This window comes from Phascolarctos cinereus, unplaced genomic scaffold (genome assembly GCF_003287225.1).
Source record: "Phascolarctos cinereus isolate Bilbo 61053 unplaced genomic scaffold, phaCin_HiC Scaffold_1;HRSCAF=81, whole genome shotgun sequence".
NCBI lineage: Eukaryota > Metazoa > Chordata > Mammalia > Diprotodontia > Phascolarctidae > Phascolarctos > Phascolarctos cinereus.
The window spans coordinates 282,902,147-283,042,580 of NW_027555514.1; the positions used below are offsets into that span (position 1 = coordinate 282,902,147).

Consider the following 140,434-nt stretch of genomic DNA (forward strand, 5'->3'; position numbering starts at 1 on the left):
AAACAGAGTTAAATGGTTTACATTATTGTGTGAGGAGATGATACAAGTAACCCCGCAGAACTTTATTGTCACCAAGGGTCTTAGAGTCTAATTAGACAGAGAACCTGGGTATGATTCTGTTGTATTTGGCACAATCTCAAAAGGAGAATGGAATGGGTGGGGATGAGGAAAATACTGGGAGAGGGGGAAAGGGAGAGGAAGACTATGGAAAATTATTTCACGTAAGTGGGGCACAAAAGGAAATATTTATATAATGGAGGTGGCAATGAGGGGGAGTGGGCAACACTTGAACCTCACTCTTATCTGAACTGGTTCAAGGAGGAAGAATACATATATTTTTAGTTGGGTATATGAATTCATATTACCCAGCAGGGAAGTAGAAGGGAAAGAAGTTAAGAAAAAGGTGGGGGTTGGGGAGGGAGTAAAAAGGAGGGTAGATCAAGGGAGACAGTGGTCAAAAGCAAAGCAGATTCCTGAGGAGGGGACAGGATAAAAAAACAGAAGGATAAGTATAAGAGAATGGGATAGACAAAAATACACAATTGTTGATCATAACTATGAATGTGAATGGAATGAATTCACCCATAAAATAGATGAAGACAATAAAATGGATTAGAAACCATTGTTTTTTCTTGTTGTTTTTTTTTTTTACAAGAAACACACTAGAAACAGGATAGACATAGTATTAAAATAAGGGACTGGAGCAAAATCTGTTCTGTTTCATCTTAAGTTAAAAAAAAAGCATGGAGTAGCAATCATAATCAAAATCATATCATTCATGATAGACAAGCAAAAGCAAAAATAGACTTAATTAAAAGAGATACAGAGAAACTTACATTTTATTAAAAAGGAATCATAGACAATGAATTAATATCAATACTGAATATATGTGCATCAAATGGCATAGCATCTAAATTCTTAAAGGAGAAGTTAAAGGAGTTACAGGAGGAAACAGTAAAACTATACCAGTGGGGGACTTCAATTAACTTCCCTCAGACTTTGATAAATCTAAATATGAAATGAACAAGAAAGAAGTTAAGGAGATGAATAGAAGTTTTAAAAAGTTAGATATGATAGACCTCTGGAGAAAATTGAGGGGCAGGTAGGTGGCACAGTGGATAGAGCACCAGCCCTGGAGTCAGGAGGACCTGAGTTCAAATCTGGCCTCAGACAATTAATACTTACTAGCTGTGTTACCTTAGGCAAGTTACTTCACCCCTTTGCCTCTGCAAAAAAAGAAAATTGAATGGGAATAGAATGGATTATGTGTCTGTGTACACATATACATACATACATACACATATATGTATATATGATTTTATTTCATATATACATATATATTTCTGAGTTGTGCTATGACCTTTACAAAAATTTACCATGTATTAGGTCATAAAAACCTCACAAACAAATGTAGAAAAGCAGAAATTTTAAACACATCTTTTTCTGACCATAATAAAAATAAAAATTACATTCAGTAAATGGCTTTTGAAGCATAGTTTAAAAATTAATTGGAAACTAAAAAATTCAATCCTAAAGAATGGGTGAGTCAAAGCACAAATCATAGAAACAATTTCATTAAATATAATCCAAAAATGAGACAACATACCAAAATTTGTGTGATATAGCCAAAGCATTAGAGGAAATCATTTCTCAAAATGCTTATATCAATAAAAGAGAGAAAGAACAAATCAATGAATTATGCATGAAACTAAAAAGATTAGAAAACTAACAAATTAACTTGCCCCCAATTAAATACCAAAATAGAAATCCGGAAAATGAAAGGCAAGGTTAACAAAACTGAAAGTAAAAAACAAAAACAAAAACATTGAACTAATACATAAAACCATGAGCTAGGTATTTTTTGGGGGAAAAAAGCATAAAAAAGATAAGCCACTAGCTAATTTAATTTTTGAAAAGAAAGAAAACCAAATTATCAGAATCAAAAATGAAAAGGGTGAGTGCACAACCAATAAAGATGAAATGAAAGCAAATAGGGCTATTTTGCCCAACTATGTTCTAATAGAGCTGAATATTAAAATAAAATGAATGAATATTCACAAAAAATACAGATTGTCTAGATTATCAGAATTAAAAATAGAACTTAGACAAAGAAATTGAACAAGCCATAAATAAACTTCTTAAGAAAAAGCAAAACCTAGAACCGTATGAATTTAGAAGTGAATTCTACCAAACATTTAAAGAACAATTAATTCCCATACTACATAAGCTGTGTGGGGAAAAAAAAGAGGTAAAGAAGGAATTCTGCCAAATTCCTTCTATGACACAAATATTATCTTGATAACTAAACCAGGGAGAGTCAAAACAGAAAAAGAAAATTATAGACCAATTTCTCCAACTCATGCAAATAAATAAATAAATAAACAAAATACTAGGAGGGAGATTATAGCAACATATCACAAAGCTCACATACAATGACCAGACTGAATTTGTAGCAAAAATGAAAGCTTGATCAATATTAAGAAAACTCTAAGCATAATTGACCACATTAACATCAAAACCAGCAAAAATCATATCATTATTTCAATAGATCCAGAAAAAGCCTTTGATAAAAAAACAACAACACCTATTGCTGCTGAAAACCTAGAAAGCACAAGAATAAATGCATCTTTCCTCAAAATGATAAGTAGTATCTATTTAAAAGCAAGACCAACATAATCTGTAATGGGAATAAGCTAGAAGCCTTTCCAATAAGATCAGGGCAAAGATGTCCATTATCACCATTACTATTTAATAGCCCACTAGAAATACTGACTACAGCAATAAGACAAGAAAAATATATTGAAGGAATATGCAATGGCAATGAAGAAACAAAACTATCACTCTTTGCACATGATATGATGGTTTACTTAGAGAACTCTAGAGTCCACTGAAAAACTAATTGAAACAATCAGCTTCAACAGTGTTGCATAATATAAAATTAAACCCTCATAAATCATTAGCATTTCTGTATATTACCGACAAAACCCAGCAGGAAGAGATAGAAAGAGAAATCCCATTTAAAATAACTACAAACAATATAAAATACTTGGAGTCACTGTCAGTCAAACCTCTGCTGCAGAATGCAATTGGCCTCTGGTGACCACTGCTCTCTTGGCATAGGAAAATTCCCAAACCTTCCAAGAAGGCTTCTGTGTGGAGAACAAAAGGTTTATTTGGGTCTTTACATGCCAATACCAATACATGGGTTATTGATTCAATCCTTGGAGGCTTTTTTTCACATTTGTCTGTCCATTTATCTCCAAAAGCCTTTGTCAGTTTTAAGACAATTTTGCCTTTCTTGCCTTTTTGGTTCTGGGTCCCTGCAATCACATGTGCGTGAGTGAAGTCTTAAATGACACAAATGGTTTAGCAACAATGGCATAGTTCTCAACAAATTTGCGACAGCAACCATGAACTCCCAGAAAAGTTCTTAAGTCTTTAAGATTTTGTTGTTGTGACCACATGAGAAGTGCTTTCACCTTCTCTGGATCACCTCACACCTTGCTGGGAAATAATGTGGTCCATATATCTAATAGAAGCTCTGCAAAATTGGCATTTGTCAATGGATAGCTTCAGACTAACTTCCTCCAGCTGATCTAACACCTTCATCAGGTTGTCTTCATGTTCTTCCAGTGTCTTACCAAAGACCATGATGTCATCAAGGTACACTAACACTTCCAGAGAGTTCATGTCTCCAACTACTTTCTCCAACAGCCTTTGGAAAATGGCTAGCGCCCCTGGGATACCTTGGAACATTTGCTCAAGCTGGTAAAATCCAGATGGACAGATGAAAGCAACCTTTTCCTTGTCTTCTTCAGACATAGGAATCTGGTGGTATCCAGAAACTATGTTAAGTCCAAGACTGAAAACCACTAACTGTCTGGCAGAAAGTTCAGGGCATCATATACCTTCAGGATATTCACTTTCTTTCTTTTGTAATTTACATACTTTTATATCTTTCCATTTTTCTTAGGTACCACCACTATGGGAGATGCATAGGAGCTGCTGGATTCTGTAATGATGCTGTTAGCCAGAATTTCTTTGAGATGGTTTCTGAGCTCTTCCATCAAAGACAGAGGACTCCTCCTAGATCTATCTCTGAATGTTTGGGAATCAGTGAGCTGGATTTTGTGGGGTGCACCTCAAGCACATCCCACATCCCACTCATGCAATGAGAACATGCCTGTCCTCTGGTTGAGCTCCAGCCTCAATCTATTTTTCCACTGTTATTTTACTGGGATGTCCCCAAAGTCATATAACTTAGGATCCAGCTCTAGGTGAAGAGTTGCGGTTCCTGTAAATCAATGGAAACCCTTGCCTCTATCCTCTTATAAGCACAGTCTTCATGGATAGTCAAAGTGCTCAGGTATTGGGTCAGTTTGTCACTTGCAGTATCCTGCTAGAATTTTTAAAAGACTAGAATTAGTTCCTATCAGTGCTGATACTCCAGAGTGTTGGAGAGTCTGGACATACCAGAGCCAGTGTCTTCTTTCCTATTGACATCCCTTGGGGGTGTATCCCAGGGATGGACAGTCTATCTCTCAAACCACCAAGTCCAAGGCATGTCATAGACTTTAAAGTTATTTTACTCAAAAACCTGTCATAAAAAGATTGAAGTTCACTGTCCAGGACAGCATGCAGTTCACATTCTCAACTTTTACCATCCCCTCTACATTAGACCCATAGGGAATTGGTAATAGGCTCAATGTGACAGTCCTCAGAACCCAAGGGACCTCCTTTCCTGACCCCACTCCAGTTTCTTGAAGCTGGATCAGATTTTATCTCCTTCACAACCAGTAAATGTTACATTCACTTTGCCAGATATCCAACATAAGTATGGCGATATAATTCACAATTAAAACAAAAAGTGGCTACGTTACTCCAGTGATTACCTGACAGACCTGTTTTTGCAGTAGGCTTTCATGTTCTCCATTCCCTTGGCCCTCTACCTCTCCAAGGTGGGGCCATCACCAGTCATTCTGACCTATGTCTTGCCACTGGCCCCTGATGACTCTGGAGGAGAGAGTGAGGCTGATGACTTTGCACAGCCCTGCCTCACTTGTCTAATTCACTTGCAAGTCTTGATGCCATGCATCCTCTTCGAGAACGAAGGGCATACAATGACAGCAATCTTTCCAAGGAGAATGGGATTGTGCACAGCTCCATCTCTTAGCTGATTGTCTAGGTTCTGTGCCTGCAGCTCAGCACTGGTGGTTAGGTTGTCCTACCTTGTGCCAGTGGCCCATATTGTGAAGGTCTGGGACCTGCTGATGCTGAGCCTAGCCATGATATTGATCCTTGGAGCCCAGGAGCACTGGGCTAAGCTCCATCATCGTTGGCATTGGTTTCTGAGTCTGCACAGATCTGATGACATCAGAGGCGGGCAGGTCACCTACCGAATCCTGGAATAGCCTCTGCAGTGCAAACTTTCTTGAACTCTTAGGATGCACAGTGACTACCTGTAGCAGTCTCTACATACCTTGCTCCACCCTGAGGAGGAACTCAAGAGGTCTTTCTCTACTGTCTGAATTTAGTGACAAAATTATCATAGGAGTCTTCTGATCCATCTACCTCAAACAACTCAGCTAAAGTTTGCATAGATTTCTCCTGGGTGCAGCTATCACCCTTAAGCCATCTGGCTGGCTGGCTCAGGGGTCTCCCAGATACACTCTTGACTGTTAAACTCAGCTCTCCTAAAATTGTTCTGGAGGACATGATTCCTATCCAGAAAAATTACCAATTTGGGACATATGGCATCTGTATACCATAGAAGGTATAGCTTCTGCCTTACCCATAGATGGAGGGGAATTCTTGGGTTTAATTTCAATATTTGGTCTCTCTATAGGAATGTCTCTTTTGATTAGAAAGGAAGAAAATTCTCATCCTCAGAGGATGGATGAGGATAGACAAGTCTGAAATTCCCAGGGATAACTTCCTACTGTTAATTTCTCATGGTCAAAATTCTCAGGAAGAAAAATTTCCCAAGTCATCTTACCAACAGTGGCCTTAATTATATAGTATTCTAATCCTTTCACTTTTCTGCACAATATCCTTAAAGGTCTTCATTCCTAAAGTCTGGATTTACTAATATTAGGAAACCTCCATGCTTTTCATCTGCAATACAGTGTTCCTCAATGATCCCAGCTCCCATCTTTCCTAGAGATTGCTCCACATGTACTCACATTAATATACAAATATTCATGCAATTAATCAATGTATAGTATCATAGCAACAATCTCTTGGGTTAATATACGGTTCTTAAGCAACACAATAGAGCAGCAAAAGACACAAATTTAAATCATGAAAATTGTACCAATGACTTTTTCATGTATCAACACGTAGCAAGTAGTTATACCTGCAGTAGCATTCAGATTTAAAAATACGTGTATATATGTATGTATGTATATGTGTGTATATATGTATATATATATATGTGTGTGTGTGTGTATACTATGTCACTAAATTCTGTAGTTGCATAACTACTTAACAATAGCGTGAAGATGTGCAGAATTTAGCCACTGTCCAAGTTGATTCAAGTGAACCCATGGTCTCCCATCCCCTTTCCCAGTTATCCACGCCAGCCCCCTCATAGGGCGGCCAATGTATGTGCCAGCCCAAGAAGGAAAGGACAGATGCATGCACTTAGATCCTCTTTTAGAAATCTACATCCAGAGAATGACTGAACAAGTTGTGGTATATGTATATAATGGAATACTATTGTGCTATAAGAAATGATGGCAGGCAGACTTCAGAAAAACCTGGAAAGACTTACATGAACTGATGCCGAGTGAAGTGAGCAGAACCAGGAGAACATTGTGCACAGTAACAGCCACAGTGTGCGATGACTGACTGATAGACTTAGCTCCTTTCGGCAATGCAATGATCTAAGACAATTCTAAAAGACTCATGATGGAAAATGCTGTCCACATCCAGAGAAAGAACTAAGGAGTCTGAATGCAGATTGAAGTGATGGGGTGATGGAACCTGGACCCCTAAAAGGCAAAGACCATGTCTTTGCCTTGAACTTTCCCACACTGGCATTTTGCCTGAGGCATCTGATCCACTCCAGCCTACCTAGATACTCAGTAATCCTTTGAACTGCCCTTTCACTGTGGCTCTCCGACCACTTAACTCCTTTCATTGTCTGCACCTGGTACACCCCAGGCTATTTACCACTCCTTAATCCCATCCAGATCTTTTCACTGCCAATCTTACCCACATTAAATTGCTTAGATTCAGTTAGGCTCTAGACCACTTCTATTGCCATCACAAATAAACCTCACTACTTTTACTGAAAGAAGGCTTGAGTGGTCAACTTCTGCACTTGCATTTTGGGGTTCCCAGCACCCCAAACTGTAACAGAAGCATACCATTTTCACTTTCTTTGTCAGTTTTTTTGTGTGGTTTTTCCCCTTTTGTTCTGTTTTTTTTTTGTCACAACATGACTAACGAGGAAATATGTTTAAATGATTGCACTTGTATAACATATAAGATTGCTTGGTGTCTTGGGGAGGGAAGAGGGGAGGGAGGAAGGGAGAAAACTTTGGAACTAAAAATCTTATAAAAATGAAGAAAGAAAGAAAGAAAGAAAGAAAGAAAGAAAGAAAGAAAGAAAGAAAGAAAGAAAGAAAGAAAGAAAGAAAGAAAGAAAGAGCATCCATCTGGATTATTAATATCAAATGTGATATTATTACCTGCTAGTCCCTTAGTCTCTCTAAATAATCCTAGTAATGTCAGAATTCTAGCAATGCCCTTGCATTTCTACTCTTGAGGCATTCTCTCTCTCTCTCTCTCTCTCTCTCTCTCTCTCTCTCTCTCTCTCTCTCTCTCTCTCTCTCTCTCTCTCTCTTTCTTCTCTCCCTCCTCCCCCGAGGCAATCAGAATTAAGTGACTTGCCCAGGGTCACCCAGCTAGTAAGTGTACGAGGTCAGATATGAACTCTGGTCCTCTGAGAATGAGGATTTTTTTCCTTTCTACTCAAAAGAGACATTCTGTTATCACAGAGAGACTGATTATCACAAAGGTAGCACGAGTCAGCAGCTATCAAAGTGGCTTCTCATGTTCTTGCCCGTCTTTGTTGTGAGTTAGATCTCAAAGGGGAAAACAACCAGAAGGAAGGGGGTTTTCTTGCCCGGATTGCCCAAGGTGCCTGGGATCTCATAACCAGGCCTTGCTACCTCATAGGACCCCTTCCCTTTTTCCTCCTATAAATATAAGACCATTTTTTGTAAGTTTCCTGTTTGGACATCTATGTGTTCAGATATGGGTGACCCAGGACTACAGTCTTGCAACCCTGTCTTCTCTGTTAAAGATACCTTTTTCCTCCACTTATGAGTGTGATTTATTTCAGGCCTGACAAACACAATTCCAGGATACAACCAGGAGCAAAATTATCTGTGGCTCTTAAAAACAAAACAAAACAAACCAAAAACCCCCCAAAAAAACCTACTTCCTATGGAAAAAAAAAAGAAAAAAGCAAACAAAAAAGTGTTTTCCAAAACGAGAATGCAAAAATCTACTTCTAAAACAGAAACTGACTTCAGGGGGATATTTTTGCCAGAAATTTTCTTTCTAAGTTTAAAAAAAAAGTTTCCCCAGGCCCCAGAGTGTTTCACCCAGGTAATACCATTCAACTCAACTGATGGGTTTCAAAAAAAAACAAGATACAAAAGATATTCCACAGGATTCACTTTCACAAAAGAAAAAAAAATCAATCTGGGAAAATCCTCCTTTCACACAAAACTATTACCATTCAAACAGTAAGCCACTAAGTAAATAGAAAACAATTCCTATTTACAATAATTCCAGGCTAGCTGAAGTACAAAGAACCTTAGAACAATAGATTTTGTAGAATTGAAGGGTGGGGTTTTGAGGAAAAACTGTGCTCAGGGTAGCCCCACTTAGAATACTGCTCTTGAGAAGATGTAATACTTGAGAGGTTAAAGACAGAAAGAAAACTGTCCCAGCTTTTAGAGAAAAACAAAAACTGGCAACCCCCCCCCCCACAATATCTTGCTAAAATAAGCAACCAGAAATTATATTCCTATGGAAAGAGCTCCCATGGGTGGTGAGGGCTGTTGCCGACATGTAGCATGAGGGTGTCATTGTGTGGCTCAGAGGGAAGTGGAATAGACATCTATAGCATCTTTCTATAACTTCTTCTCCCCCTACCTTTCTCCAAGGGATACTTAAATTCCTGCCAAGAGGGCCACTCTGTTCCCCTCAGAGAGAGGGGTACCAGGCAATGTCTACTCCCTTAAATATCATTAGTCTAGGTCAAGGGTGAGGAACCTGTGGCCTTGAGGCCTTCTAGATGGTTAAGTGCAGCCTTTTGACTGAATCCAAATTCAAAAGGCCACATTTAAGGATCTAGAAGGCCACATGTGGACTCAAGGCTGCAGGTTCCCCACTCCTGGTCTAGAGGATATGTATTTCAGGTTCAAGCTGGGTTCTGGTGGCTGTTTCATTGAAAGGGGGAAAGGAGGTTCCTAAGCTTTCCATCCAAGGCTTGACTCTCTTCCAACCAGAGGCTAATTCCACAATGAAAACACACATAGCAATTAGCCAAGAAATTCATTAATCTAAATTGGTAGTGAAAACAGAAATTAGAGAAAGTATATCTTGGAAAGTATATACGAGGTGATACAAAATGAAGGTACTCTCCTCTTGGGAACAAGGTAACAGTTTAATCAAGAAAGAGTCCTAGATCTCACCCAAGAGGAAATTCCTTGAAGTCTCTAGCATAGGAAACAGGGAATAGGGACATGATGGAGCCTGCCAGGCTCCTCTCATGCCAGTGTTTCCCCAAAGTCTAGCCTTTTCCTTCAGCAACTTGAAGTGGGATTGGCATCACCCACCTTCTCTCTTGAAGCTGGAAGTGACTTCAGAACCCAAAGAACCCACCAAGACTTGAGCGACTCCAAGAAAGCTTAAAAGAAGACTCAAGACGTTTGAGTTCTCCCACTCTTGCCAACCCTGCCCTGCTCCCGATGTAGGAGCGGAGAATTGATCTCCATCAAATGAAGGAGTCCCATATCAATGGGCTTTGGAGCTAGGCTTATAATTATTTGAGTCTAAGTGAAGGGCTTTACATTTATCTCTATCAAAGTTCTACTTATTAAACTTGCTCCAATATCCTAGCCTTCTGTGACCATTTTGGGTCCCAACTCTGTTAAAATGGTCAGCTAAATAACAGAATCTGAGAACCAAAAGGGAAGATGGCATGGTTCATAGTTGGGGTGGATAGCTATCCACCAAAAACGGCTCTTTGGAGCCCCTCCCAATAGACTTCTCTGGCATAATAGTGATTCTTTGTCTTCCCATTCTACCCTTAGTATGATGGTCTGCAAAAACAGGCCTTGATGCTCTGATGTTAGCTGCCTGACCAATAAGCCCTACTGGGAAAAATGGCAGACAAACAGACCCATGGGTTGGGCTCATAAACAGATATCAAAATTTCAAAGGCAACCTCAGAAGTGGGAAACAGTCATCTGGAGAATGACTTTGCCAAGTTTGGGGGCTTTAACCAGTCTCAGAACAATATATTCTAAGATTTCTCAGACAGAACTTAGTGGCCATAAAACCCTACAAGGTCATGCTAACCTCTCTGAGAGAGTAGGGTGGGAAAGTCTACTCCTTCCTCCTTGGTTCCATCCTGGTGGCCCTCTGTTCTCTCCATGTTTGCTTGGTCAAAGATCTCACCCATTCATAGATACACCCATCCATAATACCTAGCTGGAATGGAGTGATAGAGCCCTGTCCTTGGGGAGATAAGTTGGACTTCATATTTTCTACCTTCCTTTCCGACTCTCAGATTCTGTGTGTTAGTTGACCACTTCATTTTACAGAGCCTCCAACTCTTACATCTACTGGATGGGGTCCCCATCAGACTCTGTCCTAGTTAGAACACATTTGGTATATCGCATCAAGTTTGGGGCAACAGTTTTTAGGAGGAATGTGGAAAGGCAGCATAACATGGTGGAAAGAGCAAAGGATTTGTGTTAGAGGACCTAGGTTCAAATCCTAGCCCTGAAACTTGCTGCCACAATGGCCCTGAACAACTGTCTTCACTTCCTTGGGTCTCAATTTCCTCATCTGTAAAACAAGAGGATTGGACTAGAGAATCTCTGAGGTTCCTTCCGTCTCCAGATGGGTGAAGCTCTGTCCTGTGATTAACTAGATGACCTCTAAGGCCCATTCCATCTCTAAATCAATGATCCTATATTTGTCAGATTGGAGAATACCCCCAAGGCAACCAGGACAGGGAGGAGAGTGGGAACAGTGTCTTGTGAAGAATGTTTGAAGAAGGGAGAGGTGGAGCCAAGATGGCGGAGTGAAAGCAGTGACTCACTTGAGCTCTTCCCCAAACCCCTCCAAATACCTATAAAAAATGGCTCTAAACAAATTCTAAGGCAGCTTAACCCACAAAAAGACAGAGTGAAACAAATTTCCAGCCCAAGACAACCTGGATGATTGATCAGAAAGGTATATCTCGCCGGGCTGGGAGTGGAGCGCAGAGCGGCGTGGGCGTGCAGGCCACAGTGAACCTGGAACAGGCCTCAGAAGACTGAATCGTGGGCAGCTGTGGCGGTTTCCAGACTCCTCAATTCACGAATGCCAAAGACAGCTTAGAAGGTCAGTGGGAACAGTCTGTTTCTGTGGTGCTGAGAGAGGAATGTGGGGTCTCAGTTCCAGTTCCCCAAGGGTGGCCCTGGAGAGGCAGCTGCCTCCTGAGCTTCTGGCCCACCGACTGAGGGGGAATCCAGTGGCTGATCAGAGAGGGATTGCAGGGATCTCTTTGCCAGTGCTGAGGCAGGAATCTCTTGCTTTGCCCGTGTTTGGATCTGGGTCACATTTCTGGACAGTGGTCCTGGGGAGAGGAGGAGTGCTGGCATGGTGGAGCTTGTAGTGGCTGTGGAGATGGTACCCTCCTCACAGTTACAGGACAGAAAGGAGTACTTGTGGTCACTAATAGACCACAGTACAGGCCAGAAAAGGAGTAAACACCTCGCCCCTTACCATACCACCTTGGAAGAACTGAAAATGTACAGGTCCCTACAAGTATCTCTGAAAACAGTTGTACAAACCCCTGAAGCTTGGGACAGTACATTCTCCACATTGGAAGCAGACTCTTACCTTAACAAAGAGTTTAAAACTCAAATAATTGGCCGGGATCATGAGCAAGCAGCACATAAAGAGTCAGACTATATTACCTTACTTTGGTGACAAAGAAGATCAAAATATACAACCAGAAGACAACAAAGTCAAAGCTCCTACATCCAAAGCCTCCAAGAAAAATATAAATCAGTCCCAGGCCTTGGAAGAGCTCAAAAGGGATTTTGAGAAGCAAGTAAGAGAAGTAGAGGAAAAACTGGGAAGAGAAATGAGAGTGATGCAAGAAAATCATGAAAAACAAGTCAACAGCTTGCTAAAGGAGACCCAAAAAAATACTGAAGAAAATAACACCTTAAAAAATAGCCTAACCCAAATGGCAAAAGAGGTCCAAAAAGCCAATGAGGAGAAGAATGCCCTAAAAAGAAAAATTGGCCAAATGGAAAAGGAAGTCCAAAAGATTACTGAAGAAAATTCCTTAAAATTAGAATAGAGCAATTGGAAGCTAGTGACTTTATGAGAAATCAAGACACTGTAAAACAAATCCAAAAGAATGAAAAATAGAAGAACAATGTGAAATATCTCATTGGAAAAACAACTGACCTGGAAAATAGATCCAGGAGAGAGAATTTAAAAATTATTGGACTATCTGAAAGCCATGATCAAAAAAAGAGCCTAGACATCATCTTTCAAGAAATTATCAAGGAAAACTGCCCTGATATATTAGAACCAGAGGGCAAAATAGAAATTGAAAGAATCCACCGATCTCCTCCTGAAAGAGATCCCCAAAGGAAAACTCCTAGGAATATTGTAGCCAAATTCCAGAGTTCCCAGGTCAAGGAGAAAATATTACAAGCTGCCAGAAAGAAAAAATTCAAGTTCTGTGGAAACACAATCAGGATAACACAAGATTTAGCAGCTTCTACATTAAAGGACCACAGGGCATGGAATATAATATTCTGGAGGGCAAAGGAGATAGGATTACAACCAAGAATCACCTACCCAGCAAAACTGAGTATAATCCTTCAGGGGAAAAAATGGTCATTCAGTGAAATAGAGGACTTTCAAGCATTCTTGATGAAAAGACCAGAGCTGAATAGAAAATTTGACTTTCAAATACAAGACTCAAGTGGAACATGAAGAGGTAAACAGGAAAGAGAAATCATAAGAGACTTATTAAGGTTGAACTGTTTACATTCCTGCATGGAAAGATGATATTTATAACTCATGAGACCTTTGTCAGTATTAGGGTAGTTGGAGGAAAAAATTATATGTATGTATAGATAGATAGATAGATAGATAGATAGATAGATAGATAGATAGATAGATAGATAGAGGGCACAGGGTGAGTTGAAGATTAAGGGGTCATATCTGGAGAATAAAATTAAGGGATGAGAGAGGATTATACTCGGAGAAGAAGAAAGGAGAGGTAGAATGGGGTAAATTATCTCACAAAAAAAAACAGAAAAGAAAAGGCTCTTACAGTGGAGGGGAAATGGGGGAAGGTGAGAGGGAATGAGTGAATCTTTCTTTTTCTCTTTTTCTCATTTAAGGAGGGAATAACATACACATTCAATTGGGTATGGAAATCTGTCTTACCCTACAGGAAAATAGGGGGAGAAGGGGACAAGAGAGCAGGGGGATGATAGAGAGGAGGGCAGATTGGGAAAGGGTAATCAGAAGCAAATACTTCTGAGGAGGGACAGGGTCAAAAGAAAGAATAGAATAAATGGGAGGGCAGGATAGGATTAAGGGAAATAGAGTTAGTTTTTCACAACATGTCTACTATGGAAGTGTTTTGCATAACTGTACAAGTATAACCTATATTGAGTCGCTTGCCTTTTTGATGAGGGTGGGTGAGGAGGGAGGAAGGGAGAAAATTTGAAACCTAAACTTTTGAAAACATGTTTTAAAAAGAATGTTTTCACATGCTACTGGGAAATAAGGAATACAGGAAGTGGGATACAGAAGTCTATCCTGCCCTACAGGAAAATAGAAGGGGAAAGGGATAAAAGAAGAGGGGGAGAGATAGAAGAGAGGACAGACTAGGGGAAGGGATATTCAGAATGCATGCCATCTTGGGGTTGGGGAAGAGGTGAGATGGGGTGAAAATTTGGAACTCAAAATCTTGTGGAAGTAAATATTAAAAACTAAAAATAAATAAATTTGTATTTAAAAAAAAAAGAATGTTTGAAGAAACTGGGGATGATTGCCCTGAAAAAGAGAAGACTTAGGGGAGACATAATGCTTGTCTTTAACATTTGAAGAGTTGTCATGTCAAATAGGGATTAAATGTGCTTTGCATACTTAGAAAACAGATCTAAGAGAAATGGTTAGAAGTTATTTCAACCCAATATAAAGAACAACTTCCTAATGAGTAAAGATGTTCAGAAATACAATGGGCTGCCTCATTTATTAAGTAATGAGTTCCCTGCTACTGGAAGTATTCAAGCAGAAACTAGGTACTCACCTGTAAGGGATGCTGTAGAGAGGGTTCCTTCATTTAGTAGGAAGTTGGATTAGATGATCTCCCAAATTCCTTCCAACTCCAAAAGTCCAGTTTTGTGTTGTTGTGTTTTTTGTTTGTTTTTAGAGATCACTCTTAAAATCTGTATCCTCTTCTGTATTCTAGACCTTCTGGGGTCCAAAATTATCCAATATAACACTAATGCATTGTTGGTGGAGTTGTGGACTGATCCAATAATTTTGGAGAGCAATTTGAAACTATGCACAAAGCACTATAAAACTGTGTATATCCTTTGATACAGCAATACTGCTGCTAGGTCTGTATCCCAAAGAGATCATTAAAAAGGGAAAAGGACCCACATGTAAAAAAATATTTATAGCAGCTCTTTTTCTGGTGGCCAAGAATTGGAAATTGAGGGGATGTCCATCAATTGAGGAATGACTAAACAAGTTGTGGTATATGAATGTAATGGAATACTATTGTGCTATAAGAAATGATGAGCAGGTGGACTTCAGAAAAATCTGGGAAGAGTTACATGAACTGATGCTGAGTGAAGTGAGCAGAACCAGGAGAACATTGTACACAGTAACAGCCACATGGTGCAATTACTGACATTGATAGACAGCTCTCAGCAACGCAACGATGTAAGACAATTCCAAAAGACTCATGATGGAAAATGCCATTCACACCCAGAGAAAGAACTATGGAGTCTGATGCAGATTGAAACACACTATTTTAATTTTTTTTCTTTCTTATGGTTTTTCTCTTTTGTTCTCATTCTTCTTTCACAACATGACTAATATGGAAATATGTTTAATACAATTGTACATGTATAGCCTATATCAGATTGCTTGCTATATTGGGGAGGGGGAAGAGAGAAGGGAGGGAGAAAAATTGGAACTCAAAATTTTTTAAAAAATGAATGTTGAAAACTATCTTTATCTGTAATTTGAAAAAAATACTATTAAGCAAAAAATTTTAAATAAATTTTGGCAAAAAAAAAATCCAATCTGCAATAAAAGAAACTGAGTCAGAGCTCCAAGCCAATAGTGCTTAACTAAAGGGTCCATGACTGCCTTTAATGAAGTGGACCTCAGGTCTTCCTCAGGATCTGAGATGCCCCCTTCCTCCAAGTCCTTAGTTTTATAGTGCTTGACACCCAGATGATACAGAAGAGGCACAGTAAAATCCAGAGTCTCATTGGTTGATAGATTTTGACCTTGATCTTCCAGTGTCTACATAAAATACAGAATCCCATTGGATGACAAACCAGCAGATGAGCAGACTTTGACAAACCTATCTTGACCTTTCAGGAGGTCTTGCTGAGCAGACAGACCCATAGGCTAGGCTGATAAATAGCTATCAAGCCATGTACATGGGCAGATGGGCCAGTAGACAGGCAGGCCACAGATGGGCAAACACGATCACTTATTGGCCAAATGCTCATGGCTATCTCCCCCTATTGGGCAATAGAGGGATAAGGAGGGTGTGCATGGAACACGAATATATATATATACACACACATACATATATATATATATATATATGTGCATGTATGTATGTGTGTATGTATGTATGTAGCTGGGGACTTTCCATGTCTTCTGCCAGGCTGGGCTTGGTCACTGTAACAAGGTGGAGGTCCTCTACTTAGCTTCCTATAACTAAGCAAGTGAATTTACAATCTGTACTCTGAGACCTGATATGCAGAACTTATAACCACTACCCCTAGAGATCTAATTAATCATCTACCACAACCTCCATTTCATTTCCATCAACAAGCATTTATTAAATGCCTACTCTAGACCAGGCACTACACTAGGCACTGGGAACACAAAGAGAAATGTGAAATAGTTCATGTCCTCAAGGGGCTTTCAATCTACTAGAGGAGACAAAGGGTACACAAATGAGTATCCCACAAAGGGGAATGCTAAAGGAAAGAACACTAACAGTCAGAGAAGATCAAGGAAGCTTCATGGAAGAAGTGACATTTCACTTTTAACCAGGAGACAATAATCCCTGAAGGTTGTCAAGCAGGACAGGAACATAGATTGTAGTGAGGATGATTATTTTGGCAGCTCTGTGGAGGGTGAATTGGAAAAGGGAGAGACAGGAAGCATGAAGACCAATTAACTGGGATTGCAGTAGTCCAAACAAGAAGTAGTGAGGATGCTGAGCTAGGATGGATGCCAGTGGTACTGTGGAGGAAGAAAGGATAAGACTTGACCACATTGAATGGGAGGTGTTGGAGAGGGATCATGAGACCTGGAAGGGGCTTTGGAAGCCATGAAGCCCAACTCATTACTTTTACAGATGAGGAAAATGAGGCCATGAGAAGTCACAGATGACTTGTCTAGGATTACACATGGCCAGAGATACAGATTTAAGAGTGATCTCTAAAGTCAAGTTGCTCTTGACTTCCTTAGTTGTCTATTTCCAATTTATCCTGTCTAGATCTTATTTGTATATAATTGTTTGTATATTGTCTTCCCCATTAGACTACGAGCTCCTTGAAGGAAAGGACTGTCTATTACTTTTCTTTGAATCCCCAACACCTAGCTTAGCACTTACCTGGCCCATATAGACACTTAATAAATGCTTGTTGACTTGGCCTGACCATTGGGAAGACTATGGGTGTCCTCCATAGAAACAGGGGAGTTTGGAGAAGGGGCAAGTTTGGGGAGGAGGGAAGATGACTTCATTCTGAAACATACTGAGTTTGAGAGACATCTAGGGCACCCAGGAGTTGTCCAGCAAACTGCTAACTGTGAACGTGACTGACGTTCAAGAGAAAAAGTCTGTATCTATTTACCAAATCTTCAGAGGATGTCAGCCTAGAGATGAAGTTTGAGCCCATGGGAACTGATAAGATGACCAAAAGAAAGAGTAGAGAGTGCCCTGGGGAGAAAACCATGATAAAGGAATAGGAAATGGGCGTTGCTGCTGTTGCTCCATCATTTCTTCATGATCCCATCTGGGGTTTTCTTGGCAGAGACGCTGGAGTGGTCTGTCATTTACTTCTCCAGTTCATTTTACAGATGAGGCAACTGAAACAAACAGGGCTAAGTGACTTTCCCAGGTTCACACAATAGACCTCAGGTCAAACCCCACTTGGTCATTGTGGGGGCCCCCCGATTGACTTAGAGTAAATGTAAATAGGAATTGTTTCTGTTTTAACCAGAAACCCTATGGGTCTTCACCTCCCAGTTTGATTTTTTTTTTTGACTAAGTGAAAGAGGCCATTCTTTGCCTCATTTTTTAACCTAGCCTTAATCACTGAATGGATGTTTGCCTCAGTCAAACTGAGACCTGCTAAAGACCTTAGCTTTAAAAGGCCAAGGTCTTCCACTGCATCTGTGGCCATCTCCAGTTGTCCTGTTGTATGTCTGGCCACTGCACCCAGATGGCTCCGGAGGGGAGGAGAAAGTGAGGCCTCCCTCACTTCAATCCAATTCACTTGCATGCCAGGGCACCACCTCCCTCATGTTATGGTTCTCTTTGAGAACGAAGGACAGACAACAACAACAACAATATAGCTAGTAAGTGTCTGAGGCCAGATGGAAACTCAGCAAGACGAGTCTTTCTGATTCCAGGCCAGCACTCTATCCACTAATGGTTTGCCCTTTCTTTCTCCAGTGGATTAAGGTAAACAGAAATTAGGTGACTTGACCAGGTCACACAGCTAGTCAGTGTCTGAGATGAGAGATGAACTTAGGTCTTCTGGACTCCAAAATAAACCCTACAGAATATAGGCACAGAGGGATCTTTTTTAAAAAAAAATAGTAGCATAAAAAGCATTTACCTCAAACCAAAAGCAAGCAACTAATGTAATGGGGATAGAACCTTTCCAAAAACTATGGGAGGGAAGCAGTGATGCCTCCTTTCCCCACCATTATTTGATATAGTTCTGGAAATGTCAGCAATAGCAATACTAGAAAGAAGTTAAAGGCATAAAGATAGGTAAAGAAGACACAAAACTATCCTTGTTTGCTGGTGACATTATGGTTTACCTGGAAAATCCTAGGGAATCAACAAAAATACTGATTTAGACAACAGCTTCCATAAAGTTAAGGGCTATAAATAAATCCTCAAAAAGCAATAGCATTTTTATTTAATAATAACCAAATGCCAGAAGCAATAATAGAAAAGGAAATCTCATGCCAAATAACTATAAAATGCATAAACTATCTCCCAAATTAATTAATCTCCCAAAGCACACGCAAGACTTGTCTAGAGTCAATTACAAAGTACTCTTTACAGAAATTTTTTAAAAAGCACTTCAATTTCAATAACTGGAGGAATTTTCAGTACTCCTGGCTAGGTCATGCCAATATAATAAAAATGACAATACTATGGAAATGAATTTACACTTTTAATGATACACCAATCAAATTCAGAACTTGATGAAATAACAAAACCCATTTGGAAAAACAAAAGTTCTAGAATATTAAGGAAAATGATAAAAAGAAGCAGAGATGAAGGAAGAATAGCTCTTCCAGACAAAGCTCTTCCAGTCATCAAAACCATCTGGTATTGCTTAAAGAATAGAGCTGGTTCAATGGAACAGACTGAACAAGAGAGAAGGAGAAACAACAGAACTCAAAGCCAGTGTTGGATGAAATGGAGAATACAAATTACCTAGGGGAAAACTCTCTCTTTGATAGAAACTGCTGGGAAAATGGGGGAGAAGTCTGGCAAAAACTAGGCTTCAGCCAACACCTTACACCACACTCTACGATATATTCTAAATGGATAACATGACCTTAACATTAAAGATCATCCTATAAAAAAATTAGCAGAGAAACAGATATGTGCTTCTCAAAGCTATAGGCAGGAAATGTGTTCTTAACTAAGAGATAGAGCAATCACAAAAAATAAAATAGATAATTCTGATTGCTTGAAACTGAAAAACTTCTGCACAGAGAATTTTTAACACATTTAGGATAAAAAAGGAAGTAATCAAATTGGGGGGAATCTTTCTACAAAATTTCTCAAGGGTTTGACATCCAAGACATACAAACAATAAATAAAAGACTAATAACCATTTCCCAATAGATAAATTGTCAAAGGATATGGGGAAATTGTTCTCAAAAGAATTGCAAAGTATTCATGACCACACACACACACACACACACACACACACACACACAAATGTTCCAAATCAACAATAAAAAGAAAAATGCTAATTACAACACTGAGGTTTTACCTCACATCCTGTAAATTGGCAAAAAAAAAATGACCAAAAAATGTCAACAGTCAATGTTGGAGGGGTTGTGGGAAGATAAAAACACTAATGTAGTGTTGGTGGACCTGGGAAGCGATACAACCATTTTGGAAAGCATTTGGAACTATGTGAATAAAGTGGAAAAAAAAACAACTTCATATACTCCAAATTATTTATAGCAGTACTTTTTGTGATAGCTAGGAATTGGAAACAACAGGCATTGTTTCCCCATTGAGTGGGGAATGGCTAAACAAATTGTGGTATGTGAATGTAATGGAATATTACTGTGCTGTAGGAAATCATGTGATGAAAACAGAGAAAGATCTACGTGAACTGATGCAGACTGAAGTCAGCAGAGCCAAGAAAACAACATACAGAGTAACTATAACAATGTAAACGGAAAAAAGACACACCCCAAACCAAAAGTAAATGTAATAGTGTAAAAGATTTATGTTGTATAAATGTAATAAAATTATAAAGATCAAATAGGGCTCGATTGAAAAAGAGATAAGAAGATATCCCTTGGTGTAGGTGAGAGGTCCACAGGACTTACATATTGCACATCTTTTCAGACTTTCTCAATGTATCAATCAATTGTATTTTTTTCTCTCTCTACTGTTCATCATGTGGAATGGCTCTCTGGAAGGGGAGGAGGAGGGAGACATAGGATCCTCTAGTGATGTAAAAAGCAGAAAATGTCATTTAAAACTTAGATGACCAGTCTGACACAGGCTGAGTGTCTAGACTGGACCAATTTCTTACTTCTCAATGCCCCAAATAACTGTAAGATGATTAAGCTGGAAGAGGTCCCCAGCCCCACTGGGAGAAGGTTTCCTTAGGGATTCTCCTATACTGATGAAGTCACAAGCTCAGTCAAAAAACATCATTGCTAAGATTGGTCCACAATTGACAAGCACTTTTAAAAGTGCCTACTGGAGGGGCAACTAAGTGGTGCAGTGGATAGAGCACTGGCCCTGGATTCAGGAGGACCTGAGTTCAAATCCTGCCTCAGACTAAACACTTGACACTTAGCTGTGTGACCCTGGGCAAGTTACTTAATCCCAATTGCCTAAAAAAAAAAGTGCCTACTGGGTGCCCACCTAGCCCAGTGCTAGGTGCTAGAATCCAGTGACACAAACAGAAACAATCCTTGCTTTCAAAGTGCTTACATTTTATGAGATCTGAAGAGATGAGGAAGGTATACTCTCCATCCTCAGTGGGAGAGGTGGGGGACTACTGGTGTATATACTGTCAGAATCAGGTGGGACAATAACTTTTTCAGAGCATTTTTCCTACTGATTTGTCTTTCTTTTTAAATTCTTTGTTGCAGGGGATATCTCTCTGGAGAGGGTCAGGGGAAAGATAGATTAGATAACGAAGGATCATAGACTTTATACCTGGAAGGTTCCTCAAAAGCCATTTGGTCCAATCTCCTCATTTTATAGTTGAGGAAACTGAGGTCCAGAGAGAACAAGTGACTTACCTAAGGTCACAGTGGTAGTAAATAATAGGAGCAGGGTTTGAACCCAGCTCTTCACCCTCTAAACCCTCTTTCCATCATACCATGCTTTCTATCAGTCAGATGGGCAGCTAGACATGAGTGTACTATCAGCATTTCAAACTCAACCCATTTGAAGCTGAACTCTTCATCTTGGCCTCTTAGCCTCAGTTTGCCATCTAAAAAATGGAGCTGTAAATCCTCCCAGCAGGAGTATTTCCCAGGGTTGTTCTGTGGAAGGTGCTGCGTAAGCTTTAAAACACTATAGAAATGGCAGGTGTAGTTAGTTCCCAGACAGTTCCCTTCCCCCATCTGGGCCTTAGTTTCCTCATTTGTCAAAGGAAAATAATTGGGTCTGGCTAGCAGGGTCCAGTGGTGGATAATGGCTGTGAAAGGTCCCCCCAAGTGTATTGTACTTCTTGGCTCAGGTATTATTGCAAGGGTTTCCTGCCCCAGACTGTGGAGACAGGAAATCTCTTGGACGTGGCTCAGGGAGGTAGGGAGGAGCCGGTTTAACCCTGAGAGTGACTGTCTTTTCAGCCTCACCTGGGGAACAAGGTTACACTTGTCATCTGTTCCACGAAAAACTGAGATTGGCCTGGAGGGGAACGTTGGCCCTCAGGGAGCAAATGCAGAGGGTAAGAGCCCTGTGGTCTGATCCCTTGGTAGCCAAAGGTACCCAGTGCCTGGAACATACTAAATGCAGAGGAAGCAGGGACTGAGCTGGATCTGCCCCTCAGAACCTGCCTGGGGTGGGGGCGGGGAAGGGGGCCAGGCACCTGCTCCTCCTTGGCCTCTGCTGCCGGGAGTGCTGCGTGCCACACAGGACTGAGGTGGTGGAGGAAGGTAGCCAAGGCCACCCAAAGGCTACCAGCCCCTATCCTTCTAGAAACCCTGGGACAAATACAGAGTGCTACGCTGAGAGACTCAGATGCCTGCGTTCTAATTCAGATAGACTCTCTGTAGGACTTTACAAGCCCCTCCCCCATCTCTGGGCCTCAGTTTAGCTCCTGTCGAAAATGAAAATGTTGAGCTGATCTCTTCTTGTTCTGCGGCTGGCCCTTTGTTCAGTTCTTACTATGGAAGAGAATTGATAAGGTGCTCTCCAAATATAGAATATGGTCAGGTCCTCAAGGCAAGCCATGGCTGGGGAAATCTCATTGGTTTTCAGGCCACTGCATACAGATCTCTTGGGGACAGAGCTTAGGAGACAGTCGTTGTGGCCAGAATGTACACAAGGATGTCGGAACTGTTGGAAAGGCAGTGTTAGGATGGGGGAAGGGTTGCCCTTCACCCTCACTTAGTAGATCCTGGCTCTCTTGGTTTCTTTGTCTCTGAATCCTCCATCAAGAGTCGGTCCCCAAGATCCATTCTCCTATCTCAGCTAAGGCAGATTGTGGATTGATTGGTGGACAGGAAGAACTGGGTTCAAATCTTGCCCCTTATGCTAGCTGTGTGACCGTGCATTTAACCTCTCTGAGCCTTGGACAATTCTCTAAGGATCCTCTATGGGCTTCAGTCTGCCTCCGTGGGACTTCCCTAAGCAGACAGAGTCGCACATGGGATGCCTGTGTACTAGGAAGATAGAACGGTAAAGGGGATCGGGTGAGGGGCTTGGATTTGAAATGCCAGCTCTGCCAACCTGCCTCCAGGCTAGTTAAGCCTTTATTGATTCCTCCCCACCTGACCTCCCTGCCTCTCACAAATTAACTTGGCTTTATTTTGTATATATTATGTATTTAATTATATGTGAATATGCTTATATGTCATTTCCCCCATAGAATTCAAACTCTTTGAGGACAAGAGTGGTTTCATTTTTGTCCTTCTCTATCCAGTACCTGGCACATAGTAAATGCTTAATAAATGCTCTATGAGGGGGACAGCTAGGTGGTGCTAGTGGATAGAGCACTGGCCCTGAAGTCAGGAGTACCTGAGTTCAAATTCGGCCTCAGACCAAATATCTGACACTTACTAGCTGTGTGATCCTGGGGAAGTGACTTAACCCCAATTGCCCAAATAAATAAATAACTAAATAAATAAATGCTCTATGATTGATTGATTAACCATGAATAAGTTAATCATTACTATGTGCCTTAGCTTCCCCTACTATACAAGGAAATGGTTGGACTAGATGTTCTCTGAGGGTCCTCCCAGCTCCAACATTTTCTGACTCTTTTCCACTGAACCCCTGCCTCCTAAGTCTTGGATAAGTACAGCTTCACACTTATGGAAATCCTCAGACCCCCTGATGAGGGCTCCCAAATCGTGCTGACAATATTCCAGATCCCTTCTTCACATATTCCTGGACAGGACCAATGGAGCCAAACTGAGCCCCATATGGAATTGAGAGAAGCTGGGAATAGGGGAGGACTTTGGGGGAGTCCAAAGAGAATGGGCCTGGCAAGCAAGAGACCTTAGTCCTAATCTTCTACTCACTGCAGGACTTCTAGGGAAGGGCATTCTTTAGGTGCCCTCGTTTTCTTATTTATTAACTAGACCAATGTTCCTGCTCTGCCCTCCTCCCAGGGCTGCCTTGAGGTTCATGATGCAGAAAGAGGGTTAGGCTGGGAGGCAAAAAACTTCAATCTGAAATCTGCTTCTGACACTTACAAGTCTGACCTTGGGCAGGTCGCTTAGCCCCAAAGCTTCAGATCATATATGTAAAAGGCTAGAACACTGAAATTATTATTTATTAACCATTCTCATTGATCTTTGGCTACCCTAGGTAGGATAAGCTTTTGCTTAATAATTGAATGAGTGTTGAATAGAGTCACCAGCTTCCAGGAGAAGGAAGAGACAAACAAAGGAAGAAAGGAAGGGAGAGAGGGAGGAAGGAAGAAAGAAGGAAAGAAGGAAGGAAAAAAGAAAGGAGGGAAAGAAGGAAAAAAGAAAGAAGAAAGGAAAGAAAAAAGAAGAGAAAGAAAAATGGACAGAAGGAAGGAAATGAGGGAGGGAGGAAGCAAGGAAGAGAGGAAGGGAGGAAGGAAGGAAGGAAGGAAGGAAGGAAGGAAGGAAGGAAGGAAGGAAGGAAGGAAGGAGGGAAGGAGGGAAGGAGGGAGGGAAGGAGGGAAGGAAGGAAGGAAGGAAGGAAGGAAGGAAGGAAGGAAGGAAGGAAGGAAGGAAGGAAGGAGGGAAGGAAGGAAGGAAGGAAGGAAGGAAGGAAGGAAGGAAGGAAGGAAGGAAGAAGGAAGGAAGGAAGGAAGGAAAGAAGGAAGGAAGGAGGAGGGGGGAAGGAGGGGGAAGGAGGAAGGAAAGGAAGGAAGGAAGGAAGGAAGGAAGGAAGGAAGGAAGGAAGGAAGGAGAAACCAACCACCCAGTAGATGTTGAGTGAGAAATGGGCCATTAAACTCTACATAAAGATTCCTGCTGCACATATTAACTTTAAAAACTGCATGTTGACCTTGCATTTTATTGTGTTTTTATTTCTTTTGCTGACTGTTTCCCCATTCTGTTTAGCTCTGCTTTGCCTCTGGGCTGGGCCTCCGTTCTCCCTACACTGTTAGACTTGGTTGATGTTTTCCTTGGCCTTTTTCTCCTTATTTTATTGGGTTACAAGCATAGCTCCCTGGGCGAGGGAAAAGACCTATGTGGAAATTAAACAGATGTAAAAGCAAAAGATAATCAATCAGTAAAAATAATTTTTAACTAGGAAAAAAAAACCCTGACCTTGGCTCAACCACTGGAAATCAGGGCAGGCTGATAGGATTCACCTTCATTGATTTATTTGATTCATTCATTCCCCCCACTTTAAGAGAGAAAAGAAGAAGCAGCAGCCCATTCTCAAGGTCATACAATGAACATAGCTGGAGCCCAAGCACGGACTCCTCTTGGGCCTCAGTTTCCTCATCTGTGCTGATTTCTGCCATGTAGATGCTCACCCTACCCAATCAGCTCTCAGCCCACACCTGCTGCCTCCAGCACAGCGCTGCCCACCCCGACGAATGCTGTGTTTGTCAGTGCTCAGAGCTACCCAACAACCCTTCTCAGCCAGAATCTTGACTGGGGATTGTGGGATTGTGGATGTCCCCCACCCCACCCCATCCCGGTCAGGCTTTCTGGTGAACAATTAAGATAAAAGACTGAGAAAACCAGGCCAAGACAGAAAGAAGGGATTGCCTGACAGAGGTGAAAGGGACTGGTACTGGGAAGGAAACCGAGGCTCAGGTCAAAGAGGTGACTTGGCTAAGGTCACATGGCAGTCAATGGCCCATATGGGAACAGAACCCAGGAGTTTCAGAATCACTGAGTTTGGGAATTGACAAGATGTTGGCAGCTATACATCCCAACCCATTCCTGCAAGGAAGGCACAGGATTGGTGGCCATTAAATCTCTGCCTGAAGGTCTCCAAGGAGGTTTTCTACTCCACTGCCTCCTAGGAGAGATCTGTGAAGCCTTTTCTCCAGTTTCAGTGTTAGAGAGAGGGAGAGGGCTCCTGAGAAGGGAGAAGAGGAAGACTATGGTCCTGGTGAGGCTTTTCTGGGCTCTGGGACTGTTTCCTCCTCTATAAAAGGAAGGGCTTGCCCCCGATGGCCGCTGAGGTCCCCTCTAGCTCTTTCTATGACCTGAACTGAGCTGATAGCATCCCGTGGCCAGACCCTGACTTCATCTCCTCTTACTCTCAGCTTTTGGTGGCCAATTGAGGAAGTAAAGTCAACGGGCAGAAAATAAACTTACTTCCATGTAAGAAAGTGAAAGGACCTAAGTTCCTAGATTCAGAGCCCCGGGGGACCCAGAGGCCATCTAATCCAACCCTCAGGAAAGAGGCACAGGGAGGAAGCTGGACCAAATGCTTATAGGCACAGGAAGCAAGAGTCTGAGATGGGGGGCAGCTAGGTGGCGCAGTGGATAGAGCACTGGCCCTGACGTCAGGAGGACCTGAGTTCAAATCTGGCCTCAGACCAAACATTTGACACTTACTAGCTGTGTGACCCTGGGCAAGTCACTTAACCCCAATAGGCTCAAAAAAAAAAAGAGTCTGAGATGGAAGTCAAACACAGGCCTTTTGATGCCAGAATTGGGTCTCTCCCGTGTGCCCCACTGACCCCTCATGAGAGAGAATGAGCCCAGGGACAGGGAAATGAATGTGTATTGGAGTAATCAGGAAGGCTTCACAGAGGGGTGGGACCTCAACTGTAACCTGAAATATGGGTCTAGAGCCTAAATAATCCCAGTTCTTTAAGGGATCCTCAAGTGGCATGTCTCCAGGACTTTCCTTCAAGATGGTTCCAGTTTCACAGTCATGACTCACACGAAGCTTGAATTCCAGGAACACCTCAGGACGTGCTGTGTAGCCCCTTTCCCTCTCTCCTCCACACCTTAAACTTGTGAAGCTGATGGTTTGAACCTCAAGGGTGAGACTTTTCATTTATCCATATTAAATTTCATCTGATTCAGTTTGGCTCATTTGTCCAACCAGCTGAGATGTTTGGAGACCCTGATTGTCTACCATGTCAATGCCAAGGCATTACTGACTACGCTTTGGGTCCAGGCCTAAATGTACATGCCTGTACTGTTTTCTAGCCTACATTTCACTAGCTTTTTGACCAGAACAGAATGAGAAGCTTTGGCCAGCACTGGGCTAAGATCTAGGGAGGTGTATGGGGTGTTCAAAGAGGACTGACATCTCTGGTGTGAGGGCTGTTGAGCCCTTTTCAGGGCTACCCATCCACTTCTGGCATCTACCTGGCACTCAACCCTTACCTGTGGCTCCAAGAAGCTGTAGCATGTGCAGCTGCCATACCCCAGTAAACAAGGGTGAGGGGAAAACAGGACTCAAACCCATCAGTGAGTTGGGGGGTGTTTACCCCCCAGCATGTGAAGACTTCCCCAGGCAGAATGAGCAGATGAGCACAATTAGTTCCAACAGCCATGAAGACAGGTGAAGCAGGCACCATGGAGCATTTAGAGCTTGGGCAGACATCAAAGATGCCAAGGGCACCCACTGCATCCTGGGTCATCACCAGCCATCCTGACTTTTGTCCTGCCACTGGACTTTGATGACTCTGGAAGAGAGAGTGAGGCTGACCACTTTGTGCAACTCTGCCTCACCTGTGACGTCATTGGTCTTCTTTGAAACAAAGGACAAAAAAAACAAGATCTAGGGAAACCACACCTATGAAAAAGTTCTGCCATCTAGTCTTGTCCTTTCCAGAAGGGAATGAGGATATTCTAGTATGACCTGTTTTGTTTTTAAGCCTTATTGATGCCTTTAAACAAAACAAAAATCAGTTCCCTTCCCCATTCTTTCATTATTTTCCATCACTTTCTCTCTCCTTCCTTCCTCCTCGTTTTCCCTAGAAACAGAAGAACAGTTCAGCAAAATCAATCCCTAGGATGATCTGCTTGTGTATATGACATTCCACATCCATATCCCCCCACCTCTCCCAGGTTTCTCTGAAACTGTCTCTATTATTTCTTACAGTCTAGCAGGATTTCAATTCTGTGTCACTACAGAAAGAGCTCCTGCTATAAGCCTTTCTGTACACATGGCTACTCCCTCTGTCTTTGATTTGTGGATCTGGTAGTTGTATTACCGAGTCAAAAGATGCAGACACTTCCAGTTTAACAGCAATTTTGTAACCCTTTCATTTTAAAAAGGAGGAAATTGAAGCCCAGGCAAGTGAAGTGATTCTGCCCAAGGTTACAATGTGCTAAGACGTAAGGCGTAGACTCTGAGCTGAAAGAGACCTCAGATACCATTGATTCCAAGCCCCTCATTTTCCAGAGGAGAAAATCAGAGTCTAGGGAAGGTGACAGACTTCTGTTTCAAGTTCTAGAGCTGGAAGGGGTCTCAAAACTGTCTAGTCCAACCTCTTCATTTTGTAGAGCCAGAAAATGGGGTCCATTCAGGTTACCCCAGGAAGCAAGTATCAGACATAGGATTCGAACTCAGGTCCTCTGACTTACTTCTACTGTATTGGTAAAGTGCTCATTACAGTGCCTGGCACATAGCAGGCACTATATAAATGCTTCTTCCCTCCCTTCTCCTCTCCTGCACCATGCTGAGTAGAATAGAATTGAAGCTGGGGTCTGGGTAGAGAAGAACACAGGACATGCATGGAATCAGGAGACTTAGAGGATTGTGGAATTCTGTGTTGTGGGAGAGGGCTCAGGGTAAAGAAGAATTTCCTGAGATCTTGAGTGACCCCAAAGCTGACTGGGTTACCTTAAGAGACAGTGAGTTCCCTATCATCGAAGCAAAGCTCTGATGACCCCTTAGAAGTCCAGGCTCATCGGACCCCAGAGCTGGAGGGTAGAGAGCTCTATACCCATATAGTATTGGTAGCTATAGAGCTCAGAAGCCAACCAGCTGCTCCCCTTTAGTTTTGGGGAATGTTGCAGTAGAGGGGACATCTTGTCCAGATACAGGTGAGACTCCGGAGGCTCTTCAGTTCCTTCCATCTCCAGCATTCTCTGGGGCCACCCCACCTAACCCTTTCATTTTGCAAAGGAGGAACTGAGTCACAGAGAAGGGCAAGGACATGGCCAATGTCCCAACAGCTAGTATATGGGAAAGTGGCAGATGCAGCCTTAATCCCCAGCCTCCAAATACAGGGCTCCTTCTGCCACTCCGTGATGAATGTTGGGAAGAGGGACATCTGTGCAGGTGCAGGTTGGCCCAACCGCTCCATGGATCCGTCTTGTCCTTCGGTTCACCAGTCCTGGCAGCATCTCTGCTGTGGAGGCAGAAGGCCAGGGTTAGGGCCTTTGTCCATTCCTGCTCAGCTGCCCAACCCAGGAATCTGTGGGAAAATTCCCTCCCAGAAGTCCACCTACAGGGCTGGCTCCATGCTCAAGGGCCCTCTGGCCTTTCTGTTTAATTCCATTTTTCTTCTTTAGACTGAGACAAAAAAAACAAAAAACCAACCAAACAAAAACAACCCAACAGCCCTCTAAAGAGAGGCCCAACAAGAAAGTTCCCCCCACCAGACACTTGCCACCCAGCCTATCCGGAGGAAGCTGGGGACTCCCACTTCATCTGGCACATGTGACTGCATGTGAAGAGAGACAAGGAAAGAAATCCAAAGTTCATATTCTTCTGCAGAGGAGAGCTACCTCCTCCCCAGCCCCTCCCTCCACCTCCACCTCAGCCCTGGCCCAGAATGCAAGGTCTGAAAACCGAAGGGCGCTGCACAGCTTGGCTCGGCTCTCTGTGCCCGGCTGGTGGTCACTGTGGGGGAGTGGAGGTTGCTATGATATGCTTCGCTGGTGAGTCAATGTTGGCGAGTTCATTTTCCCAACTTGTGTGTGTGTGTGTGTGTGTGTGTGTGTGTTTCAGACTCAGAGTCATGGTGGGGTGTGAATGGGGGGGGAATGAAGATGGAAGCATATGGAAGAGCTCCAGGATGGTGATCAGGAAGCCTGGGTTCTATTTCTAGTCTGCCTCTAACTGCCCGGGATGTTAAGAAGTTGCTTTCTTTCTCTGTGCCTCAGTTTTCCTCTCTGGAAAAGAACACAGTTGAAAAAGCTCACTTCTCTCTCCTGGCATCACATTCCCTCTTTTAAGCTCCCTTCAAGCTCTGACATTTCATGTTCTAAGCTCCCTCTGAGCTCTGAAGGACCTTCCATGTTTTAAGGTCCCCCCAAGCTCTGACATTTTAAGAGTTTATAATGCTCATGACATGATTCCTCAGGAGAACAAGCTTCGCTGGCATGTGTAAATGGGACCTGTAGACCGTGATTCATGCATATATTTGTACATTGGTGTGCAAGTATATTTTCATAAATATGCACACTCGGGGTTCAGCTACCAGCTCCCTGGGTGATCCTGGACCCATAATCCTCTGACAGTGTTGATGGGAATTCATTATTATTAAGTTATTATTCCTTCTGTGCCCAGTCCTGTAGAAGGTACAGAAGTGCAGAATTTGATGCCTTGAGAAGTCCTTCCACCCCACCCCAAGGGCACTGCAGGGGAGTCGGGGGGGGGGTGGGGGGGAGAGCAATGCTGGAACATGGAAAGTGATAAGACCTATCAGAATTCTTAAGACTTGTTAGCGATAGCTTTTGCTTCCTGGATCTGAAGGTGAGAAAACCTCATTCCAGCTGTGTAGATCAGGGGGCATTTGGGTTGGGTGTGTATAGGACAGGGAGGAAATCAGATAGGTAGGGATGGCAAGCAGAGGGGCAGTTTGGACAAAAGAATGGAAGTGGAAATTCTCAGACAAATCAAGGTAACAAGCACTTAGAAATAAGTGCCTCCTGCTGTGTGCCAGACATTGCGCTAAGCAGCAGGGATAAAAAGAGACAAAAAACAGTTAATTCAGCAGAATGAAAGGGAGAACACTATAGCTCTGGAGGAGAAAGTGAGGCTGGCAACTTTGCTCAGCCCTTCCTCCCTTAAATCCAATTCACTTGCATGTCATGGCATCGCCTCCCTGAGGCCACAGTCCTCTTCCAGAACGAAGGACCAACCTGCTGCCGTTACAGACTACATCCTCCTCTAGTCCGAAGCTCCATGGCTCATCGCTGACCCCTCTCTCCCACCTCTCTCACCCCTCTGGGTGGCGGGCAGAAGGTTGGTTGTTTAAAAACCTGCTTCCCTCAGCAATAAGCTTATAATACGGGGTTATAGTTAACCCAGTGACCACATTCTTATATCTATGCCTCATCTCCTATCTTTAATCCTTGACCTTTATTAACAGGGCAGGAAGCTGTTTCCTCAAAAACCTTCTGCAAGGAAAGGGCCTTCAGGCTTGCATATTAGTATTAATTCCCTCTCTATCTTGGCCATCATGGGATCACAGGCTTAGAGCTAGAGGGGATTATTTTTACATTTTACAGAAGGGGAAACTGAAGCCCAGAGAGGTTGTGTGACTTACCCAAAGTCACACAGGAAGTAAGTGGTAGAAGCAGGATTCAGACTTAGGTCCTCACTGGAAAGCCAGTATTCTTTTTTCTGTACCATCCTGACTCTCTATGAAATCTTTCTCAGAAGTCAGCCTCTTCTTAAATTGGATAGTTGACCTTAAAGACACTTAATAAATGTTTGCTGATTATTGATTGATATATTGAAAAGTATATCCTATTCTCGATACGTCTCTGCACTGTTTTCTTTTTTCATAACTTTGACTTTATTTTCCTTTTTTCAGTTAACACATATTTTCTCTCCACATCCCCCCATTAAAAATTTTTTAAAAAGAAAACAAAATCCTTATTACAAATATTTATAATCAAGCAAGACAAATTCTCATACTGGCTACGTCCAAAAATGTTGATCTCATTCTACACCTTAAGAGTCTACCTCCTCCCTCTCTCAGGAGAAAAGTCGCCTGCCTTCAGCACTAGTCCTCCGGAACTGTGGTTGGCCACTGTGTTTATCAGAGCTCTGAAGTCTTTTGAAGTTGTTTGTCTTTACAATGTCATTGGGATTTTAGAAATTGTTCTCTTGGTTCTACTCATCTCATTTTGCATCCATTTCTACGTCTTCCTAGATTTCTCTGAAGTTGTCTCTTAAGTAATTTCTTTCGGTGCAATAATATTTCATTACATTCATCTACAATAATATGCTCAGCCATTGCCCAGTTGATGGGTACCCCTGTGTGCTGCCTTCTCCAATTAACCCACCTACTGAGTTTATGAATAAAGGAACTGGCTTACCAAGTCCTTTTGCCTATTAAACTCCCAATGGGTCTCTCCCTCCTCTCCCTCCAAGATAATCATTTGAAGAAAAACTGCCTAACAAACAGAGCTGAAGTCACCTCACAGATAGAGAATTATTATCACCCAAAGGTCCAATGGGACACGTCTCTAAGATGAACTAGAAACATCTGTCAGCAAGTGAAAACCCCTACCTGGGTTGTTCTGATCTTCAAGATCTGAATTCAAATCTGGCCTCAGACATTTATTAACTATATGACCTTGGGCAAGTTACTTAACCTCTATTTGCTTCAGTTTCCTTAACTGTAAAATGGGGATAATAATGGCACCTGCATCCCAGGGTTGTTATAAGATAATCAAATGTTTGTGAAGTACTTAGCACAGTATCTGGCACACCATAGGCACTAGAGAAATGCTAGGCTAGCTATTATTGTCATTATTATTATTATTATCATTATCATTACATGTTATTCGCGGTACTACCTGTAGGCATTAATAGGTTGCCCTGGTTAAAAGTCATTTTTGTCTTTAACCCCTAATGTGTAATGCAAAGGCAAACCCTGCAAATCCCTTTCTCCCACTCCCTTTTGTGACAGGTTTGAGTTTAGGACCCAGAACTGAAGGAGCCCAGAGAATGTAGCATGTCTTGTCATCCCCTGAAAATTCAGGAGAGCTTTTAGAGATGACATCAAGGAGGCTGATTAAATGAGGCTAAAAAGCATTTGTACAACAAAGAGAAATCTGGTTAAAATGAAAAGAAAAGAAGTAGACTGGGAAAATATCTGAAGTAAGCACATCAGATAAAGACTGATGTATTATCTATAAAGCTATTGAGAGATACTTCCTAGGAAGGCAGTGGACAACAGACAATTTCTAAGAGCTATCTTCTATGTTGAGAGTTGCCTGTAGGCACTGAGGTTAAATGAATTGACCAGAATCAAATAGCAAATATAGTTCATGGGCTAGATTTGAATTGCACCTTCTTGCCTTTGAGGTTAGCTCACTGCCCTCTAAGCCAAAGTGCTTTCTCAATAGTATTGGTAGATGGAAACTTCCTCACATGGAATCTCTCATACCAATGAAGTCACAGATCAAAATAAACAAATGAACAAAAACACATACTAGGGGCAGCTAGGTGGCAAGTAGATAGAGCACCAGCCCTGAAGTCAGGAGGACTTGAGTTCAAATCCAGCCTCAGACCAAACACTTGACACTTACTAGCTGTGTGACCATGGGCAAGTCACTCAACCCCAATTACCTAAACACAGCAAAAAACAAACAAAAAACCCCCACATACTAAGGTTCTTAATCAGGTAAAGGTAAACCTGGACAACTTTAAGATATCCCTATATATTTACCATTAGCTTTAAACTTTGCCACTTACAAGAGTGATAAAATTGGTTTTTTTTCTATTTAAATTTTTTTATTTTTTCCATATGCTTTTGAGTTGAAAATTTTTCTCCCTTTTCCTCCCCCCACCCTCCCCAAGACGGCACACAATCTGATATAGGCTTTACATTTACATTCCCATTAAACATATTTTCACATTAGTGAAGTTGTAAGTGAAAATTAAAACCAATAGGAGGAACCATCAGAAAGAGGAAACAAAACTCAACAGAAGGTAAAAATAAGTGATAGCGATTCGACTTCCATAGTTCTTTCTTTGGATGCGGACAGCATTTTCCATCCTGAGTCCTCTGGAAATGTCTTAGATCCTCACAATGCTGAGAAAGGTTCAGTTTAACAGTCTTAGTCATTGCATAACGTGGCTGTTATTGTGTACAAAGTCCTCTTGGTTCTGCTCACTTCACTCAGCATCAGACCATATACGTCTTTCCAGGTTTTTCTGAAGTCAGCCTGTTCATCATTTCTTACAGCACAATAGTATTCCATTACATTCATATACCACAACTCGCTCAGCCATTCCCCAATTGATGGGCGTCCTCTCAATTTCCAATTCTTTGCCACCACAAAAAGAGCTGCTATGTGTATTTTTTGTACATATGGGTCCTTTTCCCATTTGTTTGATCTCTTTGGGATATAGCCCTAGAAGTGCTATTGCTGGATCAAAGGGTATGCACATTTTTGTAGGCCTTTGGGCATAGTTCCAAATTGCTCTCCAAAATGGTTGGATCATTTCACAACTCCACCAACAATGTATTAGCGTTCCAATTTTCCCACATCCTCTCCAACGTTTATCATTTTCCTGTTTTGTCATGTTGGCCAATCTGATAGGTGTGATGTGGTACCTCAGAGTCGTTTTGATTTGCATTTCTCTAATCAATAATGATTTAGAGCATTTTTTCATATGACTATAGATGGCTTTAATTTCTTCATCTGAGAACTGTCTGTTCATATCCTTTGACCATTTATCAATTGGGGAATGGCTTGTGTTCTTATAAATTTGTCTTAATTCTCTATATATATTTTAGAAATGAGGCCTTTATCAGAAAGACTGGCTGTAAAAATTCTTTCCCAATTTTCTACCTTCCTTCTAATCTTAGTTGCATTGGCTTTGTGCAAAAACTTTTCAATTTAATGTAATCAAAATTATCCATTTTGCTTTTCATAATGTTCTCTATCTCCTGTTTGGTCATGAATTCTTCTGTTCTCCATAGATCTGATAGGTAAACTATTCCTTGTTCTCCCAGTTTACTTATGGTATCAGCCTTTATATCTAAGTCCTGAACCCATTTTGACTTTATTTTGGTATATGGTGTGAGATTTGGGTCTATGCCTAGTTTCTGCCATACTCTTTTCCAGTTTTCCCAGCAGTTTTTTTCAAAGAGTGGGTTCTTATCCCAGAAGCTGGAGTATTTGGGTTTATCAAATAATAGATTACTATAGTCATTGACTACTGTGTCTTGCATATTTAACCTATTCCACTTATCTACCTCCCTATTTCTTAGCCAGTACCAAGCAGTTTTGATGATTGCTGCTTTATAATACAATTTAAGATCTGGAATTGCTAGGCCACCTTCCCCTGCATTTCTTTTCATTAGTTCCTTTGATATTCTGGACCTTTTGTTTTTCCAAATGAATCTTGTTATTATTTTTTCTAACTCTATAAAATAATTTTTGGTAGTTTGATTGGTATGGCATGGAATAAGTAAATTAGCTTAGGTAGGATTGTCATTTTTATTATATTAGCTCGGCCTACCCATGAGCAACTGATGTGTTTCCAATTATTTAGATCTGATTTTATTTGTGTGAAAAGTGTTTTGTAATTGTGTTCATAGAGTTCCTGGGTTTGTTTCGGGAGGTAGACTCCTAAATATTTTATAATGTCTACAGTAAGTTTAAATGGGATTTAAGAGTGATAAAATTGTTTTAAAAAAATGATAAAGACAAATGCTGGTGGAACTGTGGCAAAACAGGCATTCTAATGCTTGGTTGGTGAGACTGTGCCTGGTGCAAGGATGTTGGACACCAAAAGGGTAATATCACTCAAACAAGAGGCATGTGTTACTATGTATCACTCATGCCGTAAGGTAGCTAGGTAGGGGTCCAGTGGAAAGAGTGCATGACATGGAGTCAGGAAGACTTGAGCTCCAGTCCAGCCTCAGATACTTCTTAGTTATATGACCCTGGACTAGTCACTGCCTCAGTCTTCTCATCTGCAACATGAGGATAATAATAACACCTACGTCCCAGGGTTGTTGTAAGGATCAAATGAGTGCTTTGTAAACCTTAAAGTGCTATTCAACTATTCTTATTAGTTATAATTCTTAGGAATTTGGAATAGAAAATCAATGAACGAAATATTCTTTGCCCTCAAGGAACATCTACACATGTGCCCAACAGATAAAAAATAAATCTAAGATAACTCGGGGAGGGGAGGATGGCAAACAGGAAAGGCTGCATGCAGAAGTCGGGGCTGGAGCTGAGCTTTGAAGGAAACCAGAGATTCTAAGAGGCAGAAGTGAGACGGGAAGGCATCCCAGGCACAGAGGTGGGCGAGAACCATCAAGGCCAGCTTGGCCCGACAAAACTGCTTGAAGGGAAATATCACAGAACAAGCAGTGCAGAAGGAGAGGTGGGACTAGGTAATTAAGAGCTTAAAATGTCAAAGGAGGGAGTTTGATCCTCTTGGCCAGAGGGAGCCCCTGGACCTTCTTGAGCTGGGGAGTGAGTTGGTCAGCACTGAGCTTTGGGAGGGAGATTTAGCTGTCGTGGGGAGGATGGATTAAGGAGAGGAGAGGCTGGAGGCAGGGAACTAACTGAATGTGCCAGAAACACTTGGAATCACAAGACTGCTGATTCCATTTGACCTCCTAATTCTATTGCTAAGACTCAGTCCTAAAAATATAAAAAGGGAGAGAAGAGCCTCTCTACGCAAAGAGGTCGTAGCTATACAGTCCAACAGTTGGAGAATGCCTGGACCCATAATTGTTCATAGTCATGAGACTGTAAGCTGCAGGCCTGCTCCCAATCTGCATTGGTAGATGGAGTCTCCATTTCTGTTCCTTACATTCACAAAATCACAGGTTGCGTCCCCTCTCCCCCTCCCCCCAAACAATGGGCTTGTTTTTGTTTTTGTTTTTTGGTCTAGACCTGTGATTTCATCACCAAAACTTAGAGGGATCTCAGTGGACTTCTGGTCCAGCCTTCTCATTTTACAGATGAGGAAACTGAGGCTCCAGAGAAGGAGAGTAATTTGCCAATGTCATGCACTTAATGTGATATTCCAAAAAGAAAAAAAACTGTTTTGTTTGACCTAGTCTCTCTAGAGGCAGCATGCTTCTTCTGCTCTGAACTCGCCCCCCCCCATCCCTTGCCTAACATTCTCTCTCACCCTTCATCCTTCCTTTTTCTAGGATCTTCTATACTCTGAAACTTCTCTTGTGCTGCCAGGGCCTTGAAGGCTAATCCATAGGGTGTCCCTTTCATCATTGGAGCCTAAGAGAGAACCCACCCATTTTGATATAAAACCCAAGGTCCTGTTTGCCTCAGGCTGCCCAAGTCTAGAAGTGAGGAAGGACCCAGGCATTCAGCTGCTCAGCTAGGGGATGTGTGGAGAGACTGGTGTGACTTAGTGGAACCCCAGGGCTGAAGCATTGCTTCCTCCTGTTTCTGTAGCCTGAAGACTGTCACACCCAAAGCCCAGAGACTCCTCTCCAGTGACTAAAAGGTTTGTTCTGAACTCCCATTCTCCTTCTCCCATTCCTCCATGCCCCAGTTTGTCGTGTTAGGGTAGAGGTACAAGCCTGACCATGGTTTAACCTACCCTTCTCAAAAACCTCCAATAGCTGCCTATTTCCCCTAGGATCAGACACAAACCCCTTTGTTTGGCCATTGGAACCCTTCACAGTCTGATTCCAGTCTACCTTCCCAGGCTTATCACACTCTAGCCAGCCATAGAGCCATTTTTGTGCTCCCCACACACCACACTCCATCCCAGCTTTTGCAGAAGCTCTCCCCCACACCTGGAGTGCTTGGCTCTCCTTCCACCCTCACTTTGGGTCTTAGCAAGCACCCTTAGCTTCATTCAAAGCTCCCTCCTAGGTCCCCCTTCCCCATCCCCTGAAATTTCTTTGTAATTACTTCGTATTTTTAAAATTTAATATCTCTGTAGACTTCTTTTTCTTAATAGTATATAAGATCCTTGAGGGTAAGGAGTGTTCCGGCTTTGTCTCTCCATCTTGTCGAACCCCAATAAATTGGAGTCTGTTCTAAGAAAGAGACAAACGAAATTAGGATGCATGTATCCACGGTTTAATTTCTCTCAAGCTGACTTGACATGCATTGCATGCGAGTTCAGTTCAAAACTGGACCCTCCGAAGAAGGCCAATTCAGAACTGGCTCAATTTGGGATTTAGGGATACAGGGTTATATGCCCTTCGAAGAGTAGATATTTCCAAGGGGTGCCAATCAACTGAGATTGATCAAAACACTGGGAGGTGGCATTTATTAAAATGAGGTCATGAGTGCTTGACTTATATCACTTAATCTTGGTCCACAGGGGCTGATATCACCCTTCCTTCAGACAGAGGAAATACCACCCCCAGTCTTGGTCTATCTAGGAGGAAGAATCTGTCTCCACCCAAACCTGAGAAGATTAAATCAATTCAGGCCTGGGTTGGAGTTTGACAAGGATAAGCTTATTATCAGTAATGTTCTGGTGAAGAACTTTTCAGAAGGAGGCTGGCTTCGGGAGAAGCTCTGAGAATTATTTTTCACAATTTCCAGCACCCAGTTCCTCCAACACAGTAGGTGCCTAATAAATGCACATTGCTTGCTTCCCTTTTCTGAGTGCAAACATCCCTCCTAAAGGCCTGTTACTTTAAACATTCTGGACTCATTCAATGCACTGCCTGCTTCTGCTGTGAAAACCTTCCCCAGTCCCAAGATGGCTGCAAGGCCCAGATGGCAATAGGAAGAGTTGGCATTTGGAGGGGGTGGGAGGTCTTCTGACTCCAACCCCACCACCCTAAATTTGGCATGCTGCCTCTCTAAGAGCACTGAAAAACTCTAAAGCCTTGGGTTGGAGTCACTCTCTGGGCTTCAGTTTCTTCATTTGTAAAATGAGGGCTTGGGTTCGGAGGTCCCTTCCAGGCTCAAGAGCTATGATCCCATGGGTTCCAACTCGATGTCTCTTAGATTTAGAATGCGCCTCAGTTTCCTTATCTGTGAAATGGAGCTTTTGGACTAAATGTTCTCCAAGGACCTTCCCATCGCTTTTCCCATCATAATGAATCTTACGATCATCCAGTCCATTATTGTTTTATAGGTAAGGAAGCTAAAGGTAAGAGAGGTTCTAGGACTGCCAGAATTACACAAAAATGCAAAGCAGATAAGGGGAGAGAAGCCAGTTTCTGAAGCCCAGCTTTTGTCTCCACGGGTCCCATTCATTCAAATACATGCAATAAGTAGTTAGAAGGTCCTAGGAAAGAGCCACATAGTAATTTACATACAATTTACATACACCTACGTGAAGCCTTTGGTCTATTCTTAGACAGTTTTCAAATTTAGAAATGCTATTTTTGCTTCCCCTGAGGCAGGATCTCCAGATTTCCCCCCATATTTCTTCTAGCTCCCTCACCCAATCAACCATCCAGGTCTCCTGAGGCAACTGAATTATAGAGAGTAGGGAGATGGTAGAGACAGGAGAAGGACCCACAAAGAGGCACTTTTGGGGGTGGGGTAGGGGAGGGAGATGTGTCAAGAAGCTGAAGGGGCAGGATTGGGCATAAGTTTGGGAGTCAGAGGCCCTGCATTTTAATCTTGGTTAGAGATAACCAAGGGACCTTAGAAAAAATATGAATAAGTATTTCTCTGGAATACACTTAGAATCAGGTGTCAGGGCTAGTGGGTAACTTACAATGGGGAATGTCTAAGTAAGAAGAGATCTTAGAACCTGGAACTTCAGAGGTGGGAGAGATGTTAGAATAGAGAATGTCACAGCTGGGAGAGCCCTTTGGACCTTGAATCTAAGAACCGGGCAGTACCTTAGAACATGGAATGTCTGAGCGGGGAAACCTTTAGAACATGGGATTTTGGAGCTGAAAGTGATCCTTAAAAAGGAGGGTGTCAAAGGTTTGGGGTAAGAACTGAAAACAGAGAATTTCAGGGCTAAGAGGGGCCTTAGAACAGTGTCAGAACTGGATGGAACCTTAATCTCTAGGGAGGAACATGAGATATTATAGATGGTTAACCACAGCTGGTTAACAAAAAGGTGTCTGAGAAAAGACTTTGGATTTATTAACCAAAATTTAAGAATTAAGAATGAACTCCTTAAAAATATTCATTTAAAAAGAAGCTTTAATGTTAATTTTTTAAAATTAGGTGCCTTTTGTTTTCACATCTCATGTATTTTCCCCTTTCCATTCTACCCTCCCTTGTAACCACAGCAACAACAAAAGTTAGGTAAAACCAATCAACACAAAGATGACACCTAGTAGCAATTACTTAGAAAGAGAAAGATCAACAAAGGCACAAGGCTAAATCTCACAGTGAATGGGAAGATGCTAACAGATGACCAGAGTGAATGTAGATGTATTGAACTCTTACTTGTAAGAGTCTTTATGAAGGATAATGTTCTTGAGATGTAGAAAATCCTCTACTGTCATGGCTAGAAAAAAAATATGCTCTCAGACAAAGCAAAAACAAAACTTCATAATATAAATAGAGATAAATAGGGAGATTATGTTATGCTAAAAGGAACTATAGACAACAAACCAATACACATATCAAACTTATATGCTCCAAATAGCAGAGCACCTAAATTCACAAAGGAAAAATTAACTGAATTACAAAAAGGCATCGCTAATGACCCAATAATCGTAGGAGACTTTTAATGTTCTTTTCTCAGAGTTGGAGAAATCTAACAAAAAGATGAATAAAAAGGAAAATATAAAATTCAACAAATTTCTGGAGAAATTAGAGCTAAAGGATGTATGGAACCTTTTGAACGGAAGTGCTAAGGAATATATTTATTTCTTTGTGGCATATGGAGCTTTTACAATGTATTAGAGCACAAAGAAATTGCAAATAAATGTAAAAAGGTAAAAATACTAAACATAGCCTTTACAGACTATAACACAAGTAAAATAGTAATCAGTTTGGAAAGCACAAAGAAAAAAATACAGATTGATACTTAATAATGAAATCATAATGAGTGGATCAAAGAATAAATCATAAAACAATGAACAATTACATGAAACACAGTGATAATAATGAGGTAATATATCAAAATTTCTGGAACAAAGCAGTTCTCAGAGGAAAAAATCCATCCCTAAAAAACATTTATTAGTAAAAATAGAAAAGGAGAGGATTAATGAAATTAATATGCATTAAAAATGAGAAACCTAAGAAATAAACAAATCTCAAATAAGCACAAAAGAGAGATTCTTGAAAATTAGAAGAGAAACAGACAAATTGGAAACCAAAAATACTATGAAAACGATAAAAACTAAAAGCTGGCTCTTTAAAAGAGTAAAAAATGAATAAATTTTTAGACAACTTGATTAAAAGAAGGCAGAAAAAATCAAATCAACAAAATAAAGAATGAATGCGATGAAATCACACCACTAGAAAATCAACAGAATTATTCAGAACACAGATTTGTGCCCACGTAACTGAGAACACAGAAGATATAAAGGACTGGCCTTTATCTGCCTCTATATGCCTTCAAAAATATAAAACAGCCAGAATATTTAATAGAGACCTTAAGGAACTACCAAAGGAAAAAATCCCTGTGCCCTCATGGATTTATTCAAGAATTCCATCAAACTTTTCAAGAACAATTACTGCTGATACGAAAACTATTCTAATTGGTGTTTTTTTTTTTTAAAGAAAGCCTTCTACCAAACCCCTTCTTTGAAACAAATACAATTCTCCAGCATTGCTAACTGTTTGACCTTGGGCAAGTCACTTCCTTCCCATTTCAGTTTCTTCATCTCTGAAGGACTATAGGTAGGCGCTGAAGTCCTGTCAGTTCTAGAGTCTATGAACAGAACCTTGACATTCTTAGAGCAATTAACTGAACCTAATATGGTAAAGTTGCTCAACAAGAATTTATCAATGTGCCAGAAACTCTGTTAAGTGCCAGGATTACAAAGAAAAAGCAAAAACAGCTCTCACCCTCAAGAAGCTTACATTCTAATGGAAGAAACAGTGTGTAGGTAAAGTCCTACACTTGGATCCAAAAATTCAATAACAAAGTTCAATAAGGAAAGCCGTCTTGACTACTTAGCCTTGTTCAGAGCTCCTCCATCAATATAAATCAGCATCGTGAAAAGGCTAATTAGCGCTTAGACTGCATTAAGAGAAAGAGACCTGGGTTCAAACACCTGCTCTCACTTACCCACATGACTTTGGGTGAGTCACTGAACATCCTGTGCCTCAGTTTCCTCATCAGTAAAATGAGGGTATTGGACTAAATGCTGCCTGAAGCCCCTTCCGGCTCGGAATCGATGATTCCGTTTCCCAGGGATTTTGTCAAGGTGGTGAAATGGGGTAAGTCACTTAAATTCCCCAGGCCTTAGTTTTCTCAACTCTACAATGGGAATACAACGAAGAGGGCTGGTCCAAATGACTTCTAAGGTGTCTTTCCATTCTAAATATACGATCTTATGTCTTGTGCTTTTTGTCAATATGTCAAACAGCATAGCATGCCATAGAGGATAGAGACTGGGAAATGGTATGAGGAAGTCTTGGGTTCAGATTCTGCCTCAGATGGACAAATCTACAAATCTTACTAGTGGATAAATAACTTAATATCTCTGGGACTCAGTTTTCTCCTCTGTAAAATGGCCTCTGTGGTTCATTCCAGCCATAATTCTATGATCCTGTGAATTCTTCCACTTCGGCCCCAGTCAATAGCTTATAGCCAGAAGCTCAAAGATATTAAAGTGACTTGCCCAAGGTCACAACCACTGAATCAAGAAGTATTTATTAAGAGCCTACACATGCCAGTGGGTTTGGGAGCTCACTGAGGGCAGGAACTATTTTCTTTCTGTGGTGTTTAAAAAGGTTCAAGAAACATAGTTTCTGGGGCAGCTAGGTGGCACAGTGGATAGAGCTCTGGCCTTAGAGTATCTGAGTTCAAATCTGACCTCAGACACATGACATTTACTAGCTGTGTGACCCTGGGCAAGTCACTTAACCCCAATTGCCTCACCAAAAAAAAAGAAAAGAAAAGAAACATAGTTTCTGGGTAATTTAATAATTTTACTAAGACTAGTAGGTTATTAATAAAAGGATAGTCATTTAGCTGTCTCTCTCAGACCAAAAGACTATCATGGTAGGCGACTCACAGTTTATATACCCTTCAAAAGGGTATATAGGAGGTCCATCAACTAGCAATCACATCTAATTGGTTAACATGATTGGAAATGGGCTATATTATGAAGGGCTGAGTATCTCTTGGATAGGGAAAGTATCTCTACACCAGACCAGGAGCTTTAGGCTATCAATTCAAAGAATGTATATCCCACCCAAGCCTGAGCAGAACACTATGGGCTTGGCCACCTTAGATTAAATTCCTTGCAAGGTTGGGTTGCTGTTGTGTTTGTCCTTCCTTCTCGAAGAGGACTATGCCATCAGGGACATGATGCCATGACATGTAAGCGAATTGGATTTAAGTGAGGGAGGGTTGATAAGGTTGGGTGAGTTTCTGACCAAGATGGAGGAGAGTCAATGCAACCTCATTATCAGTAATGTCCTTCAAAAGAAAAGCTGAACTTAAAGTCAGGACTTTGGAAGAAGGCAGGGGCAGCTCTGAATCTCCCCAAGATATTGGTTATTAATAATAATTTCTCATATTTCTATCCCCCAGTGCTTAGCGCAGTGCCTGGCATGTAGCAGGTGCTCAATAGATGCTTATTGACTGCCTCACTGGGATTTGACACTCAGTGGCCAAAGGTCAGATTCGAAGTCAGGTCTTCCTGCCTCTAGGTCCAGCACTCTCTCCAGCAAGGCATAGCTGTCCGGTGGTTTTCATTCAGGTAATAGGTCATTTTGAAGTTATTCTGAAGAAGGTCATGATATCTTAAACCCAGAGTTTCAAGGAACCTCAGACACCATGGCATCTCATTCCCTCATTTTACAGGTTGGGAAACTGAGGCCAAGGAAGGGCCATGTCACACAGGTGGTAAACAGCAAAGCCAGAGTGGGAACTTAGCCCTGGTGACTCCAGGCCGAGTGCTGCTTTCTCTACCCCTCTCTGCCTCCCTCAGTGGCTGATAACCATCTTATTCAGGTCAAAACAAAACTGAGAAGACCCTGGTCTCATGCAGCTGGAGGGCTCTGTGTTGGACCTGGGAAGGACTTAGAGCCAGAGATGGTTAAGGGCAGAAGCAGCGGGATGTGATCCATGACTAATGCTTCATGCAGCCCAGGCATGAGAGAGGGAGGAGCTTGGGGAGGGTAGGACAGAGCGCTCTGGGGGTAGACAGGTTCCCAGACTGAGCTGGAGTTCCTGAAGCCAAACAAGTTTTCAGGTAGATAAGGACCTCAGAGGGCAGTAAAATGAAACCCAGCCTCGTCTCTAATCTTGTATCTGTCTGCCAAGTTTTTCTCCCTCTTGTCATCCCACCAGCCCTGGCCCCCTCCTGCCTTGGTGTGGGAGGGGGTGGGGGGACCACCCACTGAGGATCCCTTTAGAGAACTGAGGCCCTGCAGTTCCACTAGTCTGTCCCCCAAGTGAGGGTCATGGGGGAAGCAGAAGGCCAGGGACCAAGATGAGAAATGATTATGCAAAGGAGGGAAGGTGGGGACTGGGAAAAAGGGAAAGGGAGGGACAGCGGGGAAAGGGAAAAGGAATCAACAAGCATTTATTAAATACTTACTGTATGCCAGGCACTGAGGACACAGAGGCAAATGTGAAAATAAGTCCCTGCCTGTTAAAAACTCTCTGGGCCTCAGTTTCTTCATCCATAAAATGGGGATAATACCTATCTCACAGGGTTGTTTTGATTATCAAATGAGATTACATATGTAATGTGTTCTGCAAACTTTAAAGTCCTACATAAATATCATTATTATCATTATTATTATTATTATTAATCTGTAAAATGAGGGGTGGGACTGGGGTCCTTTCAGGCTCGAAATCAATGATTTCAGGACCCTATGCAGACTAATCTCTTATTTGCCGGAAAAGCACGATTGTTTCTACATTCCTATTATCACAGAAAGGCAGCTTTGGTACTCTGGAGAGAACACCGGACCTAGAAACGGGAAGAGCTGGGTACTAGATTTATGATCTTACATTCTATAGAGAGAATAACTTGGAGACATGAAATACAATTCGTGGGAGGGAAATGAGGGGCCATAAATTTTACAGCTGGAAGGGATCTTAAAGGCATCTCATCTAACCTTTCATTTTAAAAATAAGCTGACACCCAGAAAGGCCAACTTCCCAAGGTCACACAGTTAATAAGTGGCAGGGCCAGTATTAGAACCCAAGTCTCCAGAACACTTTTCATTTCACTTGGCTGCCTTTCAAGGAAGGAAAGGAACAGAAAAGAAAGAAAGACAAGCAGAGGGATAGGTATCGATCAATGAACCAACCACTATTTTTAACATGTCTACTATAAGCCATTCACTGTGCTGGAAAAAAGAATGTAAGCCTCTTGAGGGCAGGAAGCGTTTCATTTGGTCTCTGTATTCCGAGGACCTAGGACAGTGCCTGGTACCTAGTAGGTGCTTAATAAATACTGGTTAAATTGAACTGAATTTAATGGAGAAAGGAGGACTGAGAAGAAAGTGGAATAAGGAAGATGCAGGGAAGAATGGAGGGTCAAGGAGGTGGCTGGGATGGAGAAGAGATAAATAGCACGGGGACCAGGCGAGTGAGGGAAAAATACTTTCTTCTCTTTCCTCTTTCTGGCTGGCTTCATGAGTAAGATGGATGGGGGGTATAAGAGGAGGGAGCCTCATTGGTTGGAAAGGACCCCAAGGACCTGAATTCAAATCCCACCTTTGACACTTTGTTTGACCTGGCACAAGTCACTGAACTCTCTGCCTCAGTTTTCTCATCTGTAAAATGAGGGAGTTGGACTAGTTGCCCTCTGAGGGCCCTTCAGGCTCTTGTTCTATGATGCCATGATCCCTAGTAGACCCGGGAAAAGTAGAGTTCTAGTTCTGGTTGAAGCCCTGCCAACCTTGTGATTTTGGGTCAGTCATTTCCCTTGCCTGTGCATTTCTCTGTCAAGGAAGTAGACAAGGGTGGGGAGATGGGGAAGAGAGAGGCCATTGGGAACCCAGCCAGAGCATTTGCTAGGACATGCTGGGAGTCAAAAGTGAAATTTTATCTGTGAGAGCACCATTCAGAAGGACAGGCAGGGTATTGTGGCTTTTGTTCAGGCTGATTTCTCCGCCAGAAACAAACTCCAGCCCCAGAGCCTGGGGATATGAAGACAATTCAGCCCGCCCAAAGACAGCCGAGGTTTCATCAAGGAAGAGGGAAGAGAAAGGTCTTCGTTGCCTGGGGAGGTCAGCAGCCCAGAGTCCAGGCAGAGAGCCACTCAGCCCACCGAAGATTCAAAGGCTCCGGGGCGCCGGGAGCTGGCGAGACTGAGGCAGAGACAGAAAAAACAAGCACTATCTCTCCTTAAGGAATCGACTTTCTATGACGAATAAATGGGAAGGGTGCTGAGAACTTGGTTTCAAATCCCAGCTCTGTCACTATTCGTGTGACCTCGAGCAAGTCACTTCTCTCTGGGCCTCAGTTTCCTCATCTGTTAAATGAGGAAGTTGGACTTGACGACTTGTGTGGGTCTCTCAGCCCTAGATCTAGGAGCCCATGATTCTTCTGAGGGGGAAGGATATGACTTGTGTACTAATAACAAGAGCTCATTCTGAGGCTTGCAAAGCTCTAGGCATGCATCCATGGTTTCATCTGATAAGCAAATGTATACAAAGTAATTCTGAGAGACTGAGAGAGGAGGCAGAGAGAGAGGAGGGAGAGAGAGACAGAGAGGGGGGAAGGAGGCAGAGAGAGAGGGGAGGGAGAAAGAAAGAGAGACAGAGAAAGGAGGCAGAGAGAGAGAGGAGGGAGAAAGAAAAAGAGAGAGAGGAGGGAGAGAGAGACAGAGAGGAAGCAGAGCGAGACAGAAAGAGACAGAGAGGAGGGAGAGAGAGAGAGAGAAAGAGACAGAGAGAAAGGAAGGAGAGAGAAAGAGAAACAGAGAGGAGGGAGAGAGAGAGAAAGAGAAACAGAGAGAAGAGGGAGGGAGAGAGGAGGGAGAAAGGGGGAGAGACAGAGACAGAGAGACAGAGAACATATGAGTACTTCACCTAGGGACCTAGGATGGGTAGGGTAAGGCAGGGCACAGTAGAGTCAGGGAGAGGATCAGGAAACGCTTCCTGAGCTGAGCTTTGAAGGAAACTGGTGATATTCTGAGAAGGTAGGGATTCCAGACCCGAGGGGCCATTTGTGCAAAGGCTGAGGCTAGAGATAGAATACCCTGCTTGCAGAATAGGCTGGGGAGGCAGTTTGTCTGGAATGAACTGTCCAAGATTTGGAGTGATTTTGTATAAAGCCTGAAAATGTGGGTGGGAGCCCATATTTTATCCTCCTTGAGCCTGTTGCCTCACAGTGGGCTTCTGGTTCCACCAATGTAAAATTAGGGGGCTGGACCCAGTGCTCTGATATACTATGTTCTAAGGTCCTTTCCAGCATTGACTTGAGTATTCTATGTTCTAAGGCAAGAGTTCCTAGTCCAAGGTCATGGCTTGTTTTTTAAAAATGCATTTGATAACCATATTTTAATATCATTGGTTTCCTTTGTCATCCTATGCATTTTATTTCATGCATTTAAAAACATGGTTCTGAAAAGAGGTCAATGTGCTTCATAGGTTGCAGAAGAAATCCATGACACAAAGGTTTAGAACCCCTGATCTAAGGATCTAGCTGTGACATTCCATTTCCTTTTTCTTTCTTTTAATTTTTTTTTTATTTTCAATTCTAAAATCTCTCCCTGTCTCCACTCTGGCACCACCCATTATAGGCAAGAAAGATAATATTCGTTATACGTATGAAATCATGCAAAACATACCTCCACATTAGCAATGTTCTGAAGAAAGAACAGTACAAATATGGTTTAGTCTACACTCTGGGGCTGTCAGTCCTTGACTTGGAGGTGGATAGCATTTTATATTATGAACCTTCTCAAGTTGTGGTGGGTCACTGTACTGATCAGAGTTACTAAGTCTTTCATGTGTGATTACCTTTACAAAGCCAAGGTCCCTTACTACATCTGGGGCTATCTCCAGTCATCCTGATCTCTATCTGGCCACTGGACCCAGGTGGTTCCAGAGAAGAAAGTGAAGCTGGTGACTTTGAAAGTCCTGTCTCCCTTCAATCCAATTCACTTGCAAGTCATGACATCACCTTCCTGATATCATGGTCCTCTTCAAGAATGAAGGACAAATAACAACAACCACCTCTGAACCAGGCACTGTGCTAGGCACTGGGGGACACAGAGACAGAAACGAAACAGTCCCTGAACTCAATAAGCTTCCGTGCTATTGAGAGAGAGAACAGAGACCTATAAAAGTCAATACAAAGTACATTCAAAATAAATACATTCATCAAGCAATTAATGAGCATTTATTAAGCACCTACTATGTGCCAGGCATTATACTAGGGGCTTATACAAAGACAACAATGAGACAGTCCCTGCCCTAGAGGACTCCATTCTGATAGGTAGAGAGAGCATGCCACCTCTTAAGGCAAGTTTTTCAAGATCTCTGAACCTGTTTCCTCTCTAAAATGAGAGGTTTGGGCTGGATGGCCTCTGAGGTCCCTTAGATGTTAGGTCACATAACTTATGTGGTCCTGTGGGGCTTCCACAACAGCGCAGAGGGGAGAGAAACAGGGCCTGCCCTAGGATAGCAGCTGCGGGAATGGAAAGGAAAATCTATTTTGAATAGACCGATGTGACCTCATCATTGTGGGTTTCCTACATCTCTCCAAACCACGCAGAAGATAACTCATCTTCGCCCGCTTGTTCCGTGGGTGAGATGCTCCTGCCCATGTCATCCCAGATGTCCTCCACAGGGGGCTGAAGAGACATTTCATGGAATAGTAAGAAGAGAGAACAACTAGAAATTAGTGAGTCAATGTGTACGGGTTTGTTGGGTGGAGGAGAGGAAGATGGGAGGAGGGGTGATGGGAGAGGAGAAGATGAAAATGAGTATGGATGCCGATCCTGGGCCACCAAGGAGGATGGTGGTGCCATTGAGAGCCACGGGGAAGAGTGTAAGGAAGTCTAGGAATAAGGAAACCAGTTACTCAATCAACAAGCTTTCCTTCAGCACCTCCTATATGCCAGGCACGCTGCCTGATATTGGAGAAAAAGGGGAAACAGTTCTAGCTCAGGGAGTTTACATTTTAAGAGGAGAGAACACATAATAGGGAAATATATAGAAAAATACAAAATAAGCAATAAATAATATACATGCAAAATGAATTTGAGGTAGTGGGTGGGTGGGGAGCAGAAATCAAGAGAAGCTTCTTATAATGGGGTCTTGAGCCTTGAAGGAAATCAGGGATTCTAAGAGGGGTAAGTGCATTCCAGGAATGGGGCACGGAGTTTGGGGATTGAGTGTCCTATGTGAGGAACAGAAAGTCAGGAAAGTCTGGTTTGTGCTTTTTTGTTTGTTTTGTTTTTTGCTGGGGGGACAGGAGAGATGAGTTGAATTTGCTCCTAGACACTGCAAGGAGATGTTGACTCTGAGGCCTGGGGGCAAAGGGATGGGGTATATTTTAGGGAAGGGGAGATTGCTCGAGGGTGTCCTGTGATGGAGTGTTAGGTTTGGAGTCAAGCTGGTCTGGTTTTAGATCGTGACTTTGCCACTTACTGCATATGACCTCAGGCAAGTCTTTCACTTTGTGTCCGAGTGCCCTCCTCTGTAAAACAAGACGGATGGGGTGGACCAGGTGAGGGCTCAGGGCTTTTCCAGCTCTCTCCCCATTTTCTCTCCGGACTAGACTGTGTGCTCCATGAAAGCAGAAGCTGGCTTGTTATTCGATTTCTATGCTCAAGGCTACCAAGGCACTTGGCAAACAGAAAGCACTTAATAAATGCTTTGAGATTCATCCATCCATTCTACGAGTGGGCCTAGACCAAGCTCCGCAGCTAATTTTTGCTCACAGCCTCAGGCTGCCCGCCATGCCCCACTCCCCAGTTCTGGCGTCTTACTCCCCCCAAAGCCTTACTTCCCTCCCCCCTCCCCCGATGAAGGAAGCGGGCAGGGGCTCTCTTCCTTGAGGATCCTAAAGGCAGAATCTCAGGACACAGAGTCGCTTCCAAACACAGTCCGCAGCTCCTGAGGGCAGAGTAGGGCAGTGGCTGTTCCCAGGGCACACAGCTCTTACGTGGAAGACTCTTAGATAGATTTCATCTAGCCTGACCCTTTTATTTCGCATAAATGGTTTGCCCTGCCCAACAAGGCATAGAGGCCAGAGCTGAAATGCTAGCCCAGGGCCCACGAACTCCCACCTCACGCTCTTCCCGCAACACCGCCCTAACCCTAGCACCCGGCCTGGCACATAGCAAGCGCCTAATTAATGTCTGTGGAATTGATTTGAACCTAAGTGGCGCAGATGGCAGACCCCTATCCAGCTCTTCCTCTCCACCGGCCCCCGGCCCCTAAGCAAAGGCAACGAGGGAAATTACTGCAAGCACAAAGCTTCAGAGCAGCAAAGGCGACCCCTGCCCGACTTTCTCCAGCCTCCTCCCCTCCCTCCCCCACCCCATCCTGGAGGCGGGGTTGGAGGGAGGGGGCCGGATCATCCCGAGAGAGCGCTTCCTCCTCCCTGGGCGGACCTGGGGCCGGGCTAGGAGGCTAGTTCGCGCGGGTCCCAACGGTTACCTAGGGCAGACCCTCCCCCAAGCCCACTCCTCTTTCACCGGCAGTCTCTCTACCCTCGTTCTTCCCCAGCCGAGCCCCCTACCCTGACCCTCCGCCCCCCCTTTCCCTTTTCCCCACACAAGGCGTTCCTTTGTATACCCTCCACTCGCGGAGAGTGTGTGTGGTGGGGGTGGGGGGTGGAGAGTAGAGAAGAAGAGAAGGGAAAGAAATGGGGAGGAGAGACAAGTGGGGAAGGGAGAAAGGGAAAGGGAACGTGCTCCTCTTCCCCTCTAGTTACCAGGGGCTGGGGTGAGGTGGGGGAGGCGCGGTAGAGGGGCTGCGCTGGATTGTAGCCGGAGGCAGGAGATACCTGCGCACACCCCCGGGCCGGGCCAGGGGGCGGGGCTGGGATGAAGGAACAGGGGGTGGAGAGGAGGAGAGAAGAGGCGGGTGAATGGGGTCGGCGGGAGTGAGCGCCTAGCTTGGAGACTGAGAACCGACTGGGAGAGGCGTGCCTCCCACCCCCCCACTCCCCGCCCCCGCGCCCGCTAGCCGGCTCCCCCCATCCTTCCCTCCCTCCCTCGCCGCGCACCCGCACCCGCACCCGCACTCGGACGCGCGCCAGGCGCTCCAGAGGAGGGCGGCCGGGAGCGGGGGCCCGTGCGGCCCCCAGCCCAGGCAGGCGGGGAAGAAAGGAGGAAGGCAGGGAAGGAGAGGAGGCGCCTGAGTCCCCGCTCCGGGGGCGTCCGGCTTGTGGATTGCGCCCCGGCGGCTCTGGGGGCAGCAGAGGAGGAGAAGGAGGAGGAAAACGGGAGGGGGTGGGAGGGAGACAGAGGAGAGAAGAGAGGAGGTGGGGGAGGGCAGAACAGGCGGGCTGAGCTCCAACGGGAAGCTCTCCCATCTATTTATGTCGGTGATCGCGGCCGGTGCCCCCGAGGCCCGTTCTCTCCATCCTTGGGCAGCCTCCCTCCATCCTGGGGCAGCCTCCCTCCTTCCCTCTCTCTTTTCTTTCCTCCGGGTCCTTGCTCCTGCCCTGGCCTCGGTTCCGTCCCCTCCCCACCTTGTCCGGGTCCCCAGCCAGGGCGGAGGGGTCGCTCCGTCCGAGGGTTGGTGTGGAAACCGTCGCCGCCGGGGTCTCCGGGAGGGGGCAGCCCCGAGATGCCAGGGGGCGGCCGCCGCCGCCGCCGGAGCCGGCCATGGTGGGGCGAGGAGAGGCTGCTGCGGCGCCGGGTCTCAGCATCTCCCCGCCTGGGGCCCGGGGCGACCAGGAGCCGCCGCCTCCGCCACGGCCGCCGCTGCAGCTGCTGAGAGCCGGTGGGCGATGGGTGAGTGTCAGGCGGCCGCGTCCCACCTTTCCAGCTCCCCCCCAGGGCGCACGGACGCCGCATCCTCAGCTCCTCTTTGGAGCTTTCTAGGCCTTCCAAACCCCACCTTCAGTCTCCCCTCTCCTCCACTTGAAACCCCCCCCAACCTCCCTCATCCTCCCTTCAAACCCTCGGACCCCGATCTCCCTTCTCCATCTCCTCTGGGCCTCCTAGGCCTTTCATCCCCCTCTCCCCCTTAAACCTCCCTCCAGGAAGCTCCCCACCTCTTCTATCTTCAGCCCTTTCTTTCTTACCTTCCTACACCAGGAAGCCCCCTACCGAGTCCTCACCCTCCTCAAGTCTGTCCCCCGTTGCCCTCCCTCACCTGGGCTGAGGGGTAGGGGTGCTTGGGTGTAGGGAGGGGGAACTGTGATTTCACTCTCAGGTGTTGGAGGGGGGGCCATGGGTTGAGGACTCATCCACTTCAAGTCAGACTGCATTTCCCATCCCCCATCAGCTCTTACAACAGCTGAGACACCCCCCATCTCTCCCTCCCTGTGGAGGGAATGGGGAGGGAAGCCTTCAGTCCCTTAGCAGAGATCACCTCCCCATGAGCCCCCCTCCTCAACAGCCTGGCTAGGCTGTCTGTGTGACTGGGGCCTCTGTGCAGACCCTGGGATTGAGAGGAGGAAAGCGCCTGGGGCTTGAAGTGGGGGATGGGGGAAAGATTTCTCTGCCCTTAGCCCTTCCCCATCTCCTCCCTCTGGCTCCCTCCCCCACCATAATGCTGGTTGATGCAGCAGGAAACCCATCTGCTTGGCACCCCCCCCCCCCCCGGCACTGGATGGGCATGAGTGCCAAGCCTGCAGCAGCCTGGGCGGGGGGAGATGGCTGTGGAGGGCCTCTGCTGAGTGGGAGGGTGGGGATGTAGAGGTAAAAGGAAAACCTGGCCCCTCTGAGTCCCACCTTATCTTCCCTACTAAAGCGGACCTGGCTTTCTTGGGTCTGCAGTCCTGTAGCTGCTTCTGGAGAATTGGGGTGGGGTGGTCTGAGGGAGTAAGTGACTCTGTGTGTGTGTGTGTGTGTGTGTGTGTGTGTGTGTGTGTGAGAGAGAGAGAGAGAGAGAGAGAGAGAGAGAGAGAGAGAGAGAGAGAGAGAGAGAGAGAGATGTCTGCATCTGCAGCTGACTCCTGTGAGATTAGTGATTATCACCATTCCCAAGGTTGGGCCTGGATCCCCCCTTTCCCCCATCCCCCTCTCCAATCCTTGTGTCGGTGGAGGAAGGGCCAGGAAGGGAAGGGAGAAGAGAATGGAGAATCCAGTCCTGGAGAGAGAGAGAAGCCCAAGGGACGTCTTCGGGAGGGCGCTTGGGAGGACGATCCAGGCCCCCAGCTTTCAACCTTTATGTAAGGATACAGAAACCCTTACAGCAGGAAGCCCAAAGCTTGTGACATCAGCCCAGAACAGCTAGGGGAAAGGAGGACAGTCAGCTGTGCCCGTAGTTGGCCTCCCTCCCTCTCCAGCTAAGAATGCCTGGGCACATCTGGCTTCAGAGCCAGAATTGTTCCCAGGAAGCCCCAGAGCCCCAGAGACAACGCATGAAAGCTGAGCTCTCTGATTTTTAGGTTCTGCACCCCTGAAAGCACCACCCCTCCCCCAAGCTTGAGAAGCTCGATGACAGTTTCCATTGGCATCAAGAACCATGTAGGGCTCCATGTTCCTCTCCCTCTATCCCACTCCAGCAGTCCTGCTCAGCCCCTGTTGAAATCAGATTCTGCCCCTCTGCCCATTCTCTGCTCCAGATGGGGCCACGTAGGAAATCCTCCCTAAAGGGGACTCACCCTTCTCTGATTTGGCCCTTCCCCAGCTCTAACAAAAGGCCCAAGCTGGCCATCCTGCCCCTCCACTCATAGACACCAGTGGGATCCCAGGATCTCCAAAAGGATCTGGGAGGTCTGCACAGAACTGGAAAGCCCTCTGCGACACCTGCTAAATGAAGGAGTTAAACTAGGTGCTCTATCTTGCCAATACTAGATCTTAGGGGGCTGTGTTCCCTGACACATCTGGTCCCCAGCCTGTGCTTGGAGACTGACAGTGATGGGGAACTCACTACCTTTCTAGACAGCCCATTCTATTTTTAAACTTGTTTTTATTAGGAAGTTTTTCTCCCAATATTGAGCTTAAAACTCTGCAACACCCTCCCTGTCTTCCCCTCATCATCATTGCTTCTAGTTCTGCCCTCTGGAGATTTAATAGAGAAAGAAAAGAGAATACGGATTGGGTAGTGGGGAGAAACTGAACCTTTGATTTCATTGATAGAGGAAACTCCCAGTTGAGGAAATTCCCTCCAGAATTGAGTTCACCATGTAGTCTTTCATGCTGCAATTTATAGGCTTAGAGTTTCCTAAAGCCCTGAGAGGTTGAGACACTTGGCCAGGATCACACAGCCAAGGTGTGTCAGGGCTTGAACCCGGGATCATAGTTGGAGAGCTGGAAGAGACCTTCGAGGCTCTGGTCCATCCTGTACAAGTGTTTAGTGTGAATTCAGAGAATCAGTTTGAGCTCCTGGGATTCTGTTGCTAAGCGTGATGACAAGAGGACAGGTGGTGGCCCCATGGATAGAGCTCTGGGCTGGAGTCTGGATGACCCGAGTCCTTATCTGGCCTCAGATACTTCCTAGCTGTGTGATCTTGGGCAAGTCACTTAACTTTCATCTGTCTCAGTTTCCTCATCTTTAAAATGGGGATAATAGCACCCATCTCATGGGGTTGTCATGAAGCTCAAATGAAATGATAATTGTAACAGTGCCTGGCACACATTAAACACGAGCTAAATTCTAGCTGCTATTATTATTATTATTAACTACCTCATGGTTAGAAGTTGCAAGTTGGTGTGTGGGGGCCAAGTGCCTGGACCCTTAGAAGTCAGAAAGACCTGGGTTTGTCCCAGGCTACTATGTTCTCACCAAAGAGCATTTATTCCTAATGGGAAAGGAGACAGACAGGGCTCTACAGGGTAATTAAAGCAACTCTCCCTGTGTGTTCAGGAAGTTTATTAATCCTCCAATTGGTTTGAGTCCCTGAACTGGGTTGGCCCTATCCTGGGTGCCAGAGAGGGAAGTAAAGAGGAAACACCCATTGACATTTCTACTGCAGAGCACTTTGCAAACTTCCCCCAGAAGTTTGATTTGAACCTGGGTTTGAATCTCATCTTTACTGCTTACCTGTATGACCTGGGGCAAGTACCTTCACCTCCTGGACCTCAGTTTCCTCTTCTTTGAAATGAGGGGATTGGGCTACATGGCCTCTTAAGAAGCCTTCCAGCTCTATTCAGCTGTGACTTGCCTTCTAAGGTCCAGGTCTAGACCTCAGGTCCTTTGGGCTCTGTGGACTGCCACAACAGTCCTGTGTGGCCAAAACACTCCCATCTGGCAAGGACTGCTGTCCCTGATTTGTTCTCAGGGATCTGAGGCTCAGAGAAGAGGGGCCTTGCCCAAGGCAGCCAGAGCTAGGGATTGCAGGGTGGGTATTTCTGCCCCCAGCTCTCATGTTCCAGTTGGTTCTGCCCTCCAGGAACTCAGGACCTCAATGGGGAACTTGGGACTTACACTCAATCTTCTCTTCCTCCTTGATGATGCCATTACAGATGGTGAGCGAGATTGTCAGTTCAGGGAAGGGAGTGAGCAGTGTGGGCTGGGGTTAGTCAGGAAGGCTTCCTGGAGGGGGAGGCAGAAAGAGGCAACATTTGAAGGTGGGAATGAGTGTGCTGTGATATGTTCTGGGGACAGTGAGAAAGGCAGGCTGACTAAAGGACTCAGAAGTTGTGATGAGAAATCTAGGTAGGAAAGAAACCCAGAAACCCTGCTAGGGTGGGACCAGACAGGCTGTGGAAACTGGGCAAAAGACTGTGAAACATGGGGAGCCACTGAGTGATCTAAAGCTGGTAAGTGATGAGATTAAAATCAATGTTTTAGGCTGGTGAAGGTGGGAAAGGAATAATAATAATAATTAGAATTTATATAGCATTTTAAGGATTACACAGTATCAACTCATTTGATCCTTACAACAACCCAGGGAAGGAAGTGTTATTATTAGCTCCATTTTACAAATGAGAAGACTGAGGCAGGCAGAGTTTAAATGACTTGCCCAGAGTCATATAGCTAGTAAGTGACTGAGGCTAGATTTGAACTCAGCTCTTCCTAAGCCCAGTCCCAGCAACATTAGGAAGATGTTGTATGAATCTAGGGATGAGGTGGAGGGTCTGCGATGGTGGCAGATTACAGTTCAATATGAGGAAGAAGAGGGGAACTAGGATGTTTTGCTGTGGAAGAAACAGTTGAAAGGAGATAATGAAAAGTCTTAGGGGAAGCATATGGCAGCTGTCAAGGGAGAGGAGGGCTTGCCCTCCTCTTGCTTGGCCCCAGAGAGAACTAGGGCCAAAGAGGGGAAGTGGTCAAGAGGCATCATGGGAGTGGACTTGGCTTTGTAGTCATGGACAAATCCTACACCTACACAGAGCCCCCATGGAATTTCCTCGTGGCATAAATACCATTCAGTCATAGCTCCCGAGCACAAGAAGACCTCCAAGAACATCTAGTCCAAACCCCCCATTTTGTAGATGAAGCCACTGAGGCCCAAGGAGGTAAAGTGACTTGGCCAGGGTCACACAGGTAGCTGGGAGGTAGTGAGTTCCCTGTTATTGAAGGTGGTCCTTTGGAGACTGGATAAGCACCCAGTGGGATGCTGGAGAGAGGAATACTGCTCAGTAGGACTCTTAGGGATCTTCCATCTCTGCATGGAAGGATGTTGACCAATGGAAGTGCATCTGGGGGATGGAGGTGATGGGAGTGAACACCAAAGGAGTCACTGGAGGAAGACAAAATCCAGCAGCCTGGAAAGAAGGCTGGAGTCAGGAAGGGCATGATAGCTGGAACTAAGGGCTGTCCTAAAGAAGAGAGAGTAACACGCTCCATATGACTTCAGAGGGAAAGTGAGATGAACGAGCGGGTGTTAGGGAGGTAGATTTCAGTTCAGCAGAAGGAAGAACTTCCCCCAAATGCACCAAACTTTCTTGTGAGGTAATGAGCTCCCTGTAACTAGGTGTTCAAGCAGAAGTTGGATGACTAACCATAGGGATATTGAATAGATGCCCCTGCATCAGGTAGGAGCTGACAAGTTGACCAAGCCCAAAAAGTAGTATGGCATATCAGACCACTGGATCTGGTCTCAAATACTTACTAGCTGTGGAGAGCTCTACGTGGCCCAGTGGATAAAGCGGAAGTGGATAAAGTCCTGAGTTCAAATGTGTCCTCAGACATTTACTAGCTGTGTGACCCTGGGCAAGTCACTTTACTCTGTCTGCCTCAGTTTCCTCATCTGTAAAATGAGCCAGAGGAGGAAATGGCAAATACTCCAGTATCTTTGCTAAGATGAAGAGTTAGACACAGCTGAACAAGTGTAGCTGTGAGCAGATCACTTCCTCTCTCTGGGACTCTTCTTCTCAGAACTGAAGAGCCACAAAGCTGAATTCCTGGCTCCTCCCTAGCACTTTCAGGAGTCCCTTGTTAGGGGTGTTGGGGTTCTGCACATATTAGTTTTCCCCCCTGTGTGCAGAAGAACAAACAGGGTTCAAGGAAGCTGAGCGCTGGCTCAAAGGTTAGCTCCGTGTTTGCATTGTGGTTTGCAGTGGAATTAGGAAGGCAATGGGCATTAGTAGGCATGGGGAATGAAGAGGATGCCGGACAGAAGATGAAAGAATAAGAGCTGGTATTTATATGCAAAACATCGTCGCTCTGTTAATTTAGTTAATCTTCACAGCAATCCTGGGAGAGAGGGGCTGTTATTATTCCCATTTTGCAGATAGGGAAACTGAGGCAGAAAGAGGTTAAGTCACATGCCTAGTGAGTTTGAACTCAGATCTTTTGGACAGGAAGTCCAGTGCCCTATCCACTGCACCATCTTGCCATATCAACAGCTAAGAGGCCTATAGCACTATAACTCTCCCCAGTGTACAGATGAGTCAGCTGAGGCTCCAAAGGATCATGGTGTTGTGGGAAGAGTGATAGGTTTGGGGTTCAAATCCTGGCTTCGACACTTCATTTAAAAGTGACTTGCAAGCAGGAATCTAGCCCCAGGATGGAAGATTACTGGGAGCTTAACCTAACTACATTTTTTTTAAAAGAGAAAAACCCCAGTTTGGAGACTCTGATATCCCAACTCCTCCATGGACAAAAGACCTGAAGCTCAGATTTGCCCAAGGTGGTGACAGAGATAGGATTTGAACCCAGGTCCTCTCCCCCAAACCAGTTTTTTTTTTTTTGGTGGAGGGGGGGTGAGACAATCAGGGTTAAGTGACTTGTCCAGGGTCACACAGCTAGTAAGTATCTTGAGTGCAGATTTGAACTCAGGTCCTCCTGACTCCAGGGCCAGTGCTCTATCTACTGGGCCACCTAGCTGCCCCCAAGCATTTTATCCCTGATGCTTCTCCAGGGCCCACAAGTTTTTGATGTTCCAGGTGTACGTCTCCTTCCATGACAGTGCTAGCCCTCTGCCACAGAGAGCAACCATTCCCCTACCCTGTGCCTCTCCCTACCTTTCCTGGCTCCCTCACCTTCATCAGGTGCCTTTTCTCTTTCCTAAGCTCTTCTCCACAGCCCAGAGCCCCTGGCCCTCTACTGCCCCCACAGCCCCTCCCAGCTCGCCTCAGTTGTCCCACAGGGACCAGAATACATCTGGTCTTTCCTCCTTCCCTGTTGTACTGTTCACAAGGGAATACTGGCCACTCTCCAGCCCTCTGCTGTCTTTGCCCAGCACTAGGAAGCTATCCTCAAGTTTGTTTCTGTTTTTCTATCCCAAGCCTGGTGATAGGTTTGCCCTTTGTCTGCCAGTACCCTGACCCCATGCCCTCTGTACTGTGTTTTGCCCAGGACAGTCAACCAGCAGTCAACATTTATTAGGCACTTACTGCACCTGGCACTGGGAATTTTACAGAGACTATAGCCTTGAGTGAGTCCCCTAAGGTCCCTGGCCCCAGGGAGTTTACCTTCCACAGGGTAGCATTCAGGGCTGGGGACAGAGGGGAACAGACCAGAATGTAGCCAGGTAGATGAATATCCTGAGCCTGTCTTGTCCCGGAATCTGAGGACTTCTCTTGGGGCTCATGATGCTGGACTTGGAAGGGTCTTCAGAGGCCACCCAACCCAATCCCTTCATTTGACACATGAGGAAACCAAGGCCCAGGGAAAAGAGGAGACAGTCCGGGTGATAGACTTCATGGGCTTGTTGTTCTAGATCCGTAAAAGACTTCCATCTAGCCCAGCTCCCTCATTTTACAGGTGAGGAAACAGGCCTGGGAGGTTGTTGCCTTGTCCAAGGTCACAGAGGTAGCAAGGACAGGCAAGATTTGAACCCCGACCTTCCAACTCCAGAGCCAGGCTTCTACTATACTGCGGGCTCTGGTGGGAAGAGAGTGGCTTGGAGTCTGAAGATCCTGTCTGTGTGACCTTGAACATGGACAGCACATCCCCTGTGAGGACCCTAATTCTCTAACCTGCCAAAGGGTGATGTTTTAGGGACCCTTAAAGCTCTGAATGCTGTGACTGTCTGCAGAGTTCAAAGGAACTGTACAAATTTGTAGGATCTATGAAATTGTCAGCCCCTGTACTTCCTGTCCCAACACTTTGGCTACTCAAAAGTCCTGAAGTGACCTCCTGGCCCTCCTGGGAATGAGTCAAAAGGAAGAAAGGCAGGCTGCTGTCAGACTGTAGTAGGCTGGGGCTCCCAGCAGATTCTATCTTCCTCGGTGGCTTTCCAGCTGCTGGGAAGGAGCTGTCAGAATTTGTGCTGAATTTTTGGGGGGTTCCAAGTCACTTCCATGGCAGGAAGAAGGGGCAACAGGAGGAGAAGAAAACCCAAGGAGGATCTGAGCAAGTCCAGTGTGGAAACTCCCTCCAGCAAGCCATAAGGCTTTGCCATCAGCCATGATTTATTAGATTTAAGTCCCAAAACCTAGAAAAGTTAAGTTACTTGCCCAGGGTCACACAGCTAGTTAAGTAGAGAACAGGACTGAGTTCACTCCCTCTGACTTTGAGTCAGTCAGCAGTCTTCTGTGAAGTCTCTGGCCAGTTATAGCGCTTAGCTCTCTGGGGGTGCCAGGAAAAAGACAAGCCATTCTGCGGTCTTTGGGAGCTTCCCGTCTAATGGAGGTGGGGTGGGTAAAGTGCAACACTCTATCCCATTAAGCTTTGCTGCCTCTAGGAAAACTAAGGGCCCGTTCTTCCTGCTTTCTGTTGGAGCAGCTCTTTCCTGTGTTGTACCCAGGGGCTTGGTGGATTTTCCCCTCACTTCTTCCTGAAATCAGTGGATCAGTAAACAGTAGTATAGTGCCAGATTTGTGCCCAACACTGTGTGACGGGCTGGAATGCTAAGATGAAATTGAAACATTCTCTGCCCTCAGGGAGTTTATAGTCTAGCCAGTCAAGACAATTCATACCTGTGTTATGGTGGGTAGAGAGTCAGCCTCAGACTGGAAGACCTGGGTTCCAATCTTACCACTGATACATATTGACAGTGTGTCTCCTAGAAAGTCATTTTATGCTTCAGTTCTCCAACACCCTTAAGTTCCAGAGAAGGTGCCCACCTGCCTTGGTAGAAGGAGTTTCCACACCGGGAGTTCCCTTTCCCCTATGGTGTGCATATAGATGTAAATAAAAACAAACTATATATACAATTTATTTACACATATTTTAAATGACCGTTTATTTATTATTTTATTTACATGCACATGTAAATAAAAATAATTTCAATAAGGAAAAAGTGCTCAGTGGTTTTGACCTGACCTTTGAAAGAAACTCAGGATTCTAAGTCAGAAGTGAAGAGGAGGGAGTGCATTCCAGGTGTGGGGCACTGTGCTTGCAAAATCATGGAAGTGGGAGACAAAATGTTGCGTGGGAGGACCCGCCAGCCACACAGTTGGAATGGAATGGAGAGAATGTGGAGGGGAGTTACAGGAAGGCAGACAAGAAAAGTAGATGGGAGCCAGATTCTGGAGGACTTTTGTCTTCCACAGGACAAGACCTTTGAGGTCATCTCGTCCAGCCCCCTGCCTGATGTATGGATCCCTACTATGTTACCCCTGCTCCATAGCTGTGCAACATCTGCTGAAAGAATCAGAATTGGTTCCAGGGGGGTGGGTGCTGAAGTGCCCCACCTGATGTGTGGCCAGAGCTAGAGGTGCCAAACTCCAGTGTGCCTTCCTCTAATCACATCAGGCTGCCTGGCAGAAGAGACCAAGTGGGATGTTGGCCGAGAGCCAGGCTGGTCTTAGAGGCAGTTTGTGATGAACATGACCCCTTTTCTGCATCATTTTTAGGGTTACAAAGCTCTTTATTGAATCCTTGTGAGGGAGGGGGCATGAATGCTATTAATCCCATTTAACAGATTAGGAAAATGAGGCTCAAAAAGATGACTGGATTCATCAAGGGTCCCATAGCTAGTAAGAGTCAAAGAAGAAGGACCATATAAACATCCCCCACACCTCCCCCCTACACATACAACCCTCACCTCTAAATATAGATATATTCCATCTGTGGAATACATGAAACCAAACTGGGAGAGACCTTAGAATTTGGACTATCACAGTGAACAAGGGAAGGGAACAAGAATTTGTTAGCCAGTCTATAAACATTTAAGTGCCTACTATGTGTTAGACTCTGTGTTAAGCTCTGAGGATACAAAAAGAAGCAAAAGACAGTTCTTGCCCTCAAGGACCTTACAATCTAATGGCAGTGATAGGGACCACAAGCAAACAAATTAATCCAGGATAAATAGGAAAGTGTGAATAGAGGGAGGGCATCCTAAATAAGAGAGTTTAGAGAAGGCTTCCTGTAGAATACGGGATTTTAGTTGGGACTTGAGAGAAGCCTGGAGATGGAGATGAGGAGGGAGAACTCCAGGCATGGGGGACAGCCCGAGAAAATTCTTCGAGCTGAGGGAGAGAATCTGGTGGATGGAACAGCCGGGAGGCTGGTGTCCCTGAATCAAAGTACAGAGCGGGAAGGAGGATGTGAGAAGACTGGAAAGATATTAAGTGCCTACTATGTGCCAGGCACTCTACTAAGTGTTTTACAAATCTTATTTCTTGTACCCTCAGGGAGATAGGTGCTATTTTTATGCCCATTTTACAGTCAGGGAAACTGAGACAAAGAGAAATTAAGTGACTTGTGCAGGGTCGTGTGGCTGATAAGTCTGCAGACTCCAAGTACAATGATCTGTCCTGGTCAGAGCTGGGAGTTCTCTCCGCAGAGCTCCAGTCCTTAATGTGCATCTCAGATTCTAGGTCCAAAGTTGCATTTTTACCTTCCCCACCCAAATCCTCCTGAATTCCGTAGTACTGATCAGGATAGCACCCCCCACCCCTCACCCAGGCTCAAAACCTTGACATCCTGCTTTCCACCTCATTCTCTCTCATCTCACACTTTCAATTTGTTGCCAAGTCTTGGGGCTCTTACCTTCACAGCCTGCCTAATGTGCCCCTACTCTTCATTCCCAAAGCCACTACTTGGCAATGACTATCCCCTAGACCTGGAATGCTCTGCCTCCGTACTTTCGGAGCTTCCTGTAAGATTCAAATCCCTCCTAGCCGGTAGTGCCTTTCCCTTGCACAATATCTTTAAATACTCGGCATACAGTCTGTCTATATAGCTGGTTATTTCTTCATAGCCTCCTACTTTGGAATGTGAGCTCCTTGAGGGCAGGGACTGTTTTTTTTTGCTCTTCTTTGAATCTCAAAGAGAAAGCCTCAGTTTTCATTCTGATGGAGGAAGACTGCACTTCTGGGAAGGGTGGAGTGGACACCTAGGAAAGGAAATGACTTCGGAGTGCTCTGGAGGCCTGGGACTGGGTAAGGTAGGGCTAAAGCTGGCCTTTCAGAGCCCCGGATGCTGCCTGGAACAGAATCCAGGGTTAGAGCAGGGAGGAGCCTTAGGATTCTCTTAAATGTTGATTGACTGACTGTCGACACCTTAGAACCGAGTCAGATGTGGAGAGCACATTAGAGCTCAGTCATTCCTAGATCCTTCATTTTACAAAGCCAGGGAAGGAATTTGCTTGCACAGGAAGGGATGTACAGCTGGTAAGTAGCACAGCCCCATCTCCTGCCTTCTAGTTTATTGCTGCTGTCTACTCTTTGGTATAATGGATAGAGTGCTGCACTTGGAGGGGTGCTGCGCTTGGAGGGGACCTGGTTTCAAATCATGATTTTCACACTTAGTCTCTGTGTGACCCTGTGAGGCAGGAAGACCCAGGTTCAAATCTCACCCAAGGCAGGTCACTTCCCCTCCTTTGACCTGTTTCCTCATCTGTAAAAGGATGACTTTGGATGAGATTGAATTTCAGATCACTCTCCTTTCTAAATCTGTGATCCGAGGCCCATCCTGCCCAACGGTTGGCATTATTCATGCTTTGCTTTCTGGAAGAGGGTGCCCCAGAAAGGCAAGGAGGCCAGTGGTTTAGTGGGTGGGGGTGAAAGGGCTGAGTTGTGGCATTATGGATGTTAGGGGTTTTTGAGGGCTGTGGAAATAAATTTGAAAAGAGGAAGATGAAAGGCAGCCAGTGGGGAGGGCACAGGCAGCCAGTGGGGAGGACACGACAGACTCATTGAATGTCAGACCGGACGTCGGAGCTCTGGGAGGCACTAAAAGGTCATGGAAGACCCTAAAAGGCTTTTTGCTGAAGGTGAGACTTTAGCTTTCCCTTAAAAGAAACCAGGAGGTAGAGATGAGGAGGGAGATTATTGCAGGCAAGGAGGATAACCCAAAATGGAGTGTCTTCTTCATGGAACAGCCAGGAGGCCAGGATCACTGGATTGAAGAGTATGTGTCCGGGAATAAGGTGTATTAAGGCTGGAGAGGTAGGAGGGGGCTGAGTTATGGAGGGCTTTGAATGCCAAACAGGAAATTTTGTATTTGACCCTAGAGGTGATAGGGAGCTACTGAAGTTTATTGAGTGGGATGGGCAGGGTGTGTGTGACATGGTTGGATGTGAACTTTAGGAAGATGACTTAGGAAGATTGACAACTGAGTGGACAATGGATGATAGTAGGAAGAGACTTGAAGCTGAAGCAATCAGGGCCTGCACCAGGGGGTGGCTATGTCAAAGGAAGGAAGGGGCTGGATTCAAGAGAGATTCATTGATTGTTCAGTTGTTTCAGTCCTGTCCTACTCATTACCTTGTCTGGGGTTTTCCTGACAGAGATAACAGAGTGGTTTGCCATTACCTTCTGCAGCTTATTTTACAGATGAGGAAATTGAGGTAAACTGGGTGAAGTGACTTGCCCAGGGTCACGCAGCTAGTAAGTGTCTGAGGCTGGATTTGAACTCAAGATGAGTGGTCCTGACTCCAGGCATGGCATTCTATACACCGTGCCACCTCGAAGCTCAAGAGACATTACAAAGGTAAAATTGACCCACCTTGGCAACTGATTGGATTGGGGGGGGGGTGACGGAGTAAGAGAGAATGAAAAGTTGAGAATCAAGCCTGGGGGACTAAAAGGTTGGTGGTACCCTCCCCAGTAACTGAGAAGTCAGGAAGAGGGGAGACTATGGAGAGAAAGAGAATGAATCCTGTTTTGGATCTGTCCAGTTAAGGAGGTTTCCAAAAGGCCATTGGGAATGAGAGGCTGTTAAGTAGACTTGAGAATTATCAACATAGAGGTGTTAACTGAATCTGTGGGAGCTGATGAGATCACCAAAGGAAGCTGTTTGGAGGCAGAACAGCAGAGGGTTCAGGACAGAGCCCTAGGAGACACCTGTGTTTAGAGGGCATGATCTGGAGGAGAGTCTGGCAAAGGAAACAAAGGAGGAGTTGTCTGAAAGGTAGGAGGGAAACCAGGAGAGAGCACGTCATTAAAAACTAGACAGAAGAGGGGCAGCTAAGTGGCGCAGTGGATAGAGCACCAGCCCTGAAGTCAGGAGGACCTGAGTTCCAATCCGGCCTCAGACCAAACACATGACACTAGCTGGGTGACCCTGGGCAAGTCATTTAACTCCAATTGCCTAAAAAAAAATTTAAATTAAAAAAAAAACTAGAGAGAAGAGTGTATCCAGTAGAAAGGGGCAAAGACAAAGAAGGGTGAGGATTGAGGAAAGACAGTTAGACTCAGCAATTAAGAGACCATTCATAACTTTGGAGGGAGCAATTCCAATAAAATGAAGTCTAAAGCCAGAGTGCAAAGAATTAAGAAGAGAGGGAGAGGAAAGGAAGTAGAGGTGCCCACTGTAGGCTGGTTTCTCAAGGAGTTAGTCACAGAAAGGAAGAGAGCTCTAGGCTTATAGCTATATAAGATGAGTCAAGTGAAGTTTTTTTGTGGATGAGGGAAACGCCAGCAATTGGGAAGCAGCCAGGAGATGGGAAGAGCTTGAAGGTAAGTGAGAGAGTGGAATAATATTAAGAGGGTGACGCCTGTAGAGGGATTGGCTGTTGGTAAGGAGCAGGAGCAGGGCCACCTCTTGGTGTGAGACAGGGGTGAAGGAGGAGATTGGTGTAGAAGCTCTCTGAGATAAGGAGAGTAGAGGAAGCTTTTGACAGATGGTTTTCAGTTCTTCCGAGAAATATGAGATAAAATTCTCAGAGGAGAGGGGCTAGGAGAGGTTTGGTGAATGAGATAGTGAGTCAGTTAGGGAGATATGAACGGATGGCCGTGCTGCAGTGAGTGCTCAGCAAGGTGATTTAATAGAAATGTGTAGCAGACCCAGCCAGCACAGCTCTGCGGTTTTGTTTTCCAGCTTTGTTCAGGAGCACAATGGCCAGGAGTGGAGGCAGTGATCCAAGGCTGAGGGTAAGGGTAAGCTGGGTGATATGATAAAAGGGGAAGAGGTACTCAGAAGAAATGAGGCAGGATTCAAACTCAGGTTGACTCTGACATTGTGTGCTCTGGCACTCCATGTTCTAAGCTCCCTCCTGGCTCTGGCACTCCATGTTCTAAGCTCCCTCCTGGCTCTGGCACTCCATGTTCTAAGCTCCCTCCTGGCTCTGGCACTCCGTGTTCTAAGCTCCCTCCTGGCTCTGGCACTCCGTGTTCTAAGCTCCCTCCTGGCTCTGGCACTCCGTGTTCTAAGCTCCCTCCTGGCTCTGGCACTCCGTGTTCTAAGCTCCCTCCTGGCTCTGGCACTCCGTGTTCTAAGCTCCCTCCTGGCTCTGACTTCCATGTTCTAAGCTCCCTCCTGGCTCTGACACTCCATGTTCTAAGCTCCCTCCTGGCTCTGACTTTCCATGTTCTAAGCTCCCTCCTGGCTCTGGCATTCTTTGTTATAACTTTCCTTTCAGATAGATTTCATGTCCTAAGTTTTCTCCCAGCTCTGACAACCCATGTTTTAAGAGTCTTCCAAGCTTTGATTTTCTCTCTTCTGAGGGTCAAATGAAGTAGTGTAAGTGAAGCTCTTTGCAAATTTTAAAGCCCTTTATAGTGCTAGCTAGTATTAAGCTCTCTCCCCACGGTGACATACACCCTGTTCTAAGATCTTCCTAACATTCTCTGAACTGGGCCCCCATTTCCTTCCACCCCCACCCCCACATCCCATCAGTCTAAGATCCAGGGCTTCATTCTTCGTGGCCACAGCCTTTTCGGGTTCAGGCAGGTGGTTGATGCTATGTTTCAGGACAGGACATATACAAGCATGAGTGTGTGTTTGTGGGGAAGTTGGGAAAGTGTGTGTTCAGTTGGGTGTGTCACTCGATAAGTGTTTATTAAACACTCACCTTGTACTAGTCTTGGGGACACAAAGAAAGGCAAAAGGCTATGCCTGCCCTTCAAGAGCTTACTATCTGATGGGGGAGACAAGAAGCAAACAAATATGTACAAATAAGCTCATGCAGGATAAATAGGAGATAATTAGCAGCAGGAAGGCACTAGCATTAAAGAACTTGGGAAAATCTTCTTGAAGAAGGTGGGATTTTAGCTGGAACCAGAGAAACCAGGAGGAGGAAGAAAAGAAATAATGCGTGTAACAGGAAATTCATTCTGGATTCTAGATTGTTTTGGGTCTAAACAGGGGAGGGGGTCACTTGAGACATGGCCCCAGGATCTGAGCTCTGTGGGGCTCTCCCTGTCCCACCCTCCCTCCTTTCTGCTGTGCACATCTGGAGTAGGAGATCTGGGTCAGTGACAGCATCAAAGAGGGGTTAGGGAGAGGAGGAGAGAGAGGAAGAAAAGGGGGAAAGGGGGAGAACAGGAAAGAGGAGGAGGGGGAAGCAGGAAAGAGAGGAGGAAAGGAAGAGAGATAGGGGAGGGAGCAAAGGAAGGAGAGAGAGAGAGAGAGAGAGTGAGAGAGAGAGAGAATCATCCTTAGAATCAGAACCACACAGAACTTACCGATTAATTGCCTTTGGGATCAGGCAGAGCTCCCCCTAAGAGACCCACTGCCTATTCCTCAACATCTGTACCAGAAGTGGGTGAAGCTTTTCTCCCTGGGGGCTCTTTGCACCTGCTAGTTCCTCTTTTGCAAATAAGATAAGATCTGACCTACAAAATTCCAACAAACAGTTCTCGTGATAAACCTAGAATCTACAGCCAGACTGCCTGGGACCTTCAGTATCATCTGGCTCATCATGTAACCTTAAGCAGGAGTCCCTCCTTCAACATCCTAGATCCTACCTGGAAACATACCCAGTAGACAGGGAGCCCATTACCTTCCATTCTACTTTGGGACAGCTCTGATTTATCAGTTTTCAAATCTACCTGAAATTTACCTCCGTAACTCCATCCATCCCTTCCCCACTCCCAATCCTACTTCTGCCGGAAGCCAAGCAAAACAAATGTAATCCCTCTTCTGAGCCTAACAATAATAACACCACTTATATGAAGCTTGAAGATTTTTGCTAAGCATTTTTTTTCTTGGTGAGGCAATTGGGGTTAAGTGACTTGCCCAGGGTCACACAGCTAGTAAGTACCACGTGTCTGAGGCTGGATTTGAACTGAGGTCCTCCTGACTCCCGGGCCAGTGCTCTATCCACCGGGCCACCTAGCTGGCCCCTGGCCAAACTATTCTTGCTTTTCCTCTTGCAGGATGCTCCATTTCCCAATGTGGTCTTTGGAGAGACCGTCCTCCACGGCCTCCCTATTCACTGCCTAGAATCTCCCAGCAGCATTCTCTCTGCTCAAGCATCCCCTTCCACGTGAAGCTTCTCCTCCTAATTCTCTAGGGATACCTGCTAAGGGTACACCCTGACCAAATAATTGACCTGATGGTTATTTGGGGTCTATCTTGTACATATATTTGTAAAGATCAGCTCCATTGATGGAATGTAAGGTCTTTGAGGGCAGAGATTGATACATTTTCATCTTTGTTTCTGTCACCTAGCAGAGTTCCAGGCACATAGTAGGTTCCTAATTAATGCTTGTTGATCAATTGATTGAATGCACCCATTGTGATGCCCCTTGCATTCTCTCTCCTCTCCTCTCTCCTCTTCCTCCTCCTCCTCCTCCTCCTCCTCCTCCTCTTCTTCTTCTTCTTCTTCTTCTTCTTCTTCTTCTTCTTCTTCTTCTTCTTCTTCTTCTCTTCTCTCTCTCTCTCTCTCTCTCTCTCCCAAGTGTTTCCAGATTGGAGCATGAGAGTGAAATTCCCACCATAGTCCCTAGGCTTCAGAGCCCCTCTGTCTGCCTGTCTGTCTCCCCCCATCCCCTGTTCCTCTGTCACTCTTCTCTCACCCTCTCCAGTGCCCCAGGGGGAGATATACAGATGAGATGATAGGGGCGGGAGCTGAGGACACAGGCCTGGGGCTAGCTACGATGGAGCTGGAGAGGGGTCTCTGTGCTCTGAAAGGAATGCTTTGTCCATTGTCCCATCTCCCCGAGGCTGGTACTGCTTCCTCTGGGGAGGGAGGGAAGGGAGGCTGGTGCTGATCTCAGCAGGACATGGGGATAGGGTGGGTGTGGTGGACATTTTTCTGTATCGGGGGCAGGAGAAGTGGATCCTTGTTCTTCTGGATGCCTCAAGTGAAGCCTGTTCCTCCTTCCCTGTAAAGATTTCAGCCAAATCATGCTGATAGATTCTGCCATGGAGGAGCAAACCCTACCTCATCTTGGCATATCCCCTTGACCCTGGGTGTCTGATGTCCTGGGAACTGACGTGATACAGATGTATAAAGTCCCTCAGGTAGCATAATACTAAGCCCGGCATGTCTCATAGATTCTCAGAGTGAGGAGGTACTTCAGAGATCAACCACAATTTCCCTATCTGTAAAATGGCGCCATCTCTGACCAACCCATATCTAAACAGTGAGAAAGGATTTCCCCACCATACATCTCCAAAGGGTCGTCTCCTTTGTCTTTCATATCTTCAGTGACAGAGAATTCACTACTTCTGGGGTCAGCTCCTTCTATTTTGGGGCAACTGGAATCGTTAGGAAGTTTTTTGGTTCATAGCTTTTGAGCTAGAAGCTAAATAACCTGGGGGTTATTTAGAACAAACAGCTCATTCTACTGAGGTGGAAACTGAGGCCCAGAGGGAGGAAGTGAGTTGCCAAGGTCACACAAGTTGTATAAAAACAGGCAGGTTTTTAATTAATCTCTTCTGTGCTGTCAGCAGCAGAGGCAGGATTCAAACCCAGGTCATCGGACTCAGAATCTGTATTCCCACATGACTTCCTTTGCAACTGGAATCCACTTTCCTCTTACTGCTCTCCATAGACCCTAGATCTACAAAAACTCCTTAGTTTTTGAAGCAGCCGCATCGTTCAGCTGATTTATGTTGACATTTTTACAGGACTGTGCTCCTTTAATAAAAATCATCCTCAGTTACCCGCTCTTGCTTCAGGTCTCTGGGAGGTGACTTTTGAAAAATTTTTTTTCTTTTTAATTGAATTTAATTCCTTTTCAGATTCAAATTATCTTCCTCTTTCCCCCCACCAGTTGAGAAAACAAGAAAAACAAAACCCCTTTTACAAATGTTATACACATTTTAAGCAAAACAAATTCCCTCAATGGCCATGTCCAAAAAAGCATGCCTCAGTCTGTCCTGTGAGTCCATCCTCTCTCTATCAGGGTGGGGGCAGCAATTTTCATCATGAGTCCTCTGGAGTTGTGGCTGGTTGCTGTGCTGATCAGAGTCTTTCAAAGTTGTTGGTCTTAAAATATTGTTGTTATTGTATAAATTACTCTCCTGGGTCTGCTCACTTCTCTCTGCATCAGTTCATGTAAGTCTTCTCAAGCTTCTTTGAAACCATTTCCTCTGTCATTTCTTACAGCACAACAGTATACAAAGGTAACTTCAAAGTCTGAGCTCCTTCTTTCTACTCCTTCCTTTATTCCTCCTCAGAACTTACTCAGTCACATAAATGAGTAGGGTAGGGAGGGAGGTAGATGGATAGAGTATTTATTAAGTGCTTACTACTTGCAACACGCTGAGCTAAATAAGCCTGGGGATATGAATACCAACAAGCGAGATAGCCCCTCCCTCAAGGAGCTTCCATGGCAATGGAAGGAGACAACAAATATAGCATGCTGGAAAAGGGGGTGGAGAGGCATAAACAGACAGCCTTGGGCTCTCCAGTGATGCATCAGAGGATCAGAACTTGAACCCAGGTCTTCCTGAATGTACAGAGTTTGGGAACTATAAAGAGCTCTCACCATTATTATGAGCCATTAGGCTACATGTTGGACTGATGTCCAGTGAAAGAGCACTTGGTGTCAGAGGAGCCGGGTTCAAATCCTGCCTCTACCACTTACCTGTGTGACCTTGGGTAAATGGTTTAACTTCTTCAGATTTCAGCTTCCAAGAAAAAGATTGGGTACTATGGCTTGTAATGCCCCTTTCAGCTCTAAATTCATGATCTAAGAATCTCCCCTCTTTCCCTAATCTATCCTCGGGACCATAAGATTCACAGCTGGACGAGTCTTTGGAGAGCATGTGGTCCAACCCCTCCCCCACCTCCCCCCCACTTTACAGAGGAAGAAAACAAAATGTAAAGTAACTACTTTACTACTTTGGGAGGTTACTCACTCCCAAAGTTGTCATTATCTCTACCTTGGTGACCAGTTCCTCTTTCTTGGTCAGGGTCAGGTCCAAAATAGTAGCCTCTCTTACCGCTTCCTCCACCATTTGAAAAAAAAAAAGATTGTCATGGTAACAGGTCAAAAATTCATCTCCAGCAGCAGTAGCAGCAGCTGTCCAGAGAGGTGAATTTCTCCATCCCTAATCCAGCCTGGTTCTGGGCCAGCCAGCTTTGTGGTCTAGGCATTATGGCACCACTTAGGAAGTGCTAGAAAGTGGTCCCACTCAACTTACCTTACTTCACCGGAGCTGATACTTCACCGAGGTCAATTGGGGAAGTGCCCAGAAGATTTGAAGGTTGTATGGTTCTAGGGGTCCGGGGACTTCTAGAGGGAGGAGCCAAGATCGTAGTATTCTTTCTTAGGTTCTAAGAATCTAGGGTTCTAGAAGTCTAAAGTTTGTGGAGTCAAAGGTTTTGGAAGTCCAACATTCTGGGAATCTGTCTGAGGTTCTAAGAGTCTAAGGTTCCGGGTGTCTTAAGATTCTCCAAGTCCCAGATTCTAGGAGTTATTTTACTGTTGCAAGGTTTTAATTGTCTGCAGTTCTGAGATCTGATATTGAGTCTTGAGATTCTAGGGGTCTGTCTCAAGTTCTAGGAGTCTAAGATTCTGGGATCTGTCTCAGGTTCTGAATGCTTTAAAGCTCTAAGAGTCCAGGGTTCTGAGAATCAGCTCTTCTGAGAATTTGAGGTTCTAGCAGTTTAGTGTTTGGGGAGTTTATGAATATGGGTAATAGGGTTTAGATAATTAGAAGTTGACCTGAGCTAGGCTCTGTGTTTTTTGGGGTGCTGCTTATTGCTTGCTGGAGCTGAAGGGTATGCAGGGCTGGAAAGAGAGAGGATTTCCAGGAGAGGGAGAGGGTCATTTGGGACTTGGACCCTTTCTTTCTCTGAATGACAAGTTAAAAACAGAGACCACTTTACCTTTGTAATGGGCTTCCAAGTATTACCCCTTGTTATCTGAGACTTCTACCACCACCCACCCCTTTCCCACCCCTCCTAAAGATGGGCTGGGCTGGGAAGGGGAGGTAGCATGAGAGATGAGGTGGGGTGGGGATCATTATCTTACTTTGAATTGTGCATATAAAACATTTTGTACCCTGGATGAATCACCATTTTTCTCATTTCTTTTGGCCCTTCCCACTCTGCTTTCGGGAATTGGGAGCAGTCCCCTCCCTCATCTTGAATGTAAGCCCCTTGAAGTCAGGGGTGGTTGGGGTTTTTGTCTTTGTGCCCCCATCTCCTAGCTGGGTGCCTGGCACAAAGAAGGTACCTTAAAAATATTTGTTGAATTGAATTGAAAGGAAGGGGCAGGGAGAAATCTTTTAAAACATAAGAAAATAATGTAGTCTAGTTAGTCCATATACATAGAATGATGCTAAGTGTAGTTTAGTTGAATTGATTAGATCAAATGAGAGCATTAGATCAAATGTAAAGCATTTTGTAGATCTTATATTGCCAAATGAACAAATAAAAAATGGTGGGGCAGGTAGGTGGCGCAGTGGATAGAGCACCGGCCCTGAAGTCAGGAGGACCTGAGTTCAAATCTGGCCTCAGACCAAACACTTGACACTTACTAGCTGTGTGACCCTGGGCAAGTCACTTAGCCCCAATTGCCTAAAAAAAATGTTTATTAAGCTTACTTTGTGTCAAGCAATCCATTAAACTTGGAAACACCTGAAAAGGTGTGGGCTAGGGTCCTTGCAGGATGGCTGTGGAGAGTGGGAAGGTATGGAGGGGAGGTCCACTGTGAGCTTGAGCGTTTCAGCTTTTTGTGTGTCTGGGCCCCCTCTACAGCCACTCTGGTGAAGCCCATGGACCTCTTCTCAGAATCATGTTATCAAATGTCTAACATATGTATAAATTACATGAGAGTTACCAAGGAAACCAATTCTATTGAAAAACAGTTATCAAAATATTTGAAAAGCAATTTCATGGACCCCAGGGTCAGACCTCTGCTGTAGAGGAATGAATAGGACTTGGTGGTGACTGATTGGATGAGTATCAGGTAGGATTTCAGATTCTAGCCTGACTTTGATCTCTTAAGGATTGCACATTTCATAGCTAGAAAGAAATGTAGAGATCATTTGGTCCTTCTAGTTCATTTTATTTTTTACAAATGAGGAAACTGAGGCCCAGAGAGGCAAAGTGTTTTGCTTAAGGTCGCCCAGCTGTTAAGTAGGAGAACGAATTCTGACACTGCTCTTTGGACTTCTCTGTCTGGGTTCTTGTTTGTTTGTTTAACTTTTTTTTTATTTTTAGGCAATTGGGGTTAAGTGACTTGCCCAGGGTCACCCAGCTAGTAAGTGTCAAGTGTTTGGTCTGAGGCCAGATTTGAACTCAGGTCCTCCTGACTTCAGGGCCGGTGCTCTATCCACTGTGCCACCTAGCTGCCATCTAGCTGCCCCCTCTGTCTGGGTTCTTGCTAGGCCCTTTGACCTTCAACTTTTCATGATGCTATGAATATCTTGAAGTGCAGCCCAGCCCAGCCTACTCTTTGGGGTGGATCTTCTCCTGCCTCTGGTTTTCTCGGTCCTTAGGAAAACAAAGCCATGCCTAGGAGGGAGGAGGGAGGGAGTCAGGAGGCTGGCTCTGGCTAAAGTGGAAGATGAAAGTGGGGGCGGGGGCAGCCCTGGGGTGGTCAGGGCCTGGGCATGAGCCCTGGGAACTCTCTTTCCCAGCAACATAAGAGCCCACTGTGGGAAAATGAAAAGTCTGCCAGCCTTGGAACAGGATGCTGTGGGGGATGGGGAGGACGAGAGGGACTAAAGACAGTAGAGATGGAGAAGCTTGGAAGAAGAGCTTTGTGCTGGGGTGGGGAAGAGAGAAGATCTGCCGGAGAGCAGTCTGGCCATGGGTTGGGGAAGAGAGAGGGCTAGAAGTGGAGAAGAGGCAGGAAGGGGTAACATAGAAAGGGCAAAGACATAAGACATAAAATCTAAAGACCTAGGTTTGAATCCCAGCCCTGTTGCAGGCTCTGCTGTGTGACCTTGACCAAGTCCCTTCAGTTTTCCAGAGCTTCAGCATCACCTGTAATCAATCAGTCAGGAAGTATCTGTTAAGCACTTGGTGGTATGTGCCTGCCACGGGCTGGGGGCTGAGGATATAAGTGCGAAAAATGAAACATTCTAATGGGGGAAGACAGCAAGTAACACAGAAATGTGATGAGGTTGTGCTGGGCAGTGCCCATGTCCCTTTCAGCCCTGAAAGCCTATGAATCTTTAAAGTGCAAGCATGCAGGGGAGGGGGTACACATTTAGGAGGTAGAAGGAGCCTGTCCTGAGGGCTGTGAGCTCCCCCCCCCCCCCCGGCTATTTACTTACTACCTATGGGATGTTTGCCAAATCAATTCCCCTATCCAGGCCTCAGTTTCCTTCTTTGTAAAATGAAAAAGCTGAGCTAAAAGAATTTTAAGGCCTATTTCTGTTTTAAGTCCCAGAGACATGGGATGAATTACCCAAGATCACCCATCCAGTTGGTCCAGGCTGCTGTCTCATTGGGGTCTGCATGACTTCCTCAGGGCTAGTGTGAAGGCATACAGCTCCCAGGGCATGGAGACAGGAAGTGCCAGTGCCAGGGGGAAGGAGAAAGGCACAGAGAGACCACCCCTGTGCACTGGAGCACTTTGCCAAAGGCTCCCCCTAGGTTGCCTTGTTCCCAGCTCAGGCATCTGGCCAAAGACTCCTGCTGTGGGGCAGGGGAAAGAAGCCTGGGCTGAGTCCTGGCTCTGTCACTCATTAGCTGAGGGGCCTTGGGCACATGGCTTCATTTCTCTGGGCCTCTTCTTCCTCTTCTATATAATGGCCACAGATTCAACTAAGCTGAAGGATGACCAAGTGAAGGGTTGAGATCTTGGCGTCCAAGGATCAGTGGAAAGAACTAGGGATGTTTAGCTAGGAGAAAAGAAGGCTGGAGATGGATATGACAGTGGGCTTCGTGGATCTGAAAGATTATCGTGTTGAGTTCTGTAAGCATTTATTCAGTGCCTACTATATACACTAGTAGGCTCTGTCTTTTCAGGTCATTGGTATCACCAATACGATAAACTGTCCTCGGGACACTTACATTCTCCTGGGGCATACAACAGGTAAACAGTTAAGAAAATTTCAGGAGGGAGAGACCTTTAACAGCAAAACTTCTCTTTTTTGTCACCCAAAGGCTGTACAGGGGCCAGACACTGAAGTTGCAAGGAGGCAATTGAGGCTTATGTCCCAAAAACATTCCTAATCATTGGAGTTTTCCAAAAGGGAAGTAGGCTGCCTGGGAAGGGAGTGGCTTCCTGTTCATCACAGGTCTGCCTGCTTGTTATAAGAGATACTGCAGAGGACATAACTGTTCAGGTGTGGGTTAGCTTCAAGGGCCCCTTCCAACTTTGATATTCTATAGTGACCTCCCTGTCCCTGGAAGTATACAAGCAGAGGCTGGATAACTTCTTTTTGGGGATGCTGTAGAGGCTGTGCCTGCACTGGGTGAGAGGTTGGACAGATTGACCTCTGAGGTCCTGGGATTATGTGGGTCTATGAGGTCGCATCTGGGCTGGGTATTGATCACTGGGAAGGATGTCACCAAGACCAAAAAGGGAGCGGATTAGAGAGATACACACAGCAAGGCACAGCAAGGTTGGAAAGTATGCACAAATAAGCACAGGGTCCAGTTTGGGTGGAAGCATCAAGCCAGAATGGTAGTGCAGAAACTGGCTGGGGACACCCTTCAGTGCCCTGCAGGCTAGATAGTCTGTATTTTCTTAGTGGCAATGGGGAGCCAATGAAGGTTTTTTGAGCAGAGTTGAGGGGTAATCAGATCTGTACTTTAGAAAGCTTATTTTGGCAGCTGTATGCAAGGTGGGTGCAAGCAGGGAAACCAGGGAGGAAGCTATTGCAATAGTTGAAGCAAGAGGTGATTGGGACCTGAAAGGGAGGTGGGACGGCATGAGGAGAGGGATGTGATTATATCATGGAAGGAATCAGGTTTTTCCAACTCTTTGGATGTGGAAGCCTAAATAGAGGCAGAAGTCAAAGAGGACCCCAAGACTTTGAGCTTGGGTGACCCAGGAAGGGAGTGCTGATACTGAGAGCCATCACACAAAGATCTCTGGACTTGAAGTCAGAAAGGACCTTGATTTAAGTCCCACCTCTTTTGGGAAGACCCCGGGAAATTCCCCTCTGGGGCCCTCAGTTTCCACATCTGTAAAATGGGAACAATAATAACACTTGTACTATGTCCTTCCCTCCCAGTATTATTGGCACTGAAATGAGATGGTGCTGTAATATCTTTTACAAGCTATAAACTCTAGAAATAGAAATGGAAGTTGGCTCACGTTATTTTTCTAGCACTTGCAAGTTTACAAAGTGTTTTCCTCCCAACCAGCTCTGAGGTAGGGAGTGAATGAAAGAATTGTTATTCCCATTTTATAGATGAGGAAACTGAGAGGTTGCAGGACTAGAAGAAGGACACACTGACAAGTGTCAGAGCTAGAAGTCAGAGCAACCTCCAGCACTTCCATCCAACACTCAGCCTTGCCCTTGTGTACCTTGTGGGGGAAGAGGGGAACTCAGGCTTTGAGAATATCAAGTGGGAAAGGGCTTACAGGAGCCAAGGCAGGGTGGGGTGGGGTGGAGGTGGGGAGATGTCTCCAGATGCAATGGATTATCTCTCACATGGGGGCAGCAGCCCCACATAGAGCTGTGCAGCTCCTTTCTGGCCAAGGCAAGCAGTCAACAGGGACTCTACTCATAATCTCTCCTCCCTGGAATCATCAGGGCTAAGATTTTCCCACAATGCATTCTGTTGCCCAAGGGTGTCCATCAGCCTGGAGGGATGTGGCTTGCAAAGCCATTGGGTGGGGAAAGAAAGAGATATGGAGGCTATAAGGTGTGGTGAGGTTTGGCAGGCGTGGGGGAGGGCATAGGAGATAAGGGGGAATTGGGGGAGAGGCAGTCACATAAGCACCTGGAAGCAGCCTGGAAGGGTCAGTCTTCCTTCCCAAAAGAGGCTGGCTAGTTTCCCAGAACATCAGACTACTTGGCTAAGTTGAACAGTAGGAAGGGAAGGGGACTACCCATATAACCTTGAGGAAGTCACTCTCTGACCCTCAGCCTTCCTTATCTGTAAAATGAGGGGGTGGACCAGATGGCTTCTAAATAAATCCTGTAATTTCTGGTATATGTGTGTGCTGGGGAGAGAGTGCACAAAGTTCCCTATCACTGGAGGTTTCTTTCAAAGGAGTCCTTTGGCCGTTTGTTGGGGATGGTGTAAATCAGAAGACATTCCTCTATAAGTAGGGACTGGGCTCAACATCTCTAGAGAGCTTGAAGGGAAGCAGATGCTTTCTGTATATTAGCAAATGGCCTCTGAGGTCCCTCCTGGCTGGGAGATCACAGCTACTTCCCTGCATGTCGGGAGCGGGCCACCTTCCCCTCCTCCCCACCTAAGTGCCCATGTCTTTCTCCCTTGCCCAGTTGCTCTGTCTCCTAAACCCCATTTCCTCTGTTTGCCTTCTGACTACAGGATGAAGATGAGACGTCATAAACTCTTTCTGACTCTGTGTATGGCTGGCCTCTGCCTCATCTCCTTCCTACATTTCCTTAAAGCCTTGTCTTATGTCACCTTCCCCCGGGAACTGGCCTCCCTCAGCCCCAACCTGGTAGCCAACTTCTTGTGGAACAATGCCCCTATCACACCTGAAGCCAGCTCGGAGCCTGGGGGAGCCATGGGCCCTGAGCTGCTCCGAACTCCACTCTATTCCCACTCACCCCTGCTCCAGCCCCTGCCCCCGATGGGGGCCACTGAGGAACTCCATCGGCTGGAATTTGTGCTGCCTGAGGACAAGGCAGAGTATTTTGTCCGCACCAAAGCTGGCGGGGTCTGCTTCAAGCCAGGTACCAAGATGTTGGAGAAGCCCACAGCAGGACAGCCAGAGGAGACACTTGAGGCTGGAGACAGCTCTGTCTCTGGGGGCACAGCCCGCCGCCCACTGACGATCGGAAACTGGCTGGCTGGGGGAAAACCTAAGGGGATGAGACGTCGGAAGTGGGTGGAATGTGTGTGTCTGCCCGGCTGGCACGGGCCAAGCTGTGGGGTGCCCACCGTGGTGCAGTACTCGAACCTGCCCACCAAGGAGCGCCTGGTGCCCCGGGAGACCCCACGACGGGTCATCAATGCCATCAATGTCAACCACGAGTTTGACCTGCTGGATGTGCGGTTCCATGAGTTGGGGGATGTGGTTGATGCCTTTGTGGTCTGCGAGTCCAACTTCACTGCCTATGGAGAACCTCGGCCGCTCAAGTTCCGAGAGATGCTTCGGAATGGTAGCTTTGAGTACATCCGCCACAAGGTTCTCTACGTCTTCTTGGACCACTTTCCACCAGGGGGCCGCCAAGATGGATGGATCGCCGATGACTATCTTCGGACCTTCCTGACCCAGGATGGTATATCCCGTCTACGCAACCTTCGCCCGGATGACGTCTTCATCATCGATGACGCGGATGAGATTCCTGCCCGGGACGGTGTCCTCTTCCTCAAGCTCTACGATGGCTGGACCGAGCCCTTTGCTTTCCACATGCGCAAATCACTCTATGGTTTCTTTTGGAAGCAACCTGGCACCCTGGAAGTAGTGTCGGGCTGCACAATAGACATGCTGTTGACCGTCTATGGCACAGACGGGATCCTGCTGAGAAGACGACAGTACTACACTATGCCAGGCTTCCGTCAGTACGAGAATCGCACGGGCCACATCCTTGTCCAGTGGTCCTTGGGCAGCCCACTCCACTTTGCAGGCTGGCACTGCTCCTGGTGTTTCACCCCTGAGGGCATCTACTTCAAGATGGTGTCAGCCCAGAACGGTGACTTCCCCCGCTGGGGTGACTATGAAGACAAGCGGGACCTTAACTACATAAGGGAGCTGATCCGTACAGGTGGCTGGTTTGATGGCACACGGCAGGTGTACCCTCCCGCCGACCCCAGCGAACACATGTATGCCCCTAAGTACCTGCTCAGAAACTACCCACGATTCCACTACCTGCTGGACAATCCCTACCGTCAAGCTGAAGGGACTGTGGGTGCGAAGGACAGCATGAGGGGCATTGATGGTGGTGGGGCTGGGCCTGAGGGAGCCGCAGCCAGGGCAGCACAGGCAGGGGAGATCTGATGATATCACAAGGCTGCATGATTTTCACTGGGGGGAGGGCCGGGGTAGGGAAGGGGGAGAGGGCATTGGGATGGTACAGTTGTCTTCTGGGGCTAATTGCTCTCATCCTCTCTCCCTTCTCCAAGAGGGAGCCCCGCATGATCAGAACTTAGGAAGAGGGGCAGGGGGGTGAGGGGACCTTAGAGCCCAGGATGTCCCCAGTACTAACCCCAGGTGAGCCCACAGGTCTTCTTCTTGGAGTCTATGCCCTTGGGTATCTTTTCATTTCTTTCTCTGTGTTGCACATGGAGCTTTTCCCCAGGGGATGGAGGGGAGTTGATTTTTCTGTTTGCAGCTCCATGCCCTCATCCTCCAACCACATTTTGTGGCCATGGCAAGGCAGGTATAGGGACCAGCAGGTAGAGAAGGGGCTGGATACTGGGTGATGGATAGGCAGGAAGGGAATGTAGGGTATGCAGGTGGGCAGCTGACCTGGGGTGGTCTTGGAAGTATGAGTGGCCGGCCCTTGGTTCCCCCCTGGGAAACCACTTTGGGCTATGGTCAATAAGAGGAAGGAGAAGGAAAGACCAGATGCTCTAGAAATACAGTGGGGACCAGGGAAGGGAGGGAGACTTGGGATAGGGGTATGAAAAGGGAGTAGGGGCGGGGGGTGGGAGAGATGTATAATTCCACTAGAAATTAACACAAGGAGAAAGGAGCTCTAGTCCAGTGACCGATCCACAGACCATGCCGCTCTATATTCCAAAGGAGCAGTGGGCAGGGTTATGTGGAACTGTAGAGGAGACAAGACAGAGCTCAGGGCTCATTGCTCATCCCTAGCGCCTGTTGGAGAGGTCTTGGGAAGCCCCTGTCTCCTGAACCTCAGCCCTATTGTGCCCTTTTATCCTTGTTTATTCAGTGGTACACTTTGGGATGGGCATGGGGGGCAGATGGAGGGACCCTTAGGAAATCAGAGGATCCTATCACCCATGTTTCTTGGAGAACTGTATAGGGTCAGGTAGGAACTGGGAGCAGGGTGTTGGGGTGGATGCAGCAAGATCCCCCTTTCCCTTTAACCTGGGGAGGGCCAGACAGAAACACTAGCCTACATACAGCAGAACCCTGTCTCTCCCGCTGATCCCCCAACATCAAAGCCTTCTCTGAGAGAGTGGACAACGGGAATCTGCTTCCCTCACTTTCCATCACCTTCCCCCCATCCCTCCCAACCCTGTTGCTTGTAAACACGTTCTGGTCTTTTTTTTTTTAACCAGAAATTAGGACAATTCTAGTCCCTCAGCTCTGTGCAGTCTGGCCAATCTCTTCTCCGGAGCTCCATTTCCTCATCTGCTAAATGAGGGGTTGGACAAATCCCTTCCAGCTCTGGCATGCCATGTCTGACATCCTAAATATTAGTTGGAGGGTGGGCCTCACCATACCTGTCTTGGACTCCTGAAGGGTGGTCATCTGGAAGACAGATTTTACTTATGCTGGCTTGGTCCCAGGGACCAGTGAAGGGAAGTGGCCAAGAGGCAAATTTAGGCTTCCCAGATTGAGAATGGAAAGGGACATTCAACGACTGTCCTGGACCCCTTGGGCTGTCAATCTGGTGAAGCTGATGGACCCTTCTCAGAATCATGTTCTTCAATGCACAAAATAAAATACATAGGATTGCAAAGGAAGCGAACTATATGGAGATGCTATTACCAAAAGATTTTGTTTAAGTTCACGGACCCCAAGCTTGAGAACCAATCCAACCATTCTCATTGTATAGCTGAAAAAAATCGGGACCCAGATACCTTGAGTAACTTTCCAAGATCTCCCAGGAAGCTAGTAGCAGAATGAGATATGACCCCAGAGCTGCTGCCTCTAGGTGCCATGCTCTGTCCACCACAGCCCCAGACTTCACAATTAGAAGTAGCCCAGAATGGAATGGGCTGCCCCTCACATTGCCCGCATCTCCCAGCAAAAGCCACTATGTTGGGAGAGAGATTTTTCATTAGCTGCGGTGGTCAATGATCTAGGTGACCACTGAAGTTCCATAAGACTCAGAACTTGTGTGATTCAATGCTTCCCTCCCACCCCTTGAAGATCCCACTCATCCTGTGCTTTTCATACTGACCCCCACCCCAGTTCTCCCCTCTAGATCAGAAGGTAATCCTTTTGGGGATCCCCAAAGTTCATTCTCTGTCCTTCAGAGGTACAGTGTGGGGAATAGAGCAGAACAAAGCGCCTCTTAAGGATTTCAGATTTCTAACCCCCAGTGAGTGGGTGGGGAATGAGGGCAGAGGCCAGGCAGGAGGCTCCAGGCTGGGAAGAGGGAAGAATGAAACCTTTCCAATCATCCAGACTCCTTTCATTCCAGGCAAGCCCAGCTTCTAACCCAAGCTTTCCAGCTGGGGCTAAATCTCTCTCTCTGTGGGGGGGAGAGCCTGGGAAAGTGTCTTCTCTATTCCTGAGATTAAAACCAGCCTTTCTCCTCCCTAACTTTGCACCACCCCCACCTCACCCCCACTCCAAGAAAGTTTGTGTTTGTATGTGTGAGTAGATGGCAATGTGAGCACACCAGCTCTGCTCCTAGGAAGCCCTCCATGAATGTGTCTGAATATGTATGTGCGTTTACTTATGTGTATATAGGACCCTAAATTTAGGACTGGAAAAGACTTCACTCGTCATGGAGGAAACGCCCACATCTCAATCTGCTGTTGGGTGTGCCGGGCACATTGTCCTCATTTTACAGATGAGGAAACTGAGGCAGCTAGTGGTTTAGCAACTTGTCCAAGGTCCACAGTATGTGAGTCAGGATTTGAACTCGGGTCTTCCTGACATCAACTCTTGCACACTCTGTACTCATTGTGCTCAGCCTGACTATACTCATGTGTCAGTGGGTGTGCACAGGAGAGCATGTGTGTGTGTGTGTGTGTCTCTCTCTCTCTAGGCTGGTCTAGTAGACAGAGCCTTGGTCTGGGAGTCAGAGACCCAGAGTCTAGCCCGAGCTCTGTCACCCTGGGGTCCCCTGGGACAAGTCCCTTTCTGGGCCTCTTTCCTCGTCTGTCAAACACGGTCAGATGCAGATCGATCCATCAGCTCTCACCTGTGCCAGGTGCACACATCCAAAAGGGCTTTCCCTCACCAAGCTTACATTCTATAGATTCTGTACGAACATAAACATTCTATAGAAAAAGGTCCCTGAGGCTGGGAATCCTGGGAGAGAGAATGAGCAGTGGGTCTTTGTCCGGAACTTTCTCGTGGGTCTCTGTCACTTTGTTCCCTCAGGTCATGGCCCCTCTCCCTCCCCCACATCTGTTGTAAACTCCCTCTCCCTGTGTATTTTCTCCCCCAGGACTCTTCGGTGTACAGTGCAGACCCTCACGGACTTGGAGCCAGGCTTAGAATCCTCATGTGGGGGCAAACCACCTTCCCGCTCTCTGCCTCAGTTTCCTCCCCTGTAAAAAAGGGGTCTGGTCCCTTCCAGCTCCAGATCTAGGATTCTGCTGCTCCCTTCTGCTCACTTGTCCTGTACCCCTCCCTTCCTTTACCATTTCCTGCCCAACTCCCTAGCCTTCAGCTGAGACTTGGTTTTTGGCCTCATGCCCCCTCCTGGGAGAGCAGCATGGTACAGTGGGAAGACCCTGGATGGGGGGTCAGAGGGCCTGGGTTGAATCCTTGCTTTGCCACTTCTAACCTCTGTGACCGGGCAAGTCACTGAGCCTCTCTGGGACTTAGTTTACAATTGTCTGTAAAATGAGGGTTGGAATGATGAGCCTGGAAGGGCTGCTCCAACTCAAGATCTATAACCCTATGGCAGCAGGGGATGGAGGAGCTGGGTCGCTCTCCAGTCCTATAATCATTGCCCCTGCCTCCCTCTTACCCCTTCACTCTGCCCCCACCCCAGGCTGTTGGGGGTGGGGTGTAGGAAGGTCTTGTATGCTACTGTCATTCCTACTGGGAGAGCTCCTGATGGAACCTCGACCCTGGCCTCTCGAATCTGAGCCCTGAGTCCACTTATGGAAGAAAGAGCGAGGGTAGGGGTGGAGGGGCATTTGAATTCTCTGTTACCCCCCCTCCCCCAGGATGTGGCCAGCTTCCATCTCTGAGAAGGGGGTGCTTCTCATTTAGAGGAGTGAGGTCAGCCACAGCTGCTTGAAAAGCAAGTAAGCGCCTTTGCTGGCTGGGCTCTGGGGATCCCCAGACAACGGAGAAAGTCTGCCCACTAGGAGCTCTCATTCGAACTTTCATTTCCTACCTGAGGGGATTAGGCTAGGCAACCTACCTTCAACTTCTCTTCCCGCTCTAAATCCTGATTTCAGGACCATGTGGAAAGTAGGCCTTGGGGAACGGTGCACCCATCCTGGCATGAACCTGGCCTCCTCCCAATTTTAGAGCCCCAGTCCCCTTTCTTTGGGTCTCCAACATCCACCCACAGTTGCTACCACGCCCACCCTTCTGGGGGATTGAAGCCCCCCTGATGAGGGAGCCTGGTTTTAAAATACACTGGTTGGAGGAGCTCTCCCTGCCCCCTGGGCTTCTGTTCAGAGCTCCCCACCCCCACCTCCCCTCCTAGAGATGAAGACACCGGAGGTGGAAAGTGGGGGAGATGGAGATTTATATGCAATACACATACACTGAGGATTGGGAAGAGAATTCCTTCTCCCTACCCCCAAACAATCTGAAGTTACACTGTTGAATCGAAGCCACTGGGCCCTCCCCAATCCCCAGTGACTTGCTCAATCCCCTCCTGTCCTCCTGAGGGGACAGAGTGCAAGGGAACCCGGGGGTGGTGGGAGGAGGAGAGGGAGCTGAGCCCTGGAAACTGTAATTTAAGGAGACCAACAATAATGATGATGATGGTAATAATAGTAATATTTTTTTTTGTAAGGATGAATCCAAATGTACACTCTGAAATCATTTTCTCTGTAAATGGTTGGATTTCATTTCACCCTTAAAGGGATGTTTAAAGGAGAAGATAATATTAATAATAAAAAAAACCCAGAGCTACAAAGTCTGAAGAGGAGTGAGTTTATGTGTGTGTTTTGGGGAGGGGGCTGGGATTTCTGATTATAGGAGCAGGGGAGAGCCTGGAGGCCTAGGAACCTTAGATATGGTTGCTCTGATACTTTCATGACCTTGGGCAAATCACACCCCCTGTGTGGACCTCAGTTTTCTTATCTGTGAAATAGGGATAATCTGAGTTTTAACCAGCTGGAGGTGAGTGGAAGTTTGGCCCAGGGAAGTTACCTGGGAAGTGAGTGGAGTCAGACTCCACACCCTTACCCCTGGCAAGAGCACACCAGGGTTGAATTGTCTCCTGCAGTCCTGATACTGAAACCCCTCTTCCCCAAAGGAAACTATCCCCAGAAACCTGCCAGGGAATTAAGCCTCCCCTTTCCCTCCCTCCCAGGGGTATTGTAAGAATTGAATGAAATGATGGGCTGAAGTACTTTGCATTTTCTCATCAGAGCTGGAAGGGCTCTCAGAGACCATTTAGTCTGCCCCCATTTTACAGAGAGGGAAAACAGAGGTCCAAGGAAGTGCAATGTCTAGCCCAAAGTCAGTAACCTAGTAAGTGACAGAGGCAGGATTCAAACTCGGGTCCGGTGACTCCCAAGGTTAGTGCTCTTCACATGGCATTATGACTTCTAAAATAATCTATTTTCCACTCCAGGACGACAGGTACTTTGAGATCACTTTTACACATCTGCTGTCCTCTCTCCATGAGATTCCAAGCTCTTTGTCAGATTGATTCCTGTGAACCAACTTTGCCTGTGGGTAAATGGAGACAACCACAGAATTATCACTTACCTTTAAAAGAAATTATTGAAGTTCTGAGGGGAAAAAAAGAAAAGAAACCACAGTGAGGGCTCCCTGACCCACTACTCTTGAGGCTGTTTTCTCATCTGTTCAATGGGAAGGATAATAGTTGCCCTGCCATCCCTGGAAGGCTATGAGGAAAGTAATTTGGACACCTGAAAGAGCTGTCCCTGAAGGAGTCAGCCTATCTGGCCCCACTCGATGTCTCTGTCTACTTCTCCCCTTCCCCACCCCCAATCCCATGGTTGACCCATTCTCTGAGCAGAAGAGAAAAGTGAAGCCCAAAGAACTTTCAGCTTGGCGGGCTCACATAGCTAGAAGGTATCGGCCAGTCTCCTGACTCCATATTCTAGCTGGAAACATATGCAGACCTATTTATGTATCTAACACCCATGGGACTCTATTCACATATACACATGTAGGAATATTGCCTATAGGGAGCCAGGAGACACCATTCCTTCCTCTCCTTGACAGCTGACCAGTGGGACCCAGTGTCTGGGATTTGGAATTGGCCTCCAACACAGAACCGTCTTCCTGCAAAGCTAGAGTTTAGCCTCTAGAGAGGGAGAATAGCTTTATTAGGGTGAAGGAGGGAGTTTGGGACAGTGGGTAGCTGTCCCAAGGCGCTGGAGCACAGACAGCATTTCTGCCTCCCTTCCATTCAGCATCCTTTCCTCCTGTCTCTCTCAGGTCCCCTACCAGTCTCCTCCAGGGGAAAATGGCCATCCCATCTCTCTAGGTCATCTCAGCCAGGTGCTATCAAGCCACAGCTGCTATCAAAAATGAGGCACCAATGCCCTCTGCTGGCTAATGTGCATATTTTTATTTTTTTGTAATAAAACTTAGGTCATTAGAGATGCCCCAGAATTTCAGAGCATCGGGGCATAGGGGATAAAGAGCTAGCCTTGGAACTAGAAAGACCTGGGTTCAAGTCCAGGCTCTGCCACATACTGGTTGGGTAACCGTGGGCACATCACTTATACTCTTGGTATTCTTGGCCAGGGCTGACTGTAGTGGGAAGAGGGAGTTTCCTTATTTGGGAGTTCCCTTAACAATGAAATTGGATCCAGTCCCACTCTGTCACTTAACCCTGATACATTTATCAGGTGGGATTGCATTTCCAAGCTTAGACTAGATACGTTTATCAGGTGAGAACACAGAATTCTTCACTAGGGGCAAACATGGATTTGGAGTGACTGAGGGACTTGCTGATGCCTTCTGGGGCCTGCATAAAAGCCATGGAGTTAGTTGGAAGGACAGCCGGGAGCCAGGCTAGACCATTGCAGCAAATCCCTCAGAAAGAAACTCTTGGAGAACAGGCAAAGACTTGGACTTGTCTCAGGACTCTCCCTCTCCTTGGCTGGAGGAGGATGCCCTAAACTTCAAAGGGTCTGAAGGATTTGGAACTTCCCATCTTACCACTGGCTTTCTAGCAATGCTCCTGGAACAGCAAATATAGAGTCTGAATTGGGAGCTAAGGGCAGATTCCAGGTTCCAACAAAGAGGCCAGAAGAAAAAGTGACATCAGCCCTAAGGGGAACATTTTGGGGACACCAAACCAAGGCCTAGAAACTCTGAGTCACCACTTAGCCACAGGGACTCTCCAAGCTTGAATCTACTTTTCCCCTGGACTCTGTAGGCACTTGTGCAGGAAAGTGTGTCACAGACTTTTTTGGGGGCCATGATACTATACTAGTTGTGCTCAGAATACCAATTTAGTCAATACTCCTTTTAGCAGCTGTGTGGCTTCCTAGTTGACATCACTGATCATCAATGGGGGAAGCACACTGGTAGGGGCTTATGAGCCATGGCCTTGGAAAAGAAACCTTCAAGCCCTCAGGGATACCCCTAGAACTTTAAGGGGATAAAGAATAGCTACCTTTGGGCACCTGCCCTGCCAATGCGAGTGTCCTCCCAGTCACCAAGGCTCCCAATCTCTGTCTGTCTCACACACACACATGCACACACACACAGGGTCTCACCCCACATATCCATCCCATTGGCAGATCTGGTCCTCTTCACCTTCATGGCACTCAGCCTTGGTACTGTACCTCATGACTACCCTCTGCCTGTCTGATTGGAGGGCAGAGACATGAACTGCCAATCTCCATGGAAGGAGAGCTCTCAGCTCCTTTCTGACGCGGCTGCCCTACCTTGGCTCTTCTCTGCCTGACGTACACACATACACATAGTATATGTGGTTAGCTGCATCTTGACCTGTCCATCAGTCTGAGAGCAACAAGTCCTTGTACCCCCTGAACTTAGCAAAGGGCCTGGCACACAGGAGATGCCTGTTGCCTGCCTGACTCCCTAAGGACCAGCTGCACAAGCAGGTAGGGAGGTGGGTCTCTGTGGACACGTCTAAACAGAGGCTGGAGACCCTCCTGTTGGGGGCGGTGTAGAGCAGATTCCTGTTCACTATTCATGGGTCACACACAGCATTCAGAGTTGGGAGGGAGCTCTAGAAAGACTCTTTCCCAACCCACTTCTTTGACAAGTCAGAGCGGTGGCTTAGGGAGCAGAAGGAAGGCTAGCTATCCAGCCCTTTGGTCTTTCCATCACACATTCATTCGGCAGCAGCTCAAGAATGATTACAGCTCCGCCATTCCACTAAGATACTGCTTGTTCTGTGTTCCCTTCTAGCTCTGACTTCTCCTTTCCAAAGTCTCTCTCGCCTCCGAGGTTCAGCTGGTCAGTCGGTCAATAAACATTTATTAAGCCTTTCCTAATCCTTCTTAATTCTGGTGCCTTCCCTTTTCTAATTATTTCCAATTTACTTTGCACGTATCTTGCTTATACATAGTGGTTTGCATGTTGTCTCACCCACCCGACTGTGAGCTCCTTTCTTTGTTATGCCCAGGGCTTAGCACAGTGCCAGGTGACTTGACCAGGGTCCCACAGCTTGTAAGTGTCTGAAGCGGAATTTGAACTCAGGTTTTCCTGACACCAGTACCACCTTTCCTTGAGGAAGAAGTGTCCTGATCACTTGATGATGATTGGCGAATCTCCCAGGGCCCCCAATTCTAAATCGAATGCCTTTGGGCTAACTCTGTTTTAAGCCTGTGAACAGCACAGGCAACTAGGCCAACAGGAGGCATCATCTTCCTTCTTTCTTTTCTCCATACAGTCAGGTGGCTACATATACACAGTAGGAAAATATAGAAACCAGCTGCTGCTAAGTTAGGGTATAGGCAAAAGAGCACTTAACCCATTCAGACTCCTAAACTTTTCTGCCCAGTTGTGGGTACCAATCAACCTATCTCTCCTCCAAGTACCAGATTTAATGCTCCTGACATCTTAAGACAGGCACTCAACTTTTAGGTATACTGTATGCCCTGCCACAAATCCTGTTTAGCTACAGAGCGAATATAAGGTCAGCTTTATCTCTGGTCTTTTGGGTAATTGTATTTGGAGTTCCCTGGCCGGGGAGGGGGGGCGGTTAGGAGCATGTCTGTTTTGCAGGCTGCATTTCCAAGAGTCAATGGTTAATGCAGTTACAAGCTATCTCTATGTTGCAACAATCTTCTCTCAGACCCTAGCTCAGACCTGGCTCCTCTTGTAACAACTTAATTTCCAAATGGATTGTTTTGCTGGCAATCCAGTCCTCCTTACATTTCATTATTGCCCGGCAGATTCTCAACCTTTTCATCCTCCATATGAATTTCTTTAAGATTTTGGATTCATATAGTTCTTGGACGCATCTTGGTACATACAATTTCCAATGTTTCATGACTTCTGTAGCTATTTTGAATGGAATTTGTTTTTCTAGCTCTTCCTGCTGAGTTTTGTTGGTAATATATAGCAATACTGATGAGTTATGTAAATTTATCGTATGCCCTGAAACTTTGAGAAATTTATTGTTTCAATTACTTTTTGGTTGCCTCTTTAGGGTTTTCTAACGAAATTATTGTATCATCTGCAAATTTCTGTGGCTAACATTTGGGAGGGACCCTGACTCTCTCCCCTCTTTGCCTCTCTACCCCTTATTCTTACCTTGATAAGTGCCTTCATTTTTCTGCTTTGGATTGTACTACTCCATTCATTCTGCTAGTTTCCTTGGAAACCAACACCTAAGTCAAACTAGTCTTTCCCAAGACCTGTTATCAAAGACTAGTTTGAAGTCGATCAGACGACTCATGTGCAGAGGAGTTTCCCAATGGTATCTGAGAAAATTTTGTAGGATTTCTCCCTGGTTGCCTGAGCCTTTGAAAATACTTTTCTTTCCTCTCTGTGATGCTCTTTGGGACTGTGATGGCTTAAACTATTTCTGTGTGGAGCAGGGGTCTACAGAGAATGAGAATCAGTTTTTTTTTATCCTCATAAAGTGTCAGAACTGGGACAGACTTTAGGATGAACAATGTCAGAGCTAGAAACGACCTTAGAATAGAAACTGTTCAACCCCCTCATTTTTCAGATGGTGAAAGTGAGGCCCAGAGAAGGCAAATGATTTGCCTAAGGTCACACAGCTAGCTCAGTTGCAGATTATGGGAGTTCTGGGACTCATAAGCAGGTGGCCTGGCTCCTGCTTTCTTCACTGCATGAGGCTACTTCCCCATCTGTAATGCACTTGCTAGCTTTCCAGAACATATCTGGGGTCTGGAGGAAGGGAACATTCTTCCATTCTCCCCACCTCTTGGGAAGCTATCAGGTCACAGATCTGGGTCCTCCCTCTTACCCTCCAGTACCAAGTCCAGAGACAATGCTGGAAAGACCGATACGGAACACTGGGTCAAACCACCCTCAGCCAAGGCAGACCCAACATCTCCGAAATAAAGGAGATTTTGGAATGGAGTCAAAGTCAGCTGGAGCCAGGGAGTCTCTTAATACATCCTTCCTTTCCTCTTGTGTTGCTCTGGGGTCAGAGAGCCTGGGCTTGGATCCCAGCTATGTCTCTTCTTTGTGTGGCCTTGGGCAAATTGTTTCCCTTTTCTTAGCCTCCATTTTCCCAGCAATTAAAAATAAAAGCCCCCTTTAGCTCAAAGTTCCAAGAAATGATGAGTAAGTCAAGTAACCTTTTCAAGGCTCAGTTTCCTTCCTTGTCAAATGGAGAAATTAATCTTTTCAGGACCTATCTTAGAGGGCCTGTGGTGAGCAAAGATGACTGCAACCACTTAAAACACTACAGACACGGGAGTGATTATAGCAACAATGCACTGCGTGTCCCTAAGACCTCTGGCCTCAAGATCAGGTGACCTTGTGCTCCAGGTTTGAATTCCTGGAGTACCTTCCTCCTAGGGCTATTCTACCTGAAGCCAAGACGACTTCATGGAAGGCAGTGTGTGCAGAGCTACTTCCTGGTTTTGGCTCTGGCTAAATTGCTGAAATCCCAAGTTGAGGTGAATGACCCGAAGGTTTTCAATCACCTAAGGTTTTCCAGAGTCCTGACACTGGGTCAGAGGGGCCTGGAGGGCAAGTGGGCCTGCTCCCAGAGTCAGCTAGGGGCTCAAAGGCCCTTTTCTGGGTTAGAAAAAGCTAAAATAGGAATAACCTGCTCTAGGACATTTCCCTAGATGCTCTTGAAAAAAATTCTAAACTTAGTAACCATCAACCAAAATAAATGTTCAAATTAACAATGATTGCGTAAGAACTACAAATGCCACAAAGTATTTATAACTCATTACAAACATGTGTATGTAATAATAGAAAACATCCTGTTTATTTCCATGTCCCCTTGTGATCCGGGGGTTGCCAACAAGCAGTTAGCAAGTCCCTACTACGTGCTAAACACTGTGCTAACGGCTGGAGGACCCAAGAAAGGAAAAGCCAGTTCTAGCCTCCAGTCTAACAGGAGAGGCCACAGGCGCATAGGATACACACACAGATACGCACGTGGCGTGTACAGAGTGGGTGGAAGCTCGTCTCCCGGGGAAAGCTTTAGCAGCTGCGGGGCTGTGGCAAAGAGCTGCAGAAGGTACAGTTTGAGCTGAGCTTTACAGGACACAAAGGCAGAGATGCGGAGGATGAGCACTCCTAGGGGCCAGAGGCCAGCTGGTGCAAAAGCCTGGGAAGCTCTTTCTCTTGCATCACTCCCCCCCCCCATTCTGTTGCTATCATTATTGCTAGTGTAGCTCTTGTTGACTTGGTGACAGCCTGCACGCCTTTTGTTCTAGGGCCCTGCCCTGCTGAGCCAGGTGTTTTTTTTTTCACCTGGCTGGCTGCAGGGGCATCAATATGGAGGCCGTGACAAAATAAGAGGCAGACAAGAAAAGCATAGAGGAGTGGAGATCTGTATCTGTGAAGGGCGTGGACACTGAAGAAATCCTAGCTCACAAGTTCATATCTCGAGGAGAGCTGAAAGGGCCCTCAGGGGCCTTCCAGTCCATTGCCATCACTGGACAGAGGAGGGAGAGAACTGAGTAAGGCTGAGAGGATCTTGCTGTTCTGACTCTGGTTTCTTCGCTTGGCATCACCACGTCAGAGGTGGCACTGTTTACTGGATTAGGCCACTGGGTAACCTTGAGCAAGTCACTTAACTTCTCTGGGGCTCAGTTTCTTCATCTGTCAAGCAAGGAGGCTGATGGCCACTAAGGTCTGCCTCTAGGTCTGAGCCAGTAATCCCTCGGTATTTCTTTGTCATCTTCAGATTTATCACTTCTTACTTTCCCTTTCTTAGAGAGGTGTCTCAGAGCTGTCTGTAGCTGGCCAGCCCCCTTCTTCCCAAGGTTTTCCACTTCTCCCCTTTCCTCTCCTTAAAAACCATACACACCAGATGGCTGTGTGGATGATACAGGATGGAGAAGGTCTGACCACAGTGGTGGGATGTGGGCCTGGAGGAAAGAGTGGATGGGAATGCTTACGGGACAGGCCAGAAGGTCTGAATTTCATGGAACTTCTCACTTCTTGGCTGTATATTCCAGCCTGGAGTCATCATGGGCCCCAAGCAATTTTTGTCACCAGGTCACATGAGGTGTTAGAACCACAGAAATCTTTGAGATGGAAGGGGCCTCAGAGGCCATCAGACCTGGCCTGGACCTGAGCCAGGACCTCCAGGATCTCCTTTCCACCCAGTATCACTTGAAGCTCACAGTCGGGACTCTTCAACCTCTGAGGCACCCCATTCCATTAAGGACTGATCTAACGTTCAGTGGAGCTGAAATATGGCCCTTTTCACCCTCCATCCATCTGGGACCAAACAGAAAAAGTTGAATCCTTCTTCCATGGCACAGCTGTACAGACATTTTAAGATAGCTGCCTTGTTTCCCCCCACATACCCTTCCCCCAAGTCTTCTGGGCTCAACCCACTTCCTTCAACTTGTCCCCAAAGAGCATGGTCTGGAGGGCTTTTTACCACCCGGGGGCCTTCCTCTGGGGGTTCTCCAATTTATCAGTGACTCTTCTTTGTATTGTTTTGTTTTGTTTTTTTTTAGTGAGGCAATTGGGGTTAAGTGACTTGCCCAGAGTCACACAGCTAGTGAGCTTTTATGTGTCTGAGGCCGGATTTGAACTCAGGTCCTACTGACTCCACAGCTGGTGCTCTATCCACTGTACCACCTCGCTGCCCCATATCAGTGACTCTTCTAAGATAGGGAGCCCATAATAGGGCCCAGCAGCCAGATGTGGGCTACTCAGGGCAGAGGACAGCCTGACTCCTCCGTCTGGTACCTAAAGCTATCCACAATCAGACTCCAATCTACATCCTCTCTACAAGTGTCCAGTAGATTCCGGCCAAACCTGCCGTCTTGCTGAACTCTCCATACAATATTCCATCTTAATGGAAAGCACTAAGAGCTAGCAGGGGTCCATTAAGACTAACCTCATTTTCTTTCATGGTCAGGTACTATCCTGGTTAGAGCAGAAGAATACCATAGTATAGCATGTCTGGATTTCAGCAAAACATTTCACAAAATCTCTCTCTTGTAATATCTTTGAGGACAAGGTAGAGAGAGATGTGGGCTGGCTGTACATTACCTTGCACACAGGGGACATTTAATAAATGTTCATTGAATTGAGTTGAATGGGTATATTCAAAGTTGTCTGAAAGACCTGACCCACAGAAGGGTGATTAATGAATCACTGGAGGGACAGGTCTTTAGTATAGTGGCCCAGGATTCTGTCTTGGGCCCCATTCCTCAACATTCCTACCAATGATTTGAATGGAGGCATAGAGGACATGTTTGCCAAATTTTCAGATGGCCTAAAGCTTTCAGGATCACCAGGACACTGGATCACAGAACTCTTGGCAGGTTGGAACACTGGGCAGAAGGTAATAAAATGAGACTTAACAGGGTTAGAGTTTAACAGGGGTGAATGTAAAGTCTTGCACTTGGGGGTTCAAAAAATCAATTGCACAAGAGTAGAATGAAGTCAGCTATGGCTGGGAAGTAGCTAAAGTGACATAGATCTGAATGCTGAATAAACTCTAAGTATGAGTCAAAGATAAGATACGGTGCAGAAAAGGCTGCAATGATAGAAAGAGTATAGAGAATAAGCAAAGTGATAAAGCCACCGTCCTCTGCCTTGTGTCCAATTCTAGGCTGAATGTTTTAGGAAGGATCTTATAAAACTGGAGTGTGTCCAAAGGATACACAGGAAGCAGTTAGAAGAGGAAGGCTTAGTGGGGGACCATGATCTCTATCTGCAAATATTTGAAGGATGGTTGAGTACACAAAGGATCACTCTTCTTTTCCTTGGCCCCAGAAGGCAAGACTTGGGCAAATGCCAAGTCTAAGGAAGCAGAATTCAACCTAATAGAAGCTGAAATTTCCCAGGAGTCAGAGTTGACCAAAAATGGAAAAAAGCCATTTAAGAAAGTCATGTCCTGTGATGCTGGAAGTCTGAAGGAGATCTAGAGGGATGCTGATAGAGGAGACAAATGTAGAAGGGAATCAGCCTTCAGGTAGGGGATTGACCAGAGTTACTTCTGAGGTCCCTTTCAAGTGTAACATTCTGACTCCAAAACTCACATGATGCAAATTTGGAAGAAAAGGGAGAGGCTTTGAAAGAAACCTCCACAGGGAGCCCTCTGATGAGCGAAGGTGTTGTCTCTTCTTCCTTTGAAAGGATGCACAGAAAGGCACCTAACAGAGGGGACTTGCAGACCATCAGGAGGAGACAAGCTTTACCCACAAAAACATACTAAGGACAACAAGAAGGGCTTAATTTTTTTTTTTTGTAATGAGATGTGTAGCCTCTGAGCTTACACAAACTGGTTTAGTACTTGGGGGCTCCTCAAAAAACATTCCTTCTTTGGCTTGTTTCCCTATCCAGAGGCTCCCTGAGGGAATCTTGGTGTTTAGCTCACGGCTAGAGTCAGAAAAAAATGGAAACCAGTCCTGTAAAGTACTCAAGCTGACAATATTTCAAGTGCAGGGCAAACTTTATTTAACCCAACAGAAAACAGAACAGATTCACACACAGTTGGATAACTGTCCTTTATCTGCCAGAGATCTATCAGGTCTAACACATTTATAACACAATACCCTGTGGGGTGCTCATGCGTGCGCGCGTGTGCACACACACACACACACACACACACACACACACACACACACACACACACACACACCTTTTCCCTATTAGAGCAGGCAGCTAGGGTTGCCAGAGAGTCTTCCCTTTCCCATGAATCTCACTTCTCCTGGGGATCTACACAGTCCATTACAGTCATACTACCAGTGAAGGGAAAGGTCTAGCTTGGCTCCTTCCCAACCTCTACTGTTCCTCAATGTTCTTGAGCTCTGAGTCCCCCTTGGCATCATCCAGGAGGCTGGGTATGAAAGCTGCTCACTGCTCTTACCCCCTGCAAACATCACTGGGGGCCCAGGGATTCCCTCCTCTCCTAGGCCTCAGAGCTGTAAGCACCGCCCCCCCCCCCGGGGGACCAGAGCCTGTGTGTGTCCAACTGACTCCTTGTCTTCCTTCTCTGTCTGTCTGTCTGTCTATCCTCCCTTTTAAAGGCCAAGTCCAAGAGCATGTGTGGAATCACCGGCTCTCCGATGCATCCCAGGCAGGGAGAGCTCACTCACACCTTGTCAAAGAGAAAGCATTAATCTCCAGAACAAAGGTCTTGCCTTATTAACAAGGAATTGACCCTGGCGGGGGAAATCTCATACCTCATTAAGGAGATGCTAGAAGGGGCTGAAGAGGCCTCATCCACCTTCCCCAGGGAACATGCCGTACTGATGTCAGCGGCAAGAAGACCAAGGAAGCTTCCATGGGGCACTCCAGGGCAGATGCTGCAACATTCACAGGCTGGAGAGGGAGATTGCTTACCATCTCTAGTCCACCTCCATTTCCTGTACAAAAAATGGCGAAAAAAGGCTCAAAATAACTGGCCTTCTTCGTGCACCCTATGCTCCAGTCAAATTGATCTGCTGGCTAGTTCCCTTGTGAAGTTGTCCCTGTCTCCCCTGGTGCCGCTGCGAAGGTGGCTCCCATGGGTGGCGTGGGCTCCTCCTGGCTTTGGGCTCTGGGAATCCCTCCCTTCCTCCAAGCTCCCTAGCTTTTCCTGATTGCCTCCCCCAGGTGACTGTTACTATTCTTGTTAATATTGGTGGTATTATTAATTTTAATTTTAATTTTGTTGTTGTCTGGTCATTTCAGTTGTGTCTGACTCTTACGACACCATTTAGGGCTTCTTGGCAAAGACTAGAATGGTTTGCCATTTCTTTCTCCAGCTCATTTTACAGATGAGGAAACTGAGGCAAATGGGGCAAATGACTTGCCCAGGGTCACACAACTAGCATCTGACGCTTGATTTCAGGTCTTCCTGACTCCAGGCGCAGCGCTCTATCCAGTGTACCACTTAGCTGCCCCTAAATGAATATTACTATTACACATTAGCATAAATAAATATTAGTATTATTAATAATAACAACACCTAGCATTTTATACAGCACTTTAAGGTTTGCAAAGCATTTCGTATGTGTAATCTCACTTGAACCTCACAACAACCCTGTGAGAATAGGTGCTATTATTATTCCCATTTTACACATGAAGAAACTGAGGCTGGAGTGAAGTGATCTGCCAGGGGTCACATATCTAGCAAGTGTCTTCTTTCCCTCCTGAAAATTACATTATTTCATATGCACATTCATTTGCTTATCTGTGCACATGTTATGTGTCCTCCTCTTTTCACACCACCCCCACACCCCAGTAAAATGTAAACTTCTCGTAGATAGGCAGGGACTGTCTGGCGTGCTTATATTCTTATCCCTAGTGCTTCCTTAGCACAATGCTTAGAACACAGCAAACATTCATTCATTCATTTATCTGTGCACAAGTGGCCATCATCCATGCCCCAGCTGAGTGGAACCTCCCAGTATTCCCAGCACAGTGCCTGGCATATCGTAGGTGCTTAAGAAATATTTGCTGAATTGAACTTTTTTAAATACATGAGGCAATAGTAATTAAGCATTTAAGCCACTCTTGGTTCAAGTCTCTGGGTCCAGAAAAATGACAGCCCTGATGTACGGAGATGGGGATGAGATCACAGAAACAGCCGTTTGGAGGAGGGAGGAGTCCCCGAGGATCCCTGGCAAGGCCCGTGTCCTGCCCACGTCTTCAAACAGGAAACAAGGGACGAACCTGGTATTGATTCCTGGTAAATTTACAGAAGAGGTTCACCAATTAACACTTAGAAATATAAACACTTAACAAAGGAAGCCGGGTGAGGGTGAAGGAAGCTGGGGGCTCAGTCACGGCGTTAAGAGCCAAAAAGGACACACGACTTTGTTTCTGCTTCCCTTAGGGACTCACAGATCTGGACAATGTGGGAGATCTAATGTATAGTGATTTCACAAAGCACATGCACGTACATATTCACAAGTATATCTGGCTGCTAAATAGCATTTTAAGTCTTAGAAAGATTTTTACATACTTCTGCTCCTTGGAAGAACTGTGAAAGGTGGGGGCCCAAGGTATTTTTTCCCATTTCACACACGAGGAAAGTGAAGCTGAGACAGAGTCACATAGCTAGTAAGTGCCAAGGGCAAAACTTGAACCTAGATTCCTTCCTGACTCCGATTGAGGTGCTATTACTTTTCCCCACTTTACAGATGAGGAAACTGAGGCTCAGATAAGAGAGACATCTTAGCTGGCTGACAAAAATCAAGGGGATGGAGGTTCAAAGCCAGTCCCCTTCCTGACTCCAGGGCTAGCTTTGTGTCCACTAATACACTGTTTGATATTTCACAGGGTCCTTGTGGACTACAGAGGGAAAGGTAGGCTTGAGAGAAGAGCTGAAAAGTGGCTTGTAGCTGGCTGTCTAAGTCAACCCACCAATGGCGCTCCAAGATTAGAGGCTGAGCCCAGGAGGGCTGGGTCCTCCCCCTTTAGTCCATACATCTCGTTGGTTTCACTGTGGGATGGGGCTGCCTTGGACCCATGGCTGTCAGACTGGACGGTGAGTATCCCCTTTCAGAGTGTCAGAGGAGAAACAAACCCCTGTCAGATCTCCCTGGGGCAGAGATTACAGGCTTGAGAAAGGGGAGGGAGAGCTGGAGAGGAAGGAGGGGTGGCGAGGAGTCCTGGGGGACCGGGAGAGCAGTACTCACCTGGAGCCAGTCACAGAATTACAGAACCTGAGGGCGAGAAGGGACCTCCCGGACACCCGTTCTACCCCTTCTAGACTCAGGATTCTGGGGGCAGCTTGGTGGCACAGTGGATAGAACACCAGCCCTGAAGTCAGGAGGACCTGAGTTCCAATCCGGCCACAGACCCAACACTTGACACTTCATTAGCTGTGTGACCTTGGGCATGTCACTTAACCCCAACTGCCTAAAAACAAAACAAAACAAAACAAAAATAATAATGAAGTAGACCCAGGATTCCCTTTACAACCTAGCTAACAAATGGTCATCTAACCCCCTGAGGTGATGTGCCCACTAAATGCTTCCTGCTCCAACTCTGTTCAATCAAGCCATTAGCTAGTCTTACTAAGCACCTACTGTATGCAAGCCTGCCCGGGGAAGCCACCTTAGAGCCAGGGCGACCTGGGTCCACAGCCTGCCTCTGACATACCCTGGCCACGTGACCCTGGATAAAGGGCTGAAGTCCTGGAGACCTTAGCTCAAATCTGGCCTCAGACATTTATTAGCTGTGTGACCCTGGACACAAGTTTCTTAACCCCTGTCTGCCTCAGTTTCCTCAATTGTAAAATAGGGAATAGAATGCACCTCCCTTCCAGGGCTGTTGTGAGATCAAATGAGAGAATACAAATGAAGTGCTTGGCACATAGTAGGAGCTTAATAAATGCTCATTCCCTTCCCCCTCCCCTCCTTCAGACTTGAAATCCAGAGCTCTTCTCTCCACATCTGTCTTCCTGTTATGATCCTTCCCCCAGGACCCAGAATTTAGGACAGGACTAGAGCTGCAGTAATGCAAAAGAGCGCTAAATTTACTCACAAGATGTGGGTTCAGATCCTCAGTCTGTCACTTACACCTGTTGTGAGTCCATGCGTGGTGCATACCTCTAGTAGTACAAAGATCTTTCCCTCTCCTTGAAGGTTTAAGTCTGTGATTCCTTAATCACCCAGAGAGGAGTCAAACCAGGTCCTGGCCTCCAAATGGCTGTCTGTGCCCATTCTAATGGGTCACATTGCTTCTCTGGGCCTTAGTTCCTTCATCTGTAAAATGGGTCCAGCAATATTTGTGTCACCCACTTCTCAGGCATGGGGTGAGGGAAGGAGCCCTCCTGTAAAATCTCCAGGGCTATAGATACAGGGGGCTATCCGGCCAACGGATCAAAGGTGCCCATGAAGTTAATGGCTGCGAGTTGGGGAGCAGATTAGTGTCTCATCTCTCCGGGACTGTAGCAGACTCAGGATTTGAACCCAGCTCTCTCAGGACTCCAAGGCCAGAAATGCATCATGAGCAGCGTTACTGCGCCGCCTACTGCTACAAGTGGGTACAAGGGTCTTCGTGAGTTTAGTTATGGAATTGTGGTAGGAGGAGGGCTAGACTTGGGGTTTGCTGGCCTGGGTTCGAATCCCAGCTGTCACTTCCTGTGTGACCCTGGACAAGTCACATAGTCCTCAGTTTCCCTCTCTATAAAATGAAGGGGTCGGGCTCGATGGCCTGTGAGGCCCCTAGAATGACTGTGGTCGCGAGGGCCGGCCTCGAGGACCACTCACGCTGGGAGCCTGACAACTCCCTGCCTCACTTACCCCACAGGCGTGGCCACTACTGAGCATGCGCCTTCCCCGCCTTAAAAATTGAAGGGAAGAGGGGTGAGCAGTGGGTGAAGAAAAGGATACATGACGTCACTATAGGGGCGGGGCCCTACGGGAATGGGAGAGGTTGAGCTAGGGAGGTGCGGTCCCATTTCTCTAACGTCACGGTTAGGGGAGGAGTCTTGAGGGAATGGGAGGGGAGAGAGAGGCGTAGCCCCACCCCCATTCCTGCGAACGTCTCTCTAAGGGGCGGGGCTTATAGGGTTGAGGGTTGAAAGAAGGCCGGTGTAAGGGTGTAGGAAAGCTTGCGCATTGTAGCCCCTCCCACTTCGCAAACGTCAACTCTCAGGGAGGGGCATAAAGGGAAGGGCTGAGCTGAGGAGATGTAGCCCCGCCCACATTTCTGACGTCACCAAACAGGGCAGGGCATGGAGACCAGTTTGAGTAGAGAGGAGTGAGAGGGAGATGTATCCCCTCCCACAATCAACGACACCCGTTCGAGGCGGGGCTTAGAGGTAAAGAGAGGTTGTAAGGGAACGAGGAAGTCTCGCGGCGCCGTAGCCTGCCGTTACAGGAAGTCCCTCCTCCTAGGGCCTTTCCTCTGTCCTCTGCCCGTTCCTCTTCTTCCTCTACAGAGGTCGTGTCCCGGAAGTGAAGCGGCCATGTTGCCCGGTGACCGCGGCATGAAGGAGGCGGCGGCGGCGGCGGCTGTGTGAGGCGGCGTTCCCGGCCCCCGGCCCCCTTCCGTCTCCGGTCCCGGCCCGGCCCGGGCGGCTCGCTCACGGCTCGCCGAGGCGCGGCTCCGGCCCCCCGGACCCTCATGGCCGAGCCCGGCCGCAGCGCGGTGCTGGGTCTGTACCGGGCCCTGCTGCGCCGGGCCCGCGGGCTGCGCTTCACCGACCGCGACTTCTACGTGGCGGCCGTGCGCCGAGAGTTCCGCCGCCCGCTGCCGCCCGGGGCCGGCCCAGACGCCGTGCGGAGGCAGCTGGAAAAGGGCCGGGTCTTTCTGCGCGGCGAGCGAGGCCAGCTGGTGTGAGGCCCGGGGCGGCCGCGATGCGCTGAGGAGCCCCAGGTGGGTCCGGCCGGCCCGGCGCTGTGGCCCCGAGGCTCGGTCCTGGGGAGAGCACGGTGATTAAACGCCTGCTGTGTGCGCCGGGGGGCCTCGGGAGCTGGAGCCCTCCCCCGCCTCCGGGCCTGGGCCGGAGCGCTCCGTAGCAATGGAGGGAGTGAAATGCACCGAGTAAGCGTGTGCTGTGTGTTTGCCCCGGCGGAGCCAGGAGAGAAAGCGAAGGCCGCATTCCAGGGCCCTCGTGTGTGGGACCCCCGGGAGCGGGGCCTCAGTGGGCGGACGGCCCCCAGCAGTGGCCTCGGGGTTTGGGTGGCGATTCTTCGGCCCCCGGGGGCGCGGGGGGGGGAGGGGGCCTGGTGAAGATTGTCCCTGAATCTGGAGCCTGGCTTCACCTTGGACCCCTAGGGAGCCGCAGGCCGTCTGATGCGCTCACTTAGACTCCCTCCCACCCGGGTCCCACCTAGTGCTCAGATAAGAACCTGTTGAACTGTTTAGGCGTTCTTAGAGAGCCCTTTGCTGTTATTCGGGACCTACTTTCTTGTAGGCTTAACGGTGTCCAGCTATGCCAGGGGGAGGGAGGAGTAGGAGGCTGCTGGGCCCCTGGAGTGAACTGAGCCCCAGGTGGGAAGGGACCGGCCCAAGGTCACACAGGCGCAGCCAGGACTCCAAGTCATTTAGAATTTGTGAATTGGTTTCCTCACAACTAGGCCTTGGAGTTGGCTGCCTAAGGACTACTGTCCTTTGACAGGTGAGGGCTTAGAAGTTAAACGAAGAGAGACCACAGCTGTGGTTCAGGGGGAAAGCAAGCAAGATTTGGAGTCACCGCCCCTGGACTTTGTACCAGCGGAGACCTCTGCTTGTCCTGTGGCTGGTGGATCTGTCACTTTGCCTCCAGAATCTGTTTACCTGTCTGTGGAATGGAGAGAGCCTCCCTCACAGGTTGGTTATGAGGAAGGAACTTTGTCGATTTTTCAAATTTTGTAGAAGTAGGAGTCATTTGTTTTCCACTTGGAGGATGCCTGGATATCCAGGATTCAAATTCAGCTCCCTTGACGCTGCTTCCGGAGATCTTTCTTCTCTACAGCTCTAGTTTACCTAAACCTTGTATTTCCTTTACGCCTTGCATTGTTGCAGTCTAAGGGTGCTGGGAACCCCAAAATTCAAGGGTATGGGACAAGGGTCTGCCTCTAAAGAGTTTGACCACTCAAGCCTTTCAGTCCAAGACAAGGTTTATTATGTTGCCTAGAAGCTGGCAGGATTCTAAGAATCTTAAACGTAATGGGGGCAAGGTCAACACTTTTATAAGAGATGGGATTAAGGAGTGGCAAGTAGCCTGGGGTGGTCTAGGGGTAAGGGAGATAGGGGCCTGGATGGGATTAAGGAGTGTCAGTTAAGCTACTTAAGTAATCTGGAGTGGGCCCGATAACCTCTGGGGAACACCTGGGACTAGGCAGTGTGGGAAAGTCCAGGGCTTTTTAGGGCTCTGTCGTAGGACAGACCTGTGAGGTTGGTAGACTTAATGAAAATAAATGATAGTTTATGTATCTCTTCAAACATTAAAGCCTGTATAAATGTCAGCTGTTACTATGATTTGGTGTTATTACCCCCATTTGATAGATGACAGAGCAGATTAGGCACGTGGTCAGCTTGAAATAAGTGGAGCTAAGACTCAAGCCTAGGTGTCCGGACTCTTAACTATGGAACACGTGCCTCTTAGGAACGTAGCAGTGATGGTGATTACCAGAACAACCCAGATTTACGTAACGCTGTCAGGGTTCCTGAAGCACCTTGCTCACAAAAGGCTGGCTTGCTTGGTAGTCAGTAAACGTGCAGCACTGGCTTTGGGCTGGGCACTGTGCTGAGGCCTGGGGGAACGAACGGAAAGGGCAAAAGGCAGGTGTTGCCGCCAAGGAGCTCACCCTGATGGGGAGAGACAGCAAGGAAACAGGTGTACAGGCAAGCTACATCGATGGAAGACAGGAGATAACTCGAGGGGGAGGCCCTAGAATTAAGAAGGCTGGCAATCACTTCTTGTAAAAAAAAAAGATGGGGTGTTAGTTGGTGCTTGAAGGAAGGCAGAAGTGGAGAGGACATCCAGGCGTGAGGCACAGCCAGAGAACATGCTCCAGAGCCGAGAGTCGGAGGATCTTGTTGGGAGAAGGAGGCCGGTGTCACTGGAGCCAGTAGGAAGTTGGGGAGGGGGTAGGGGAGAGGGTTTTATGTCGGATTCTGGAGGCGATAGGGAGCCCCTGGAGTTTGTTGGATGGGGCAGGGCAGGGAGGAGAGACTGACAGATACAGTCAGGTCTGTGCTTTAGGAGAATCACGTCAGTGGCCGGATGAAGGATGAATCAGGAGTGGAGAGACACTGGAGTCAGGCAGACCCCCTGGCATGCTGTTGCAGTTTCCAGGCATGAGGGAATGAGGGTCTTCACCAGGGTGGTGTATTCAGGAGATGCTGCGAAAGTGAACTCTACAGGCCTTGGAAACTGCTTGGGTATGGGTGGAAATCGCTGAGCTGGGAGGGTCTGGGAAGATGATCCCTTCTATAGTAATCAGGAAGATAGAGGGGTGTGTTTGTGGGGGAAGATGGGTTCTGATTTTAAGAAGTCTGAAAGGCATTTGGAGATAGAGATTGGGGCAGGGTCGGTGGATGTGAGAATCAGCAGGTAGAGATGGTGATTAAATCTGAGGGAGCTGAGGAGATGATCACCAAGTGAAGTGGTAGAGAGGGAAGAGAAGAGCCCCAGGGCAGAAGCCTGGGGAACTCTGGGCTAGAGGTTATTATCGGCATGAGGATCCAGCCTAGGAGACTGAGAGGGGGCTGTCTGATTGTGTGCTTCCTTTCCTAAATAAAGAAATCAGGCTCCAAGGCCTTGGGCTCAAGCTTTGGTGGTAGAGCCAAAAACAGAAACGGAAACAGTCCCCGTGTTCAAGGAGATTACATTCTAATGGTGGGACAGTCACATCAATACATTACCCATCTATACATAAGTAGAAGTAAATAAAATGGCGAAATATTGGGTGGCTTGAGAAGGAAGAAGATTGCTGTTGGAGGCTTGAGGGCTTCTGTAAAAGATGGGGGAATGGCCAGCATAGAGCTTGGGGAAACACCCACAGTTGGGGGCGCGATGAACCAGCCAAGGAAACTGCAGAGTGGTCAGACAGGTAAGGGGAGAGTCAGGAGGACCAGGAATAGAGGAAATGGTGGACAGGAGGCCCCAGTGCTGCAGCAGGTAAGGCCAGATGGATGGGGAGTGTTCTAGGATTTGGTGTCGAGAAAGCTGGCGCCAAGTCCAGTTTTGCACCTCTTAGGAGCAGAGTCACCTTGGCCAAGTTACTTCTGAGTGGCTCCTGTGCTGTCTGTCTCGAGGTTAATAATTCCCAAGCTCTTTACTTCCTAGAGTTGGAAGGAAAGAAAGCCCTTTGTACTTTCCTAACTCGAGGAGTCGGGAACTTGAGGCCTAAAGGGAGACGGCTTCTCTGATGGTGATCAAAAAACAATGAAGAAAAGTCAAGGGAAACCAAAGAGATTTTGAAAAATCAGCCGAAATCAAAAGGGATCAGAGGGAAGATGCTAGGGGACAATGCCCTGAACGACTGAAACTGCCCGAGCACCAGAGTGATTCGGTGGAAGAAGAAATACCAGTACCCCAGTGACAGACTGCCTTAAAGGACAAATTACCCGCCAAAGGAATGCTGGCAAGATTGAGTCTGGTAAGAACATTCCAGGGCCGAAGACGAAGAGTTTATAGAAAGGAAACGGGGTGGAGGGGAGGAGTGGAGCGAGGACTGGCTTTGGACTTGGGCACTTGGCATCCGTGGCCTGGCTGTGACACGGCCAGCCAGGGGCGGCCACTCTCCTTTCTGGGCCTCAACTTCATTGATCTATAAAATGGAGGGTGGTGTTTTGTAAAACCACGTAAAGGTGAGCTCAGGGTCCCACCACATACATAGATCTGAACCCTTAGTCACATCAGAGCTTTCCTGTAGCTATCAGAAATCTGGCGGTGGGGGAAGGAGGGGTGTCTTTTGGAGTTACCGTAGCAGCTGGTTAATCTCTGGAAGGTCCATCTCCGTACCCCGAACCAGAGGTGGCGCGCCCCAGTGGAAAGAACCCTGGGCCTAGATTGGTGGCCAGGTGTGGCTGCTTTATTAGCTGTGTGTGAGGTCTCGGTTAACCTCTGAGTGTCCATTTCCTCTTCTACCAAATGCTTGTCCTCCCTTCTCATGAGGTTGGGAGTGAAGTGTATTCCTGGGGGCTGGCTACCTATTGCAGTGGATTTTAATATACATTGGAGGGAAGGGGCGATGGGCAGGGCTGCAGATTGGACCTCCCGGGGTCAAGACTGGAGCCTAGTCTCCTGATTTCTTGTGTCCTCTTAGGTTAAACACAACCTCTCAGGTCTGCTTTCTGTGTCAGTAAAGTGGGGGAGATGCCCCCCATCCATCTGCTGCCCTTGGGAGCTGTGGTGGGCACAGCGTTCCTTAGGAAGTTATCTAGTGGAGCCCTCTTAGAGTAGCCCTGATTGTGCCCAGCGTACTTCTGGCCAGATCCTGAGGATCGGAGCCTATCCCCGCATAGGTACAGCAGGGTTTGGCCTATTTCCTGACTGGATCTGTGTTGAGGAATGCTGCACTTCAAAGGGATGTTACTGATGATGTGGGCTTCATCACTGGCAAGTCATATTCACGGACAAGTTGGAGAGTTTGCCTGGTGCCAGGAGAGGTGAAGTGACTTTGCTATGGCCACAGGGTCAATTATGCGCCAGAGGAACTTGAATTCAGGTCTGCAGGCTGGCCCTGTGCTATCTACACTGAGCCTGGCCTCCATACCCACAGGCAGCTCGGGGAGGCTTCCTGGGGTTTACTGCTCTCTGTGCGGTGTCTACCCTGGGAGCAGGGCGCTCTCTGCCTGTGCTGAAACCACAGCGGGGGGCCCCCCACCCCACCCCTGGGGCTTACCAATAAGGGGTGTGACACCATGACTGGACAGCTGTGATAACACTGATACTTGCCTCTCACAGGGGTGGTGGGGAGAAAGTGCTTTAAAGATAACCCCCTCCTTGTAAACTTCCAGGCACCACAGAAGCCAGAGCTCTTTGTTTGGACTGTGTGTTTCCCATCCCCCCATTGCTGCCCTCTGCTTCCAGAGGTTAGGTAATAGCAGTGGGTGAAGGGTAAGTCTAGCTCAGACCAAAGAGGCTGGAGGGTATTATTGTCCACTTGTGGTCAGGCCAGCCATGTTTACTGAGGAGCTCCTGGACATGTGACCTCGTAGTCATCAGTGAAATTCCTGTAGAAGTAGGATGTGTTTTCATAGTACTCTACTGTTGCCCCTTTCAGCTTAGTCTTTCCCAGGTTTCAGTCCATTAGTCTGTGTGGCTAGTAATGATAGTCCCATTTTAGGCCTGGAGAAACAGGTTAAGTAACCTGTCTGAAATTACAGAAACTTGCTTGGCCCTTCCTTCCCCAGATCTGCATCTAGATTTTAGGTCATTGGGTCATGCAGCCTAGCTTCTTCCTCCCTAGCCTGCCTTACCACGCCACACTAATTCTTTGAGATAGTCTATAATAATTAGGCATACATTCGTCTCAACTAGGAAAGGGTGAATCATATTTTTGACTTTTCATCTCTCCAGTTGGCCTTCTGAAACTTCCTCCTTCAAGTCATCAGATGTTTGAAATCTTATCTAGCCCAGAGTTACGGGGGTGTTCCCCTCCATCTGGAAGAGTTCTTTAACAAGTCCGACCTGCTTTCTTTGGATTTTAAACACAGGCCTGCATTCAAATTCAAGTGTCAGGAGGCTTCTCTCATCCCTGATAGGGAGGGAAAAATGTAACCCAGAGGCTAAATCCTGGCTGCTAACTGGTCACTGGACATGAAAAGGCTGGAGGATTTGTTCTTAACAGAGATCCTTTTCTCCTCAACCCCAGGAACTGGGACCAGGGGAATCTCAGTAGGTCTCTTTGTAGGTGGGAGACAGTGCCCCCCAGTTATGGCATCTGTGTTTTCAGGCTGAGACCCAGGCTATGAACAGGAGTGTTCTGGGGCTGTCTGTTACATATCTCACAAATGAGGTATTTTCTTTTTGAGGGGGGAGGAAAAATCCGATAATTTGTAGGCAGTGAGAATTCAGACTTGGAAACTAGCAGAATTGTATTGCTATGGACATTTTAGCCGAGTTTGAGTTGTCTAGGCAGGCTCTACAATGGGTGGGGGGGGGCTTGGAGGCAGAGTAAGTATATGGAAATTCTTGCCTGATTTGCAAGGTAAAAATAGCCCCGGTTGGCCTCTCTCTTTGAAGCTGTGGCCAAGAACACACACATTCGAGAGTCTGCCTTCGAGGCCTCCAGGCTTACACCCCGTCCTGCCACCTTCAGCAGAAGGAAGACAAGAATAAAGGCCCTTCTCCTGTAGCATCTGAGCGAGTCTCAAATGTTGGGTTATTATGGGCCCTAAACTCTCGCAGAAGAGAGTGATGGCAGAGTGGACAAGCATTTATAAGTGCTCACTGGGTTCCAGGCCATGTGCTAAGCACTGGGAGTGCACCTACAAGCAGAAGGATCCCTACCCTCCAGGAGTTTACATACCAACGTAATGAAGACTGGAGCAGCTGGAATGGCAGTAACAGGACAGCACACCAGAGTTATCAACCAGGGCCAAACGCTGATTTAAGGGCTTTCCAAAAGGGCAGTGAAAAATCTGCCAGATACTCATGAACTTGGATGTTAAAATCTGTGGAGGCCTTGCCAGGATGCAGTGCACGGTGTGATTCTGATTGGCCTTCTCTTGGTGCTGCAAACAGCCAGGAGTCTGGACTAAGGGAGTGACAGGAAGAGCAGTATTCTGCCTTGAACTGAGACAACAGTGCTTGTGGTGCTTCAGAACGCAGGCTCGTTTGGAAATCATCTTGACCAGTTTACCCAAGTAGTGGCCACGTGTAGTGACCAGTGACTATCCCTGGTGACCCAAGGACCCTACAGGCATGAGACCAGGACCTGGCCTCTTTGATTCAAAGGGCTTGACCTCCAGTGTCATAGGATGTTTGTTTAACTTTGCCAGGGCCTGGGTTTCTTTTTCCAGTTAACTCCAGCAAAGTCTGGAAGTATTTACTTTGATCACTATCAGGTGTACATAGTTATCCTCACCAGAGCATTGCAGATCATCTTTCTCACCCCATACTTTCCCCCAAGAGCAATTGTCTTATAACCCAACAGCCCCCCTGTAGCGAGTACCCAGAAAGGGTTTTCGACGTGCCCTGTCTTTTTGTTATGTCTCTTCCATGTTTGACCCAATATTGCCTTCTGTGCCAGTGTAATTGGCCAGCCTATGCTCTTGTTTCCTTACGAAAATACAGCCAGAAGTAACCCGTGCAGGTCCTTACAGAAGTAGCCAGGGTGCTTGGTGGAATGGGGTGGCCTACACCTCAAGAGACGAGAAAGGGTCTCTGGGGAGCTAGATAAGTTTCACATAAAGAAGGGGAGAGCTTTTCTTCCTTGTCACAGACATGCTCATTCTTACCCCCACCCTCACCTTGCCAACTGTGTCATAAAGCCCAGTATCTCCCTCTGGAGCAGACAGGGTGAGGCAAGAGGCTCGGGCTGGCTGGGACCCGGACAGTGCACGTGTGGTCTGTCCAGAAGTCTTTAGGACAGGCAGGAAGGAGGCACCTGACCCCACATGTGGTCAGGAGGGTGGTGGGGAGGGCTTGAGCAGAAACAGCAGCCTGGGGTGGCTGGAGAGAGTTGGGTCTTGACTGGTAAATCGTCACTCACTGGCAGTTTTGTGTGTGCCTTCTGCTTCTGCCCGCAGGGGAGCAATGGCAGGGACTGGTGAGCGCCAAGGGAAAGGCAAGAAGGATGACAACGGCATCGGCACCGCCATTGATTTTGTGCTGTCCAATGCCCGGCTGGTGCTGGGGGTGGGCGGAGCGGCCATGCTGGGGATTGCTACCTTGGCCGTCAAACGGGTGAGTGAGGGCGGGTCAGAGGGGCTGCCAGGAGCTGATGTCCTGCAGAATCCAGCTGTTCCCTGCACAGCTGGGAGCTGCTTTGCTTTTCCAAACCAATCACATCATTCCCTGCCCTTGATAACCAACAACTGGGACTGCCCCAGCTCTTCTGCCTCCCACACCTAAAGTGTTCTCTCTTGGCCTGCTGAATTCCTCCCCAGCCGGGGAAGGTGGAGATGGTCTTCTCTCCGGGATCCCCCTTGGCAGCTTGTTCAGAATCTTTCTAATGTATGGTCAGGTGTTGTAGTGCTTTAGGGTATCTGCTGGCACGTTGGTGCCCGAGACTGCCAGGACCACGAGGTACTGTGAGGAATCCTGTCCTTTCACTTTATTCCTCCACAGTGCTTTGCACACAGTAGGCATTTAAGTAAATGTTCAGACGTGCTGGCGATTGCCCGGGGTTGTTCACCTTCCTTCCTTCTATCTCGGTGGGGGGGGTTGTAGATGTACGACCGGGCGATCAGTGCCCCCAGCAGCCCCACTCGCCTGAGCCATTCAGGGAAAAGAAGCTGGGAGGAGCCGAGCTGGATGGGATCGTCACGCTTACTGACGCAGGACATGAAGACCAGCTTGAGCAGGTCCCTGCAGACTTTGCCCACTGATCCCTCCGCCTTCGACGCAGGTGAGAGTCGGCCACGCTCTGGCCCCGTCTCCGCCCTACTCTGCTCGTTCTGCAGAACCCTTCCATTTCCTTGGCATGGAGGCCTGATGGATCCCAGGGGAGGATGAAGTGGACCAGCATCGATGGGTTCTCATGTGAATTTTTTTGCCTTCCTTGGCAGATGGGTTCTGCCCCCCCCAGACCCAAACCAGCCACCAAGAAGAGCCAGGTAGACTTGAAGAAGTCACGGCTCCGCCTGTCCCTGCAGGAGAAGCTGGTTGCTTATTATCGGAACCGGGCAGCCATCCCCCCGGGTGAGCAGGCCCGGGCCAAGCAGGCGGCTGTGGACATATGTGCCGAGCTCCGGAGCTTCCTCCGGGCCAAGCTGCCTGACATGCCACTGCGAGACATGTACCTGAGCGGCAGCCTTTATGACGACTTGCAGGTGAGTGGGGTCCTTTCACATTCTGACCTCGGCCTGTTCTCTGATGGCCCTAGTCATTCAGTCCAAAGATGTCTTGGGGCTGGGGGGAGAATAGCATCTTCTGCATCATGAGCCCTGCCCCTCCAGGTCAGCATTGTGACCTCCTCCCCTCCCCATTGCCTTTTATTTGGGGCTTAATCAGCGCAGCATGCCCTCGCTGAGGGTTTTCTATGGGTAAGACCATGGGTTAGGCCCCGGGGAAGCTACTGAGGTGGGAGGTACCTCTGCGCATGTCCGTGGATAGTGGGGGTGGCCTTGGCTGCTGCACTAAGGCCCGAGTGGTGAGAGATCCTCCCTCTGCCGTATCTGGTCAAACAGAGCCCTTGGTGTGCAGATAAGATGGGGTCAGTGAGGAGGGTTGTAGGGTGAGGGTAGGAAGGCCAGCGCGAGGCAGGACGTGAGATTTCAGGGCTCCTTGGAAGTGCCCCCTCAGTGCCCTCAGGGACCGGGCAGGTTGCAGCAGCGGAGGCTGGTCTGGGCAGGAGGGAGTCGCATTTCTTTGACTCTGTGTGTGGGGCAGGTGTTGGCATCCCTTCCTTTCACTGTGTGCCTTCTCTTGACAGGTGGTGACTGCTGACCACATTCAGCTCATTGTGCCTCTGGTCCTGGAGCAGAACCTGTGGTCCTGCATTCCTGGGGAGGACACCATCATGAACGTCCCGGGCTTCTTCCTGGTGCGGCGAGAGAACCCGGAGTACTTTCCCCGGGGCAGCAGTTACTGGGACCGCTGTGTGGTTGGCGGTTACCTCTCCCCCAGGGCTGTGGCAGAGACATTTGAGAAGGTCGTGGCCGGCTCCATTAACTGGCCAGCCATTGGGTCCCTCTTAGACTGTGTGATCCGCCCAGCTCCACCCCCTGAGGCCTTGACGCTGGAAGTGCAGTATGAGCAAAACCGGCGCCTCGTCATTGACTTTCTGCCGTCGGTGACGCTCGGGGACACAGTCCTTGTGGCCAGGCCCCACCGGCTGGCCCAGTATGATAACCTGTGGAGACTGAGCCTGCGGCCTGCAGAGACCGCCCGCCTGCGGGCGTTGGACCAGGGTGATGGAGGCTGCCGAGCGCTCTGCCTCAAGATCCTCAAGGCTATATGCAAGTCCAGCCCGGCCTTGGGCCACCTCACTGCCAGTCAGCTCACCAATGTCATTCTCCACTTGGCCCAAGAGGAAACTGACTGGTCTCAGGACGTGCTTGCCAACCGCTTTCTGCAGGCGCTCAGGGCCCTGATTGGCCACTTGGAGGCCGGAGTCCTGCCTAGTGCCCTGAACCCCAAGGTGAACCTATTTTCAGAGCTTACCCCTGGAGAAATAGATGAATTGGGGTACACCCTTTATTGCTCATTGTCTGAGCCGGAAGTCCTACTGCAGACGTAACGGAGGGGAAAGCCATGATGGGGATTAGGTGGTTAGGCCTCGGAGCTGGTCAGAAGCACCCTCCAGGCTCCACTTGCCCGGGCGGCCCCTCACTTGGGTTCTTTGGTGCCTCCAGTCCTGCTGGTCATCGGGTCGCTACCGGTCAACTAGAATGGCCTTTTCCTGCCCTGCCTTCCTTTTTCTTTTTTTTTTTCCCTCATCAAGCACTGTGCCCCCCAATTTTTTTTCACTGTCCCTCCATTGAGGCCAACTTCCATTAAGTGCATCCGGAAGGGTGGGGAGCAAGGGGAGGGGGACCAAGCTGTAAGTTACTTGGTGACTTGTGTCCAGTTCACCTCTTCAGCTGCCCAACCTGGCCCTCCGTTGAAGCCCTTTGTGTGTGTCTGTCACTCTTGTCTCTTCCTCCATCTGGTTCCTTTCCCTGGAGCATGTCTGCTTAATCAAGATACTGTCTCCTAAGTGAATGTTGCTGTGTAGCAATGAGTGAATATTTATGAAATGCATTCTGCGTGGCTAGTGAGTGCTGGGGCTGGAAGAGCTGAGGCGCAAGAAGTAGGCAGGCTCCCCTCCTATGACCTCGCTCATCCGGCCAGGGAAAGATAAGATCAGTCAGAAAGGCCCAGAGCACCTTGGAGGGGAATGTTTGTTCCCTCTGGGAAGGGATGGCTCTGGAAATTCCAACTTCCCCATTTGTGGTTTTCTCTGAGAGGGTGGAGCAAGTGCCTGGGAGGAGCCTCGAAGTTCCCTACAAGCCCTTCCCCTTAGTGCTCTGGAGGCCTGTGGGAGTGATGTCCTCCATTGCTGTCCAAGGGCAGCGTCATCACTTCTTTGATGACCTTGACCAAGAGGGATCAGAAGAGGCGGGAAAGGAGGGGCATAGGCAGCTCCTGCCTCACATCACTGGGCTTGCTGCATCTTCCTGGCCCTGCTGTCTGTAGCAATCTAGCTGTGGCCAACAGCATCGTGGGTGGCTGGTGGGAGGCCAGACTGCTTGCTGATGGTGCCTTTGCGGGGGCACCCAAAGGACCCCTCCTGGCTTCGTGTCTGTGCTGCATCCCTTCCTTAGCATCTCGTCTCCGCAGGGGCCAGGCCTGCCTCTTTGAAGCCTCGAGTCTGCCCTTGGCGAAGGGGAGAGGAGCATTCAGGGAATGCCCTAACACCCTTTGTGCCAGAGGCTGCCAGAACACGCATATGCCTTCCCTTTGTCACATCTACCTGTCAGCATTTGGAAAGAAGGGCCTTGGAGGGCCAAATGATGGGGGGGAGGGGAGAGGGGAAGAGACTTTCTCCTTCCTTTCCCTTGTTGCCCGCTGCTACAAATGCACTATTTATTGCAATGTAAAGTTATTCTGGGGGCGGGGAGGGGGGAGTTTAATACATATTGTCATTGTGTCTTACTGTTTTGTGTTTCTTTTTCTGTTTGTGGTAAGGGGTTGTTGCTGGCCCTACCTCTGGACTTCTTACCCAGTATTTTGTATTCCCACTGCCAAATCTGAGTATTTTGCTTCTGCTTTCTCTACCTCCCCACTCAATGAGATTTCTTGTACAACTTGGTAGCTGTCTTTTCCTTGTACTTTAATGGCAAAATGGTCCACATGGGACCAAGTCCTCATTTAGGTTTGGGGCCCCTGTGTATTGTCATGGTCTGGGAAGCAAAGTTCTGGGGGCCTCTTCTGGGAATCCCCCTCTGGCCCTCTATTTCCTATCGAGAAGGATGGGTGCTTTTACTTTTTGGAGAGAGGGTAGGAGAGATTGTGTGTCTGTATGGGATTCCGATTGCTCCTGAGGGGTGGGGAGGATGAGAACAGACCTCCGGGGGGGGGGCACTGGGGAGATCCTCCCAATAAGGTATTTTAAAAGTCTGCAGTTTCGCTCTAGCCTGCTACACCAGACCAGCTGTACATTATTAGCACCTCAACATGAATTCTATACGAAGCTTATCAAACCAGACCAACAAACCAGTAAGACTGGGTCCCAGGGTCTCTGATGAAGTAAACACATTTCTCAGAGGGGAAAAGTACGTGAATAGGAACCTCTTCATTGAATTGGGAAGAAGTATTCCAGTATGTCTCCCGATTCAGAAAAGCTGATCTTGCCATATGATGAGGAGATAGGGTACAAGTCCACAGGATCAAAAAGAGAAATGGCTCTGGGTGATGTTCTGTGGGACGGGGGGCTCTTGGCTCGCCGAATTCCAGCGTTGGGTGGGAAGGCGAGGTGCGAGTGAGCCCCCACATCAATTCTGTGTCCAGTAACAGCTGATCCTAGGGAAGTTCTTTGCTGACAGTTACTCTTAAACAAGTTTATTTGGCCTGCCTTCGAATCTCAGAAACCAAGTCAGTCAGTGAGGTTTGGGGTTCTTCCTTGTCCCTAACCCCAGATGTCAATTTAGGGTAACAATGGGTATTTTCCCCCAAGCCTTCTGTTTGCTTGAGGCATTTTTATCATTGAGGAAAGAAGTAACTGGTGTTTTTAAAAGTTCGTGCTCCTGGTAGAAGGGACAGCCCCCATGCCCAGCAGTCCTCTGGCCTGGTTCCTTTGCTCCCTTGGATGCTGCTGCTGCTGCTTCATTGGAGAGAGCCAAGGTGGAGGGGATCCTGGCAAGGGAGCCGGTAGCTCCTCAGGGTCCAGCAGGCATTAGGGAGGGTGGAGACTCCTTCCCTTGAGGCAGTGGCCCTGGCCCTGAAACTGGCCTGGTAGAGAGACTCTGCCCTTCCTGGCGTAGGAGCCAAGGCAGGGAGCCCGAGGTGCCCGGCCAGGCTTGCCCGGCTTGTAGCAGAGGCCCGTCCCTGCTCTGCTGTGGGGATGCAGACCTCGAAGGGCCTAGTGAAGACAACTGAGCAAAGCACCAGGAGAGCAGGCCCAGGGTGGTGTGGTTGTCTCCTGTTCCCTGTCTCTGGAATCTGGTTTGCCCTGTGACCTGCAGGGTTTCTGACTGAGCTCACAAACTGCCCTTTGCTCTATGGAGTGGAGTATCTGCAGTGTCCTTGGTCTACAAACATGTCGGGGCTGGTTGACAGGTGACCTGGGCAGGTTATGGGGAGGGGGCGGAGAAGGTGTCTGGGTAAGTGTTCTGTTCGGTCCTGTCGGGCAGTCTGCCTAGTGCAAGTCCTGGAACCTGCATCTTGTCTTTTCTCCTCCCCTAAAGTGTCGAGGCTGAGGGAGTTGATGATCTATGAAATGAAAGAGTGGAACATAAAATAAAAACAAATCCTTCAGCTTTTGCTTTTGTGTTTGGTGTAGGTCAAACGTATTTTCTCAATGGACCTCGCTGTGTAGAGGCTACTGATGAGGGTGGGGCACGTTCCTCAGTGGCTTGCAGTCTGAGGGTCTTGCCTTTCCCCCAGGTGGAGGCTGAGATGCTCCACTGAGGCCTTCAGGACCAGGCAGGTGACTTGGGTGTCCCTGGCCTTTCCCTTGGCAGCTTAAAAATTGGCCTGGGGCTGAGGGCTGGGAGCGAGGACCCCTTTACTTGGCCATCTGCAGTGAGCATTTTTCTCCTGGATTTTTCTAGGACTCTCAGTAATTTGGGAAGATCACATGCTTTCTGTGGCTCCTGTTCCTGAAGCAGGCCTGGTTTTTCATGTCTCAGTGTCTTTGTGTGTGTCCACACACAAAATGGTTATTCACATTGTTGATTTTATCCTCCACAAACACACACGATCTCTGTGTGTGTGTCTCTCTCCCTCATCCTATTTCTCTGGAAGAGGATTCTGAGAAGCAGGGAAGGCCCATGTTGAATTGGGCCATGGCCCACGTCCAATTTCCTTGCAATGTCGGGTGCATCAGAAGGGATTGATGTCAACATGGAATGGTTCCTGGATTTGGCCTGGAGCACCTCCTATGGATGGAGCTCTTCTCAGAATCATGCTCTGAAGTGCCCCAAATAAAACCCGTAGACCGACAAAGGAAATCAGTACGTTGAAACAGAGCGCTTGAAAACATTACTGGACTCCAGGTTTAGAACATCGAGCCTGGAGAAGGCCCGAGGTACCTCTGGCTTGCTTCCTGGCTGGGCATAGAAATTCCTGTTTCCCGGAAAAGCTAGTGACTGACTACACTGAAGAAACCGGACAGTGCGTGCGCTGCTCCACAGCTGTTGTACCCTCCATTCCCCGCCCACCTCCCCATTTTCAGTCTGAGTGAGCTGAATCCAGCCCAAGTCCTGATTTATGAAGAGTCCAGCAAACCTTTCAGATCGCAGGTTTAGAACTAGAAGGGGCCTTAGCTAGTCTAATGTCGTTTTACATAGAAGGAAATGGGGGCTCAGAGTCACATGCACAGGGCATGTGGTAAAGCCAGGATTTGTACTTAGAGCCATTATCTTTTCCCTCATAGCACTCAAGATGAAAGTTGGTTCGTAAGAGATCTGGAGAGATCTTTGAGGTTGTGGAGCCCCCACCCCCAACATTTTATATCTGTCACTGTCAGGGAAAAAAAGGGGTAGGATTTGAATCCACATTCCTTAACCATGCAAGGGGCGATCGGCGTCTTCAATCACATCTCTCCATTCTAACCCTTAGTTCAGGGCTTCACATATCCATGACGTCTCAATAAAGACCTAATTAAGGGGACTCTGGCCTGGTTCTGTTCCCTTTAATAATTTTCAGTGTCAGGTGAGGGCAGGTACAGTCAGCTGCTGTCTTACATTGTACCTGTATAGATGTACCATGACTTAGTGGTCATGCACCTCTAAGCTATTGGCAGGTCTAGGAGACAGGCCAGGTGGGATCATGGGCTTTTTGAATCAAAGGAGAGCTTTGAGGTCACCTAGTTTAACACCCATATTTTACAGATGAAACTAGCCCAGAGAGGGAAGGTGATTTGTGTTGGCTCATGGGATTTGCAGTCATCAGGACCTACCTCAGCTGACAGGAACAGAGACCCAGAGAAGGCGAAGTGATTCTCTAGGATTCAGGGCTGGCAGGGACCTGGGAGGTTATTTGATCACCCAGAGGAGGAAGGTGACTTGCCAGGGGGACAGCGGTAGTCAATGCCAGGATCTGAACCCACCTCCTGGCACCGACTCCCTGCTGCCTCTAACTAGGGGAAGAAATGGTATCTGAACCTGGGTCATTGGATTCACAGGATTTTAGAATGGGGAGGGACCTGAGAGATCACCTAGGGCCCCTTTTTCAGAGGAAGAAACTGATGCCCCCAAGGAAGTGATGGCTCCAGCAGAGCAGAAACGGAAATCCAGAGTAGGTTCTCACCTGCCTGGCCCACTTCTGGCCTTGGGTAAATCCTGTCTGCTCTCTCGGCCTCTGGTTTCTTGATATGTTCTAAGAGGGGTAGACAGCAGCACACTCTAAGCAGGTGAGTTTGACATGTTTCTGGCAAAGTATGAGTCTTACTGAAGAGACGGGTCTGCGAGTTCAGGCATCGTCTCCTCTAGTTTTCAGGAAAGCGTTGGACTGTTGTCATACTGTCCTCATGGACTAGATGGAGGTGAACTACATGAAGGTGAGACTAGAATTGGGGCATGTGGAAGGGGATGACTGATCGAATTGGAGGTTGGCAGCCTGCTAGTGGAACATCCAGGGGCCCGAGGCTGATCATTTTTTATCTGTGACCTGGATGTTTGCAGACGGCAAAGCTAGCAATGACTGCATCTGCAAAGACCTCAGCAGGCTTGGATGATGGGTCAAACCTAGTGAACCCTAAGGAATAGGACAGCTGCACAAGGACAGAGGCACGGACAGATAGCTGCGCAAATGATCTGGGCATTTTAGCATGACTCAACAGTAAGACGTGGCTGCCTTTTCAAAAGGCTCTTGGAAATTGAATACATTTGTTAAGAGAGGCACCATGTTGAGGGCCACGGAGAGTCCTGCCGTCTGTCCATTCTATCAGCCCACACCTGGGGCATCCCATTTTTTAAATTTCATGTTTTTAGGCAATTGGGGTTAAGTGACTTGCCCAGGGTCACGCAGCTAGTGTCAAGCGTTTCGTCAGAGGCTAAATTTGAACTCAGGTCCTCCTGACTTCACGGCCGGTGTTCTATTCGCTGTGCCACCAAGCTGCCCCTCCGTTCCTTTTTTTTTTTTTTTAAAGAAGAGCATTTGGCAAACTGGATTACATGCAGCGGAGAGTGACAGGATAACATACCAAACAAAGATCAGTAGGCAGGACCGGGAAGTATTTAGCCCCAAGAAGAGGATGGGTGGGGGGATGGGGGAGGAAAAGGAGGGGCCACGGTGGGCTGTCAGCTTTGTTCTGGGAGCCACGAGGAGAGGTTGCATCGCAGGCAGGCAGATCCCTGGGCTCCACTTCAGGAAAAACTTGCTGCCAATTCCAGGGTCACAATCTGAGAGGTGGAAGAGCCCACCCATGGCCATCTGGTCCAAGCCACCCCTAACCCCGTCCAAGAGATGAGCCCCTCTGTCGGACGGGGAGCTCCCTGAGGGCTTAAAGGCCGGTTTTTTTGTCTTTGTTTCTATCCCCAGACCTGCTCCAGGGTGCTTAATCAATGCTTGGACCGCACCAACCCCGAATCTGCTTCTGCTGTTGGGGGGAGGTTTTGGGGAGGCTCAGTGCCTCCCCCAAGCTTCTTCCTCCCCCTTCCCGAGACTCTCAGTTCAGTTCTAAGGTACACGGCCTAAAACAGGCCAAGAAGACACTTAATCTCGTGCCCCCTAACCTTGCTTTTCTCCTCCCGGGGCACCATCTCCCTGGGGGTCCCAGCAGGACCACGCCTCCCTCTCTGCACGCCTAACTTAAATGCGCCCCAGCAGTGGCCTCGGCATCAATGACTCGGGGGGGGGGTGTCTCCATCCCCCGGGGACGTTTCTGAGCCGGCTGCTCAGCCAGTCGTCCCCCCACTTGGCCTTCCTTGAGAAACCGGTTTTTTGGAGCTCAGCCTACATACACCCTGACATTGATCTCTCTTCAATTTCACCTGACTCCATATAGCTCAACGTGATCAATCAATCTTTCCAATCCGAGTTGGAAGGACGCCTGATGGGTGGGCCATTAAGGGAGCAAGGACCAGCTCAGGCTCCCCTCCAGGTCTGCAATGCTGTGTGACCTCGGGTGGTCACCAGCCCTCTCTGAGCCTCTGCCGCCAGTCTCCCGGGCGGGGGCGGGGATTCGGGCCCGCGCTTAGAAAGGAGAAGGGGGTGGAGGATGGGCAACCCGCCAACCAGGCTTCGAGGCGTCCCCGGGACCCCGGATGGGTCCGGAACCCAGGACTCGCCAGGGCGCGAAGGCGCGGTGGAGGACGGGGTGGGGGGGGCGGGGAAGGGCTGTGGCCCGACACCCACAGGGACGCTCCCAGACGTCGCTACCCGCCGCCCGCCCACTTCCAAACCCGACAGTCGGGCTTTGGGCCAATAAGGGCTCGAGCTAGGCGTGAGTCATCCAGCTGGGGCCAATCAGCGCTGTGCCCTAACTCACTCCCCGCCTCCTTGCATCGAGTCTCGCGAGATTTCCGAGTTTCCTCGAGACTCCACATTGACGCAAACCATCCGAGGATAAAAGAAAGGTTTTCACGCGCTACCTCCCCAGCCCCTCCCTTCCCCGCCCCTCCCCCGTGGCCGGATTCGGGAGTGATGCGCACCGTGTCTTAGATCCTTCCGCGAGCGGGGGGGGAGGCAAAGGAGTTGTGAAAATAGTTCCTGCCATTTCGCCAACTTTTGGGAGATTTCTAGAGGCATTTGCCTCCTTTTCGTCGCCTTCTCCAGAGAATCATGGCCGGAGCTGGAGGAAAAGAGAACAGAGAGAAGAAAGGCGCCGATCGTCCGGGAGGGGAGGTCACGTGACACGGGCGGAAGGACACCGAAGCTGGTGAAGGAATACACGTCACTGATCGCGCGCAGTATAAGAGGCTCGAGCCGGACGCCGCCGCCATTTTCACGCCCGTTCAGCTGGAGGTCGGAGTTTTTCGGTCGTGCTCGCCGTCCTCTCCGGCCCCGTCTCGGCCCACCCCAGCCCCGACCCCCGCCCCCCCCCGACGCCCGCCATGGCGTTCTAGAGGCGGCAGCGCCTGCGGCAGCATCGGCCCTTGCAGCGGCGGCGGCAGCAGCTCCGGGCTCTGCAGCGGCAACCTCCAGCGGCGAAGCCATGGCGTGAGTGGGGGATGGGCCGGGGGAGGGGCGAAGCCGAGGCACAGCCCGCGGGGAAGTTTGGCCGCCCGGACACTCGCTAGTTGTCCGTCGTATGCGTGTCGGGCTGGGCGCGGGCGCTGGGGACGCGAGTGAATAGTAGAGAACGTTCCTTCAACAGAGCGCGTTCTACCCTCACGGTGCTCTCTCAAAGGGCCTTTCGGGAAAAGCGCGCAGTCCCGCCCGGCCGCCCCCCCCCCCCCGTTTAGGTGGGAGAGCGAGGAAATGGCGGCCCCCCCTCTTCCGGGAAGGAGGGACCGGGCGCGCTGCCCGCCCGAAACGTGGCAGAGAAGGGCGCGGGGAGGGAGACAAGATGGCGGCCGCTTCCGCGTTGGGGGGGCGGGGGGACGCGGAGGGGCCGCGGCGGGGCGTGAGTCACCCTGCGGCCCCCGCGGGGCGGGTGGGGGCGGGGTGGCGCCTCGTGCCCATATATGGGCACGAGGAGGAAGGGGCGGGGCGCTGTGTCCTCCTCGGGCCACTTTCCCGGAAGCTCGAGTCCGATGGGTGGGGGTAGGGTGGGGGGTGTGCCCTCGAAGGGTCTCACGCTGCCCCCCCCTCCCCCCGGCCGGGGTCTCTTCCAGGCTTTACAAGGCATCTAGCAGCAGCACTGCTGTCAGCCACGAAAAAGACACCCGCGACTCCTCTGCGTTCCCCCAGCCGACGAAGGCCTTGCAGCATGACGGAGATGAGCTTCCTGAACAGCGACTTGCTGTGGGGGGACTTGCTGTCCCCCTTCAGCCCGTCGGGTTTGGGGGCTGAGGACAGCCTGAGCTCCCTAGATGACTACCTGGAGGAGGCCAAGCCCTGCAAATCGCATGGGCTCTCCGGCGACAAGGCCGAGGCAGTCTCTTCCGATTGGCTGGCTCTGGATGGTTTGGTCAACGCCGCGGACTGTGGCAGGGGTGAGAGGCGGGGGGGAGGGGCTGGGGGGGAGGGAGGGAGGGAGGATGGAGGACGGCTGCGCGCTGTGGCTTGTGTGTGGGGGGGGTGGCTCGGGCTGTCCGGTCACCGGTTGGCTTGTCTTGCAGAGGATGCCTTCTCGGGCATGGATTGGATGGTGGAGAAAATGGACCTGAAGGAGTTTGACTTCGATGCCCTGCTGGGTACGGATGACCTGGAATCCACCTGCTCTGAGCTTATTGCCACGTTGGAAGACTCGTGTGATCTGTTCGGTCCCTTGGCCGCTAGCGACAAAGAGTCCCCTTCAACAGTTAATTCAATTGGCCAGTTCCCAGAAACTCTACTTGAACCTGATCGTGTCACCCCCCTTACTTCCCATCAGTCTTTTCCCCTTTCTCTGAGGGCCCTGACCTCCACGCCAGACCATTCTTTTAGTTTAGAGCTGGGTAGCGAAGTGGATGTCTTGGAAGGAGACAGAAAGCCAGAAGCTGTTTATGGGGTGAGGCCAAAAGATATCAAAGAGGAAGAAGCCCCCTCAGATAATGACAGTGGGATTGGAATCTGCACCAGCCCCGAGTCCTACCTGGGCTCTCCCCAGCACAGCCCCTCCACTTCCCTGGCTTCTCTGAATGACAGCCAGTTGTCTTCAGACCCCGGGTTTCCCCCTGCCCGTCCCAAACCTTACGACCGTCCCTTTGAGGACAAGAAAGAGAAGAAGGTAGATAAAAAGCTGAAGAAAATGGAACAAAACAAGACTGCTGCCACACGTTACAGGCAGAAAAAGCGGGCAGAACAGGAGGCGTTATCTGGGGAGTGCAGAGAGCTGGAACAGAAGAATGAGGCTTTGAAGGAGAAGGCAGATGCCCTGAGCAAGGAGATCCAGTATTTAAAGGACTTGATAGAAGAGGTCCGGAAGGCCAAGGAAAAGAGGAAAAGCCCCTAAATTGTTGGGTAGTCAGACATTTTGGTTTGTGTGTACATAGGAGTCTTGTGCTGTCTTGTTCAATAAATTATTTTGCAGTGAAAGTGCAACTTTGTGGTTGAAATGTGCTTCCTTAGTGCCCAGTCCCTCACCTGGCACGGGTCTGGATTCTGAAAACCCGCCTTTACTGGAGAGCCAATTCCTATGGGAGTGGGTTAGGGGAAGGAACAGTTCAAAATTTGCTTTTCAGAGGTGGGTCGTTTGCAGCTTCTGTCTGTGAGGAGCAACGTGAAGGATAGCTGGAAGTTGGGGACAAATCTGAAGGATTTCATGTAATTATGGGAAAGTCAAGCGTCAATAAGGGCTGTGGAAATGACACCTGGGTCAGGGTATCCAAGTGGTACCCAAAATACTGACCCAAAATAACATTTTTATGTACAGGGCAAGAAAGGAATAAATCTGGTCGTGAACTGGTGAACAGTCACTGACCCTGATCCTTCGGGTGACTGGGCAAGTGAAGTTACTCTGACCCTTAACCTCAACTGTAGAAACCGGAAATTAACGCCATTACCCCAACCTCAACACTTTGTGGAAGCTGATGTACAGTTCTGAAGCCTGTTGGGAACCTCCTCATCAGCCTTCCATTCTGCTTTCTTAAGACCTTTATAACAGAAAACTTGTCTCTGTTCCGGACAGTCAACTCTTCCCCTCCCGGCCAAGGACCACTGACAAGGTGGACCTGTAACTACACTTTGATGTGTGTGGGTGTGAGGAGCTCATGATCACTGTCTTCGAGTACAGTATTGACCCCAGCATTAAATCTCAGAGATGAGGCTTGAGTATCATTGAGGATGGATACCCAAGGTGAGAATGGAGATGAACGCAGTGGAACAACAGGGGAGCTAAGGGGAAAAGAGGGAGGAAGGGCAAACATGCTTCCTGATTGTAAAAAAAAGGGGAGGGGGACAAAATGATGGGAATTGCCATGTTTGGCCCTAAGGACCAAGCAAGCAGGGAGTGCAAGTCCCCAAGAGGCAAATTTGGGCCAGTGAGTGAATATTTAAAGAAATGATCACTATGCTATACTTCCTTTCTTTTTGGACCAGGGAATGCCGTATGGAGTGAGTTAACCTACATTTTAGCCAAACCTGTTGATGAAATGGAGGGATGTGGATTTAGATGATAATTAAATATAGTAGGTATGGAACTGAGTGAATGACTAGGCTCATTAATGGTTCAAAGTCAAGAATCAGGGTCTGGTCCTTGGGGGACTTCCCACCCCAGGGATCTATGGTCTCCTTAGGCCCCTTGCCATTTAACATTTCTATCAAAGCCTTGAATATGTGATATCACGTTTAATAGATGTGTTGGTAACACGAAGCTGGGAGAGAATTAACATATAGGTGTCCTCCCAGCCCACCAAAAGAAATCTCAATAGGTTGAATTTGATAAGATGTAATAGGGATAAACATAAAATCTTTATCTTATGTCCAAAAACTGACTCACAAATACAAGAAGGGGGAGGTATGGTTTCGATAGTTTGTCTCAAATTTAAAAAAGAGAATAGGTTTTAGGGGGTTGCAAGATCAATGAATTAGCCCTGTGATGGGGGTGTGTATATCCTGGAGAGACTTGGGCTAGGAGGGGGGGCTCTCTTCACAAGTGTGGAAGAGGGATTAAACTCATCAGGGTCAGGATCAGAAGGGCTGGACAGCAGAAAACACTTCTCAATCAGTCGTCCAGAAGTGGAGTGGGCCACCTTGGCAAATAGTGACTGGCCCCTCCCTGCTTCCAGGCCCTCCAGTGTGTCTGTTGTGGTGAGGATTCCTTTTCAGATGTGGTCTACGTGGTCTTGGAACTGCCTTCCAACCCTAAAATTCCACGTTTCCATGAAATTAACAGAAGGCAGCACATTCAGGCAGGCCTTAAGTTTTTCTGATTCCTCGAGAAACTCCACGTCCAAAGGGTTAACTAGCAAGTATAGGACAGGCTCCCAAATACAGGAAATGGCTTCCAATGTCTCTGTATTGGATCCAAGCCATAAAGTGTGAGCTCTCTTTCCGTCTCCTCCAAAAAAGCCTGGGGCGGGGGGGGGGGGGGGGGGGGGGGGAAAGGCGTATCCTTGCCCTCAGGGGTCCTGACAGTTCCCAGAAGCAGCCGCTCCGGGAAGACACCCCCAAGGGGTGTCTTAATTGGATCAATTAAGCTTGTGTTCCTGGAACAGCTTGGGGCAAAGCCTTCTCTTGCCAGGGCTCTCAGAAGGTCATGGTTAGCTGGGACTCAGCCCTGGGCACATTTATTTATTTTGAAATAGCTTTACATTTGTGCTGATCTTTTAACATTACTTTCATTTCCAAGTGAAGGTGTAGGCCATCCCCAGCCCAATGAGCCATCTCTAGTAACAAAAAACAATAAAAGAGAAAATGAAACGTTTATCCAAACGGATACAAACCACTTCTGACGTTCCAAACCCACCTCTCCCACTTCTGCTAGAAGAGAGGGCGTTTGGGTAAGCAGGGACATCCGAATAAGAGCAACCAGCAGGGGCCCGACACTGGAGAGAAGGCCTCAGCACTCACGAGGAGAAATTTAGTTCCCCTCAGTAACTGTCATGGGGAAGGGCTTGAAAGACCGAATTAGGGGCGGTGGGAGGAAACTGCAGAGATGCCTACTTCAGCTTCACGTCAGGAATGGGAAGAATGAAAGTGTTTATTAAGTGCTTGCTGTGTGCCGAGCTCTAAGCTCAGTGCCGTCACACAAATGGAAAACTGAGGTAGTCCCAGCTCTCTTACTGGGGGAGACGCGTAAGGCAGGACGCATTTCCTGATAATTAGAGCAATCCGAAGTGGAATTGGGGCGGGGCCTTTGGATTCCCTCTTGTCCTTAGATGGAGGCTGGAGATTTGGGCACCCCTTCCATGTGAGGGCCCCATGGCACTAACGGTGGGTGGTTACCACCACTGGTAGAGGACTCACCCCACGGTACGTGGCCTCCTTCCTTGTCTATGCCCAAAGATCACCTCCAGCGAGGCTCCGGACCTGAAGCAGAACCAGATATTCCTATTCTCCACCACTGTCTTCATAACCTCGATTTAGTCACTGCCCACTTCTGACCTGCCATTTCCTCGTGTCAAACGAGGGAGTTGGAGATGGTCTTCAAGATTCCTCATGGCTCTCCAGTCTTCGGAGTTAAGAAAATTAGCTTCCTTCACTGGGATTAGTAAGAATGAATATCTTTCTGGAAATTTACTTTCCTGTCTGTCAGATGGCAAGGAAAGGGGGCAGGGAGGGGCACCGAAGGGTTCCTTCCAGCCTCCCACCCAACCCTGCCCCATCTTGTGGCTCTCCCTTCAGTCCTTTCCTCGGTCCTGGTACTAACTAACCCACCCTCCAGCCCCAGGGTTTGCTCCAGCAGCCCTTTGAGAAAGGCAGTGCAAGGCAAGCCCCATTCTTCTCAGGCTCAAATGACTCTGTATTGACTATTCTGTGATTGCGATGTTTCCCCCTAATTAACATGTCAGCTTCTCAAAGGCAGGTCTGCTTCAGGGGCACCTACTAGGTGCTGCTCCTGGCATATACTAGGTGCTTTTTGAATTGAGGACTAGTTGTGAGAAGAGCTCACATTTCACTCGGGCAGGGCCAGGACTAAGACATTTGACAGAAAACTAGAAACCAAAAAGGAGAATGCATCATCAACTCTAGGTTTTCTAGTAGGGAAGCAGGACAGTCACTGAGGCCTCGGCCCCAGGCCCTGTCATTAGCCAGCTTCATGACCCCAGGTCACTTCCTTCCCCTTTGAGCCGCTTCCTCTTTTGTCTCCTTGGAGCTCCAAGGTTCCTCCATCGGCCCCGGAGCTCCCTGACATGCAGATAACCATCCAGGGTTGCAAGTCCCCCACCCCTTCCTTGGGTTCTGTTACTGTCATTTGGGGGCATATCCAGGGTTGGAAGGCGTGCCCCACTGGGGGGAGCCCCAGACTGAGACTGAGGCTCACCTCCATTCCAAACACGGCAGGACTTTTCATTTTTATTTATAAAAGTATCTGTGTCAAACCTCTGAATGGGATGTCCCAGTGAAGACTCCTCAGTGTAATTAAGGTTTGGGATAAGGCTGAGTGGGATGAGGGTCCCATGAAAACTTCTTAGAAGAATAAATAGAAATTGTATTAGACTCAGGCAGGCATAGCAAGCTGACAGGCCTAAGTTTCAATTTACTAGAAATCACCTGATTTACGGGAATTCAACCCCAAGTACCCTCCCCCCCATGCAAGTAGTTTGTAAAGTTTGCCAAGCCTGAAACTCCTGAAGAAGCCCCCCCCCCCCCCCATTTTGTTGATGCACCTGCTGCTATATTTCAGTCATGGTGGCCTGGCTGTACAGGGCAGGGTCCAGCTCGCCCGCACATCTTTAACTGCTTCTTTGGTATTACTTCAGCAAACTAAGAAACATAGATATGTATATTGTGTTCATTGTTTTGTCTTCCGTTTCTATGCTACAGTGAGCCCGTGAGCCACAAAGTGGCCAGTGGGTGGGATGGGGGAATTTGCCCATTAGGGCATATAATCAGGTCCTTTGCTTGTCTGTGTCTCCTTTCATCACAGCATTCTGGTGGAGGGACACCCAAACCTCGAGGCTTGATGATAATAAATTAACTTTCTGTTTCTCCTTGGATACCTCTGTGTGTTCTTTAATTTGAGTGGCATCCCACACACCTCTAGCCCCCAAGGGCCACCCCCTTACCCCCTCCCCAGCTAAGGGAGCAGCAGCGCCACCTGGTGGCTGAGTGTCAAACAGCAGCCCACCTGGCAGTCCTGAGGTTTGCAGGGGTACAGGATGAAGGTGAAGCCAGCTCCCAAAGCTGGGAGCGGGAGAGGTGAAACCCACGCCCTCCTTCTGTCTCTGAACGTCCGCCAGGCTCTCTCAGTCACTCAGGCCCAGGGACTGTCCTGTTCTGAAAAGGGAGCGTGGTCCCACACTGCCCAGGAGCCCAGGCCACGTTCAGTCCCGACCGGCGCTCCTTCCTCTCCATCACTTGGTTCCAGGACTCCCAAAATATTCCTCCTGGAACTTGCGGAAGTCTTCCTCGGTGAACACTGTGCCCTGGGGCTTCTCCTTCTCTGGCTTGGTGGCCGGTCGGTCCCTGGCTTTCCTGCCTTGGTTCTGGAGAAGGACCTGGGGGAGGCAGGGGTCAGGAGTCATGGAGGCCTGGGGGCCAACAGGGAGCCCCTAGGAGGGGAGCCTGTCTACACACATGGAACTGGATCCCATCTAGGAAGTTTTTCAGCCCATGCTCTGGGGCCCAGGAAGGACGCCTGTCCTTCTCCAAAGGGCCCCCACCAGGCCCTACTGACCCAAGGCCGTTTGGGACCTTCGATCCCACCATCCAAGCTGAAGACAGAAGCCTAGACCTTCAGGCCTACCCAGAAAATCCCTCTTAGGACACATCTAACTGACTCACCCATAAAATGAGGGGTCTGGACCCAACCATCCAAGCTCCCCAATCTAGCCTTTGCCCGGAACCCTCGGTGATGGGGAAGCTCACTACCTTCTAGGGCAGCCCAGCCTACGGGGGAACAAGTAGGGAAGTCTCTCCTTCCATTCCTCTGGGATCTGCATCTCTGCAGAACGGAGCTGACCATCACACACCCACTCTTGAGCTCAGCTCTCATTAGGTTTAAATGGACGAGAAGATGCATCCATCTCCCCCCACCCCCCATGAGATAACAAGCTCTTTTGGGGGCTGGGGGTGGAAGGAAAGCTTCCTGCCCTTGGCCTTTGCAACAACGGAGACCGTCCACTTCCAGGCCCAGGTCACCAAGACCCCCTTTGGTGAGCCCTGACAGGGCCTAAGTTACCCCCCACAGGAAAGGCACCCTCTCCCCCATATGCCCCGAAGTCCATGAGGAGACCCCAGCAGACAAAGAGGGGCTGGAGCCCTAACCTTCGTGGTGACCTTCGGGTCGGCGGTCACTCGTTTCTGCTTCATGAATCTCAGGTTCTCCTGCAGGTGGTCCTGAGCCTGCCGCTTCTTGAACTCCTCTGGGGTGAGGCAAAGGATGGGGGGTGGGGGTGGGGTGTTACCAGGAGTCATTAAGAACAAATCCAATCCCTGTGCAGCACAGTGCAAAAGGGGGTGGGGGGCATCCCAGACCTGGGTTCAAATCTGGCCTCTGACGCTTGGAAGGCCTTGGGCAAGGCCCAGGCCAACACCCCCCTTCACCTCCAGTCTCTCTTCTAGAGGCAGACCCCCTTCCTTTGCAGATGGAGGCCCAGAGAGTTACTTCCCAAGGTCACCCTGCACAGAGCGGCCAGAAGACTACCTATGGCGTTCAAGACCCCATGGCTCGAGGCACTCGGTGGTCCCCTTCCTCCCTAATTGTGTCATTCAGCACATACTCTCTTCTCTCTGGCAGGGATTGTTTGTTTTACGTTTGTCTTTGTGACGCCAGGGCCGCGTTTGCTGACTGGCTGATAGATGGAGTCTGGCTCCAAGTGACTCTGCAGCCCTTCCTGAGCTCCATGTCTCGGGCCAACCCGTTACCTGTTTTACAGGTAAATGCTCCCCCCCCCCACCCTTCGGCAGCTCCTAGCTCCGGCCCTGGGGCCACGCCCCTCTTCCTTTGGGGTCAACAACCCCGCTTACAATGAGGACAGGAGGCCCCCCGAAGGAGGAGGGGAATCCTCCACTGCCCCTTCTTTCTAGCGCCTGGCACACAGCACGCGCTTAATAAGAGCCAGGCGACAAGCCAGGCGCGGTGCTCCCCGCGCAAGGCATTCTGGGAAGCGGCGGTGAAGAGGGAGGGGCATTGGGGCGGGGGGGGGGCAAGGCCGGTGCAAAGGCTCGGAGAAGGGAGGCCCGCGTGGAGGATCGTGGAGAGGACGGGCCCCGCCGCCCATCCCCTGCCCCTCCTCACCCAGCACCGACTTGGTGACCTTCCCCTTGACCGTGGCTTGGTTCTTCCTGGACTGCCGCTTCCGGGGGGTCCGGTTCTGGGGGCCTCGGCCGGGCCCGGAGGCTGGAGGGAGGGAGGCAGCGTCACGGTCCGGCCCGGGGGTCTCGTCCCTCCCGGCCCATTCCACCGACGGGCAAACCGTGGCCTCCCAGCGCCCCCCGCAGCCCGACCCAGGCCTCACCCGCAGGCTCCCCAAGGAGCTCCAGGCCCTTGCGCAGGAGCGACGCCGACATGCCGCCTCCACCCACGTGGCCCGCCCAGGCACTTCCGGCAGGAGCCCATCCCTAAAGCGTCCGGCCGGAAGCATGAGCCCGGACCGGAAAGTGTTCCGGGAAGACGGCGCCGCCGGGCGCCCTCCAGGACGCATGCGCAGCGGGCTGCCCGGGGAGCTTCAACCAGAAGGGGGAGAGCGGGAGTCCAGGGCTTCACGTAACTCTGAGACCGTAGACCTAGAGCCGGAAACGACCCCCAGAGGCAACCTGGGCCCTTCTTTAGATGGGGAAACTGGGGCCCACAGAGGGGAAGTTACTTGCCTAAGGTCACACAGCCAACGCATGGCAGAGGTTGCGTCCCCTTTGCACTGGGACAGTGCTTGCATAGCAGCTGTCAAGGCACCCAGGCCTTCTGACTCTGCAAAGCCCGCCTGCCCTTCAAGGGCCTGAGCAGGGGCCGTAGGAGGTAAAGGGGGGCGAGACACGAGCACGTGAGGGGATCAGGGAGGGCTTCGCGTAGGAGGGGGCGCTGCTGGCTCTGTGATAGCCCCGCCTCCCAGCGCTGTGGGAAGCGTACCCTGACCAAGGCTGTTCTGGATTCGGGCGGGGCAGTGAGTCCGCAGGCCACGAGGTGGCGCTGAAGGGCAGGTTTTCCGTGCTCTGGCAGCGAATGAGCCTCGGACTTCACTGGATTGTAACAAACCCCGGGACAGATAAGGCAGGAGAGGCCGCATGCCCAGTGGGGGCCCTGGGTCCGGGGTCAGGAACCTGGGGCCCCATCCCGCTGTACACACTTACCTGTGATGACGTGGGATGATCTCCTTAATCTTGGTGGACCCCAAAGTGTGCGGGTGCGAGCTGGGAGGGAGCTTAGAACAGGGGATGTCAGGGCTGGGAGGGGCCTGAGAACAGGGGATGTCAGGGCTGGGAGGGGCCTCCTTTCCCCCTCCCCCTCCCCCTCGCCCTCCCTCTCGTCCTGTCTTCCGCCTCCTCCCTGGTTGTCTCTCCATCTCTCCTCCGGCCCCTCCCCTCTTGCTCCACGTAGCCCCGGAGCAATGGGCCGAGATCCTGGGGGCTTTAATCTAGAGTGCGGTGGAGCAGGGTGAGGGGCTTAAGGAGGCCTCAAACGTAAAGATGACAGTGACAGTAATAGTCTCTAGCATCGCACTGTGCACACATTATCTCATTCGGTCCTTCTAGCAGCCCTGTGGGGTAGGGGCTAGTATTATCCCCATTTTATGGATGAGGGAACTGAGGCAGGCAGTGGTGAAGTGAGTTGTCCAGTGTCTCACAGCTAGTAAGTGATTGCAGTAAGATTCGAACTTAGGCTTTGCAGACTCCGAGTACCCCCCCCCCCCCAGCGCACCCTGCTCCAACGTCTGCATCAGTCCCTACTCAAAAGGAGAACGGCCCCAGTCTCCTGGCTTCCCTGGCCTCCACTTCTGCACAAAGCCCTTCCTGGTCCTGTCCCGCCAGGGCCTCCCTCAGAGATGATGCTCAGTCCACGGGGTCTGTCTCTTGGGCTTAACTGGTTATCCCATTAGCCTGTGAGCCCCTCAAGGGCGGAGAATGTTGGGGCTCTTTCCTCCTGATTGAGAGGCCCTCCACTTCAGCCCTCAGATTTTACGGATGAGGAAACTGAGACTCAGAGAGCCCAACTCCACCCCGGGGGTCGGTGTTCTGTGAATAGCGTAAGGGTGGCCTGACATCCAGAGCATCTTCCTGTCTCCTCTTTCTTGGTGTCTCTCTGTCTCTTTACGTGTTGCTGAGCCCCTGATTTTCTCAGTGCGCCCCAGTCTGTGTGGTGAGGAGGATTGGAGTCTGGCTCATAACCCTCACTCGTAATCTTCGTGGGGCTGCCAGCAGCTAAAGGTTCAGGAGGGAGGGAGAGGAACAAGAAGGGAAGCCCTGGTGGGGTAGGAGGTGATCAGAGAGGAGTGGGCAGCCTTCTTCAGGGTGCTCCCTAAACTGGGAAGAGAGAGGGAAAGAGCTCTGTTTCCCATTGATTGTGGAGGAAGCTGAAGCCCAGAGAGGTTGCCCATACTGTGGAGGCATCCAGAGAAAGCCTGGAGGATCCAGCTGATGGCCAGTCGACAGCCTGAGCCTTTGGGGACAGAAGCCAGCTGTCCCTCTCCCCTCCCTGGCCAGGGACTCCTGATCAAGTCCTGGTCTGGGAGGCTGAGGGCCTCCCCTGCCCCCCACAATGGGAATCAGGGCGTCAAGAATGGAGAGGGTGAGTGGCTGGTGCTGGAGGTGGCTGGAAGCCAATGTCCAACCCTGCCTCCGACTGTCCCCTCAACAGGGTGGAGGAGGCCTGAGAGGAACCTCCGAGTGGCCTTTCCCTCCCTGCCAGGCGGCTGCTGGCTTATTTCAGGGCCCCTTTCCGGCATTATTAAAGTTAACTCTGTGCCCTCTTGCTGTCGCTCTCCTCTTCATTCCTGCTGGCTGGGGTCTTTGAAGTGTGTTTTCTTTTTTTCAGTAATTTATCACTTTTTCTTCTAAAAGTGTTTTAAGAAAAATCCATTTGTCTTGTTCTCCCATCTTCCTCTTTTCCTTTCTTTGTATCTTTTTTTTCTCTCTGTATGTTTCTGAGCCGCTGTCTCTCTGTGTGTGTATATGTGTATGTGTGTATGTGTCTCTCCCTCCCTCTCTCTATTCCACTCCTTCTTCCCCCTCCTCTTCCTTAGGAAGTAGTGAATTCCTTGTCTCTGAAGGGCTTTTTTTTATTAAAAATTTTTAAAATATTTTTTAATAGAAGTTTTTTTAACTCTTTAATTTTTTTAAATGTATTTTGATTTATCAACAATCACTTCCATAAGCTTTTGAGTTTAAAATTTTTTCCCCCTTCCTCCCCACCACCCTCCTCAAGATGGCGCACAATCTGATACAGGCTCTACATATACATTCCTATTAAACATATTTTCACATTAGTCATGTTGTAAGGAAGAATCAGAACCAATTGGAGGAGCCGCCAGAAAGAGGAAACAAAGCACAACAGAAGAAAAACAATAACAAATAGCATGCTTCAATCTGCATTCAAACGCCATAGTTCTTTATTCTTTGGGGATAGTTTAAGATCTTAAAAAGGAAGCAAGATGCCCCTTTTTGGGGAGATGTCAAGGGGCTTCCTGGGCTGGACACCCTCCCTGATTTTGATGATAATAATAGCATTTGTAATGTGCAAAGCACTTTCCACATGTGGTCGTCCACATTTTCCAGTCTCTGTGTGTCTGTCAGCCCTCTTCTCTCTCTCTCTCTCTCTCTCTGTCTCTCTCTCTCTCTCTGTCTCTCTCTTCCTCTCTCTGTCTCTTCTCTCTCTCTCTCTCTCTCTCTCTCTCTCTCTCTCTCTTCCTCTCTCTCTGTCTCTCTCTTCCTCTCTGTCTCTCTCTCTCCCTCCTCTCTCTGTCTCTCTCTGTCTCTGTCTCTGTCTCTCTGTCAAATAAACAGAGATGGATTAGGAAATATTTTCCATCTCACCTTCTCCAGCCCTCTTTAAACCATCCCACCTGTCCCCACAGCCAGGGAAATTATTAGCTGAGAAGTTTCCTTCATTAAAAAGAAACCAGGAAGAGGAAAGGCGAGAGGGACAGGAGATACAGATTTGGAACTGGAGATGGTGGGGAGACAATGCCAGGCCAGGGATGTCTGGCTGCTTGTTGGCACCTCTGAACCCGGGGACTGTGGGCACAGACTTCAGCTCCTAACTGGCTCCTTCAGGGAAGTGGCCTGAGGCAGCGCCAGGGGTCCTGGCTCTGAAACCACAGACCCTGGGTCCAGACTGCATCTCTGAAAAACCATGTGTTAAATCTCTGAACTTCCCTGGGCCTCAGTGTCCCCATCTGTAAAATGAGGGGCTTGGACCGGCTGGCCTATGGGGCCCTTTCTAGCTCTTGATAGGCCTTGCTGACCCTCAGAAGTGTCAGGGAAGATCCCAGAATGACAGGGATCTTAGGACACACAATAGTGGGACACAGAGGAAAGGATGCAGGGTCCAGAGTCAGAGAACTTTACTCTGATTCCCAGCTTCACTCCTTACCACCTCGTGTGTCCTTGAACAAGCTTTGGCTCCTGGGCAGGCCCCACTTACCCCATCGGAAAATGAGGGGATTGGCCTGGCTGGGGCTTGGCTTGTGTCCTGGACCCTGCTGGTCGCCTGCCTGGGGAAGCCTGCGGACCCCTGCTTGGAAACGCTCATCACTGAAGGAAATGCCAAATGTCACTTACAGGTTAGTGGAAATGAAGATGTCACTTTTTCCCCTTCCAAGATCATGGGCCCCCTGAAATCTAACCATGGAACTTTGGAGGGGGGGTCTGTGGACTCCAGGTTAAGAACCCCTGGGCTAAATGACCTTTAAGCCTCTCTCAGTGGTAAATACCATGATCAAGAGCTGGAAGGACCCTTAGAACAGAAAGGGAGCTTTTTAGCCAGAGCAGCTCTTGAAGACCTCCCTTCCCAAGCCTAGAGGAATTTCCTTCTGTGGGTGAAGGAGGACTTTCCATGCAGCCACGTGGAACTTGGCCCGTCCATGGACAGTCACTGTCTGTCAAGGCTTAGTGATCTCTGAGAGGTCACATTTCCCTCCTTGGGATCTTAGCCCAAGTTCATTTTGTTTTATTACCCACCCTCAGCATTCCTCAGCTCTGTGGGGTGTGGGCTGGGATGTGGTCTGTGTGGGAGGAGGGGGCTCTGTGGGATGTGGTCTGGGATGTGGTCTGTGTGGAAGGAGGGGGCTCTGTGGGATGTGGGCTGGGATGTGGTCTCTGTGGGAGGAGGGGGCTCTCTGGGATGTGGGTCTGTGAGGGAGGAGGGGGCTCTGTGGGGTGTGGGCTGGGATGTGGTCTCTGTGGGAGAAGGGGGCTCTGTGGGATGTGGGCTGGGATGTGGTCTGTGTGGGAGGAGGGGGCTCTCTGGGATGTGGGCTGGGATGTGGTCTCTGTGGGAGAAGGGGGCTCTGTGGGATGTGGGCTGGGATGTGGTCTGTGTGGGAGGAGGGGCTCTCTGGGATGTGGGCTGGGATGTGGTCTGTGTGGGAGGAGGGGGCTCTGTGGGATGTGGGCTGGGATGTGGTCTCTGTGGGAGGAGGGGGCTCTCTGGGATGTGGGTCTGTGAGGGAGGAGGGGGCTCTGTGGGGTGTGGGCTGGGATGTGGTCTCTGTGGGAGAAGGGGGCTCTGTGGGATGTGGGCTGGGATGTGGGTCTGTGAGGGAGGAGGGGGCTCTGTGGGGTGTGGGCTGGGATGTGGTCTCTGTGGGAGGAGGGGGCTCTGGGATGTGGGCTGGGATGTGGGTCTGTGAGGGAAGAGGGGGCTCTGGGATGTGGGCTGGGATGTGGGTCTGTGAGGGAGGAGGGGGCTCTGGGATGTGGGCTGGGATATGGGTCTGTGAGGGAGGAGGGGACTCTGTGGGATGTGGGCTGGGATGTGGGTCTGTGAGGGAGGAGGGGGCTCTGTGGGATGTGGGCTGGGATGTGGGTCTGTGAGGGAGGAGGGGGGCTTTGTGGAGTTTGTGCATGGGAGGAGGAGATTGTGGGGGCCGAGTTGCATTTGTGTGTATGTGCGGGGGCAGAGGTTCTGTGGGGTCTAGGGGAGCAGGACGAGAGGTGAGGGGCGCTCGTGGCCTGAGATGCTGCTGTCAACTCTGAGGAGGTGCTCACCAGCGTGGGAGGGACATCAGAATGAGCTGACACGTGATGGGGCTTGGGTCCCCTAAGCGAAAGCAGCTCTGTTTTATCTCTGTTCTAATTGTGTCTCCATTAAAATGCAAATTTCTGCTTAGACTCTGGAATTGCCAGCCCTACATCGTCATAGCAACGGGAGTGGGGGTGGGGGTGGGGCTGGGAGACCTGCGTCTCCTTGGACTCCCTGGCAGAGCCCTCCAGGTTCCGCATCACTTCCCCCCTCCCCACCCCTCCCCAGGGAGGCCAGGGCTGGGGCTCTGACCAGTGCAGTGGGCATTGTCCCCCCATCCCCTCCACACTCCTGCCCTGGTCACAGAGCCTGGTGACTCAGGCCTGGCCAGAGAAGCAGGGCCCTCGAGATAAAAGAAGATGGAGAGAGCAGGGGATGAAGACCTGACTGAAAGATTTGCGTTCTTAGCCCGGCTTTCCCACTGCCTCATTGTGTGACCCAGGACAAGTCCCTTCTCTCTGGGCCTTAGTTTCCCCATCTGTAAAGGCTCCATCTGGAGTTGTACTCCATTCTCTCCAAGGCCCTTTCTAGCCCTAGATCTGTGTATCACCCTATCAATGATCTACTTAGAGGCAGAGGAATCTGCCTCTGTCTGGCTTACTTCAGGGAGAGCCACGCCATGGAAATCACCCATCCGATAGGGAAGGCGGGTGTGGAGCTGCCTGCATTGAAACGAGCAGGGTCTGATGTGTAGTAGGTGATGGACTTAGACCTTTAAAGCTCTTGCATTCCTATTAGACTGTAAGCTCCCCGGGGCGGAGGTGTACGGTGTATGATTGTTCATGGTCGTATTTTAGCACCAAGGACAGGGCTCCGAATTGAACTCAGGCCCAGTGATGTAGGAATTAGGAGGAAGAAGAGAAAGAAAAGAGCCAGAGACAGAGGCGGGGAAGGAGGAAAGAGAGGGAGTCAGAGACAGAGACCTAGTGAAAAAGGTGCCTGCCTAGTGGACTGGGGTTCGAAGCAGCTGTGGGTGGAGTGAGGGACCTGAAGTTGGAAAGACTTGGGCCTCAGACACTTACTAGCTGTGTGACCCTGGGCAAGTCTCTTAATCCCTCCCTGCTTCAGTGTCCTCAGCTGTAAAATGGGGATGGTAACAGCTCCTGCCTGGGAGCGCTGAGATCAAATTTGTACAAGACACGCGGTGCCCTGTCCAGAGTAGGGAAGGAGAAAGCATTTATGTGGCAGCAAATGATTATCTCCTTCCCCACCTCCTTCTGAGAGAGCCAAACGTTATAACAAAGAATCAAAAGTAATAATAAAAGGAGAGGAAAAGAGGGAAAAAATCAGCAGACCCAGTCAATGCAGCAGAGCACAAACGACCTGGTTGTAATGTTCCTCATCTGTTAAGGAGGCAGGGAGAAGGTCTTGTCATGTTTCTTCCTTGGAGCCATGCTTGTTCTTAATAATTTTACAGCATTTATGTTCTTTTTTTCTATTTTAAATAAGTTTTTATTGTTCTTTTTTTATATGACAAAAATGTCTCCCAGTATCCCCCTGTTCCCATTTCCCTGTGAGGGAGCCATCCTATGTAACAGATATTTGAAAGACAAAAAAAAAAAAAGGAAAAGAAAAAGAGGAAAAAAGTAAGCAAAACGTATTGACACCCTGCAAAGTTCTGAGAGTGTGCGTGCAGGGTCCCGCCCCCGTGGACCTCCCACATCTGCCACAGTCTGGGGTCGGCCTCCTGTGTCTCTTCTTGGGAGCCAGCCTTGCTCCGTGGGATTTTGCACCGTTCATGTTTGTTTCTGTGGTTCTTTCTCTTTGCATTGTCACTGTTTTCCTGGCTCTGCTGACTTCTTTCTGCATCAGTTCATGTAGATTTTTCCAGGTTTCTTTATACTCATCATGTCGGTCCCACAGTAATGTTCCTAGACTCGGCTGTGACATCCTAATGATTAGTGGTTTGAAAGAGCTGCTTCCCAGACGGCGAGTTCTTCATCCCTGGGCTCATTCAAGCTTCGGCAGGAGACTCATCTGGAGACGAAGCTAAAGTGGAGGTCATGGCCGAGGGTTAGAGGTTAGACTAGGAAAGAGGCTCTTTCTCTGTCGTGTCCTGGACTCCTGTGGCAGTCAGGGGACGCCTGTGAACCCTTTCTGAAAACCATGTTTCTAAATGCATAAAATAAAATATGTAGGGTTACAAAGGAAACAATACACTTATTGAATAGTAAAATATTTTTGAAATACAAGTGTATAGACCCTGGACAAGCCGACCCATCTACTTTGGAGCTTCTGGGATCCTGTCCCGTAGAATATTAACAATAAGCCGGCAGCCCCCCTTGCAGACTGAGCCAGCTTCTTTCCTAAAGGAAATTGTAGTCAGGCGGTGTTCTCTGTGTGCAGATGGAGCTGCTTCTGTCTGGTGAGACATTAGCAGATAAAGGCATCGAGAAGTGAATTCTGGGATTTTATTAGGCTGTGCTTTACGAGAGGAGAGGTGACCTTTAAAAGGGGAAGGCATTGAGGATTCCCTGTAATAATAATGGATGGAGGCCCCTCACACTGTTTTCCTGGCAGCCGACCCAGCGCACTTTCCATTACTTTAGCCTACACAGGAGCACAGAGGGGTGCAGAAAGCCCCCGGGGCTTGCCTGCTTTCCCTCCTGGGGGGCCTGCCTCCTCCGCCATCCTTTCTCCCCTCATCCACGCGCCCTGCCCCCTTCTCTCTGTGGTTCAGTCTTCTGTATGTCCACGATCTCCACTGATTGGCCACATCAGTGCTTTGAGTTAGCCGGGGACTGGAATTATGAACCCTATTTTCTGGGAGGGGAAGTGGAGGTCTAGGGGGGAGCAGCCATTTGCCCGAGGTCACATAACCAAGAAAGGGACGAAGCTGGGTTTGAGCCCAAGTCTGTTGGGTCTTCTTTCCTCCCTCCCTCCTTCTTTTCTCCTTCCCTCCATTCTCTCCCCTTCCTTCTCTCCTCTCAATCTCTCCTTCCTTTCTTCCTCCCTTCCTCCCTTCCCTGCTTTTCTTTTTCCTTCCTTCCCTCCCTACTTCCTCCCTTCCTTCCTTCCCTCCTTCCCTCCCTTCCTTCCTTCCCTCCCCCTTTTCCTCCTTCTCTTCTTCCTTCCTTTCCTCCTTCCCTCCCTTCCTTCCCTGCCTCCCTCCTTCCTTTCCTCCTTCCCTGCCTCCCTCCTTCCTTCCTTCCCTCCTTCCCTCCCTTCCTTCCTTCCCTCCCCCTTTTCCTCCTTCTCTTCTTCCTTCCTTTCCTCCTTCCCTCCCTTTCTTCCTCCTTTCCTCTTTTCCTCCTTCTCCTCTTCCTTCCTTCCCTCCTTTTCTTCTTTCTTCCTTCCCTCCTTCCCTCTCTCCCTTCTTCCTTGCTCCCTTCCTTCCCTACCTGTTTTCCTCCTTCTCCTCTTCCTTCCTCCCTTCCTTCCTTCTTTCTCCTTTCCTTCTGTCCTCTATCTTTCCCTCCCTCCCTTCCTCCCTTCCTCTTTTCCTCCTTCCCCTCTTCCTTCCTTCTCTCCTTCCTTCCCTCCATTTCTTCTTCCTTCCCTCCCTCCCTCCCTCCCTCCCTCCTTCTTTTCTCCCTTCCTTCCTTCCCACTTCTTCTCCTTCTCCTCTTCCTTCCTCCCTTCTCTCCTTCCTTCCCTCCATTTCTTCTTTCTTCCTTCCCTCCTTCCCTCCCTCCTTCCTTCCTTTCTCCCTCCCTTCCCTCTTTTCCTCCTTCTCCTCTTCTTCTTTTCTTCCTTCCCTTCCTCCTTCCTTCCTCCCTTCCCTCCCTCTTTTCCTCCTTCTCTTCTTCCTTCCTTTCCTCCTTCCCTCTCTTCCTTCCTCCTCTCCTTCCTTCCCTCCATTTCTTCTTCCTTCCTTCCCTCCCTTCCTCCTTCCTTCCTCTCTCCCTTCCTTCCTTCCCTCCTTTCCTTCTTCCTTCCTTTCCTCCTTCTCTCCCTCCCTCCTTCCTTGCTCCCTCCCTCCCCTCCCTCTTTTCCTCCTTCTCTCTCTCTTTTTTTTTTTTGCTTTTAGGCAATTGGGGTTAAGTGACTTGCCCAGGGTCACACAGCTAGTAAGTGTCAAGTGTTTAGTCTGAGGCCGGATTTGAACTCAGGTCCTCCTGACTTCAGGGCTGGTGCTCTATCTACTGTGCCACCTAGCTGCCCCTGCTCTATCCACTGCACCACCTAGCTGCCCCGCTTTTCCTCCTTCTCCTCTTACTTCCTCCCTTCTCTCCTTCCTTTCCTCCATTTCTTCTTTCTTCCTTCCCTCCCTCCTTTCTTCCTTTCTCCCTTCCTTCCTTCCCTCTTTTCCTCCTTCTCCTCTTCCTTCCTTCCTCCCTTCCTTCCTTCCCTCCTTTCCTTCTTCCTTCCTTCCCTCCTTCCCTCCCTCCCTCCTTCCTTCCTCCCTCCTTTCCTTCCCTCCCTCTTTTTCTCCTTCTATTCTTCCTTTCCTCCTTCCCTCCCTTCCTTTCTCCCTTCCTCTTTTCCTCCTTCCTTCCTTCCCTCCCTCCTTCCTTCCTCCCTTCCCTCCCTATTTTCCTCCTTCTCCTCTTCCTTCCTCCCTTCCTTCTTTCCATCTCTGCTTTCCTTCCCTCCCTCCCTCCTTCCTTCCTTCCTCCCTCCCTTCCTTCCTTCCTCCCTTCCCTCCTTCCCTCCTTTCTCTCTTCCCTCTTTTCCTCCTTCTCCTCTTCCTTTCTCCCTCCCTTCCTTCCTTCCTTCTCTCCTTCCTTCCCTCCCTCCTTCCTTCCTCCCTTCCCTCCCTCTTTTCCTCCTTCTCTTCTTCCTTCCTTTCCTCCTTCCCTCCCTTCCTTCCTCCCTTCCTCTTTTCCTCCTTCTCCTCTTCCTTCCCTCCTTTTCTTCTTTCTTCCTTCCCTCCTTCCCTCCCTCTCTTCTTCCTTCCTCCCTTCCTTCCCTACCTATTTTCCTCCTCCTCTTCCTTCCTTCCTTCTCTCCTTCCTTCCCTCCATTTCTTCTTTCTTCCTTCCCTCCCTCTTTCCTTCCTTTCTCCCTTCCCTCCCTCTTTTCCTCCTTCTCCTCTTCCTGCTCTAAAGCTGGAAGGGGCCTCAGAGGCCAACTAACCCAACTCCTGTTATTTTACAGATAAAGAAACTGAGGCCCAGGATCATTAGTTAAGCGACTGGCCCCCTAGGACTTGAACCCAGGTCCCCTGACTCCAGTTCCAATACTTCCCCCTTCTATTTCGCTATCTTAACCCAACTCCTTTTTACAATTGAGGAAACTGAGGCCCAGAGGAAGAGTGTGGCAACTCCCTCCACTGAGGCAGCCATAATTTAGCAGTTAAATCTTAGAGATTAGAGCCTGCAGCTCGGAGATGTGAAACAAGTTGTCCAGGGTCCCACAGAAAGGAAGTTTCAGAGGTGGGATCTGAGCTGGCTCTGACACTGTATTGACTTTATAACTTCCTGTTCCTCTCTGTCCATTGAACAGATGGGGAAACTGAGGTCTCCTCAAGACAAAGTCAAACAGTGACAGAGGCCTGATACAAGCAGGATCCTGAGTTCTGCCTGCCCAGACTCTCTTTCCCCCTATACTACCTGAATGAACAAATGGGTTGGATGAATCTAACATGAGGAGACAGCAGGGCGGGGGGGGGTGTAACTTATGGTGGGTTGAACCCTGAGGCCTGGAGTGGAGGGATTGAAGGAGATGAGGTCTTTGAGGCTCTAAATGCTTACCGTGCACTATCTGGCCCAAACTGAATTGCCTCTGCCCAGACTAGCAGGGGTGGTTGGCAGACAGCTGGTGGCTTACTTAAAGCAGCCCAGTGGGGCAGAAGGCCCTGATGCTTAGCTGGGGTCCATGCTCCAGGACAGCCTATGTGTGCCTTTCCAACTGGCTTAGCAGGCTGCTTGGCAGCCTGAGGAGCTAGGAGGGAAAAACGAGAGAGAGAGAGAGAGAGAGAGAGAGAGAGAGAGAGAGAGAGAGAGAGAGAGAGAGAGAGAGAGAGAGAGAGAGAGAGAGAGAGAGAGGAGAGAAAGAGAGAAGGGGGAGAGAGAGAGAGAGAGAGAGAGAGAGAGAGAGACAGAGAGAGAGAGAGAGAGAGAGACAGAGAGAGAGAGACAGAGAGAGAGAGAGAGACAGAGACAGAGAGACAGAGAGAGACAGAGAGAAGAGAGGGAGAGAGAGGGAGAGACAAAGAGACAGACAGAGAGAAGAGAGGGAGAGAGAAGAGAGGGAGAGAGACAGACAGACAGACAGAGACAGAGAGACAGAAGAGAGGGAGAGAGAGGGAGAGAGAGAGACAGAGAGAAGAGAGGGAGAGAGAGGGAGAGAGAGAAAGAGAGAGAGAGAGAGGAGAGAGAGAGAGACAGAGACAGACAGAGAGAAGAGAGGGAGAGAGAGAGACAGAGACAGAGACAGAGATAGAGAGAGAGAAGAGAGGGAAAGAGAGACAGAGACAGACAGAAGAGAGAGAGAGAGAGAGAGAGAGAGAGAGAGAGAGACAGAGAGAGAGAGAGAGACAGAGAGAAAGAGACAAAGACAGAGAGAAGAGAGGGGGAGAGAGACAGAGACAGAGAGACAGAGAGAAGAGAGGGAGAGAGAGGGAGAGAGAGAGAGAGAGAGAGAGGAGAGAGAGAGAGAGAGAGAGAGAGAGAGAGAGAGAGAGAGAAAGAGAGAGAGAGAGACAGAGAGAGAGAGACAGAGAGAAAGAGACAAAGACAGAGAGAAGAGAGGGGGAGAGACAGAGACAGAGAGACAGAGAGAAGAGAGGGAGAGACAGAGACAGAGACAGAGATAGAGAGACAGAGAAGAGAGGGAAAGAGAGACAGAGACAGACAGAAGAGAGGGAGAGAGAGGGAGAGAGAGAGAGAGAGGAGAGAGAGAGAGAGAGACAGAGAGAGAGAGAGAGAGAGAGAGAAAGAGACAAAGATAGAGAGAAGAGAGGGGGAGAGAGAGAGAGACAGACAGATAGACAGACAGAGTCACTGAGACAGAGAGAGAGAGAGAGAAGGAGGAGGAGGAGGCAAGGAGTACTCTTTGACCTTTGTGTTTGTAATGCTGATGGGCCAGCCAGGTGGAGCTGTCCACCAGGCAATCAGAAGTCCGAACTGGACTGGAGTTTCAGAGAGAGATGAAGGTGACGTGCCTAGAAGGGGGAGGTGATAGCAACGAGGGGTGATAGTTGAAGTGCTGAGTGCGAATGAGGCTGCTGAGAGAGGAAAGACTCAGCAGAGTCTTAGAGGATGACTGCCCCAGCTAGAGGGTGAGATGGACCACGATCCAGCGAAGGGAGGGGGCTGAGGAGAAACAGGGAGACTGGAGGGCGAGGGCCCAGAAGGGGCAGCACTGGGCAGCGTCCAAAGGTGCCTAGAGGTCAAGGAAGAAGAGGCCAGGGAAAGGGCCATCCTTGGGTCCAGTGGTTGGGAAATGGTGGGCACTTTTGGACAGAGCAGTTTCAGCTGAGTGGTGCGGTCAGCAGGCAGGAGAGCAGGGAAGGAGAAGTGAGTGGGTAGCGCAGAAGCAGAGATGAGGAGCAGACTGTGCCTTCTAGGAACGTGGCAATGAACGCTTGAAGGGCTACCGGGGTCACGTGAGGTTGTACGGTTATTTCTGCCTTTTTAAGGATGAGGAGAAGAG

The 140,434-nt window shown here is 48.2% G+C and overlaps 5 protein-coding genes and 1 long non-coding RNA gene across 15 annotated transcripts; 4 read left to right on the forward strand and 2 right to left on the reverse strand.

The window, feature by feature from the left end:
• The first annotated feature begins 21,851 nt into the window (after positions 1-21,851).
• Positions 21,852-83,670, forward strand: MGAT3 (beta-1,4-mannosyl-glycoprotein 4-beta-N-acetylglucosaminyltransferase). Of its 5 annotated transcripts, none has more exons than XM_020982651.2 (2): positions 21,852-21,935; positions 77,051-83,670. In XM_020982651.2, the coding sequence occupies exon 2, from the start codon at positions 77,052-77,054 to the stop codon at positions 78,687-78,689; it is 1,638 nt and encodes a 545-aa protein (XP_020838310.1). In that variant the 5' UTR covers positions 21,852-21,935; position 77,051; the 3' UTR covers positions 78,690-83,670. The 5 variants fall into 5 exon arrangements, with proteins under 5 accessions (XP_020838310.1, XP_020838306.1, XP_020838307.1 ...); XM_020982647.2 differs by lacking the exon at positions 21,852-21,935 and adding an exon at positions 29,400-29,505; XM_020982648.2 differs by lacking the exon at positions 21,852-21,935 and adding an exon at positions 51,034-51,521.
• A 10,103-nt stretch (positions 83,671-93,773) lies between these two features.
• LOC144454831 (uncharacterized) lies at positions 93,774-98,987 on the reverse strand. The gene is made up of 3 exons (XR_013483375.1): positions 97,818-98,987; positions 96,968-97,190; positions 93,774-96,012 (listed from the first exon to the last, which is right to left on the reverse strand). It is a non-coding gene; the product is annotated as an uncharacterized LOC144454831 (long non-coding RNA).
• A 23-nt stretch (positions 98,988-99,010) lies between these two features.
• On the forward strand, positions 99,011-103,181 carry MIURF (mitochondrial elongation factor 1 upstream open reading frame). Of its 4 annotated transcripts, none has more exons than XR_013483372.1 (3): positions 99,116-99,656; positions 100,361-100,592; positions 103,057-103,181. XR_013483372.1 is itself a non-coding variant. In XM_078147482.1 (2 exons), exon 2 carries the CDS (start codon positions 99,405-99,407, stop codon positions 99,618-99,620), a length of 216 nt encoding a protein of 71 aa, XP_078003608.1. In that variant the 5' UTR covers positions 99,011-99,099; positions 99,220-99,404. The 4 variants fall into 4 exon arrangements, 2 of the variants coding, with proteins under 2 accessions (XP_078003608.1, XP_078003609.1); XR_013483371.1 differs by having other exon boundaries at positions 99,117-99,656; positions 100,402-100,592; XM_078147482.1 differs by lacking the exons at positions 100,361-100,592; positions 103,057-103,181 and adding an exon at positions 99,011-99,099 and having other exon boundaries at positions 99,220-99,620.
• Positions 103,182-107,475: 4,294 nt separating this feature from the next.
• Positions 107,476-113,340, forward strand: MIEF1 (mitochondrial elongation factor 1). The gene is given in 5 exon segments (XM_020982652.2): positions 107,476-107,625; positions 108,112-108,289; positions 108,450-108,460; positions 108,462-108,713; positions 109,316-113,340. Coding segments are annotated over 5 exon segments (1,398 nt in total). The 3' UTR covers positions 110,123-113,340.
• Positions 113,341-118,102: 4,762 nt separating this feature from the next.
• ATF4 (activating transcription factor 4) lies at positions 118,103-120,156 on the forward strand. Its single transcript, XM_020982653.2, has 3 exons — positions 118,103-118,188; positions 118,806-119,126; positions 119,253-120,156. Exons 2-3 carry the CDS (start codon positions 118,901-118,903, stop codon positions 120,065-120,067), a joined length of 1,041 nt encoding a protein of 346 aa, XP_020838312.1. The 5' UTR covers positions 118,103-118,188; positions 118,806-118,900; the 3' UTR covers positions 120,068-120,156.
• A 2,153-nt stretch (positions 120,157-122,309) lies between these two features.
• Positions 122,310-127,294, reverse strand: RPS19BP1 (ribosomal protein S19 binding protein 1). Of its 3 annotated transcripts, XR_002323703.1 has the most exons (6): positions 127,179-127,294; positions 126,959-127,060; positions 125,986-126,083; positions 124,847-125,216; positions 123,022-123,084; positions 122,310-122,441 (listed from the first exon to the last, which is right to left on the reverse strand). XR_002323703.1 is itself a non-coding variant. In XM_020982654.2 (4 exons), the coding sequence occupies exons 1-4, from the start codon at positions 127,228-127,230 to the stop codon at positions 125,073-125,075; spliced, it is 396 nt and encodes a 131-aa protein (XP_020838313.1). In that variant the 5' UTR covers positions 127,231-127,288; the 3' UTR covers positions 124,987-125,072. The 3 variants fall into 3 exon arrangements, 1 of the variants encoding a protein (XP_020838313.1); XR_002323702.1 differs by having other exon boundaries at positions 122,310-123,084; XM_020982654.2 differs by lacking the exons at positions 122,310-122,441; positions 123,022-123,084 and having other exon boundaries at positions 124,987-125,216; positions 127,179-127,288.
• Between the last annotated feature and the right edge of the window lie 13,140 nt (positions 127,295-140,434).

Coding starts and splice junctions, on each gene's coding strand:
- MIURF (XM_078147482.1), top strand. CDS start 99,405: ATGGCCGAGCCCGGCCGCAGCGCGGTGCTGGGTCTGTACCGGGCCCTG.
- ATF4 (XM_020982653.2), top strand. CDS start 118,901: ATGACGGAGATGAGCTTCCTGAACAGCGACTTGCTGTGGGGGGACTTG. Junction 119,127..119,252: donor CGCCGCGGACTGTGGCAGGG/GTGAGAGGCGGG, acceptor CTTGTCTTGCAG/AGGATGCCTTCTCGGGCATG.
- RPS19BP1 (XM_020982654.2), bottom strand. CDS start 127,230: ATGTCGGCGTCGCTCCTGCGCAAGGGCCTGGAGCTCCTTGGGGAGCCT. Junction 126,084..126,958: donor GGTCACCAAGTCGGTGCTGG/GTGAGGAGGGGC, acceptor GCCTCACCCCAG/AGGAGTTCAAGAAGCGGCAG. Junction 125,217..125,985: donor ACCCGAAGGTCACCACGAAG/GTTAGGGCTCCA, acceptor TGCCTCCCCCAG/GTCCTTCTCCAGAACCAAGG.